Raw genomic sequence first — 144,179 nt, forward strand, 5'->3', positions numbered from 1 at the left:
CAATTGTTAAGTGCTTTGAAGGGGCACCAGCAGCAAAAGTACACCATGTTCTGGGTGCTTCCCAGTCTTCTCTAGGGCTGGAACTGCTGGCAGCTCTGCCTCTTGGGGAGGCATCTTCATCCAGAGCAGTGTTGCCCACACCTCGGTCATTCCCAGGCCTCCTTCCCCATGTGGCCAGGTCTGTGCACCATCTGCACTCATATTTATACCCACTTTCTCTTACTTAACTACATCTGCTTTGTTTCACTGCTGTATATGGAAAGCCTGCATCATGTGCCAAAAATAGAAGGTAAAAGTAAGAATAAATACAATGAAACATGACAAAACTATGAAGATCTAGCTAGATAGTTTGCTGAAGGTTCCGAGGCCGCAGCCCACTTTCAGCAAGTGTTAGGTGTTGAAAATTTATTGGCATCCATCAGAGACTTTATACTTGACCTTATTAGAAAAATTAAAAGAGGACACAAGAGGAACAAGTCTTCAATCTTTGTATTTTAGTACTTTTTAAAATGCTTCTCTGGACACCATTTAAAATTAACTTTCATACTAATATTCCATGCTTTGAGTGATAAATATTAGAAAGAGTGTGGGCTTAAAAACGGGCTAGATTGGACTTTGAATTTCAGTTCCCACGCTTGTTTGCTCCGTGATTTTGGGCACATTATATAACCTCTCTGAGCCTCAGTATACCCATCTGTAAAATGGATGCAAGAATACCAGTTTTCCTGGTTTGTTAAATAGGTCAGTGCTTCCCAAACTATGCTGAGCACACGAGTCACCTGGGCATCTTGTTAAACTGTAGGCTCTGATCCAGCAGGCTTGGGGCGAGGCCTGAGAGTCTGCATGTCTAACAAAATCCCAGGTGATGCTGATGCTGTCACTTTGTGGACACACACTAAGTAGCACGGTTATAATTCTGTGCTGTCAATACGGTAGTCATCAGCCATACATGGCTACTGAGCCCTTGAAAGGTGGGCTCATGCACCTAAGAAATGGAATACTTTTATTTAATTTCAGTTAATTTTTTTTTATTAATGTTATGATAGATTACAACCTTGTGAGATTTCAGTTGTACATTATTGTTAGTCATGTTGTGAGTACACCACTTCCCCCTTTGTGCCCTCCCCCACCCCCCCCCTTTTCCCTGGTAACCACCAATCAGATCTCCTTGTCAATATATTAACTTCCACCTATGAGTGGAGTCATATAGAGTTCGTCTTTCTCTGACTGGCTTATTTCGCTTAACATAATACCCTCGAGGTCCATCCACGTTGCTGCAAATGGGCCAATTTTGTCTTTTTTTATGGCTGAGTAGTATTCCATTGTGTATATATACCATATCTTCTTTATCCAATCATCAGTTTCTGGGCATGTAGGTTGGTTCCACGTCTTGGCTATTGTAAATAATGCTGCGATGAACATAGGGGTGCAAGGGACTCTTGGGATTTCTGATTTCAGGTTCTTAGGATAGATACCCAGTAATGGGATGGCTGGGTCATAGGGTATTTCTACTTTTAACTCTTTGAGAAATCTCCATACTGTTTTCCACAGTGGCTGTACTAGTTTGCATTCCCACCAACAGTGTATGAGGGTTCCTTTTTCTCCACAACCTCTCCAACATTTGTCGCTCTTGGTTTTGGATGTTTTTGCCAATCTAACGGGTGTAAGGTGATATCTTAGTGTAGTTTTGATTTGCATTTCCCTGATGATTAGCGGTGATGAACATCTTTTCATGTGTCTATTGGCCATATTTATATCTTCTTTTGAGAAATGTCTGTTCATGTCCTCTGCCCATTTTTTGATCGGGTTGTTTGTTTTTTTGTTGTTAAGCCATGTGAGTTCTTTGTATATTATGGAGATTAACCCTTTGTCCGATAAATGGCTTGTAAATATTTTTTCCCAATTAGTGAGCTGTTTTTTTGTTTCAATCCTGTTTTCCCTTGCCTTGAAGAAGCTCTCTAGTCTGATGAAGTCCCATTTGTTTATTCTTTCTATTGTTTCCCTCAACTGAGGAGTTATAGTGTCCGAAAAGATTCTTTTGAAACTGATGTCAAAGAGTGTACTGCCTATATTCTCTTCTAGAAGACTTATTGTTTCAGGCCTAATCTTTAGGTCTTTGATCCATTTTGAGTTTATTTTGGTGTGTGGTGAAAAAGAATGGTCAATTTTCAATCTTTTGCATGTGGCTGTCCAGTTTTCCCAGCACCATTTGTTGAAGAGACTTTCTTTTCTCCATTGTAGGCCCTCTGCTCCTTTGTTGAAGATTAGCTGTCCATAGATGTGTGGTTTTATCTCTGGGCTTTCAATTCTGTTCCATTGATCTGTGGACCTGTTTTTGTACCAGTACCATGCTGTTTTGATCACTGTAGCTTTGCAGTATGTTTTGAAATCGGGGATTGTGATTCCGCCGGCTTTGTTTTTCTTGCTCAGGATTGCTTTAGCAATTCGCGGTCTTTTGTTGCCCCATGTGAATTTTAGGATTCTTTGTTCAATTTCTGTGAAGAATGTTCTTGGGATTCTGATTGGGATAGCATTGAATCTGTAGATTGCTTTAGGTAGTATGGACATTTTAACTATGTTTATTCTTCCAATCCATGTGCATGGAATGTCTTTCCATCTAATTTCAGTTAATTTTTAAAATCTGATACCTGGTCCAGTTGATTAGAAAACAGTTCCTAGTGTACTTGGAACAACTTGTGCATCTACCGTTTCAGCTGTTAATTTTATGAAATCTAAATAACCGAACATCTATTTCCAATAAAAATTTAACATCCAAATTGAGATACGCTCCAAGTGTAAAATAGATTTTGAAGACTTAGTTTAAAAAAATGTAAACTATCCTGTATTAACAGGATTTCTATAGATTACACGTTGAAATGATAATGTTTTCAATATGTTGGGTTAAAATATACTATTAAAATTAATTTCACCTGTTTCTTTTTACTTTTTAAAAATGTGGCTACTAGAAAGTTTAAATTACTTATGTGGCTCAGGTTATATTCCCATGGACAGTGCAGGCACAGACCCTGAGCACAGGGCCAGGCTCCTCTCTAAATTGGGTGGGTGACCTCTGGCTGGAAAGAGTGAGTGAGGTGGTGAAGAAAGTTTCTTCCTTCCAGGCAGGATGCTGAGCAAAAAGCCAACATTAGCAGCAAGTTCTTCGGCTCACAGACTATTTCTTCTGTGGTGGGTTATTTCTACCACATTCCAAGGCAGGCTCTGCTTTTTGGAGAGGTAAAAAAGGAACATGTCAGCAGTCCAAAGTAAGTTGCTCAAAGTTGGCTCTCATAAGAAGATGCTCACTTTTTAAAAGTTGAGGGTCACGGCAAAGGGCCCACTTACCCCAACCTCCTCTGTTAATATTAAGGGGAATTAATTAAAACAGCGTGGGCTCCTGCAAATCTGCTGCTTTATTTCCTGGTCGACTCAGCAGTTCCAAAGGAGGCTGCAAGTTTAATGAAGAGCAGTAATGAAGACATCTGCAAATTTGACACCAACCAAGAAATCAGCAGACGGAAGTGTGCAGAAATGAAAGGTAGTTTTCTCATATTATAAATTACATTATTGTAACCTCACTCCCCCCAACTCTTGTGAAAAAAAATCTTTTTTAAACAACTCAGGCAAATATTTATATGTAGAATCAGACCTGGCAGCAAATTCAAAGAAAACGATTAAGGCCAGCAAAGGCTGCTTCTGTATCAGAGGCTTGGAATCTCCAGGTCTCAATTAACCTTTCTAAATAGGAACTGACAGCCCTGGATGGAAAATGTGGGGGAGACTAAAATGTTTTTGAAGAATTTTCACTACAAAGTAAACAGCATGAATAGAAAATATTAAATCAGACGCTGCCTCCACATTCCATACAACTGAGTACACAGTGAAATGCACTGTAGAGTTAAAAGGCTTAGATAAAAGAAGTCGAGACAATTTTAGTTTAGTGATGACTCAAACTTCACGGAATTAGTTATGTTGCCGTAGGACGGAGAATTTATTTTTTCTGATTATGTTAGATCTGACAAGAAGTTGTACAGTTGGCAGTGAAGGCATAAATGTGAAGATATTTATCTCTAAGTCTGTCGTCCTTTGTATCACCAAATCAAACCAGGAGAAAATACTTATTAGGTATATTATTCACTAAAGAGTAGAATGTCCTTTTGGTAACTAAGTTTTTTTTTGAAGATTTTACTTTTTTTCCTTTTTCTCCCCAAAGCCCCCCAGTACGTAGTTGTATATTCTTTGTTGTGGATCCTTCTAGTTGTGGCATGTGGGATGCCGCCTCAGCGTGGTTTGATGAGCAGTGCCATGTCCGCGCCCAGGATTCGAACCAACGAAACACTGGGCCGCCTGCAGCGGAGCGCGCTAACTTAACCACTCGGCCACGGGGCCAGCCCCTTGGTAACTAATTTTTTTCCCACAAAATAGTACAGTAAATATTTGCTATTCAGATTCAGGGTTTATTTTGCTTCAGATGGACGCAAAAGGAAGATGAGGTTAACAATTCATAGCACAATCAAGATTATGAGGGGAAAAGTTTAAGTGCTAGAACAAGACATGTTAGAAGCACACATTTATGAGCTAATGTTTCATTGTTAGTTTCAAAGTCTTATTATCCAACAGTTATTCTCATCTGAATGGCTTTACATATTTAAATACAATATAATCCCACATCTCAAATAATCTAGTTGATCAAGATAAGCCTTTTCCATTAGCCTGTTCTAGAGAGATTTTTACTATATTTTAAAAATCTATAATTCAACTAGTCTCAAAGGGTAGTAAATTCAGAACTCTTGCTTACCTGATGAGCTCGTGGGTCATGGAGAGAATCTGTCTGTCTCCCCTGCTGCTTTGTGCCAGCTGTCGTCTCTGTCTGCACCGTCTCCGTCTCTCCAGGCGGGCAGAGCTCCGTCCATCTTTCAATTTCTTGCCCTGGGGATTTCTCTGCTATGCATCTCTAACCCTGGATTCCATCCTCACTAGAGTTAATCCTCCAACATACCCTATTTGGCACCGTTATTGCACTTATTGCGTTATTATAATTGTTCCCATATCAGTCTCAGAAACTGGGGATTGTCTTTTTCATCTTGGTACCCCTTCTGCCTAGAACAGTCCCAGAAAAGGGCAGATGCCCAGTGAGGTCTCTGGACCAGAATGTAAAGCATCACTTTGAGTCATTTGTGTAACAAGACTACTTATTGCTGTAATTTCTGCGTTCCTCTGGTCAGCTCGCCCCTTGTCGCCCAGCTTGGGTCTTCCACACTTGCCCCTTGGGACTGTCGTTGCTGAGGCCTTTATTCACACAGCTCTTCTTGTTTTTACTACTTTCTGGGGAACAGCCTCACTGTGAACCAAGATCCTCTGCTCGCATCCCTTCAGCTGACCTGGTCAGTGAGATCAATGAGCTGTGCCTTAAACCTCCATATATGTGGATTTTTTTTTTCTTGTAGGTGTCCCTTGTCCCTTCCTACAATCTGGATTGCATTAGGCTATTCCTAAATCCATCAAACTTTTTTTTTATATATCTGAAACCCCAACTGTGGGCAGTTCTGAAGACATGAGCAGTACTGCTAACTCACAGAACAAAAGCTTCCACGTATATACACCAATATTTTAAGTCTGGTTGATGGGACCAAGGATAGTTTTCCTTGTCATTAGATACTTTCCTTATTTAATAATGAGTATGGATTATTCATATAATCTGAAATAAAACCAAAGCTATTTATATTTGGGAATGTTTCATAACGAATGTAATCCAAAATCTCCCATATAGAGCTGTTTCTAATTCAATGATGGAAGGTAATGTTCGAAAAGGGAAAGTGTAAATAGCTGGGGTTTTTTAAATAAAACTACTAGCTATAATTCATTTGTTCTATCTTCAAATTAACTCAATTAGTCACATGATAAATCTCAAAAGAGCTTTAGGGGCCAGCCCGGTGGTGCAGCGGTTAAGTTCCTGTGTTTCGCTTCTCGGCGACCCGGGGTTCGCAGGTTCTGATCCTGGGTGTGGACATGGCACCGATTGGCAAAAAGCCATGCTGTGGTAGGCGTCCCATGTATAAAGTAGAGGAAGATGGACAGGATGTTAGCTCAGGGCCAGTCTTCCTCAGCAAAAAGAGGAGGATTGGCAGTAGTTAGTTCAGGGCTAATCTTCCTCAAAGAAAAAAAAAAGAGCTTTATATTTTTCTACATACTAAAATGTCTCATTTATTTAATATAGATCTAATTGTGAATTATTCATGTGATACCCTTTCTAACTGCTTTGCGCTGTTCCCTTTCTAGCGACTGGAGAAGGGGAAGAAACAGAACACAAAAATAAAATGGCTTCATTCAGTCATTTGCTATTTGTTTTAAGTAATGTTTTGGAGAAGAAGCTTGAAATTAATAGTTAAAAGAAATTATATACATACATAAACCTATAAATACACACATATATGTAAGTGGATCTAGCATTCATGGGTCTTCTAGTTCCACAGGTAATCAAGAGCCACTGCAATGTCTTTTCTGACAGACTAAATGAAATCTACAACCTGCAACATCAAAACTACCTCCACATGTGTGTTTCAAGGTTGCACGGCTTTCTAGGGTCAAATTCTATCCAGGTTCTCCATTCTTGAAAAGAGGAAAATCCGTAACGCAAAATACAATACCTTTCAAATGGTCTCTTTAAATTCGCTACAAGCATTGCAGCAAAACAAGTTTATTAAGCTAAAAAGTTTATTGAAGTTACCAGAAAAAGCTAAAAATCTGCATTTAGAAAGCCATGAATCACATATGTGTTTTGTAGGAGGAAGAGGTATTGGAGGGTTTGTTTACTCTAAAGAGAATTAATTTACACTAATTTCTATCATTTAAAAATTAAGAAAAAATAATAAAACTTTTAAAAGCCTAATAAATATATAAAGACAACACCCTACCTCTAGATTCAGCCTCAACTTGATTTCTAACTAGAATCTTGGGCAAGTGACAATCTCTCAGGGGTCTTAACTAACTTATCTATACAATGAAGAAAAGATATGATCAACTGGCCCAAAGTGCTGGTTCCCTAGAGCTTGAGAATTTTTTGAGAGGCTACTAGTTCCACTCAAATGCCTATGAGGTTAGGCAGGTAACATATCTGAATGAAAAAGACCAGAGAGAGAAGAATTTTTCTTGAGAGTGAATCCTTATCAGTCAATCTTTCATTATTCTACACTCAGTAGTAAGAAAAATATTTCACTTTCTTCTTAGTTTTACTATGAGATAAACAATAATAAATGGTCACCAATCCTGATAAATGATAGTGGTGTGGAGACCATAGGGAATGGTGGGGACTGTGGCAAACTAAAGAGAGTAGGGAAAGCATCAAGCTATTGTTACCACATGGAATTGAGGGTCTAATGTTGCTAGATGCCAAGAATTTGGATGTTTTTAGTGAAATCTAATTGTCAATGTAGGCAATCGATTAAAAACACTAAAAAAACCCCACCTTATGGGCCATTACCATTCTCTACAAACAAAACACATCACTGGATCAAATAGGGCTCACAGGACACCAGTTTACAATTTCTGTTCTACTATGTCCCTCCGATACTAGGATCAGTACATATTAAATAATTTGCTAATAATGTCCCTTTCATGAAAAGTCCTACTATCATAACCCACAGAATATTCACTGTGTTCTTTTTATAGGCGGTACTCTGTCCTAGGACTTTCTGACTTATCATCTTAACTCATCATCACAATAACTCTGAGAGGTAGATATACTGTTATCCCAAGTAAGGCTCATAAAGACCAAATAACGTGTTCTAAGTCACACAACTCATTTTTTACAGAATTGAGTCTAAAATACTGACATGGAAATATTTACAATATTATGCTGAATGGAAAAAGGCGGCTATAAAAAGTGTGTATGATTTTTAAATTGCTTTTTAAAGACACCTTTTATGATTGAATGTTATTCTATCCTGAAGATATGCCATAATATACATAAACAAGTCTCTATCATTAAACACTTGAGTTGTGCTTAAAATCATGTGGGGAAGCATTTTTTTAAATATCCTGACTTCATTTTTTTAAAATCATTAATTGATGGCCTATATGTCAGTTACTTTCATTAAAAGCTGTCCTCAAAGGGAAATATGAGTTGTAATGTATCTCTGGTGAGCAAGGTTTATCTTATGTATATGTAAAAGAAGCCACAGGGCTTCTTTGAACTTGAAGCAGGAATTCAGATCGGCTACACAAATTTTTAAGCTATCTAAGCAATCACCTCTGAATCGGTGGGTCAGGTCCCAAATTGCATTCTTTGTCTCTTTGGTGGAAAGAAGCTAGGCTTCCCTCAGGCAACTTAGTTTGGAGAATTGTACAAAGGATTATAGCGGTCTTCTCAGCTAGAAACTTCAGGAGACTTTATTGACATTTATGAACTGAACTTTGAGAGCTACTCCTATTAGCAGGCTATCCTTTGGAGTCCTTTTGTCAACTATACAGATGACAAAAAGTACGTCTGCATCTTTTCTCAATTTTCCACTTTTCATAGCAGTAGAATCCCAAATACTACAATTTCAAAATAACAGCTGCCAGGCTGCAGACACAGAGGGATACAAACACCTTGGAGGAAAGGGACCAAAATGATGATGCAACTTGAAAACATGATTTTTATCCCTCAATCTAGAAGACTTTCGAGAATGAAAGGAGAGCTCTTAATAATCACGTTGGGATGGCAGTCTTGCACACAAAGACTCTCCCTGGTAACCTGGGACACACATACGGTCACTCTCCTATGAAAGACAGTTGTAGAAACTGGAGATATTGAGTACAGAAAAGAGAGGATGGGGATGAGTTTGGAGGGTGGGGGACCTGCAAGCTGCTTTTAGGTGTCTGAAAAACTCCGTGAAGAACTGATTTGATGTGATCCTAATTCTAACACTTGGAGTGACTGGAACATGATGAAAAGGCTTTACAGTTTGATGTAATGGTCATGAGTTCGGTTGTTGAACAGTCCTGTATTCAAATTCCAGATGATACTAACTAGATGTGTGGCCATAGACACGTTTCTTAACTTCATTATAAAAAGAGGACAGTGTTTTAATGACTTACTGAGGTAAAGAGGAAAGCAAGCGACTCGAAATAGGGGCTTAATAAATGTTAGCGTGTGCACGGTATCTACTGCTAGAAATAGTCAAGGATAGGGACAAACCACCCAAGACGTAATATTATGGGATCTTTTAGGGATTAACTAAATGGATAGTCAGAGCCAAACTTTTTTGACTAATTTAACTTAGAGATTAAAAAAAAAATCAATTGGTAATTTTTTCTAGGTACGAGATAAGGTTATCTTATGTAAAATCTTATTTTAAAGACATATATCCTTAAATATTTTATTATAAATATTTTAATATTGTATTCATTATGAAATGACATTTTCCTATCAAGTAACACATGCTGTTTACTTTCAACCATGCAAAGAAAGCATAATGTGCTAGAAATAAATTTTAAAATGACATACTGCTTGATTTTGAGACTATATCTGTAAATATGGACTAGAATTTCAAAAACAAGTAAACTTTCATGATCTGATATTTGAAATCCTTTCATTTTGCTTCCACAAAACCAATCAGCTTATTTTAAAATTGGTCATAATGTTTTTCAAATAATGACATCAAGAGGTTTTAACTTATTAGTAAGCATATTTCCACAAAAAATATATTTCAGGTTAGTTTTTAGTCACAGTAAATATAAAAAACTAAGTTTAATATAATCCTCTATATTCTTCCTCTTCTTAACTTTGATGTTTAAAGTAGTAGAGACAACCTGATTTTTTAAAAGCATTTTGTCCAAGGAAACAGAATTTCTGGTACTGAACATCATCTTGATGGGAAAATTTACAAAATTATTTTTTACGCTCTTCATTAACTTCTTGTATTTCAGTACTGTAGTTCTCAATGCTTCCCTCTGTTTAACCCAGTAATTCCCAGACTTTGGCTGCATATTAGAATCATCTGGGAAGTTCTTAAAAATCCCAATGCCCAGGCCACACCCTTGACAATACCCTGGGCCTGGGTTGGGTGTGGGGCGGTTTCCTGGTACCAGTATGTTTTAAAGCTCCCAGGTGACTTCAACGTGCAGCAAAGTTTGGGAAATACTGATTTAGCGCATGATCCATGATCCATGATGGGAATACAGATATGACCAGGAACCAAAAAAGCAATTAAAACTACACAACAGTCCCAAACCATCAGAGCAGCTTGTGGTGTTCAGCTAAATGATAACATGATAAAAAAAAATTGAATGCCTGGGTCACTAGCACACTTATCTGATCCCCACTTCCCAGATGTGCAAGAGGCAAGCAAGCTGCTTCTTTTTAACAGGGAAAAATGTTTTTGAAAGGAAATTTGACTAAAAACAGAAAACAGGGAAATGGAAGCAAACTATTATTTCTAATGAGATGAATCCCCAGGGTAACCTTCCTAGAGCCTTCGGTGTTTATGAACAGTTGGGACTTAAGGGCCCTTTCAACTCTGAAATCTTCTATGTAAACCAAATTTATTGGAAGAGGGAGGGAGGAACAGCTCTTCACAGGATTGTTTCTGTTGCTGTTGATTCAACGGTACCGTCTTGCATTGCCCTTTATGATTGTTAAAGTACTTTCACGTTTCCAAGTTCATCTGAGCATCCGAAGTTGGGCAGGAATTGTAATACTCACAGTCCTGTTGAGGAAAGTGAAGGCTCAAGGTATTAAAAGTTGGGAAGAAGGCAGAGCTGGGACCAGACCCAGGTCTGCTAACTCCTAGGCAAATGCTCCTCTGACATAATACCGGCTCTCCCTAAACCTCAGAGATCCACTCTTCGAGTCTCAGCACCCTCCCCAGAGAGGTGACATTCCTCTGGAAAGTAGCACTCCTATTTTTTCCTCACTTCTGTTGTGTTGAGGGCAGAGGGACATCCGGTGGGGCATGCACCGTGAGGAGGTATGAAGTACAAAAGGGCTCAGGAAGATGGAGAGCTCCAAGGAAGAACGTGCAGGAGCAGGAGGAACACGAACAGAGAACGTGCTCATGGCAGTGAAGGGAGGAAGTGACAACTACGTAAGGCGAAAGGGCTGTTATGGAACAAATAAAGAGCCGTTCAAAGCTTTTTTTTTTTCGTATTTATTTTTTGAGGAGGGGAGGGAGGATGTGGACAAAGTGGCGATTTAGGAAGATTTTGGATTATGTATTTGATAGATTTGCGATGGTACGGATTTGGAGGGTTCAGAAACCTGAGTGGATGGGCCCGAAGTAAAGAGGGAATAGCCAAGGGTACTAACAGCGAAACTAGAGACTGACAAGAGTGCTTGAAACCGAGGAGCAACTATTTGTAGCCAAACAGGAAATGCTGTTGACAGCATTTCAACAGGACACCATCTACTTTTGGATCTGAGGGTTATTGCGTGTAGGATGACAGAACATTTAATTAGTGAAAGACTGGGTTAAGTGGGCATTAACATCAACCTGGTAGTGGTTTCGGAAGTAAGGCAAAGGTCTGTTGGCAGATCTGCCCTGTGTAAGTCCTTCAGTTTCCCTAATGGAGTAGAAGGGAAGCTAACCACTGTCTTGGGCAGCATTAACTGGGAGCGGTTGAGGAGAAACTAGATGATAAAATCAGCAGTCAAAGTGATATGAGTTGACTACAACAATAGTTTAATACAGACAGATGTAAAATCTTGTTCTTTGGGACCATAAACCTGTAACAAAAGCACAAGGGGAGGCAAATGTCTGCTAAAATATGTGAAAAACTACAGGTTTGATTGACAGTGAGAGGTAGAATGGAAAAGATGTGTTCTAGAGTCAGACAAACCACGTGTTGCATCTTGACTCTGAGAAAAATGTAAAGGTTTGGAATAAATGCAATGAAGAATGACCCTGGAAAGAATAAGATACAAATTAAAGGTCAGTTTGAGCGTCCGTGTGGAAGAGCTGGACATGAGGGTGAACACTGGTCACCAGCAAGACCGAGCATCCTCTAATGCTTCAGGTGTGAAGCTGACGGTGGTTCAGTTCAGGCACCAAGGCAGTGACACATCAAGGAGACAAAGCCATCTGGGTCCATGAGAGCAGGAGCGAGGGAACCAGCCTACGTGGGTTAGGAGGCAGTCAGTGAAGCTTAGCAGGCTAGAAAAGACTGGGGGGTGATGGAGGACTCCAGAGACGAGCAGTCATGCTTAGTACAAGATCAGCAGGTGTAAAGAGCTTTTACAAAGCAGGAAATATTTTGGAGGAGATGCCGATTATAATCTTAGAGACTGAACAGCTGAGAAATGGCCATTTTCTGTTTGTGACCATGTTGCTGAATATCACAGAGTAAAAACGAAGACTATTGTGATCCATGAGGGCAACTGCATAGAGGCTAAGGCAAATTGGGAAAATATGTAGGGTCTTCTGAATTGACTGTAAAAATGATGCCAGCCTTGTGTCATCTGGAAGAGCAGGACGAGCATAAAGATAAAGCAGATGAAAGAAAGTAAAGGATCAACAAGACTTGTTAGAAGGGAGCTACAGAGGAAGCAGAGAAAGTAAACTGGTATGGAAGGAATCTGAACGAGGCAACAGCTTCCTAACTGGTTTCCTAACTTCCAATCTCTCCCCACAGAGCAGCCAAGGAGCCTTTCAGAGGTCAGATTACATTGCTGCTCTGCTCAAAATCCTCCACTGGCTCCCATCTCAGTACTATAAAAGTCAAAGTTCTTGCCAAGGCGTGTAACTACAAGGTCAGGCAGAGTCTCCCATTACCTCTCGAAGCCTAGCTCCTCCCCTCTCCCACTGTTTCCCTCCACACCAGCTACAGTGGCCTTCTTGCTGTTCCTGACACTTGCCAAGCCCTATCCACTGGGATGTCTTCCGGGAAGGCTCTTCCAGACAACCAGGCAGGTGGCTCCTTCACTTCCTTCAGGTCTCTCCTTACATGTCACCTTATCTGAGAGGGCTTCCCTGACCACACTATGTAACACAGCATCGTCCCCTACCACCTGACATAGGTCTGTCTCTCTCACCTACGAGAACATAAACACCTTGAGAAGAAGGAACCGGCTTGGTTCTCCCAAGTCCAGAACAGTCTGGATTCCCCATGACAGATACCAAATATCTGTTGAATGAATGGAGGGCAAGAGCAGTAGATAAAGGGCATGAAAGCTGTTGGTAGGTAGATAATCTGGGGGCAGGAAAAGGGGGACTGACTCTAATGTTCCCATAAGTTGAGTCCCAGACTCTAGAAACTTGGTATGACTTTACTGTTACGATCCGCTCTCTGCTTCACCACGCTTCAAATGTTGAGATCTGCTTACAGCAGTGAGGAAGTGAAAGTGAAAGACCAATGACTTTAGATACTACAGACTTACCCTTCTCAGAGGGTGTGAAGCCAATGAGAGCAGGCTTACGGTAAAAAGATTTAGAATACTGGATAAATTAAAAGCATTCTAATTTGAATTTCTAACCTCAGATACCACAGGTGTCCCCGAGGTCCCATTCTTATTTTTTTGTATTCATTCCCAAGCTGTGCATTAAGGTATGCCTTCGACTAAATATTTATGATTTCAAAAATAGGCTTATAGGAAAAAAAATGTTTTAAAATAGCTTTACTAAGATAAATGTTAAACATTATAAAAATCAGAAAGCATCTTGTTTGTAGACTATGAGGCCAAATGACTATTCATAAACCACAACCAACCTTAATATAAAATGCTATGAAAACAGTAGTGAAATAATGGTTGCAATTTTCTTATTTTAAAAATTGTGAATTTAAAAGCCAATGTGCAAGTCAGTCCCTTAGGCTAAATATTAAAGCATCACGAATTTTCACCAAGGAAAATACTGCTGAAGGACAAAGTAATTCTTCAAAAACAAATGTAAGACATCCTGTTCTTTAGTTTCATAAATTTCAAGAACAAAAAATGCAAATTATCTCATTGTGATAATATTTTCATTTAGAAAATAAAGCAATAACCTGTCAAATTAATAGGTTATCTATGAAACTTAAGAGTAAAAATAACCTATTTTAAAAGTACTGAATCATGAAATACTCTAGCCAAAGTATGCTATTAACAACACCACTCCACTGAGCTTATCTTTGACTCTTCAGCTAGAGGTGGTCTGACTATAAGACAAGCTTGGACTATATGCCTTAATCAATGATTCTTTGCCTCGGTCTCTTGAGTTATTCTCCAGCAAGGTTATGAAGATTCTTCAGATCATCTCGGAAGCATATGATATCAGAAAAGAACAACAACAAAGGAACGCTTAAAAGTTCAGCACAGATCGTTAGGCATTGGGCCCCGACTCAGGTTACCAAGATGCCAGTACTGCAGTGAAGACCAGTAGCTACCAGCTTGGGCTCTGGAGATCTCGTGGGAATCCCAGCTCTACCTCCTAGCCACGTGACCTCGATGGAGCAAGCTACTTAAACTCTCTAAGCCTCAGTTTCCCCGTATGTAAAACGGTAGCAGTGGTACACAGGGTTATTATTTACATAATCCATGTAAGGTGCTTAACATACACAGGTGCTCCATAAATACTATTTTATGTTGTGACAATATTCCTCGTAATAGCGAAGGAAAGTATTGGTGCTTATATTTAATCGTCTTAAAAGTAATCTGAAAAATATGTGGTCCTTGTAACTCTGATTTAAATTAAGAGAATCTTAAGGACTTCCTGCATTGAACCCAAAGCTAGACTTGTGTGTTAATGACTTGGGAACTAGTTTTCCTAGGATATACTGCTGGTTAAGGAAGTTGTACCAGACTGATACTATAAGCATGCATGCACATTTCTTACTTCAATCCCCTACTTTGGAACCACTAATATTATACTGTTCAATAGTGACACTTTGAATTCAAAGAATACAGATTAAACATGCTTACATTTAGTATATTTATCTGTAAACTGAAGTGTTTTTCTAATAAACAGGGAAAATGTTAAAGAAAGAGTTCTTAAGACAAAAAGGATCAAAGTAAAACTCTGAGTTGAGAGTTTAAGGGACAAAATTAACAATCTGTCGAAAAGGAAATTACATTGTAAGGATAAAGATCATTTCCTTTTTGACATGTATTGATGAGAGAACAGGAACACAACCACAACTTGCCTTACTGCATGCAACATTCTTGGTCTTCTTATAACACTTATCCTAAAAGAAGGTTATTTTTCAACGATCTTTCAAAGATTATTTTTAGTTAGGCGGTATAATTATGCTAATAAAAGTACCTTATTTTTTGTCTACGAATGAGTTTAACACTGTAATTTTAGAAGATAAAGGTTGATACGGGGTTTGGGCACCAGTCTTAGGGCAGCAATGGTGAAAAAAAAGAAGGCAGTGACAATATGACAGGAATTCTCTTAAGACATGGGGAAGGCAAAATGTCAACCAGCAAAGACTTCCGGAAACTCCCCTTCTTATTCTCTTAATTTTACAAAGGGAACTTAATTCCAAATTCAATCCTAATACATAATACACAGATAAAAACTAATTTGACAAAATGGAAAATGTGTCTCATGTCATAAATAAGGTACTTACATATACCCCATAATTTACTAATTATTTTTACTAATGGAAAAATATGGTATCCATAATCATTTAAAGTTCACTATCTCAACAAAGCTGCTAATTTCTGTTAATAATTTATTACAAAAACCAACTAAAGGCAACTTGATTTTGTTACCACAGAGTTCAGATAATTGCCACGGACAAGTTTGGATTATTTAACAAAAGAATAAGCTCTTACAGTTAATGTGAAAAACTAATCTCTTCCCAAACCAAAACATGACACTTTCATGGACTGCGGCAATGATCTATTGTGCTGCAAGGACTGAAGTCAGTGGGTAGGAGTAAGGAAAATATACCCACTTTCATTCTAGGGGCAAGATCCTGCACATTTGAACACTGATTCACTGTAACACAACCATAACATTTCAAGTACATTACAGAATTTTCATGAATCAGATTTTTAAAATTTCAAGCAGAAAAAGGTAATTCCAAAAGATGATGTTCAGATCAACTTAAATATTCAAAAAGTTCAGTCCCCATTCAGAAACAGATAAACAGTATATTTATTAAATGAGTTAAGACAAATAAACTTTACAAATAGACAAATAATAAAAGGCTCAGTGGCTAAAATAGATGGTAAGCATCATTGAAAGAAATCAACACCATCACGGTATCTCAGTTGGCTTACACGTGTAAAAAGAAATTTTCAAAGAGCAATTTCACAGAAATGAAGCCAGTTTTTTTTTCTTATAAACAAATCACCATTTCTTGGTTCAAAACTGACATCTGTTATGAAAATTACCATATCACATATTTGTAAGATGACAAGGAGTAACTCATCTTCAAAGTGCAAGTAAGTCTATTTACAACCACAAAAAAGGCAATGATGAGGAGAAAAAGATTTTTAAAAAATATACAAAGATTAAAAACATTTGGGATGCAAAATTAAACAATTTTTTGGTTAGAGGATAAAAGAGAAAAAGTGATTGAATTACAGATGCTGATTTCCGCTATACATATTATATATGGGATCCAAGATCTTTAACAGCTTGCTTGCATTTTTTTCTACTTACATAATGCTCTGGAAATTTCTGGTAGAAATTACAGTGTCTCAAAGAGAGATATACACACTAAGCATGTCTTGCTACTACTTCATGGATGTCTTAAGACCCGTTTATGGATTAGAGTTGGTGTAAAAAGCCATTGCCTTGAGTTGAAAAATGAATACTGTAAAAGCTCAATACAAATCCTCCAAAGCACATGCACTTCTAAATCTTTTGGTAATTACATTCATATTTAAGCATAACCAAAATAAAAAAGAAAACTGAAAACATTTCCCTTTTCTCTATTCCCTATGCCTTGCAGGCTCTCCAGTTGATAGGGTCAATTTTAGAGTTGAAAGGGTTCTTCGAGATAGTCTAGTCCACCACCCTTGTTTAGGGTAAATGATTTTCCCAAGGTCATGCAGCACGTTAATGGCAAAACCAAGACTAGAAACCAGGTCTTGACTCCTAGCCTTGTACGCCTTCCAGCATATCATGCTACCTCTTTTTACAGTATGATTTGCTATAAATACCTGATGAATAAATGTACAACTACAAATGCTGACAGAGCCAATGTATTTCTAATACTTGCAGAGGATTACTGCAAAGGACTGATGGAGAGAAAAAGGTTTTCCCCCACCCACCAAAAATATCAAGCACCGTCAACTAAATGTTTCCTGCTGGGTCAGCACTCTCAGATGTCAGAGTAGTCCTCGTAAACTTTACGTCAGCCTGAGGATTGTGTATCTGGTGAAATCTGGGCCCTAATACAATGCCAGTTCCTAAAAGGTAAAGACAGAGGCAAAAAAGGGGAGGAGATAGACAAAAGGAAGAAACAAAGACTTAAAGAATCCAATTGGCTTAGAGATGGGCATTCGAGCATACCGTTAATACATCTAAATATTTTTTTTAGGAACTTTTCCACCTTTTCATATAATCTCATTTTACCTAATGTGTTATTTGGCCACTTAAGAAGTAAAATAAATGTATCGAAGACAATGGTGGTCATTTTTGTTTTTTAAACTGAGACTATTTTAGGCAAACTAAATTCTCTGCAGAATATGTCAGATGGTGATTTTCTTGGTATGGTTCTATTAGATTACCACCAAGGAATTACAGCGGCACTTCATGGGGCTGTTACCATCTTGAAATTTACTCCAATTACGGTTAAAGGGAACAGACTGATGTACCATATATGCAGAATTGAGGAAAGAAGCTGAAATTTCTTTTTAAAAAAACAGTGCCATGTATTTATTCAATAAAAGGGCATATTTATTTATGTTTACAAACAAGTTTCAAAAACAAAAGGAAAACATGAATGCTTCTACTTATTAACCTTTTTCAAAATGCCAACAGCCCTCATGCTGCATGAAGGGTCCTAAGGATTTATCAGAAAAATCAATACAGTTCACTCACAGTTCGCCAAGACATCACTGAACTAACATGTTTAGACAAAAACAAAAAGGACTAAGGTTCTCTTGTAGTTTGATAGTTTGATTTAATTTGATTTGCCTGAAATAACAAAAGCATTTCAAGCATCTTTCATTATGTAGTTGATGTCCCGCATTAAACAATCTACTAAATTCTGAACAAAGGTTATTAGCAAGTTTTCAAAAATTTTAAAAATTAAACAGTTCTTTCAAAACCATTAAGTAGTAAATGTATTTAAGAAACTAATTAGGACAGATGCCATAACTTCATTAGAACACCACTGCTCATGTTTTTTTGTTTTGTTTTCTTTTTTTTGTTTTTTTAAACAAAGCATTAGTGTTATCTATTTGGCTATTAGTATTAGCAATTTATCTACAATATTTAACAAGGTAAATTGTAGGCAAAAATTTAGTACAGTTTCAATAGAAACACCCCCCCCTTTTTTTTCCTGAAAATACAGCAGTATTTGAAGGACTAATTTTTCTCTGCATCAGTTATAAGGAAGCTTCCCATCTATGAACAGGAACAAAAAAAGTATCTACAAACCTTGTAAACAGATCTGTATCATTTATAAACATAAATAATCCAAATTATTAACAGCCAACAGCAGAAATTAAAGTATCGATTCAATGATCCAGGGCTCTTTGCCTGCTTGCCCGGCTTTCCTCCTAACTCTCTCCCATCAAGGATGGAGATAAACTAAAGGTCTACATTACACTGTTCAGGACCATTCCTAGGTACCACTGATGATCCACAGGTCAACTTACGCTGAGTTACTGTTTATCTGTCAGTTCATTTCTCCCACCCCCCAAAAAGCACCCTCAGTCTGGCAGAAAGCTTTGCTTTTTTTTAAAAAAATAAATCTACATTCGTACAAGTGTGTCTTCTGTTGAAGTCCAAAGACAAGAATACGATCTTGTCCGTCACAATGTGTGAAAAGACCCAGTTTCAATTTGTTTCTTTACAATGCAGCTAGTGTGTTAACATTCAGCTTACAATCAGAGTGATGTTTCCAAACTATGTAGTGGGCTTCCTGGGGATGAAGAGGTAGCAGACTTGTTCATTTCTATGGTAAGGTGAATCCCGCTGTCAACAGCATTGTTATTTTTGTTGGGGGAGGGTGGAGGACTGGAGTTACGTTTTGTAGGAGCATCATCTTCAGCATCAGTGTCATCGATAAGGGGGATATGAGGCTCTGAATCTTCTATCCTAAACTCAGGATGTGTCATAAAGTTGTGAATCGAACTTCTTGATTCCGGTTTTTCTAACCCTTCATATAAAGAACTACGAAATGCATTCACCACTCGAATCTGTAAATATCAGAAAACACAGAAGGATGTCAGTACACTACTGGGTTAACTTAAAAATGGTGCATTTATGAGTCTGAATCCACAAACAGCTAGGTATGAGTGAATCATATTTGCATGTAATGCAGTGGAACTTGCAATACACTGTAAAAAAAATGAATATTTTAGTAGGACACTACAGAACAACAAAACCACATACTCTAAGAATTAAGAGGTAGAGAATTCCAAGTAATATTAAGAAAATCTCATTGTCACTGGCTCAAAATTTAATAGCCATTTTATAGGATTTTTTCCACTAACAAAATCAAACAAAAAACAAACAAAACAAAAACTTAACCATACACAAGCTGTAGCTGATTTTTTTAAATTAAAAAAATACAGTTTTTGAAAACAATTCAAGTAAGTTAAACAAAGTCAAGCACAGAGGGTTACTGTTTATCATGCTAGGAATTAGGGTGTCACCGACTATGAAAAAGCCAAGCAAATAGAAGCTGAATGCCACAATGAACTCACATCTACCCCACTACTCCCTTAATTAAAAAATAAAAATAAAGACAAAACCCAAATAAATATCTATAAAATGCCATTAAACAGCTATAAATATTTGAGTATATGCCATTTGTCTATAAAGTGTTAGTGTTTTTCTCTATAACAGATTAAAACTTAAATCAATTTATATACTACAGTTCACTGGAAAGAAAAGATTTAAAAGAAAAACAAAAATATGCCTCTGGGATTCTTCTGTGAAAAATTTCCCAAGGAGAAGACACAAAGTTTTCCAGTATTTTTGCCCCTAAACATACAGCCCAATGATTCCCCTTCCTTCTCAGAAGTCAGCCATATGGAGGAAAAGAGGTTAAGGGGCAATTAACACAAATACACACCCCGACGTTAGGTCTCATTAACCCAGTGTCATACAGACTTTCCAAAAAAAAAAGGGGACAAAATCCAAATAGTTGAGCATCTGCTGTAACATATCAATTCAGATACAGTGTTTGCTTTTGTTTTGGTTCTAATGAGTCCTGTTTTGTAATGAGACATCGTTTACTCATAACATTAAGAGAAGTAACTGACATTGACATTCCAGAAAAAAAGATGTAGTCACCAAAATCACTTCATAAAACATTTATACATTTTTTTCAAAAGGATATTTGAATGTATTGTTAAAAAATGTAACAGCTTATGCCTTCTTTTTTAATAGTATATATTTAAAGTGTACAAGTTGATGATTTGATATACACGTACAGTATGAAATAATCACTACAATCAAGCTAATTAACATGGCCATCACCGCAGTTAGGATTCTACCCAATTAGCAAATTTCAGGTATACAGGACAGTATTGTTACCTCTAGCTGCCAGGATGTACATTAGATCTCCAGAACTTATCTTGTATAACTGAAACTTCGTAACCCTTGACTAACATCTCCCCATTCCCCTATCCCCTGCCCCTGGTAACCACCATTCTACTCTTTGCTTCCATAAGTTTAACTATTTCAGTCTCCCACTTCTGGGAATTTATCCAAAGGACTTGAAATCAGGATCTTGAAAAGATACCTGCACTCCTATTATTCACAATAGCTAAGATATGGAAACAACCTAAGTGTCCATCAATGGACAAATGGATAAAGAAGATGTGGTATATACATACAATGGGATACTATTCAGCCTTAAAAAGAAGGGAATCCTGCCATTTGTAACAACATCTGTCTAGTTCTGATTAAAACCTCATCTCTCCCCAAAGTGGTCTTCCCTGATTTACCAAGCCCTGTCTGTGGGCAGCTTTCCTCCTTGTTCACTTAGCCCTCTACAGAGAGAGAGAGTGTACAGCACAGCTGAGCAAGGAAGACAGAGGTGAAATGTCTGGGTGTGAATTCCAGCTCTGCCACTGAATAGATGAGGAACCCAGACAAACAGATTTCCTCAACTATAAAATGGGAAATAACAATGATGCCTACTTAGGGGATTATTATGGGAGATTGAATTAGTACAAGCACAGGCTTAGAACATGGTTAGCTCACAAGTGTCAATGTCAGGGCTTCTCAAACTTTAATGTGCACATGAAACAGCTGGGGATCTTGTTAAAATGCAGATTCTGATTCAGTAGGGGTCTGGGATCCTGCACTTCTAACAAGCTCCCAGGTGATGCGGAAGCTACTGGACCATAATCCACCCTTTGATCAGCAAGCTTCCACTCTCTGTGTTGTGCTGCTTTATCATATGCTACTGCATAATTCTATTCTACTCACGTGTTTGTACTTTAGTGCCTTCATTTGACACTATTAGCAGCAAATACATTTTCAATTTCTTTTCTTACTCTTGTTCTGCCTTTACTAAGACGTAAAATGTTTTACATGTGGTGTGTAAACAATGCCTGCTAAATATACCATTATAATCATTCATTGAGTTGTTTTTTCTTGTGAAACCTCACAATTCACACTTTATGTATGTGGACATTTAGTAGGTATCCCCAGTGTCCTAATGATAAACTATACAGTTAAAAGAAGCAAAAAGATAAACTCTAAAAAAAAAATCTGTTGGTGTCAGTGGCCAGTAGGTCCAGAGGAGAATACAAACTGCAGGGTCAGCCAGCAACCCTGACGGGTGGGGTGAACTGGTCAAGACGACCCTGCAGTTGTTGCTTATCTGACTTGGTTGCTGGCATTTCTGCCTTGTTTTGTCTTGAGCAGTCTGGACAGAGGGAGATAGCGAAGAATCAAGGGGGAAATAAATCCATTTTTGGAAGATGCTAAATCTGAGGAGCTGCAGAACACCCAAGTGAAGACATCCCGAGCTCAGGAGAAAGGCGTGCGCTGAAGTCAGAGATGTGGGAGTCAGCAAGCTCCCAGGGGGGCAGAGGGTACAGAGCAAGCAGGTGAAGCGTGTGTGCACACCCGATCACACACACACACATCTGCAGCAGGTGAAATTAGATTCCTTTTCACAAAAACTTTTCAATTTTGGTTAAGATTTTTGTTCTTTCTGAAAGAACTTCTTAAGTTATCTGAGAACATCAGAGCTTGCAAGGATATTGGAGCTACTTTATTCTAACCATTTTGCAAATGATGAAACTGAGCAACTGAGAGGAATGGTGGCTGACTTATCAAGTCACTCCTAATCAGTGCCAAAGTGTCTTAGAACCAAGGTTTCGGGAGTGCCAATTCCCGGTTCTTTGGAAGTCAATGAAAGAAGAGAATACGTGGACATTAACTTTATAGCTCACTTCACCAGAATACAATACTTCCTAAGATTAAGGTTAAGCTGCCTTCCGCTGACTCCACTACTCAGCCACAGGATGGCTGGGTTAGTATGTGCACAGGAAAAGGACAGCTCAGAAATGCTTCAAAGCAACACAATTTTCAAAGAACAGTTCTCATATTAGATACATACAATAAAGTTTATTTTAACCACGGATCACTGAACCAGATTTGTTGTACTTTCTACTCACAAAGAACATAAATAAGAAAGCACTCTCGATCTAAGGATGACATCGAGCTGACCTACACTTGCTCTGATATCTTACCTTTATATGTAAAATTCTCACAGGACCGTAACAATTCTGAGTAATTAAAAAGCCTAACTGTGTACACAATACTTAGGTAGGAAACTATTTTAATACCACAAAGAATTCAGTTTAAACAGAGACTTAAGAAGTGAGCCTAACTACCCATTCCTCACAATCAAGCCTTATTTTATCCAGTCTTTTAACAATTCCTTTAATATTTATTGTGACCTACTATGCACAACATAGTAACTCCTAAAATTAAGAAAAATTCAATAATCCCTATGTCCAGAAAAATTTTTAAAGAGGAAATTATTCAACAGAGGAAAACACTGCATGAAGGATATATGATAAACAAAAAAATCAAAGTGATGATCATAATCATAAAGTAATTTTAAGAAAATGAAAATGATTATCAAGATAAATAATACATTAAATTTCAGTAACAAATCAAAACAAGATCATGCATCCTGCTAAAGCACCCATTTTCCTAAATACAAACCTAACTTTTGATAGCAGAAGAGAATGACAATATTATTGCCGAGAACGTGGGATGCAAGGACAGCTCTAAAATGAGACTTTTTAATCACTAGCTGATATACCTTATCTTCAACAACAGTTTGCCTATTTCTAAAATTTCTATTCATCGTTACTTTTACTATGTGCACTAACTTAAGGAATTGCAATGATAAAGCAAAAAATATTTTGTAACAAGAAAGAAAATTCTAGGTTGTTTTCCAAAGTTGGGTATTTGCATACTGAATTTTCTCAAAGTAAGACCCACCTGCGTAACGTATAATGTTTTAATTATTTGGAGTAGGGGTTGGCAAACACTTTCTGTAAAGGACAAGAGTAAAGGTTTTGTGAGCCATACGGTCTCTGATGCAACTACTCAACCCTGCCCGTGTAGTGGAAAAACTACCAGAGACAATACTGAAATCAATAAGCGTGGCTGTGTTCCAATAAAAATTTATTTTCAAAAACAAGCAACCAGGCAGATTTGGCCCATAGGCTATAGTCTGCCAACCCTTCATCTAGAAGACCAAATTTTCTCTCAATTTCTCCTTTCCAGGAAGGCTTAACTATTGCTTGAGCACAAGAACATACGAACAGGGAAGACTGATAGTAGAATGATATGCTTTATAAATAAAGAAAAAGTATAGAATCCTTTGTCTAGAAATCTTTAAGAGTAAAGATCTGACTGATAAATGAGGGAAAAAGGATGATCTCTCCAGAGACATTTCAAGCTTAGTATAAGACGAAGTCGAAATGGATTACTATTTCTTCCATTTAGCAAAGCAAAGACTCCGAATAAGAGTCACAGAAGTCTGACCTCCACAGATATTTCTAAGACTCTTCTATATTAGGGCAGGAACGCAGAGGAAATGAAACCTTTCATGAAACATATTAACACTACTAATTAATTCTATATACTGGCTGATGTTCTGCACCACCTAAGACAATGTTTCACCAGCAAGGCTGAAAGAAATTCAAGGTAACGGCAATATAATTATGGCAACTATTAGTGTATAATGATAATCTCATGGAGAAGATGTGCCATGAGCCCTCGATATCTCCTTATGCTCCCAGAACAGAGAATATAGAATAAAGAAGTAAACACCTCAAACCCTGATGAAGTAACAGCTGCAAACCTTCCCTAGCTGCTCTCTGAAATACCCCTCCATTCCCCTGGCCTCATGGGCCCAGCAACTCTCAGTTTTCATATACAGTTGCGTACCAGAAAAGAGCCTGGGCAGGTGTGGGTGGCTATGTCTCAAAACACAGTTTGTGATTGACTGGATGTTTAACATAAAGCCTGGAATACAATTATACAGAGAAATATAGCAGACCTAAGGTCATGTGACACTCTCCAAATGAAAAAAGTCCATTATTTAAAATTTTGCTAAAATAAAAACAGATATAATACACACCCATGAGATAAATCTGTCTAAAAAGTTTAACATGAAGCTACACATGAGGAATCAATCAGATAAATCCAGAAGTTAGGGCACTTTATAAGACAAGTGGCCCAGATTCTTCAAAAAGTCAATGTCATGAAAAATAAAGGTGGAGAAAATGGTTCCAGGTTAAAGGAGACTAAAGGGTCATAACACACACTGTTGAGGATCCTTTCTTAGATTCTGGATCAAAAAAGCTATAAAGGAAATTTTGGGGGCAGCTGGAGAAATCTGAAGATGGACTGTATATTGGATAAAATGGTATCAATGTTAAATTTCTTGGATGTGATAATATAGTATGATTGTACAGGGGACTTCTCCTTCTTAGGAGGTACATGCTGAAGCATTTAGAGATGAAATGTTACAATAACTGCCCCGCTTAGTTTCAAATGGCTCAGAAAAAAGTACCTATTAATATATAGATAGATAAAGCAGATGTCATAAAATATTAAGGAGTGCTAAATGCAGGTGAAGGGTATTCATGTATTAATCTTTCAAATTGTCTGTCAGTTTAAAATCTTCAAATTTAAAATTTTGAGGGGAGAGAGTCTTTCAGGATAAAGTCTTATTTTTGGATCTTTCTTATAGGATATAAACAGACACTTACCTTCCATTCTAGCCTCACGAACACCTTATATTTTGTTACATTTAGTATCAAACTATGTCACTAAGTCTCACTTTCCTCAACTAGTGAATTCCATCAAGGGTCAGCTCAGGAGTCATTTCCTGCAGGTGATTTTTCCTGACTTCTCAGGGTGGGTTAAGGACCTTGTTATAATATTCTATCTTTCACTATTGTGTAGAAATTCCCAACTACTTGTTTCCCTTACTAGATTACGTGGTCTGGAGGTTCTAGCATAGCCTGGCATATGGTAGGCCTTCCCTAAGTGTTTCTGGAACACAACTAAAGAAACCCTAACAGAAGAAGAAGAAGGGATAAGGGGTAACAGGCCACTGAGAGCCAGGAACAATGTGAAATCCACAGACAGACAGAGGGAAGGGTGCAGTAGACGTTAGCTGTCCCAGGCACAAAGTCAGGCAGCTTACATTGACCACTCATTCAGGCAGGGAGTGCCTGGGCAGTTTTTAAAAGGAAGATTCCTATCTGTCCATGTATATAAACTTAACATCCTATCTAATATTACAGGGTCAGTTTGTCCTTAGAGCAACTGTCTGCCCTTTCTCTACATCGTGCTGCCTCTGCTTATTAGCCATGGATGAGTCATTTCAACTCCAAGTCAGTTTTCACACCTGTAAAATGGGGCCAGTTCCTGTTCTGCCTGTTTTAAAACACCGTTCAAAAATACCATAGGAAAATCACTTAAGCAACAGCAAACAGGCCCTGAGCAGACCGTCCTCCAAACAGCACTGCTTTCTCCCTCGATTCCTCCTCTCTCCAGCTTCCCAAGGTTCCTCTTTGCCTCACCTGGCTGAAGACCAAACAGAAAAGACAGATCTCTACCCAAATAAAGATTAACTTAGGTATTTCAGCTGATTTCGGGAGTAGGGGTGAGAGGTGGCTGGGTTTATATCTTTAGTGCCTCCAATATACTGAGAATTCACCATGAAATCAAGACCCTAATTCGCACTAAGGATGATATGGGTTATAAGGCTTTTAGGGAGTTTGCCATTTACTAAAAACCTGAACGAAAATTTGTTATTCTAGTCAATTAATGGAAATTATGACATGTGATAGCCCAATAATGACTCAATAGTACCCTTTCTCTACTGCTGTGGAAAACTTAAAACAACAGAATATTTCTTATCTAAGATGCAATTTTATATTAAGTTGATTATACAAACAAACAAAAACACCCCACGGATACCACAGAACTTTAAAGCTTATACAGGGACCTCCGCTCAAAAAAAAAAGAAAAAAAGAAATCCAAAGCAAAACCACCAAGTCCAGGCTAAGAAGGCCGAGCAACAGGCTCTACGCTGAGAACTTCCCTTCGGGGCGCTGACTGACTTTCCAAACTGAACGAGATAAAAGTCAAAATGCTAAATTCCTTTGCAGCTTTAAAAACACAATTTCTTGGTTCTGTTAGATCAGTTTCAAATCACATGCTTCTGGGAACCATGCAGGAGGAACATGTTTAAAGGCATATACTCAAAAATTTATAGTCGTTTCACAAAGTCTAAGCTACAATTTTATTCCCCCTATTAACCATCCCAGTTAGCACAGAGACAAGCCCACAGACTTCATATCTAATCTTTGGTTGCAATTGCTCCGCCTGTTATCTAGCCCTCTAAGAAATAAAACAACAACAACGACAACACTTTGAGGTCTCAATCCACTTTACGAAAAGAAAGCTTTATGAAAAGCCTGAACAATGAATTTAAACATTAAGGAGAAAATGAGAAACGTTAGGTGTGTGAAGTAGGAAATGTTAATTTCATGCACTTAGGAACACACACTCACACCCCACAGTAGTAGAAGCAGTAGAAGAGGAAAACACTACATGTGTAGGGGTAGAAATATTTGTTACATCATGATGCTGGCTGGCGATGGAGGGTTGCCGCCTTAGAGCCCCCTGAATGGAACTTCCACTCTGGAAAGCATTCACTACATCCATCTGCAAGGAATCAGAGATTGTGACAGCTTGCTCAGCAAGAGAGAGAGAGAACAAGAGAAAGGACCATTCCATCTATCAACATATAAAAAGTAAAGAAAAAGGCACTTTTTACAGAGCAGATAAACAGGCAAGAGTAGCATTTTGAGATGAAGGGGGGGAAAAAAAGCTAGGAAAAAAGGAGCTTAGGGGCATATAGACACATTCTTTCATGATCTGTTAAAACTTCCACTCATTCCAGGCATCAGTATTATTTTTCAAAAGAATAAGTTTTGTGGGTTGGGAAGGCTGGAAAGGAATTTCAGGAGCACATTCAAACCTCCTCCCCAGGTCCAAAAGCCCTCGGCTCCCGCTCCCGGCACCTCTCCTACCTCTCCACCAGGCCCATACCTGCGTCTGGATTCTGTTCAGACCTCTAAACCACAAGATCTGGCCACGCCGCAACTCCCTTTCAGCGTGATCGATCTCTTCCACGTCCTCTGCCAACTCCTCCTCAGGGATTTCTTCCTTCTGTGTTCCATGACCAGCTTCTTTTAGGAATTTTAAACGGCTAGTTGGAATAGTTGAAATAAGCTACAACACAGGGGAAAGAACTTAGAAATAAATGCTATCAGGCACAATTAAACAGATCAACTTTAACACGAAGGGTATGAAGAGTTGCAAGCACAGCCAACTATCTTTACCAACGAGGCAATGAGATCCTGTCCATCAGAGGCTTTTTTCCTCAGAACACAAATATTCTTCTCTGAGCTACACAAAAGATTTAAGTCTGGAAGGGTAAAAAGTTCTCCTGAATGGAAATAACCTGATTACATTTTTCATATTTTATTGAGGACATTCAAGACAGTAAATTATACAACCATGCTTTGATATATATATTTACTTAAACTCATATTAGTTGTATCTGTTTCAAATAAAATAAAAATGGCAGGTGATCTTATTGATAAAATAAGCTTACATTTCATTAGTGCTGTAACAGTTCAATGAGAAAAACATACCAAAATTCAAAAAATCTTCAAGGTTAAATTGAAAATAGCTTGTTGTTTATTAAATGTATTCACTTTTTATAAAATGCAACTACTTAAAATTGAATTAACACTGATTAATAATGACACCCAACAGGAAGAGATGCCCCAGAAAACATAAAGGATACAAAAAGCACCAATAAATACGGATCAACCTCTAAGTGTGAGCAGTCACTCCTTAAGGAAGTCGGGCTTGTCAGGGGAAAGAGCACAGTCGGAACCAGAACTGCTTAGAGAACGTCTAGTCCAACTACTTCATTTTACAGAGGTGGAACAGACTCAGAGACATGAGAAGTGACTTGTTCACGGAGTGACTGAGACCTGAGGTCTCCTGACCACCAAAATCAGTGCTCTTTCTCCCACGACACGCTTAACATCAACAGACGACGTCCACCAGAGATAGTAACTGATGCCTGTTGGGTACGTCTGCTGTACTCAATTTCCTCCTGAAATTAGCCAGATTCTTTTGGCAAGGTTGTGGGTTCTGTCTTGTTGAGGGAACATTATGAAATAACCAGAATAGTAATCAAAAAAAAAAAAAAAAAAAAGGTGGACCAAGTATGGACACCCTACTTAAAAGAAGATCTCAGTTAAAGAGGTCTTCAAAATGAGTAAGAAGAGAAACATCAGAACCTAGAAGCACAATTAAGAAAAAGGTGAGATAAAAGGCACCTGAAGACTGCGTTAAGTGTAAGTAAACCCTGGATGTTTGGGTTGACAGACGTGTAGAATGGCAATAAATTAGCTCACTCCAGTTAGACAGCATAACATGTAAACTTTCATCTACGAAAATGTTAGTACAGCTTCTCCATCAGTTAGTTTTACAGTAATAGTAATGGACGTAAAACGAAGAATGCACACACCATTACTACTTATCTTTTAAAAAATAATGACGTAACATTTGCAAGTCAGCTGCCTACAGTAAGATGAAGTAACTCTCATTTTACAGGCATTGTATTTTATATATACACTGTTAAAGCAATTCGATCCCAATAATATAAAACGTCATTCTGTGGCTCATTATTCCACATACCACTATTTTTATGGAAACATTCTCCACGTGAACTGAAACTGAAGATTTTTCCTATGCTACATTTTTATTAAACTACATAAAAAAGGGTAAGAAGTCTAAAGTATATAGTATTTTTAATATTTTCATAAACATATTTTGAAAAGGCAAAAATAGGTCATAGAGCAAAAAGTATCAATATTAGCATCCTAACCAGTTATCAATACATCATCTCTAAAAAACACATTAAAAAACTACGTAAGAAATCAAAATAGTGTTTTATCGTATAGGCATAATCAAAACAGCAAGTGACATATTAGAACAAATATTACTTTTTAAAAAAACATTACTCCTGAATGCCCTTTCTTGACCCAGAATGATAACTACTTAGAATCAAGTAACAGAACTGATTAAAGAAAATACAATTTCTTTTAAAGAAATTAAAAGAAAAAAGTCACTTTAGGTTTGAACAAACAAATGATGAGATTTTTACCTGGCCCCAGAGCAACGTTCCCATCCCTAGGAATATTGACCATAGCCACTGCTCTATTGAAAGTTCTGAACAACTGAAAGGCTTGCCACCAAACTGCACGATTAATATCTGGAGGAATAATCGAGAGTAAATTTATTTAAGTCTTTTAAATTTTACAATTCACATACTTCAAAAATTACCCAAATATGTGTCCTCTAAAACTCAAGCCAAACAACTGTCAGTCTGATGGTGATGTACATGATATTTGCAGCTGAAAATAAGACAAATAAAGTAAAATCTCCCCTCCACATTTAAATGCATGCATATTTTGTGTTCAAATTAAGCTTACTAAAAATTCAAAAAGACAATTCTCACGACAACTTTACACTGTTTCCGTTATGATCTGAAGTAACTATAGTCCCCTCTATTTAGTATAATTCCTTAAATAATTTAGGCCTTCCTGCAAAAGACAGTATACTTTTGTGGAAAACACTATAGGTTATAGAAAAATAGACATAATATTCAATCTTTTTTGTTTTCCTTCTACATAGCTGTTCATTCCTAGTTAACATTTAAATGTTAGGACAAATATAAATGGACTCTGAGAAAAGAAAAACAACTTGCAAAGTTCTATGAAATCTGTGCTAACGCAGGTGGTATGCCCTCAAAATTTGTTCTCCCTGATAGAGAGAAGTCCAATGATCCACACAAATAAAATTCATAATACACACTTATGCTTCCCTCTTTATTTTAAAAGACCTAAAACAGCGTATATGGGAATATTAAGAGTTAAATAATAATATTCATCCTCTTGTGTGTCTGACAGGCCTCTCTTTGATATGGCAGTTAGGAGCTGCCAAATATTGAAATCAAAAAGAATCATTTCGGTATTAACATTAAAAATGTTTTTTTTTAAGTTACAAACTCCATTCTTTGGGGCTGTACTTTAACCAATTCAAGCGATATGTATTTGTCAATTCCACTGTTCTTCAAAGTTAAGATTATTTGTATACTTGTACAGAGAGATTCCCAATTGGTTTGTTAGTAGCCCAACCAGTTGGATTATAAGTGACTTGACAATCTTGCTTGAATTTTAATAGAGATATCAAACTGGAATAATTTTCTTTTGTAAACCAAGAAAATAATGTGCATCAAAAAGGCTCAACATTTTTATGAGTTTTCTCAATCTCTCTCTGTTTTTTAATTTAAACTTTATCTTTTCTTTGGTATAAGAAGGGATGTGAAAAGGAGGATGTTAAAATGCTGGAGAGACAATCAATGATTAATATGATAGTTGATTTAGTTTCCCTAGAAATAATAATCTTTCATTTTAGAGTTGGACTATAACTGTATAATTAGTTGTGGCACTTACTTGCACTGTCTCTCTTAATTCTTCACTCATTCTGTCATGTGAACTAACACTATTACCCCATTTCACAGATGAAGAAATTGTAGCTAGTCAGGGTCACACAACTACTAAGGGGCAGCACTTTGATTTGACCATGGCCCTGACTGACTCCTAAGTTCATAATCTTAAGTACTATGTTAGACTGCTTCAAGAATCTCTAAGAAATAAGCGAACAGGCACAATTTCCTACACTAATCTGAGGATGTAAGAGCAACTCAAGGGACTACTACTTCAATGGAATATATTTTGAAAATACTGATACTGTGTTAATTGCTACAAGGTAGAAAAGAAACTAAAAATATTTATAAATACTTAAGGATTATTATATACTTCATGATCAGTCAAAAAAAAGTGAAGAATGAGAATCAGCTAGTAAATAAAAGAGACAAATTAAATTTAATACAACCCTTCAGGGACCTCAGATTTATAATCAAGACTCTGGCTACACTGTTTCAGAAACAAACAAAATGAGCTATGTGTAAATGAAGAGTCATGCTTTCCTACCCAGCTGACTGTCTACAAAAGTGCTATTCAAGGTGCTGAGCCACCCTAAGAGGATGAGGAACAGGCGCCAGAGTGCAAGCTGACACACAGTCTGCACAGCACTGCTACCACCCCTACTACCCAACAGAAACGAAACACACCAACCCCAGAGGAAACACAGGGAGGCGGGAAGGCACAGGCTAGTTACCTCACTGTGCACTTGGAACAAACAGACCAGTGGTTGGTCTGCAGACCACCCTTGGTGCAGCACTGGCTTATTTACAAGGCACTGAAGAATGACACCTCACATGATCTGTCTGGGGTGTATCAACCTTTGTTGGGAACTAACTTACTGGATTTGCTTGATAGAGAGGGGCAGTTAAATCTCTGCAATTCTCCTATATTAAAAACAGATAAAATAACTCTAATTTCATAAACAAGTAAAAACTAAAATTTTAGCATGCCATGAACAATGGTTTTTATAAAATCTAAATACTTCCAGAAACTACATCGCAAGTAAGCAACGTTGCCCCTAAGAATTACAGAAATTGAAAGCTAAAACAGAAACAGTTTTTACAGAAATAATTAAGTCTAGGGTTTTGGGTTTCAGTATCCACAGTGAACAAGGAAGAGGATGAACAAACTGTTTTAAACTCTTGGATCATCATTTCAAAACAAGCACCATCATTACTCCAATTCCATTGTTGAAAAAACTCACTTTTTAATTTTAAATTTTACTGTGTTTACTGACTTTCTGGTGTGATCATGCATCATTCACTTACCTGTTTTGATTCCAGATTCTACTATTAACAATCACTTACATGGAAGAGCACCACAGAATCCAAGATGACATAAAAACACAGGTGTAATACACAGTTGTATAAAAAAATCACCATATGCAAAGTGATCCTCAGTTTTGTTCTTAGAATGACCTCTAAAAAGTGGGAAAGTTTTTGGTCCTCCCTATTTAATCTCAACCTCACTTTCTACTTTCTTTTGTGCCTTGCTTCGACAATATTACAAAATTGAAAAATGGCATGGGGCCGGCTCTATGGCCTAGTGGGTAAGTTTGTGCCCTCCACTTTGGCGGCCCAGGGTTTCGCCGGTTCGGATCCTGGGTACGGACAGGGAACTGTTCAAGCCATAGCACAACCAGAGGCACTCACAACTGGGATATACAACTATGTACTGGGGTGCTTTGGGGAGACAAAGGAAAAAAAAGAAAGACTGGCAGAGAAAGACATTAGCTCAGGTGCCAATCTTTAAGAAGAGAACAATAAAAAGTCATGTACCAACTGAGGAAGCAGTCATTCGGAATCACAGAGATTTTAAAATATTCATTTCAAAACTTTTATTATTTAATAGTAAACAAGTGTAGAAATACAACTGCTATTAATGGCTAGAAGCAATGAAGTGATCACTCTAGCTAAACTAGTAAGTGGTAAACTGTAAGATTTACCTTAAATTACATAAGAATTCTAGCAGTTTTCATGATAATGACGTAGAACGAACAATCAGAACCAGAGCAGGGGGCGAAGCATCACGACCAGAGGACCAGTGCAATGAAAGCGGGACTAGCTTCATATACTCTTGTCACACACAGAGTTTCAGGCTAGGGCCAATTTTCACTCGAGTTATGATTTAAAACTCTTTTTTGATGTCATCAAGGCAATACACAGAAACTCCACACATTGCAGTCAAGTAATTTCTGGAACAAGCCACCTGTTTACCTAATGTCTCCCACATAATCAGATTTGAAACTATCTTTTACAATTACCCACCTGTACCACAAAAGTGCCTAAAACAATTGTGCAGAAGATGGCATTATTAAAGATTCCTTCAAACACATTTCTTTCACCGTGAATTTTCCGGGCATTTATTTCGTTGAAAAGTTGCATCAGTACAAATGTATTAAAAACAATAGTATAATGTTCCGAAGGAGGAGCATGCAAAGGAGCATTTCTTCCGCTATCAATATCAAAAAACTTTTCTCCTGAAAGAATGAAAAATTACTGTTTTGTAATTATCATACAAAATAAGTTAACATTTCAAGGAAGTATGCAATAATAAAACGCAGTCAGACCTTTATTTGATCTTAAATGATGGCACAGCAAAGCTGGGAGGGACCTGGGGGTTAGCAAGAACAACTATTTTGTTCATAGATGAGAAAAGTGAACTATGGCGACAAGCTCAAGATCCCATCTCTAAGTAGTGGCAGAACCAGGACAAGAAATCAGGACTCTCTTTACTTCCCCCACCATCTAACCTACTGCCTCCCACAACTTACTAAGCATCACTGATAGAGGAAAAACAAAAGATAGATGGGGAGCCAGAAACAGAACAACTTATGTTCTTGAAAAATTTGTAACATTAAAACATCTGGGATATGAGCTTGGAACGGAAACAAGTGAAGCTTCATCAGGTGTTGAATTCTTACCAGCAAACAAGAGTGTAAAGACGACGACAAGTTGATAGAATGCATGGCCCAAAATATTCTTCATCATTGTGCGTGAGATGAGAGGCTTGTTTCTACCGTAAGGTTTCCGAAGCAAGAGGGACTCCGTGGGGGGCTCAGTTGCCAGAGCCAGGGAAGCGAGTGTATCCATTATGAGGTTTACCCACAGCATCTGCACAGCCTTAAGTGGTGAATCCTAGAAAAGAGACGTTTCCTAATAGACATCCCACAACTATTCAGGGACTCGGCAATTTTCAGGAAGCCTTTTGTATTTAAAAACTTCAAGAACAGAACAGGATTACATTTTTATATAAGTTAACCTAAAATATTAAGCTTCAGCTTAAATATTTATGTACTTTAAAAAGGCAGATTATACATATTTTTTTCCTTTAAAATAAACAAGTTTTAATGAACAAATTGTCCACCTACTTGGGTGATGCACGCGCCCGTGAAGGCGACGATCACAGCCACAACGTTCACAGTCAGCTGGAACTGAAGGAATTTGGAGATGCTGTCGTAAACATTTCGTCCCCACATAACTGCTTTAACAATGCTTGTAAAGTTGTCATCTGTGAGAATAATATCAGATGCCTCTTTAGCGACGTCAGTTCCAGCGATACCCTATCAAAAAAAATTCTGTGAATTAGACCAACGTTTAAAATGTAACTTTCAAATATTTGAAAGGATAATGTATAATTAATAAACAAAAATTTACTATTACATTTAATAATTATTGACAAATTTATTGTAAAAGAAGGTGATAGCGTTATGCTAAGATACTATCTCTCAGAAAAACATTCTACCTGAGTAGAAATCAGACATAAAGAAGGAGGCATCGAAAATGAAGTTCAAATTGGGTTAAAAACAGAGTAATGGACGAAGGCATTACCGAAGTTCCTTCCGAAAGTCACAGAAAACGATATATGAAAAAATAAAAACCCACAAGGACAAAGTTAGTGGGAAAGGAAATGCTGCAAGAAACCTTTAGAGGCTAGAAAGCAGATAACCAAACAGTAACCTAGCAGACCGCAGAAAGCCGATTCCTAAGCCAGCGGTCGGGAACGTGGCTGTTTTTGCACAGAACTCTCCTATGCAAGGCTCAGGACTTGGCAGCACCAGGTAGCCCTGGATATAGGGGTGCAGGTGGAATTAAAAACAAGAGGATTTCTTGAAAATCTACTGAAGAAGTACTCAGAAGGTCCAACCCTAAAAACAAAATTGTCTACCAACAATAAAACGTGATGGATTAATAAATTGTGGATTAATGAGTGAACTACAGCTATAAAAAGCAACATAAATGAATCTCATGAGCATAATGAATAAAGGAAGCTGGACTCAAAATAATGTCTAATAGAGAGTAATCTTCAGGATACTGGTTATTTTTGTAGAGAGAGAGGGCAGTAATTAGAATTGAGCATGATTGGGGCGTCTGGGGGTATTAGTAATATCCTATTTCTTGCCCTGCATAGAACAGGTCTGTTCACTTGTAATAACCCATTCAGTTGTATGCTTATGACTTCAGCACTTTTCTGTACGTGTGTTATGTTAGTAACAAAATTAAGAGCAAAGGCAGCTAGATCCTCAGAGCCCCTTCCCAAGTCCATGCAACCAGGCAATCTGGTGCCTCCCCTGACCTTGCAGACTGCCTGCCAATTTACTAGAGAGGGTGTGACAGGAATGTCTAGACTGAAGGGTATGAAGCACTGCTGCGTGGAGAGGTGCTATACCGACAAAGAAGGGGTTAACAGTAACTCTCGCTGACAAGGTTGAGACCACTGCCCTTCTTTCGCCACTTGTTTCCCAGAATACCAGGACTCAGGATTGCCCTCTAGGCAGCAGATTTGAAGATTCTTTTCTGGGAAAGCTGATCATTTCAAGAGAAAAGACCTAAAAATACTGCATAAAGTTTCCCTAAGGAAGTGAAATGGACAAGCCAGACGCTTTACTGAGAAGCTTCTGGTTGACAAATCCCTCCTGCAGGCCCAAAGCTTTCCAGCTTTCCACTGTCAGCATGCAGAGACAACCAGAGTCCCCTGACCTCTGAGGAAGGCGCTAACCTGAAAGACAGACTCAACCAAAAGGCACAACGGGGGACAGACTTTGCAGAGACAAGAGCTTATTTAAAAAAATCAAATCCTTAGCAAGAGAGAAGGTGCATCGATGAAAGAACAGGATGTTAAATATGAAGGAAGACTCAGAGATCCAAAAACAAGTCTTGAAAGTTAAATATACGACAACAGAAATGAAAAACAAGTTGAGAAAATATCCTGAAAATAAAGCAAGATGACAAAGGAACGGTAAACAGGAAAAAAGAGAAGATAATGAGCTAAGTCCAAAATCACGGGGAGTAATCCACCAAGAAGAAACAGTGGAGAGGAAATAAGACCAGTTTACGAAAATGTCACAAAACTGACGAAAATGAGTTTTCATAGTAAAAAGCTACTCTAAGACAAACAATCATGAAATTTCAGAGGACTGAAAACAAAGAGGAAAGACATATACCTCCAGAAAGGAAAAGAAACAGGAAGGTCAAAATTCAAAATGGTATGTAATGACTGTGGAGAAATCAATTCAAAATTCTGAGTGAAAATGATTTTCAACCTAGATTTTTATACTAAGTCATATTAAGGATCAAGAGTGAGGAGAGGTTGGAGATTTCAGTCATAAACATTACGAAAAAGTTTAACTCTCACAAACCCATTTTCTCAGAAGTACTGGAAGAGATGGCTCTACCCACGAGAGGGAGCAAACCAAAAAAGAGGATGACATCAAATCCAGGAAATACAAGATGCAACATAAGAGACGGGTAAAGGAAATCCTCAGGAATAGAGGAAAACAAGACAGCTGTGTAGCAGGCCCAGCAAACAGCCAATTCAGACTCAGCATATCGGAGATGTGGGAGACACATCTCTAAAAAGGCGAAACTGGTCAAAGTGCCAGACATTTCTGACACACGAAAGGAGAATCTGACGCTAAATCAGTGTTAAGTACATAAAAAAACTAAGCAAAAAAAAAAAAAATTTTTTTTTTTTTTTTAATTAAGAAAGAGAATGAAGAAGAATTTAAAGGGAATACAAAAAGTTTTGCAAGGAAGTAAAAAGTGAAAGTAATTATAGTAGACCACATGGCTCAGCCTGGAACAGCATTTACCATCACAACAAGGACTGTATATTGACCTATCCAAAATTATGATATAACTCTGCCAGAAGAATGACAGGCTAGGTAGTGTGTATGAATGCACACGTGTGCCTGTGGGAAACTGCTAAATCCTTATCTTCCTTAATGAAAAGTCAACAGCAATGCTTTATATTAAAAAAATCAAAAAGCACATTATGATCATACCATTTAGATACAGGGAGGCAAACAACTAAGGAAAACAAACAGCTAAAATAGTTGTTTCCCTTTAGTCAAAAAACGTGCTGGAAGAAATGACATGTGGTAAGGGACTTAGGTATGAAGTCTTATAGAACTATTTGTCTTTTTTTTTTTTTTTTTAGGAAGATTAGTCCTGAGCTAACATCTACCACCAATTCTCCTCTTTTTGCTTGGGAAGATTGGCCCTGAGCTAACATCCGTGCTCATCTTCCTCTACTTTATGCGTGGGACGCCTGCCACACAGCATGGCATGATGAGTGGTGATAGGTCTCGTCCCGGATCCAAATGGGCGAACCCTGGGCCACCAAAGCAGAGCGTGCTAACTTAGCTGCTACACCACCGGGGGCCCCCAATTTGTCTTTTTAAATGCTATGCATATATTGCTTTGATAAACACAAAAATAAAGTTCAAATCAAGCGTTTCTCAAAATATTCAATGAAAGAGCAATCTTAATTTAAAAGTTGAGCCTCCAGCTTGTAATGTGAATATTTTACTTTCAATGTGCAACACATTTAACACATCTAAGCCCAACATGTTTCCCTCTCTAATCATTCCCTGTCTTTTACAAATGCAAATCTCATCACTCCCTTGTTCACAATCCTTAAAGAAAGTTAAACAGCTTTTTCATGAGCTTCTCCGAGCTGTCTGATAACATGCAGGGTGAGTCTCCAAACTAATTTTACTCCATCAGAAGTGTGCTTGGGAAGCGCTGATCCACAGGAAGCAAGCACAAATTCCTCATCCTGGCATTCAAGGCCCTCTTCAGGAGGCCCCCTGTCAATTCTCCCTGCTTCACACCCCATTGTGCACCGACACCACACCCCCTTCTTGTTAATGTTAAACCACTGTAATTCACGAAACGAGCTTCTCCCTCCCTCAGTTCAAATGGCACCTTCTGCAGAAAACCTTTCCTAGTCTCTAGGGGCGAAGTCAAGGACTTGTCCCCTGAGGCACTCAGTGAGCTGCGTTTGGTCCTTCACCAGCTGCCACTATGCTCTGATTATTGATTTCCTTGTGTGCTGAAGCTTTAGGAGGCAGCCACTACTCACCTCTCGCGCTTCTGGACCAGAACACTGAGAACAGCTTCTTAATGTTTGGAGAGTAAACAAATGAATCCCTTATTAATCCAAAGTTTTAAAAGACAGCATTTTAATTTCCTTAGGGAAGATTTTACCACCACAGATGTATTTGGCCATAGAAATACATCATGACATTCAGTCTTTGATGACAGAAATACCTGTAAATGTGGTTAACTGAATTTTGGTGAGAATAACGTAACACAATAAAAATGTAATCATATTTTAAAAGTACCATGGATGCTTGCTAACTAAAAGAATTCTAAGAGGAGTGGCTAAATAGGGGAAAATGCCAGACCTCTTTGCAAGCTAATAATGTACTCACATTAGAGTCCTTCTGTAAATCTTATTTTATTGCTGTAAATTTTATTTGAATGTTGAATTTGCTAAATAAACTATGTCTATTTACAGTATATATAGCAAGAGAGAGAGAGTATATAGACAGATAAATCAGTGTTCTAAAATGCTATTTCTGCCAAAAAAATAATAGAAAAGTTTAGAAAGAATTAATCAATAGCAATTTCTTGTGGGCATCTAATAAACGCCCAAGACAAATAATTTTGTCTTTCAGTTTTAAAATATGAAATTGAAGAACTGAACAAATATACAAAGTAAATTCCAGCTCGAGGAAGAGTGCTTTCAAGTCCAAGCCACTCGGCACTTACTCTTTCTCTATGTTTTGAAAACACATTTAGAGGTTGTGATGCACTACCTTAAAAAAAAAGTGGTACAGTGGACCTAACGCCTTGAGGGCTTTAAAAATCAAACAAGCAGCCACTGTGTGTGTTTTTGTCTGCACTACTCTACTTAGCTGTATTTATTTAAAGCCCTTAGTCTACCCTAAACACCTAAGTTTGGGGAAGAATTTCTTTTTTTACTTTAAAATGCACCTGTACGTAAATGCCTTCCAGGTCAGCTGTCCAGATGAAAGTAGCAGTAAGAATCCTGCTAAACGCTCAAAAGCAGCAGTGAGTGACGCTACATTCCTGAGCCGAATGCTCCTGTGTGCCTACAGCCACGGGACCTGCTGACATAGTCCTTACCCCCCAGCCCCTCTTCACAGGTCTTCAGAAGGCCAGACCAAGGTGCTGCCAACTGTACTAAGTTTGGGATAACTCGGGTTGGGGGTCTTTGGGTTGACAGTGATCGCTTGGGAGCAGTTTATCCATGTAACGTCCTTTTTCCACCTCCCTCACTCCTGTTGAAAGGCGGCCACCATGGCGGTGGTTCTGCTAAACCCCTATTTTAGCAGCAAAATACCAGAGAGACAAATTATGCAAATGAACATTGGTACACATAAATACTCTCTTATCTGAAACCTTTGAGGCCAGATTGTGTTTCCAAATTTAAAGTCTCTCATATTTTAGAAAGATAATGAGGCACATACTTCTATCACAGATTCACCCAGATGGTGTTAGTACCCCCCCAAAACACATTAATATCTCCACAATGGCTATGAATGGCCATATTAAGTAGGACGAATACCATCCTCACATCAGTTCAGAGTAACTTCTGCAATCAAATGAGTCTGCTGCAAATTTAGGAAGGAAATTTCAGTTTTCAGATTTCTGGATTTGGGAATTGTGATTAAGGACCCGTATTTTCCAAAAATGCCATAAAATCAAAATTAAATAAACTACTTAAATTTTCTATGGCACTGAAGGTACAAAGATTCATTCCAACGCTGAAAAACTGAAAGAAAGTGATTCAAAGATATAACAACCTAATGTCAATCTTAAACACTTATGTAGCATATGTATTTCATGATATCCTTTTTACAGCATTTCATCAGTACTATGGCTACAGTATGAGAAAATAATAATGAAATCCTGAAATTTTCTGGCACTTCAAATAATCATATCTAAATTGAGGACTTGGAGGGAATAAAGTAGATTTTTTTCAACCAAAAAAGATTACATCCAGGGCCAACCCAGTCGCATAGTGGTTATGTTTGCATGCTCTGCTTTGGCAGCCCAGGGTTCGTGGGCTTGGATCCCAGCACGGACCTACACACTGCTCATCAAGCCATTCTGTGGCATCATCCCCCATACAAAAAATAGAGGAAGATTGGCACAGATGTTAGCTCAGTGACAATCTTCCTCAAGCAAAAAGAGGAAGACTGCCAACAGATATTAGCTTAGGGCCAATCTTCCTCACCAAAACAAAAGAAAGAAAGAAAGAAAAAGATTACATCCATTATATATGAAATGATGACATTCAGTTACTCTTAAGAGACATTTTCAGTTTGCAAGATTCTCAATTATATTATAATTTAAATACAGAAGTGTTCTAAGCCTGTCTCCTACTTATGAGGATTGTTGTAAGGCTCAGATGAGATAAAAGACATTTATACATTTTACAGAGTACAAGATACATGTATGATCTTATAATTGTTCAAAAGAAGTCATCTTCCAGCCAGATTTCATTGCATCAAATAAAGGTAGTGTATAAACTAATTAGATTTATAAACCAATTTAGGCTTATATATTATCCCTCAAACTAATCTTGAGGTACAGTGTTTAAAATCAATAGCAATTTAATAATAAACAAAGCAAACAGACAAAAAAACCAAACCAGTAAATTACATCCGAATACTAGAATAGGTAAGTTCCTACCATTGCAAACCCAACATCCGCTTTCTTTAGTGCTGGGCCATCATTTGTACCATCACCAGTTACAGCTACAACCTGACGTTGTTCTGAGACAGTGCTGTCAATTATACCTGAAATAAAAGTAAATATTTGTGCAGTAGAAATAGTTCCTTGAATTAATACAGTGATTCTGCAGAATATCCTGACTAGCCAGTTTTAGAGACTCAAGAGTAAAAATAAATAATTCAACAAACAGAGAGAAATGGAAACTGCTGAGATGTTGGGCAAAGACCAACTCCAGAAACTAAGGTACACGAGGAGCAATATCCTGTTTTACTTCCTGAAGATAACACAATTCACCTAAGGTATCAAGAGGAAATGTATTTAGATTTTATTGGAAAAGATGATATCCATGATAGAATCTGATATTCAGTACCGATTACTATTTTAGGAAGCAGAATTACCATTTTAGGAAGCAATCTATTATTATTTCTGTATTAAGAAACTGTGAAATAATTGTAAAATCTGCTTACCTTTAACCAGTGTATGTTTATCAGTAGGAGATGATCTCGCAAGTACTCGAAGCTTTGGCCAAATCTTGTCTATCCGCTCTTGCTCAATCTATAAATTTTTGTCAAAGTTAAAATGTGCTGATACCTGGTTTCACAATTCAAAATTAGTTATCTAGCGTATATATCAGTGATGCTCAAAGTGTGGCTAACAGACCTGCAGCATCACCAATTCCCGAGAACTTGTGACAGGAGCAAATTCTTGAGCAAGGCCCTAAGCTTATCTTATCCAAACACTGGGGTGGGTGTGGGGGGTGGCCGGGAGCTAGCAATCAAGGCTTTCAAAAGCTCTCCAGGTAGTCACTCTGATGCATACACTAGTTTTAGAACCACTGCTATACATACTATTATAAGATCAAATTTTAAAAATCTCCCTGCTATGAAAATGGAAACTCCTTACTTTAGCACAAAAAGCTCAGAGTTTGGGGTCCCCTAAAATACACTCCACACGAACCTTTCCACACTCATCTCCCATTACTCCCTGACACGTTGTAATTCTGAAACTGGCCTAGACTGAAAAAGAGAAGTGTTCACTCCCTTTAGGGCAAATTTCTTTATCCCTTATTCCTTTTATTTCCTAAAATGTTAGTATTTTGCTTCTTGAGGTGCGGGCTGCATTTATTCATGTGCGATGCCTAACACACAGTGCACATTCAATATGTATTTGTTGAATGTAATTCCTAATATATTAAAAACATAGCAACTTAAAAAATAAAAAAAACCTTACCTCTCCTTTTTCATTTCGTATTCTTCTATTGAAATCTTTACCTTCTAGGCACAGGAAATCTTCCCCAGGATGTAAAATGCCACACTTGGTAGCAATAGCCCGGGCAGTATTAATATTATCACCAGTGACCATCCGCACAGTAATTCCAGCCCTCTGACATTTCTTTATTGCATCTGGTACCTGGTTTACATGGAAAAACATTCATCTTATCGAGGAAAAGTAGCATTTCCAGAAGAGAAAAATCCCACTGAACAAATAGCATTACTCCATAGGCCCAGAAATAATGATAATTTTAATTTCATCTCAAGATAGTCACTATTTCTTGAATTACTCCCAATAATCTCTTCTCTCCTCTTCCACAGCCACAGTCCTAGTTCAGGCTTCATTTTCAGTTGTCATCCTACTTAATTTGTTTGCATTATTTATTTATCAAAGGCTTTTTAAAGCACCTTTCCCCCGTAGCAACCACTAGGCAATTCTTTTCTGGTTGGCTTTCTACCTTTCTGGTTTTATCGCTCAGACCACACCAGAGTGAAATGTTGGTGTTCTTTAGGATTAGGGTCGGCTCACTTTTTTAAGGGTTACCTCACCTACTCTTGTACCTTCAACTACCATCTGTGTGCTAATAACTTTCACATCTACCTCACTGTCCCAGCTCACTGTGAGAGCCGGATTCCTAGTTCCACCAGAAAGGTGGACACCAGAATCTGGAGACCACGTTTTCTAAACCTACCTATCTAAGAGAACCTAAAGGTCATCTGACCTCTTCCATCTCCCTTACCCGACACATCCTTAAGGGCCAATGAGTCCTGGGGGTTCTATCTCAAAGCGTCCCTGCACCGTGCCCCTACTGCTTGTTGCCTGAGCTAGTGTAAGAGCTTTTTAATGGGTATCCCTATCTATGTGTTTGTCTGTCTTTTAAAACACCTGATATATCTGGCGATAGAATTCTTTTTCTTTTCTTTTTTTTTTTTTTTGGTGAGGAAGATTTGCCCTTAGCTAACATCCGCTGCCAATTCTCCTCTTTTTTGCTTGAGGAAGATTAGCCCTGAGCTAACATCTGCGGCAATCTGCCTCTACTTTGTATATGGGATGCTTCCACAGCATGGCTGACAAGTGGTGTAGGTCCACCTCCAGGATCCAAACCCATGAACCCGGGCTGCCAAAGTGGAGCATGCAGAACCTTAACCACTCAGCGCAGGCCAGCATCTAGAGTTATTTTTCTAATACACTTTCTTAACAATGTATGATTCCTCAATTGTTAAACTATAAACCAGAAAGTTCTCACATAACAGAGTATCACATTTGAGCCTCACAATAGTTTTCCAGATTTATCTAAAATTTTTCTGTACTATACACAACTTGACAGATGAATATCTATATATTATTTCTGTGCCTCTGCTTCCGCAGTTCCCTTTGCCTAGAAAATCCTTTCCTACTCTTCTCTAACCAGAAAATCCATACTGATCTTACTACAGCAGAGGCTGCAAATGCAAAAGCCTGCAGGGCCACGCAGGGAACACGGATGAGGAAAACGAACTGAAAGTGACAATGCGACATGAATGCCTAAGGAAAGAGCTATTTCGCTCTAGCCTGTTTTTACCGTGGTGGAACGCGCACCCAGTGTTGACAGAACCTACCATTTCAAGAGAGAGTAGAAATCTGGATTTGTATGCACTCTCTCAATACTTCATGTTTTAAATAGAGACACACACACACACACACGGTCCAAAGATAAATCTGGCCTGCAGACTGCCTGTTTGTGACTTTTACGGTAAACAGAATTTCAATGTAACGTCTCTGGGAGTGGTCATGGCTTCCCCTAGTCAGACTTATGGCTTCATATTATACACACTTCTACCACAGCTCATGACATCATATTGCAGTTATCTGTTTACCTGAGTTTTCAGCAGGTCAGTGAGCTTCCTACAGGTAGAACCCTCATCTTTGCATCACCAATGCTTAGTACAATGCCTTTCAGTCATTTAACAAATAAGTGCCTGGCCTATAACCGGAGATTAGTGTTTGCTGGACTACTGAATGTATCTATCTGTTTTAAGATTTACATTGTAGAAGTACTTCCTTTCACCTTGTCAACTCTTAGTCTTTCAAATCATTGAAGGGGAACATCATATGCCTTCCCTCAAATGAACACGTACTGAATGCCAGGCACTATGCTAGGTGCTAGGGACACAGAGGCGAGCGCAAGGACAGAACCTGCTCAGATTATTATTTAACAACAAAAATCAGTATTTGATTTTGAAAACACTAGTTGGCTATATAAACGTAATATACATTCTGGTATCTCATTTGAGATAAAATGTACCCCAAATTTGCCCATCTAAGCACTCAATGATTGGGTGGTATCTCGAGATCATCTGGAATAGGAGAACGGAAAAGAGGGAGAAACTGGTCTCAGGTGAAAATTATATAACAAATAAAAGAAAGCCAAACTAACATTTATTAATTGCCGACTAACCACCAAATACTCCCACTTAAAATTCACAAACTACCTCTACTTTTACAGATAAGAAACAGGAGAGAAGCCAAATATCTTGTTAAAGCACCTATGCATATGCAACAAGCTGGACTTACTCCAGCTAGTTAATCAAGGTTTTATACACCAGAACTACATAGTTCAGAACACCCACTCAGAGAAAGCTGTTTCATATCACACTGTCTCACTTTAGTATAAAAGTACCCATCTCACTTTGTGACACTGAAAAAATAAAGTGCCACTTACATGTTTAAAAAAAGATAAAACTCCCCGTCAACCTCAATGCCAAGAGCACAACCATAGCAATACGTTTTCCAAAGGACAAAAGTGGCAGACATGCTGATTTAATATTATATTTAGAAAAGATTTAAGCCATAAGTCAATGTATAAAACTTTGAATGGTTTCCTTTGACCAAAGCTTGGCAAATATTATCCACCTGGATGTTTTACAGGCATTCGAAATGCCACAATCCAACAGTGAATTTATCTTGATCTCTAAATAGGCTGCTTCTCCTGATTCTCTTATTACATTGGTAATACCATCTACTACCCACCCAGTTAGGCAAGGTAGAGACTGACTCCCCCTCCTCTATAAGACGTCTAATTGTGGAAATGTTTCCATCCTCAGCCCTCTTCTCTATATGCTTTCCTGGGGAGATCTCCTTTAGCCTCGTAGGTGAATTCTCCAGCCTACACCACTCTCAGGCTCCCAGGTCCAAACGCCTACTTGAATATACCTGGATGTTTCAGACACCTCAACAATGTCAAAAACAATGTATTAACCCAGCGTACTCATTCTTATCGGTATCTTCATTTATTTTGAAATCATCCCCTTCTTTCCATCCTCCCTGCCACAGCTGGAGTTCCAGCCCATGATCATCTCTTGCCTGGGGATCACACTGCCATCATCTTACTGGCTTCTCTGCTTTTACTCTTCTTTCTCTCTGATTTCTTATACCCTACCCCCAATACTAGTATTGTAACAACATGAATCATGTCACTTCCTAGCCTGCATTTTTTTTTATCACTTCCCACTGAATTTCAGAACAAAATTCAGAGCCCTTATTGCTAGCAAGGCCAAAGATAATCTCATCTGTCCCTTCTTGCCCACACTTATGAGCACAGCGGCCTCCTTTCCATCTGTGAAATAGCTAAAAACTTTCTCAAGTTCAGGCTCTGCATTTTTTGTTTCATTTGCCTGGAACACTCTTCTTGCAGCTATGGCTCACTTTCAGCCATCAGACCTCGGCTCAAATGTCATATCCTCAGAGATTCTTAATGTGGTCTCTCTCAGTTACCTTATTTCATCACCCTGTGCATATCCTTATAGCTCTTATCACACCCGTACTTGTCTTACCTGATGTTACATCCCCCACATGCCATCCGGAGCATAAGGCCCATCAGGGCAGGGACCAAGTCTTAGTCCTCACAGAATGTGTTCTCACTTGGCATACTGCCTGTGTACCTATCATTTTTTTCTGTTTGGGTATCTTACTTCTCTAGAATATAAATTCCTCGACATTTTGTTCTGTAGTATTTGCAGTCCCTAGAAGAGTGCCTGGTACCACACATTGGGTGTTGAATCAATTAGTCAATAGTCACCAAACAGAAGCTGTTTTTGTCTTTGTCCTTTTGTTTATGTCGCGTCTTTGCTCAGAATGTGCTTACCGCTCTCTCTCTTGCTCTAGCTAATTCCTCCTCAGCCTTTAAGACTCCATCAGGTAATTAACCTTCAGGAAGTCTTACTTACCCCTCCAGTGGTTAATGTAGCATAGTGGGCTTTTAAGCACGTGTGTTTTAGACAGAGCCAGGATTTGAACACACGTGCTCTACGGTCTAGAGCTAACCTCCATACAACTCAATTTTTTTTTCGTCTGTCAAATGAGAGTATTAATACTCATCACTCATAGAGATGAATGCTAAATGAATAATACACGTAAAGCACTTGGCATAGAATCTGGCACACAGTAAGGATTCAATAAAAAGATTCTGTACTTTACACTAGGTTGGGGGCTCATGTTCTGTGCACATAAAACATGCTCTGTATGTATCTGACAATGTACTAACATCCTGGGTTATAACTACCACGTGTTTGTCCATCCCCACCCAGGACAGTGACTTCTTTCAGGCCAGGAACCAGATCTCAAAACCCTTTATGTCTCTAGTACCCTAGTATAGTGCCTGGCACACAGGAGCTGCTCAACTAAACTAGAAAACAACCAAAAACCTCTACAACTATAGGCTGTCTAACATAGTAGCAAGATATTTAAATTTAAGTTAAATTAAATTAAAAATTCAGTTTTTCTGTTGCACTAGCCACCCGTCAAGAACTCAGTAGTCATATGTAGCTACTGGCTACTGTACTGAACATAAAGAACATTTCTGTCATCACAGAAAGTTCTATTGGACAGTGCTGGTCCTGAGACCATGAAAACAAATAACTTAATGGCATTCATTATTTAATGTAATATAAATACCAACTGAAAAACCTACCCAGCTCACGGCACTGTGCTAGGTTATGGTACTATAAACACATGGGATCCCAAAGAGAAGCTGTCTAATCAAAAACCATAGAGATAAGTGAAATAACAGCCCTTGTAATACTTATCTTGGGTTCACACAGAAAATAATAAAATTAGAAACACTGAGAATTTTACTAGAAAACTGGTTACAGCTAGTGCCTAGACCCTCTATAGTTAGGAGATTCTGCACATGCAGAACACAGAACGTTTCACCACCTCAGGTCTCACAGGATCTTCAATCCCCACAACAGCAATGCATGTAAGGCCGGTGACAATATCATTTTCATTATCCCACTCTGGTTCTGGTTCTCCTGCTGGGAAATCTCTGAATGCAAGACATATGGTTCTCAAGCCTTCTGATGCCATCGGTTCAATCACAGTTTTTACAATATCATCACGGTCCCTTGGTCTGAATACTTTTGCCTCACCATTAGCACTCAAGATTTTGAAACACCTAAAAGGAAATGTTGAATCCAAATATCAATAATTAACAAAAATAATGGTTAATGCCATTTAAGTGAACTGGAAGGGCTAGAAATCATGGGATCTGATATCTGGAATTTAGAGAATTAAATATACTGCATTTTTATACACTCAAATCATATTCACTTTTCACTCATTTAAAAACAGATAGTTCTCAGTTCATAATTCTCCACTTTAGCAGTTACTCTAGACATTCTCTAAACCTAATCTTCTGGAAATGCAGAGTAATTTACATTTTCACAAAGAACCCCTAGGGCAGAGGAGCGTAAACTATACACCTGTCCATTTTGGTAAAGAATGAGACATTAATTTTAATTAACACAAAATTCACACATATTTTCTTCTTTCAAATTAAAAAGCCAAACCCAATCAACTCCTTACCTGAGATGCTGTTTCATCACCTATATTGTTTTAACTATGAAAGAAAAAAAGTAACTTATTGTTAAAATAAGTATTCTATTAGAATGAGAGAGATAATGCCAAAATAGTTTTATTTTCAGTGAAACTAACTACAACCTTTTCACTATGTAGTGAATCAAGTTACACTGTGTACTTCCCTATTTAAAGTTTATTTTCTCCACACTTGTCTCTCTGCTCTTCTCCCTTGGTGATGCCACCTCCTCCTGCTTCTAGGCAGGTGATTCTCAAATCCACGTCTTCTCTGTTCTGACAGTTTTCAGCAGCTTTCCATTACTGCTGAAGAGTTCCACTCGGATGTTGCACCAGGACCTTAAACTCACTGCACGTAAGACGAAAAACTGCCTCCTCACTGCCAATCTAACGGACATCCATATCACTCCCAACAATGTCAACGTACGTCTAAAATCTCACTTGAATGACTTACTTTTTCCTCATCGTCTAGCTAGTAGTAGCTCCTAAGTTCCATAGATTTGTGCTCTCAACAGTGTTCTAAATGTTTCCTCTCCTTTCCAGTCCCCTGACACTGCCTTCTTCTGGCTCTGACTTCGAGCTAGACCTATTGTAATAGCCTTTTAATTGATAACTGTTTCCAGTCCATCCTTTTTTCCTCCCAATCCACCTTATTCCTTGATGCAAGACTTATGTTCAATTGCAACTCTGATCATTCCTCTACCTGATGAAAAAAATGCTTCAGTTGCATTATCTGGCTTACTTCACTGTTTTAACTGCTCAGCCTAACATTTAAAAAGAGCCTCCACAACAAAAAGTAAATATCACTGTGGAGATAGTTACTGTGCACTATCTATCAGATTCCACACTAGATGCTTTACATGCATTATTTTCTTTCACTGCCACAGAGTTGGTGGTCATCACCCCCTTTTTCAGTGGAGGAAAATGGAAGCTAAAGGAAGAATTTGCCTAACATCCCAAAGCTAGTTAGTTGCAAAAGAAGTCGAAGCCTGACTAGTTTTGATTCAAAAATCCCCCATGTACCATCTATCTGCTACCCAACAAGCCACGGATGCAAGATTTCTAACCTTTCACACTAAAATCAGATAATCAAGTATCCTGAGAAGGGAAGAAGGCTCTATATGGCCTACACGTCACAAAAGCCATCACTACTCAGCTGAAGTCTACGACTAGCTGTTCTCCGCAGCTGGCCTGCCTGTCCCCACCTCCTTTCCCCTGACAGAGCTTCCTTCACACCTTGATGTTCTTACTTCATAACAAAACCTACCTTAAACGCCAAATCCTTCACAGTACAATCTCTCACTCTAAACCTTTGTACACGTCTGTCATATGCTACATTTTCATTTATTTATAGACTTATCTCTTAAACCTGTTAGACAATCTGTCAAGTGTTCATTAAGATAACACTGGATCATAATCCACATACAAGCAAATTAAAAGTAGAAATATTTTAAATGTCACAATTTCAAATGAGTTCTAATTTTCTAAAATTGCTCTTAAATGTGTTTTAAGGTTCTCTACTTCTCTACTGAAATTAAAGAAACCAAAATAATTTCAACACCTGTAACAACACATAAGCATTAGGGAAATTATACATAAACATGTAATGTCAAAATTGAAGTTACTGGTCTGTATAAGGACAGTACAAAAGAAGATTATCATTCAAAATGACAGGAGATATTTAAATTTGACAGTGCAGCAGCATAAATATCATAAAACCTCACTCTGACATAAAAGGAGAACTCTCAAGATCTAATTTTAGTGCTTTGCTATTCTAAAAACTAATCTATAATTCATTCATCACATTTTCGAGTCCACTAACTACAATGCAGCACTGAAGATATAAACTTGCGTTTTTCTTCCTGGGATGCTTGTATTTTTCATAATCCTACATAATAACGGAATCAACATGTCTAAGAACAAATTTTATTAAATCTACCAGACTGAATGTAATGAACTTATTTTCCCTACAGTAAAATACTAAGAAACAAAAAGCAGCTGGAGCATGAAAATGGTAGAACATCACAGGCAGATATCTGGACACCATTAAAATACACCAAAAAAACTGAGGTCCTATCAAATGCCTGAGGTTCACAAAGAAGAACACAGCAACAATAACAGCATAGTAGGCATTCCAGAAAGCAACTACAGTTAGCAATTTATTCATCTAAGCATTTTACTCTTACTTTTTCAGAATTATCTCAGATGCACCCTTGCTGAATATTCGAAAACTTCCATCTGAATTTTTCAGGACAGTACTCATGGACTTCCTAACAGAATTGAAGGTGTAGACTTTGTACAGTGCTTCTTCTGGTATTTCATTTCTAACATCCTGATAATCCCGTTTTAAATCCAAAAGAAGTCCCAACAAGGCACATTCAGTTTTATTACCAACATGACGAGGTAATCCACCCTCTTTCTCTGGTGGCTATAAGAGAAAAAGGTTTAGAAGCTAGTATCATCTTGTTTCTTCATGACAATTTAATTTATAATGTAAAACAGAACGCAACATTCTAAAACAAAATTATATAGGAAACTTCTACTAATATCGGCATTTCAAAGAGGGACACAGAAAGGTAAGGTAGAAAGGAGTTCTGGGGTAACACAGACATGGATTCCAATCTCAGCCCTGCCAGTTACTAGCTATGTGAACTTTTGGCAAGTTACCCAACTGCTGTGGTCCTTGGCTTCAGCATCTGGAAAACAGGAGCACTTATGACCCAAGAATTAAAGGGGATAAGACATGTAATGTTTAAAGTTGGTTCCTGACATGTAGTGGGATGTAATAAACTTTAATTCCTTTCCTTGTCTCTTCCTATTTTCACTACGGGTTTACATTAAATAATTCAAAATTAACTCTACTTTACAAATCTTTATGTCTTAAAATAAAAGTATATACATTAAAATAAAGCACTGTTCCCTTAAAAATATATAAAAACTTTATTTCTCTCACAGTGTCTTCACAAATACCACCTTATACAGTCATTATAACAGTATCAAGGGCAGATGTGATCATCTTTACCTAAGAACTAAAGAAGGTAAAGCTCAGACTTTCAGCTAGTAAAAGGCAAAGCTAGATCTAGAACCAAGATCTCATAACCTTCCACTCCAATCATCCAATTCATGCATATTTTCACTAAACAACTTGCAATATTAATTTTGTTCACGGTCTTCATCCATAAATCACTAGAACACATATCAAGTCAAATAATTTCATGCTTTATGCTATAAATGAGACTTGTAAAACTTGCAAAGTTCAAAATATTTTATTCTAAGGTAGCATAAGTCTAGAATTCCTTTACAGAGTTAGTTTCAAAAGGTCTAAACATCACCTTATAGGTAGGATCTACTGAGAAACCAAACAGAGTATATAGCAAGCATACAAAAAACATATTAAGTTGAAATCTGGCTTCAAAATTTTCTGCAGAAAATTGAGAGTTGACTTTCTACAGTAAGATAGCCTGGTCTTTCACAAAATGAGCTTAGTAAGAATTTAAAGTTATGAACTTGTACTGGTTATAAAGCTTGAGAGTTTCTAAACAAAGAAAATTCAAAATATAGGAGAAGAAAAATAAAAGTAAACAGAATGCATATGTTGATCAACAGACCTTACTCATAATGCAAACTGCAGCAAAAAAAACTTATATACATTATATGGATGTATGCCTTTCAAAAACTTAACACAATCCAGTGCCTTCAATTTATATATAGTAACGGTAGGTCTCAAGAGCTACCTACAGTCTAATCATTACAAACTGAAAACCTAATTTTCACATATAAATTATTAAAGAAACCTTACCAATATTTTTGATGTATAAGCACAATTCACAGAAATTCCTGTTACAAGATAGGACAAAATATTTGGTGGAATAGCTTCTGGTTCAGGAACCTTTTTATAATGTTTTTCATTTATGTAAGCTTGAACAACTGTCATTCTGTTCATTGTCAATGTTCCTGTTTTATCTGAACAAATAGCTGTAGCATTTCCCATGGTTTCACAAGCATCCAGATGCCGTACTAAGTTATTATCCTTCATCATTTTCTACAGTGACAAAAAAAGAATCTAGTTAAGTTACATATAAAACCAATCATCTCATTACATTAAAATGAGCATAAACTGCTTTAAAATCAGAATTAAAACTTATAGTTTAAGCACCATTTTAATACTGGAAGAATTTTAGTGTATTTGACCTATTCAAATAAGCTAAAGAGAGTACTAGCTTTCTGTGGTTTCAATCACTTTACTGCTGCATAACATAATCTAGTAAATGAATATAGACACTCGCAACCACAAGCAAATCATGTTGACAATATGCCTCCAACAGCTTCTGCGAAGTGTCCTTGCATTACAAGAACAATGGCGATCTGTACTCTAAGTACAGAGGTACTTATAGCAATGCAAGAGTATGTCACATTTAAGGATTAAGTCTCCTTACTAAGTGGAAAACAAAAGATTCTTGTATCAATCACCAAAGAAAAAGAAGCTTTCATCAGTTAAAATATAGAGCTTGTGGGCATGTATGTAGTTGCCTGATTTTTTTTTTTTTTTTTGACTCTGATAGATTAACACATCAAACCCAGAATGGGTCATTTTATCTTTTCCATATGCTGGTATGCTTGGTATTCTGTTCCTTATGATCATCTCTTCCTCTGATTTACAAAAACAAAAAAGATAGTTTCTAAAAAACCAAGAGTTTTCACTAAAACTAAAAGGCATTTAGTTTCACTAAAATCAAAAGGCATTTAAGTTAAAATGCTTGATAATTCTCAAAACATATGTGGAATGGGTTAAAAATTACATAGAGTTACTTTACAAAGTGTGTTCTCTGACTACTGATACACAAAACACCAGTTCCTTGAAGAAATACATATGGTGAAGAAAGATGTATACCTTCCAAATTACTTGTGACTTGCATCAATATTAAAGATTAAAAGAATGAAGTTCTGCAGTAAAGAAAATGTGTTCAATTTTGCAAAACACTAACAGAGGATCCATTAAGACTAATTTGGGTTAAATAAACATTTAATAAAAGCTTAAAGAACAGTAGTTAAAATGCTCTTATTCATTGGCAAAAATATCCAAAACCAAGAGTGACAAATGTTGGAGAGGCTGTGGAGAAAAAGGAACCCTCATACACTGTTGGTGGGAATGCAAACTGGTGCAGCCACTATGGAAAACAGTATGGAGATTCCTCAAAAAGTTAAGAATAGAAATACCTTATGACCCAGCCATCCCACTACTGGGTATCTATCCTAACAACCTGAAATCAGCAATTCCAAAAGTTCCATGCACCCCTATGTTCATCGCAGCACTATTCACAATAGCCAAGTCATGGATCCAACCTAAGTGCCCAGCAACTGATGATTGGATAAAGAAGATGTGGTATATATTTACAATGGAATACTACTCAGCCATAAAAAAGGACAAAGTCGTCCCATTCACAACAACATGGATAGACCTTGAGGGTATTATGTTGAGTGAAATAAGCCAGACAGAGAAAGACGAACTCTGTATGACTCCACTCATAGGTGGTAGTTAACATATAGACAAGGAGAACTGATTGGTGGTTGCGAGGGGAAAGGGGGGTGGGGGGAGGGCACTAGGGGTGAAGTGGTGTACCTACAACATGACTAATAATGATGTACAACTGTAATTTCACAAGGATGCTAACTTTCATAACCTTAATAAAAAAAAATGCTCTTATTCATTTTCCATTAAAGGAATGCAAATCAGTCCCGCCTATATCTTTTTGATCAACTGAAAAATTAGTATCATTAATAACTATTCAAAATGAACTAATGACAGTAGTGGTAAAATGACTGATCAATGCATCTAAAACTTATGTTGAACTCAATTATTTCTAAATATTTTAAAACATGAAAAAAAGGACAAATGGATGATTATTCTGTATTTCATCATCACTTGGACACAATTAACATTTGATTTTTGAAACGGAAAATGTGAAATGCCTGAAAAGAAAATAAACTCAGAAAGCAAAAAATACTCTTATCGTGACAGGTCTATTGTAAAATACTTGGGAAAACTGGAGATAATAATAATGGAGTAGAAACTACGACTAATTGTATTGGTCATTGTCAGCAACGCTACTTTAGGAGAACTGCTAATTAACGTTAGACAATTGACAAGAGCAGCATTCTTCCATTAAGTATAATTTTATTTGCAAAGCCATTTTGAAAGAAAGATCAAAATTGTCCAAGCTAAACCTTTTTTAAAAAAATCCATACCTTTTCCATATAATAAAATTGATAAAAATAAATTAATAATCTTCAAACAGATTATTACTTTAGGTAAACAGCAGTTAGCAAAGCCACCGAAGCTTACTTTCAAGCATTTTACCTGGAAAACAACAAGCACTGAGCTACTGTAAATTGAGTGGTCAGAGAAGGTAACATTTGAAGAGATGTGAATAAGATAGGCGAGCAAATGATTCAAAGGAAGGAACAAGTGGGCCCTGAGATGAGAAGATGGCTGGGATATTTGAGGAATAGCAGGAAGGCTGGTGAGGCCGGACGAGAGGAGAGGCAGGAGAGGAGCATCCAGAGATAAGTAAGAGCCAGCCTGGGCAGGGCCCTGCGGGCTATGGTAATGAGCTTGGATTTTCTTCTCAGTGCACTAAGAAGCCACTGGAGGGTTTTACACAAGGAAATAATATGATGTGAATTATTTCTTAGAAACATGAGTCTGCCTACCGTGTGAAGGCTCAGCTGTGGAGTGATGGGAGCAGAAGGGTGGAAACAAGGAGGCTCAGAAGGTCAAACTCCGGTGAACTCTCTTTGCTCTCGTACCACAGGTAAATGACACACGTCCTTACTTTAATTTGACAGATGGGAAAGAGCAGGGGACATGACTTGACAACATTAACTATCATAAAATGAAAAATTAAGCCAGAACTCTGCCTAGCAGAGTCGTGCTCAGTTTTGTGTCAAGGCTGCTCTCCCAGAAACGTGTGGGTCTCGATGTACAGAGATCTTTAACTGGGGGGGAAGAGGAGGAAATTGATGACAGCATTTCTAAAGGAAACAGTGTAAGTTTATGGAAATCTCCTATTTTCAGGACCAGAAAGAAAAGAGCAACCAGATGTGCATTTTCTACACCAGCTGAGCCTTTAAACTTAGCATAACACCTTAACTATTTTCTACTTACCTTGACTGAATAAGCCAGGGAGATAGTGACTGCAAGCGGAAGCCCTTCTGGTACAGCTACCACTAAAACCGTAACTCCAATGATGAAGAACTTCACAAAATATTGGATGTAAATTGGTGTACACTCAGCGAGCCACTGCCTCTTCTGAACCCAGAATGTATCAATTACAAAATATAATACTAGAATGATAACTGTGATGGCAGACATCAACAAACCTTTCAGTATATAAAAAAAAGAAAAATGCAATTATTTAAATATTCCAGACACTACCCATCGTTAGTTACATATTAGCCACTGGAAGAATGATAACTGGTTTGGTAACAGTTATTTTAATTTCTCTGAGAAACAGTTACCTCCTTTTTTGCACCTAACTCATCTTGTGACATTGTCAGATTTAATTTCTGCTCCAAGTATAGCCCTGTCCCCAGGAGAGCTGGGAGAAAAGCATTTACGATTCTTTCCTCGACTTAATTCTATCTTCGGTTTTTGACTGAAGCTGAGACAAAATAATGAGCAGTGCTAAGGAAACACCAAAAGCTTAGCATAAGCTGGTGCTTTACCTGTTGGCAACTTGCCTAATGCTGAAAGAGAAGTTGATGAGAATCTGATAAATGGAGAGCCTTGGAATTAAACATTCAATTCAAACCTACGTTTTTTAAGAAAAAACCAAATTATCTGAATAATTCTGTCTTAATTTCTTTTCATCTATCCTTACTGCTTTATTAACTTAGAAAACCAGAATTAATCACGTATCACAAATCTTTGACATCTCTATTTTATGGGATATTCAGTCCCTTATCAATGAGTAACAAAAATAAGGCATGTCCACATATATGGGTCTAATAACCCAACCCACTGTCTACTAAATGCCATCACCATCTGAAATCCACCCTTTTCCCCAACACTACATCAGCTGGTATTACCATCTGGCTACATATTACAGGAAGCAAATAGTTGCTATTAGATAATAAGCTTTCTGAGGACAGAAGCAAAAATTTGACTTTTCCCAACACATTCCCAAGAAGTAACAGAATGATGCAATTTAAGTGATTTTAATAATACACGCTGATTCAGCCACACATGTTCTTTTACAAAGATGACACTGCTGGAGGGCATGCACTGTTTTAAGCTAAGAGCTCTGCTTTTTTCTTTTCCCCCTAAAGAGTGGTTCCATTAACAGGCGTTTCCCAGGGACAGAGGCAATTTAGTAACTTCAGGCTCGCCAGGAGGCTGAAATCCATTCAATTAGAGTAAATGGTAACTTTTAGAAAAACATACACCTAATTTTTTTCATAGATAGTGGGCAGAAAGACAGCAAGATGTGTACCGAAATTCCTTTTCATGAAAATATAGCTGGGTAATGTGCACTGAACAACCTCACTGCTGGCCCCCTCTCCAGAAATGCGGAGATGAGAGCATGGGCTTATGGACTGGGCAGACTTCGCGTGACTCCTAACCTGACCACTCATTAGCTAGTTGACAGAGGACACCTCCCTCTAGTAAAATGGAGATACAGCTCCCAAGCTGCAATCATGTTATGAGGATTTACAATAACTCCCAAGGCCTGGTTCACTGTGGATAAAATTGAAAATACTTTTAACTCCCTTTCCACTCACAAAGCAACAACTTTGAGCCTTAAGTGCGTCAAAAGATGATTTTTAGGTAGAAAGTTAGTGTATTTTAAAACAAAACCCCTTATTTTCTTTTACAGATCATACCTGCTTTGCCAATCTGAACAGCCAACTTTGTAAGTTTCCCTTGTAAAACAGACTTTTCCTTTTTTGGCAAATTTGCTTTCTTTTTGTCTTTTTCATCACCGTCTCCACCTTCTTCACTCTTCAAAGGCTGCATTTCCATGGCTGCACCATCCTGGGCTTTTGCTACATTTAAGAGCAAATATAACGTCAGTACATTTTAAGGGTACACATCCATTAACATGTGCAAACAATTTTTGAAAGAAACCAGTTTCTTACAGAAACTAGAAAAGATTTAAACACTCAGCTTTGTGTGTGTGCATGTCTATGTCCACCAAGAGAAAATAAGACAACAGTGACACCAGGTTGTGACATTTTGAACCAGATTTGAGAATGCTGTGCTAGGTAACAGAGATGGGGCATAAGAAGAAAAGGTCCTAAAACTAAGAGCTAAATACCCCATCACTTCTCTTCCCCTGTGTTGTGGTAGATAATGAGACTCATTCCAAACACCATAAATTCCTCCCATATACGTTATGACCATCATAGAACGTTATGTATAACCATACATATAGAGAAATGTACGTAGGTTTATACTCTTAAATGCAAAAAACACGTTATACATTTTCTTATGCATTTTTTCTAGCAATTATATAGGAACCGATGTAAAAATATCCCAAACACTTAAGTTTAAAGTCAATTACATCTGGATTTTTCTAAGTTTACTACCCTAAGACGTAACTAAAATCTTATTATTTAACACTGTAAAGGCAGCTTGAGTAAGGCACTGGAAGAGAGGTTACCCAAGTTAACATACTGTTTTCTCTGCTACATGTGTCCTACTCTTGGATGAATATACTACACAGTAGATACATTTCTGGATATAACGAAAACAAGCTAACTGTACTTTTATCCTTCTGAATTTACCTTTGTTGCGATTCTCAATAGCTCCATCTTGTTTCTTATCTGTAGGAACAAAATGGGAATTAAAGCTTTCCAAGAGAAATGAATACAGCCCTGCTAAATTATGTAAACGTAGTTCACATTTCTATAACAGAACTGTTACACAATGATCTGTGTTTGTGTGTGTGTACAAATTAGAAAGCATTTGGCTTATCATGACCTGCTGGGGCAAACACTCCCTAGGTTTCAACCACAGGGGAATACCCCAAAATAATCTGGGGCATCTAAACTTGTTTGACTTCTCCATAAGACTTTACTCTTTTTTACACTGTAATAAACCCAAATACGGTCTAAGAGGTTTTCAAACTAAATACAGATATAATCCTAAGAAAGTAGAAAAGGGCAGGGGTAGAAAGAGAGGGACGAATGTCATAGGAAGACAAGAGGCACACAGGAGAGCTTTGACAGAAGTGAGAACAAAAATGGTATGTGTAAAAGATGGGAGAGGCAAGCAAGTAAAACTAGAATATGAAGATACAAAATAAGCCAGTGAGACTACTACGTAAGGTAATTCCCAAGTTAGCTTAGATGTGGAGAAAACAGAAAGATGAGAACGTCTGAAGCAATAAAGTAATCCAGGAGGGTATGGGTCTATTGTTTGGAGAAGGCAGTATAATATTAAAAATGACAAAGAGGAAGTGGAAGTAGAACCATTCAGCCTATTTTTCTTCCAGCTTCTCTATCAAGGAGAGCTATCTTCAAACTTGAAAATGTGGAACAAACATGGTCAAGAAGAAAGAGACGCTCAAGATAGGAGGAGATAGTAAGAGAATACCCAGCTACATTTAATGAGCTCAAGTTTGGAGAGAGAGCCAGACCACGAAGGGAACTGAGACCGATCACCCTGGACTCTCTGGAGTGACCACCAAAGCAGTCAAGGGAACGGGAGGAGAGCTGGAAACCCACAGATGGAAAAATGGTGTTCTGTTCTAAAAAGGAAACCAAAATACCCCCAAGAATCAAAAATGGTAGATAATCAGTTATGTGTTAATTCCTGGGAATACTCTTGACTGGATTAATAAAAAACAGGGGTATAAAATCTTAGAAAGAAGGGTGCTTATTGCAGAGGACACTGTGGGGTCAATAAGAATAAAGACATGATCCAAACTTCCCTTTCTGTTTTAATAGGGTCCGCTGACTTCAGTCTCCTATAAATCAGGACCTACACAGTGTTACAGTTAAAAGAGCACAGACTCTTGAGCCAGATAAGAGGGTCTGATCTGCCACCTAGTAGATCTTTGATCTGAGCAGGTTATACAACCTCCATAAGCCTCAGTTTACACATCAGGAGAAAGAATAACAGTCTCTACGTCATATGGCCGTGAGGATTCATGAGATTATGCACACAAAGCACTCAATAAATGGTATCATTACTCCGGGTTTTCAAATTGCCTTCCACTCCATGTTAAGAAAGCCAAGGTGGCACATGGAGGGCTATTATGAGGGGTGGGATAGGCGAAACCTAGAATGTGGGGCTTGTTACCCTCGCTTGCAGCCAGAACTTTTCAAACACATTTCAGTTTGAAATACAGATTGCATAGCTAAAGCCAAAACTCAAAGAATAAAACACCTAAATATTCAAAACACTTCTGTAGTGCAAACCAAGACTTTAGCGAGGCATTCATTTTAGATCTCAAAATACTTCTGAGTGAGAGAAACATGCACTTACTTTCCTAAGTAAAATTAAATAAATCTAAGTGGTTAAACCACAGTTAACTGCTTTCAGCCTAAAGGGAAAAAGCACCAGAGAGTGATCCTGAATGGGAGAAAAGGGTGGTACAGCAGATACTGAGAAGCAGGGTGGGGAGGGCTTTTTAAAAAAAGGAACATGGCCCCCAGCTAAGTGATTCTGAGCTGTTTCCTTACATAGGACAGAGCTTCTTATAAGATCCTTGCAGATAAGCTGTGATTATAAAGTTTGTTGATGACAGATCACTTGGACGGACAGCAATCAAAACAAAAAAATGTTGGTAGTTAATGATGGGCTGAAGATAACAAGAAAAACCTAAGAAGTGTCAAAGTGAAGCCTTGGTCTTATGTCCAAAAACCAACTGCATAAGTACAGACTGGGAAATGTGAATCCTAGCAGAAAATCTGAAAAAGATGAAAAGCTCAATGGGACCAAAGTGTGAGATCGCTGACAAAAAAGGCTACTACTCAAGCAGCAGAAAAAATGAACAAATAGAAAGTGAGAGTTTAATTCATTTTGCTGGTCAGATGACAGGGAGATTCTAAAACTAGAGAATTAACAGAATAACAGAATTAACAGAAAAATTAATTAACAAAAAATTAAAATTAACAGAGTTAACAGAAAAAAACAAAATAAAGCCAATGGAAGTGTCTGAGGAGATGCTGAATCTGTCTGGCTATGGTAAAGGCTTCAATGTATTCACTAAAGCTGCTTCATAGACTGTTAGGTCTGAAAGGAAAACGCCCCATTCGTTAATTCTACCACTTCAAAGTACAATACTGGGTAATTAACTTTTGGTACAACTTTTCATTTCAGAATCTCATGGAAGAAGCGTACTTTTTTGTACCAGTTCTTCTGATCTTAGTTGCTGTATTTCCACATACCAATTCTTATAGTAAACTGCGATTCTTACTTTTCTTTTCCTTTTTCTTCTCATCTTTCTTCTCTTCCTCTTCGCCTCCAGCTCCAAGTAAGGTAAAGATAATTCCAGTTTGAGAATTTACACCTACAGCAGTAACTACCATTCTTCCAGAGCCTTCCATTACATGAGTACCTACAACAACAGAAAACTTGTTTGTCTTTTAAATTCAGTAAGACATTAAATAAAACCTAAGTTCTTGGGCTTAAGGTTTTAGCTCTGTAATAAGTCATATCTGAGTTCAAACCTCACTCTACCACTCATTTATCACGTAATAGCGGGTAAATTATAACATCTCAATTCCCCATCCACAAAACGAGGAAAACAGTACCTACACTTTATAAAAACGAGACTCAAATAAGCCTATAAATGTAAAGTGCTTATTAGCACACTGCCTGGAATTTGTAGCAGTTCAATGAATGCTCAATATTTTAAATTATTATTATTGTTATTATTAGGGACATTTCCCTAAGAAATAAGTTGCTTATAAAGAAATGTGCTTATAACCAAAAGGATTCCACAGCAACAAATGCCATATTTCCCACATTCAACCCCACAACCGCTACCTAACCCAGGCTTTCTACCACAGCGTGCCTAGATTACTGCAATAGCCTCCTAGCTTGTCTGTCTTTCCAGTTCATCCTGAAATCAGTTTTAGTCTTCCTGAAATGTGATTTTTTTTGAAAGATATGCCCTGAGCTAACATCTGTTGGCAATCTTCCTCTTTTTCTTTTTCCCCCTCCCCAAAGCCCCAGGGCATAGTTGTACATCCTAGCTGTAAGTCATTCTAGTTCTTCTATGTAAGCGCCACCACTGAAAGGGAGTGGCTACTCAAAGACGGTGGTGTGGTTCCCAGACCAGGAAGCAAACTCAGCCTGTGGGAGCAGGGAGCGCCCAACTTTAACCACTACACCATCAGGGCTGGCTCACTAAAATGTAATTTTATCATAAGCCTCTCACTACTCAAAAACTGACTCTACGTCGCCTACTAGATTAAGTCCAAAGTCTTACCCTGAAGCCAACCAATCTTTCACACTTTCTCACCCACTACTCTGACATCTTCTTAAAATAATATGCCGACAAACTTGTTTACAGTTCTCCAGCTTGTACATCCACATCTCTGCATCTTTCCTCACTCATTAAAAGGCTTCCCATCTCTCTATTCTAATATTTTCGTGAATTCTAAGTAGCTTTCGAAACTTAACGCTTTTTTTTTTTTAACACTCAATAAAGTCTTCTTTATAGTTATCGCTTACTTATTTGATCTCCTAGTTCACAACCATCTGGAGGGGAGGGCCTGTGGCACCTACCACCATCTTATGTACCAAATCAATGCTCAGGGATATTTGCAACATAAGATCATAAAGCATATGTACTTACTCCAATACCTAAGAATTTATATTTGGCTATTAATTACTGAGTAACTTATCCAATATGAATTTTTTAGGCCTTTGATTTTGTTTTTAAAAATCTATATTTTGAATACTTCTCTAGTAGCTTCTTTGCCAGTGAACATGTAAAGGAAACAAGAAATGAAATTAAGGATAGTGAAACAATAGTTTTTGTGCGAGGACTATGTATAAAGACAGTTTGTTTCTTTTAACAATTTTGGCTTTCGGTGGATTTCAATTTTTTATCTTCTATTCTTTCTTACCACAGGTAATCAGAAGTTGGCAGTTAACGTGCTCAGGCAGAGTAAACAGTTTTTGTTCTGGTTATAACCCCACTGCTGAGTAACTGCTTTTAAAAATCTAAATTTAAGAAGCCAAGCACAGCAGCCAGAGATGGCATCATGAGAATAAATTTAAAAATAAACGCATTTCATGTTTTTTAGTACATTTTTGGAATAGGGAAATAAATGCAGAAAACTTTCCCACCCGGCCTGTGATAAGGGACTCCACAAAGTTGCAGTCTTTTCTTAAACACGGAAAATTTATAGAGTTCTCTTGGTATACTTGGTGTGTTAGGAACCTGCGTCTAGCTACACATCTCTGTTAAAACAGAAAAGGACCAAAGTTCAGTTAAAGACGTCAACCCGAAGAGCTAAGCATTATGCAAATAAGATAGACATACACGAAAGTTCATGAAGTATATATGGCAAAAAGGCAAGAGGCGACTATCTCAGTTTACCAAATACTGTGGCCCAGTTACTCTGTGATGATAAAGTATGATTAGCTAGCTTCCCTCTCCTTTGGAAAGATTATAGACTATTTGGTTAACAGTAACTACAATTTCTTAGAAGTATGGCAAGGAATGAGTATATATTACACTAAAATACATTTTATATCCAAGATATTTGTCTGCTTTAATGAATTACAAGCACACCAATATAAAGAAATACCCAGAGTATGAATGTTCTTAGTGGTGTAGGATATTGAAGGCATACAAATCTCATGATTTTTTTTAAAGAAACCTAAGTCTATATTACAACTGAAACTTTCACCATTTATAATGGTGTTTATAATGCATATATAGTCATGCATCACTTAATGATCGGGATATGCTCTGAGAAATGCATCGTTAGGCTATTCTGTCATTGTGCGAACATCACAGAGTGTACTTACACAAACCTAGATGGTATAGCCTACTACAGACCTAGGCTACATGGTACTAATCTTATGCGACCAGTGTTGTATATGTGGTTTGTCACTGACTGAAATGTCATTAAGTGGCATGTGACTGTACTTGTAATTACTGTGATTTTTAGTGGTGGGATGTTTTGCAGTAAGCTTTTTGGCACATATGTGCAAATCTTAAAAAGGTAACAGTTAAACTTAAGCACACGCCTGAAATTGTAATTCTAACTTAAGTGACCCTTGTCATAGGTTTGACTTTGGTTTCAGCAAAACCATGTTCAACTAATTAAAACAAAAAGTTCACAAAGAAGAACTGAAAAACTGTAGCTGCCAAGTTACTAAATAATTAAATCAGCAGGAATTTCCCTACAATATATAAAATGTTAGCATTCCATTAACATCTGAAAATAATAGAAGACAAATAGGCACCATTTTGCTTCCTCCAAACTCTAGTATAATTCAATCTAAAAAATATATTTAAAATAACTGTTGTACAATTTTATAAATTCTATAAAGAATACTAGAAAATTAAGAGTAGGAACCTGGAAATCAAAAGTTAAAGAACTGGCATCTTTGGGAGTCAAGGTGTGGTACTACGGCTTCCTCTCATTCATCATTTTAGAAGGCAGCTTGTAATTTTTCCCATCAGCCCATTCACTTCATTTCCAATTAACCTGAGGTCAAGCTATCACAGTCAGGGTAGCACAAGAGCCTCCCACATAGCAGCCACCTCCCCTTTTCCAACAAATCCTTCCCTTCTCCACGCTCAGAACATGTCTTAACCACGTGCAAACTCCATCCTGCCCAGTAGATGTGGTGCTACCCCTGGACCTTCTGTTTATGAGTCATATCGTCTTAGATAAGACAGTTTATGTCTCACTCATTCCTCAGCAGTTAAATGAGGGAGTTGGATTAGGTAAACTTAAAGGATTTTGTTAGTTCTTTAAAAAAAAAAAAAAACCCTGTCCTTTGCAGACTATCATAGAGAATTCATTAATTTGCTGTAAACACAATCATTCTTTAATTTTATACTTCAATAGGCCTTAAGAACAAATGCGATACAGAAAAACTGAACAATTCAATAGAGATCATAGGCTTACATTCTACTTCTATCATAACACCAACATTAACTGAGTTTCAAATCTCTTCATTTTTTGGACGCAGATTCCACATTTGGACAATATAGCTCCGGATTCAAAGATTTCTAATGTCTCTGCTAGCTTACAAAAAAAGGTCCCTAAGGATTTTAAGGGTAGAAGCTAAGAAAAAACATAAAATCCTCTCCATATTATTGGCTTGTAGGGAAACTGTGTTTGCTGGCAATGGTATACAGTTGTGGAGGAGGAAAAGTTCAAAGTTGTAAAAGAAATTCATACCTGATAGAAGTAAGGGATCCTTATCTAAAGACTTCTTGACATGGTCAGATTCTCCAGTCAATGAGCTTTCATCAATTTTAAGATCATTGCCTTGAATAAGTATGCCATCAGCTGGAAGAAGATCACCTAAAACAAAAAGCAATGATGTGCTAAACTGTAAACAAGATTGCAATAATATTACACCTAGTGTGAGGCGTGCTGCTCTTTTTTTACTTACCATATTTCACTTGAGCAATATCTCCAACGGTAATGTCAGCTACAGGTATCTGAATGACCTGACCACCCCTGATGACTGTGAACTTCTGTTCTTGCTCAATTCGACTCTGCAAACCTCTAAACTGTTTTTCCTTACTCCAGTCATTGAAAGCGGTTACTAACACCACGCACACCACTGACAAGAGGATTGCAGCGCCTTCAATCCAACCGGTTTCACCTTCACCTTCTTCCTCGCCAACAGAAACTTGTCCACAAACTATTTGGAAAGAAAGAAAATGCTTATCAAAAGAGATTGTGAATTGATGGCAAAAGATACGCAACAAGTTCATTATAGTGTTTACATACCCCATTTATTTTACTTATAGCTATAACATCTTACTGAACTCAAAGCATTCCATAACGACAAGAATGATTCCTAGGTCAATTTCAAGTTCCCTGCCTCTCCAGATTCTCACCCCCCGGATAGGGAGGCAGTCTAGGGTACTAGTTAAGAGTAAGGACACTGGGGAAGATTAATCTCAGCGCTAAGGCACGTTAATTATTTTTGAGACTTGGTTTCTTCATCTGTCAAATTAGGATACCACCAACTACCAAGAGTTGTTGTGAGGACTGAATCAGAGGATACCTGTAAAGTAGGCAGAGCAGTGGCTGAAACATCCTTTGCACTCAATGATTACTGCTATTACCTACATTGCATACGGTCGGCAAGACAGACATGAAGTTAGGTATTATACGTTATTTATGAATCATACGTATTTACTGCATCACTTTTACTAGAGTATAACCAAAGCTTGGCTTTCAGAACATGAAAAGTTAAGCAAAGTGCTACTCAGGAATTCAACTATTTGGGCACCTACCCTAGGAGCCAGACACTATTTTGGGAGCTAGAGATACAGCAGTGAGTAAGACATACAAGCTCCCTCTCCTCAGGGAACTCACACTCAGATTGGCAGGTGCGGATGGTGCAGGAAAAATTCAGATGATAAAACACAAATAATTAATTTCAGATACTGTTACGTGCTATGAAGAAAATAAAACATGATGACATGCTATCAAATGAAGAAAGAGGGCTAACTGTGGTTGGGTGAACAGAGAAGGCCCCTCTGAGGAGTCCATGACGTTTGAACTTGGAGCCAATTGCTAAAAGGGAACCAGCCATACAGATCTAAGAGCATTCTAGGGAGAGATTAGAGTTAGTACAAAGGTTCTACGGCAGAAGAGTTCGGAAAAAGATAAGGGAGTGGAAAAAAACAAAAACTCAAAACTGTAGGGTCGATAATGGTGAAAAAAGAATAATGGAACAGAGCTTTTTAGACTTCGGGCTATAATCTATCTGTGAGTTCAGAATCAATTAAGTGGCTCATGACCAGCATTTTGAAAAATAAAACAGAACAATACAGAAAGGATATACATATAGCAAAGATAAGTGTTGTTTCTTGAAAGCTTACGTTGGTTATTTACAAATTCACATGAAGAAATACATTCTTCCGAGATCCTACGTAAAGTTATTTCTTATTGAGGGTTAAGCTGAAATCTCTGAAAGCCAATGGTTCTCTTAGGTCAGGCAAAGCAGGAAAAGGATTATTGAGAAGAAAAGAAGGAGTAAATGAATAACAGCAGAAATGGCTGAAGCATATTCCAGAATACTGAGCATGAACTGAAGAGAGGATGTGAGGTGTAAGGGTGCTGAATAAAGATTAATCTGGGAGAGGTATGTGGGACAGGTGAAGGGACAGAAGACAGAGGCTAGAGTAGGATCAACTGGGGCTGAAATGGAAGGGATGATGTGAAAACTCACAAAAAAACATCCCTAAACCATCAGTAGGATGTAGCCATCAAAGGGTATAAAGAAAGTTCTCCAAAGAAGATGGCAGGATGATCCAATTGTCAGTGCCAGTGCCACCAGCCCCACCAGATACTAAAACTCCTATTTTAATTATATTCAAGCTGAAGAAATGACCATGTATCATTGCGTACAATAACCAGTTACATGAATTAATGGTTTACATTTTCTTAAACAGTAGAAGCTGTAAGGACAGCTGTCCCTTATCACTCCCCCTGCCCAGAAGACAGGAGGTCTGCTCTCTGAATTAGATAAAGCAAGTGTGGACTCAAGAACAGACGAAGGGTGAAATGCCATGCTGACCACTTTCACCAATCTGGAAACACAGCTCAAATATTATCTTCCAAATGAAGCATTTCAGTGGGTTTTGATCTCATTGGTTAAACATGAAAATGCAATACTTTACAACAGTGTGCAAGAACAGCAGACTGACATCAGAAGATGGAATTTACCAGTCACATCTCAATAAAAACCTTCGCATAACTGGTGGATGGGAGTGAACATAACTACCATGATTTAATGAGTACACTCTTCCACTTAGATTTTCCTGACGTTTTGAGTTTCTTTTTCAGCAAGAGAGACATTAAAACCAAGTTCTGAAATAAACCAAACTTACACTCAAATCAGGTTAAATCAAGATTATCAAGTATAATTATGTATATGCAATAATGCTATAAAAATTTAAAATTTCATCTTTTTAATTTTTCAATTTCTATTTTTATATATGTTTAAAAATACACTCATTGTATATAGTTACAAATATATATATATAATTCATAAATACATCATTTGGAGATATGTGCTCAGATTTTTTTTCCTGATAGGTAAGTAACCAAAACAGTTTAAAGATCAATGCAACAGAAGTTAAGGGGTCTGGGGGCGGGTCCTGGGGCTGAGTGGTTAAGTTAGCACGCTCCACTTCGCTGGCCCATTTCACCAGTTCGGACCCTAGGTGCGGACCTGGCACTGCTCATCAGGCTATGCTGAGGTGGCGTTGCACATAGCACAACTAGAAGGACCTACAACTAGAATATACAACTATGTACTGCAGGGCTTTCGGGAGAAGAAGAAGAAAAAAAATTGGCAGCTGATGTTAGCTTATGGCCAATCTTCAAAAAAAAAAAAAAGGTAAGGGGAAGAAACTGTGAGACAATTATTTAATTTTCAGCTTTAAATTTCACCTGCATATTTATAACGAAACTACTGAATATTTCAAAAGAGAACTTGAAACAAATTAATGACATATTTCATTTCATATATAGTTCTACTTTATATTACACAAAGTTAGAATGATCTTGAAATAGACAGCAGTAAAATATTTCTAGAAACTGAATCCTTTTCCTATTGATGAACATTACAAATCTTTAGAGGGATAAAAATAATCCCTAAATCAAAGAGAAGAATGGACTGTAGTTTACCAGTAATATATGAAAAAAAGTATGTTAATGATCTTTTCAGTAAAATGCAAGTATAAATACAACAATAAAAATTGATTTTACCAAAGGTGTTCCCTTGTAAATATATTCACCTGAGAGAGATACACAATCTAAATTCAGTCTACGTTTTCTACCACAAGGCATATATTCCATTCTAAAATCCCCAACTTGAGCTACTTCTTCGGTGGTATGTAGCACCTGTCTGCCTTAATAGCATAACGAAGCAGTTCTTAAAGTGTTGTCCAGGAACCCCAGGGGGATCCTTGAGGTCAAAACTGTTTTTTTTTTTTTTTTTAAAGATTGGCACCTGGGCTAACAACTGTTGCCAATCTGTTTTTTTGTTTTTTTCCTGCTTTATTTCCCCAAACCCCCCCTGTACACAGTTGTGTATCTTAGTTGCAGGTCTTTCTAGTTGTGGGATATGGGACCCCGCCTCAAAGTGGCCTGATGAGAGGTGCCATGTCCACGCCCAGGATCCGAACCCTGGGCTGCCACAGCGGAGCGCGCGAACCTAACCATCCGGCCACGGAGCCAGCCCCAAAACTGTTTTTATAATAACATTAAGACGCTATTTGCCTCATATTGCATGAATGTATAGTGAAATTTCCAAAGGCCACATTACATGTGCTAATACAACACCATGAACACAGAAGTAGATGAGAATCCAGTCAGCTTCAATTAAGCCAGACAGCAGAGAGATGATGAAATGAAAAACGCTACTCTTTTCATTATTTCCCTTAAAACTTCATTAATAACAATAATCATATTTTATTATATATGTTACTTTAAAACGCATTAACATTTTTAAATTTCTCAGTTTTAATTTAGAATATAGTAAATGTATACAGATATAACCCACAGAATCAAAAGCTCTTTGGAGTCCTCAGTACTTTCAGAGTGTAAAAAGGCCCTGGGACCAAAGAGTCTGAGAAACACTAGTACACTAGTGACTACAGTGCATATTTTCACACAAAACAGTACCAGTAAGAAATTGTGACCATTTAGATTTCTGTGATGGTAGATTACAATGAATAGGTTTCCTTTTAAGTAAGTTACTACCTCGTAGTGTTAAAACATAACATGATGAAAAGATACATGAAGTACACTAATAAATGTTAACACAAAGTGCAAACACTAACTTTTCAGCATGGAACAAAAATATCTTTCTATGTTTATTAACACCTTCTGGGAGATGTTGAGTCTCTTTAACTGGTCTTATGACACTGACAACTAGATTATCTTCCCAGTTGGATCTAATACCAGTATCTCCTTAAGCAAATTTGGGATACGGCCTGTCACTACATCCTATAAAAGAAGCAGTCTGAATTCCAAAAAGGTTTGTCCAGACTTTGTCAGTAACAAAATCCACTCCCATTGATAACAGTTTTCTTTAGTTCTTAGTCTTAGGAAAAAAAATGTTAAAAAGTTTTTAATAATCTGCTAACTGACTCAATTCTAGAATACCAATTCCTAGCATTCCACAACGACAGTTGGGTAAACTGAACACTAAAGAATTTATCTGGATGTTGCTGAACATGGTATGCATCCTTTGTCAGATAAAAAGACACACATTTACACATCCTCACTTACCCACACATGCACACATACACATACATGAGCGCACACACACACATATATACACAAAAATATATTTTTAAAATCTGGGAGGATACATATCAAAATGGTACAGCAATAATCTCTAAGAAGTGGGATTTTCAGTGAATATCATTTCCTTTGAATTGTCATTTTCCCCCTAATTTTTCTACAGCAAAATATGTACTATTTATCTAATAAAAATAAATAAAAGTTCTAAAAATAATTTGGCTCAATACTGACAAAAATATTCCCTAAATCCTTTCTTATCTCTGCATTAGCGATTCTCAACCACAGGCAATTCTGTCCCCTGAGGGATACCTGGCAATGTCTGGAGACGTTTTTGGTTGCTTCATTTGGGGGGTGGTACAATGAACATGGCAACAAAGAAGGTTCCAGTGCAAAATGTCAACAGTGCTGCTGCTAAGAAAGCCCGATCTCCATTGATCTCAGATAAACTGGCTTATTCTGTGACCAACATTCTCCAAAAGAAAAGTTCTCACATAAGCTCCAGGCACACCTTTGAAGGAACTACTTCAAATGATTACCTAAGCCAACTTGTAGAGTTAGCAAATATTTGCTCAATTCTTCATAACTTGAAAGGCATAAGAATGAAGCTTTCACACACAAATACTTTGGTGAATCACTCTTCTGATAAACAAAATACTTCTGGCTCACTCTATAGCGACTTAAATACAGTGAGCAAAACCCAAGCTAGATTTCCTAGCAATTCTAGACTATACTCTCGGGGATATCCATTTTAAATAAATTTTTTTAAAAGGAGAAGAAGAAGAAATGTAAAGGTGGGAGAAAAGCAAAACCGTTTGTAGCTACAAGTTAAAGCAGATCTACCATTCTATAACGTATTTTTCCATCACACAGGATACTTTGTAGTATAAACATTTCTAGAATGGCAAGGAAATTACCCAAATCATGTATATAGCAACAAATTTTAAGAACTTGAAAATTAATAGACGGGAAGAGAACAGAATTTTGCTTTCATATGAGTTTCCTAAAGATTTTTTAAAAAATCAAAAAACAAATTAAATACCAATTTTTTCACAATAATGTTCTAAAGAACTTAAAACCTGTGATGGCACAGACACATCATATATATGGCTTAGCTCCTACCAGACACACAGTATGCATATATGGGAGGGTTATCGAGAAGTGACACCATCTATCTCATAGAGTTATTGTGAAAATTATCTGAGGTAATATATTTAAAGAACCATTAAAAGCACTATTAGAATGGTGCCTAGCACACAGCAAACAGTCAATGAATGCCCACCTGTTATTACGATCTATCAAGTAAGTAAATGAGTGAACTTAGTACCACACATAGAAGTCCTCTTTTCTTCCCCAATTTACTTACGTGCATTATCCCCTTCTGGAGGTTGATAAAAAGAAAGGCCCAATGATACTAGGGCTGCAATTTCTAATATAATTAAAGTGACATCTTGTAATGCTTCCCATACTAACTGAAGAAAGGTTTTTGGCTTTTTAGGAGGTATAAAATTCTTTCCAAACACTGCTTCTCTTCTCTCTATATCTGCAGGGTTTCCACTTAAACCTAATAAAAAGAAAACAAATTTCAGTGAACAGTTTTACAAATGAAAATATCTACTTTATACAAAACACATTCATTTGTTATACTTTAGGTTCCAATTCGGAAGACCCTACCAAAATGGTTTATTTTTGTGTATTAGACTAAGTGTATAGAATTTAAATCACTGAAAAACATGTGCAGTGCTTTAAAAGAACATTTTGAATAGATAATTCAAAACTGGATTAAGAATTTTCACTCTTCCCAACTGCTTATTTTTGATCATACTATCTTATACCGTCTTGTAGACTGACAGAGACCAGAACTGACCCGACAGTTTGGAGGTTTTATATTAGAATTAAACATTTCCCTGACCTTTACTTGTGTTTTCCCTCCAAAGATGGACGAGTATTTAAAGGTATTTATTTGATTCACTTATTGCATTTTGGTTAACTTAATCAGTGAAAGTCTGCTTTTCTCTCTTACTCACTGAAGAACAATGAAAAGTTAATCTATTACAGGCTTTCAAACTTCTCTACTAAAATGTCTGTTACAATTAGATTGATAAAAAATTTGCAAGTCACAAAAAACAGGAGACCTACGACGACCTTTCAAGTTTTACTTTTAGGATTTATTTCCAATTGAAGAAATAGGTGGCGCTATTGACTGACTGCACCTGCGGTCCCTGTAAGGGAAAGGGGACACTGTAGGACCTAAAACTTATTGCCTGGAGTGTGGAATTAGAAAGCTATGAGGGAAGAGGTTAAGAGAGTTGGATAAACATCAATTTTGCCTTTCCTTCACCCCATCAAGCAAGTCCTCCTCCAATTTAACCCAACTGGTCCTGTCAAGCCTGATACATCCCAATTAGCTAAAAGTATATACACATTTACATTATTGTGGGGGTCTGAAAGCACAGCAGTGACAAACGACATTTTTCCTTAGTTTAAGAATATCGAAGAAGGGGCAGAGATACTAGGATGATACAACTTTCAATTTACCATTATAGATTTAAATTTACAATTAATTTAATTCACTTCAACTCTTTTTTTTTGGCAAGAGCTCATTCTAAGAAAATATCAAAGGAGGAAGACAGGAAAACAGCAGATTACTGGAAAGCTCTCAGCTTTAAATGTTTTAGCTATTAATCTCAACGCAGAGGCAGGCAGAGAGCAGGAGAGAGAGAAGAGAGAAAGTATATTGTTAGAATAAACAATGAGAAAGGAATACATAGATTTTTAAAGTAATTATTTACTTTATTAAAGGTAACGAAAAGATTCCAGAGAATGTTTACACTAGTAACTGTAACAAACTCGGGTTCATACTGGGCAGTTCAGAATGCATTTTAGACTTCTGATGAGAAAAGTCATCAACAGAAGGGCTCCACAGAGTTCTAGGCTTTGAGACAGAGTAACAAAAGGAAACGCAGTGAAGAACTGGAGTAACTGATCAGGGAGAAAGACAATATGAGAGAAGAAACTTGAAAATTATAATTTCGAACCCACATACTGTTTCTTCAGACTAGAGCAATGCTCCCCAATCACACATGGCTGCAAACAGTTAACACGAGTCCATGGTTTAACCGAGGGATAGGGGAATCAAGGCAGTGAAGTTTTCCACAAAACAAAATTTATTTGTTTTAAAGAACTATAGTTTGAGAAGTTCCGAGATTACATGCTTACTGATTCTCAAATTAAATGTTCTTTCTTTTATGAAAGGATGATATTAGATAGCGGGAAAGTTTGTTCTGTCTTATGATTTAATGCCCTTATTAGCAAAAATAAAAGACTGCTATCCCTCCTGTGTCAGTCTTCAATTTTTTCTAAGAAATTTGTTTGAAGATAGTGGTTCTATCAGTTGAACTCACATTTAATAGAACCTACCATTAATTACATACATAACACCTGGTAGTTCTAAATATCACTACTGTAACTATAAAAATAACTGATCAAGGCTGTCCCCATGGCATAGTGGTTAAGTTTGGCGCACTCTGCTTTGGTGGCCCAGGTTTGGTTCCTGAGCGCAGACCTACACCACTTGTTGTCAGCCATGCTGAGCCAGCACAAAACAGAGGAAGATTGGCACAGATGTTAGCTCAGGGTGAATCTTCCTCAGCAAAAAAATAAAAATAAACATTGATTAAATCTTAACTTAGATTGAATATAACACAAACCAATATTTTATGTTAATGCTGAAAAGAACAGCCATGGAGCTAAAGATAGCTTAAAAACGTATCTTGGAGGGAATTTAGGAAGTAAAAATGTAGCTGGTCCTAAGGTTGTAATTCTTCTATCCTACAAGCACACATCTGGGTCACTATACCAATGAAGTTGTCTGGTTTAGGAATTAGAAGACCTAGGTTCCAGTTCAACTACTGAAATCTTGTGCCAGTCGCTCAATCTCTTTGGAGGCTGAGGGGGAACATTAATATTTGTTGGTGTAACTGAAAGACCAAAGGAGAAGGTACAAAATACGTACATCATAAACTACAGGATCATAGTTAATAAACGAAGTCATGGAGAAGACAAGTTACAAACTGAACACCACAGGTTTTAACTCCATTTTGGGGGCAATTAATTTCTATTAATATAAAATAATAAACTTACATAGTCTAAATATAATGAAGTTAACAGTTTTGTAACAAGAGTCTGTTCTCCACATCTGAACATCTACTACTGAACATTTCCTACTTCCAGGCGTTGTTCTGTGTGCTGAGGAATCAGTGCGAGCAAGGGAAGTCCTACATTCAGCAACCTAGTGTTATACTGGAGGGAGACAAAGAGACAAGTACAACAAAATAGAGAGAGAATTGGCATTTATTCTAACTGTCAAGGAAACCACTAGAAGATTTTATAGCAGGGTAGTTACATGAGATAACTAATCGCACCAATGTGGCTGTGTGAAGGATAAATTCAAGCGTGCGAGAGTGGAGGGAAAAGAGCAGTTGGGAGGCTGTTGCAGGACAAAGCAAGAGATGACCGTGGCTTGCATCTGGGTTTTAGAAGGGGAGGCAGAGTGATGGATCTGCCACGTATCCTGTACGGAGATCACACAAAACCTGCTGAAGAACTAGGTCTGGTGAAAGAGAAACAGAAGAATAAGAATGATACTAGATTTTTTTTGTCCATTCCCTTAAGTGGATGGATGGTAGAGACATCTACCAAGACAGGACAGGGTTTGGAAAAGGGAGGCAGGAGTTAATGGTTGTTTGATAGATTTAAACACGAGATGCCCATTAAACAAACAAGTGGAGATGTTTGCAGACAGCTGGGCAGCCATATTCAGAACTCAGGGAGAGGTCTGAGCCAGGGAGTCATCAATACGTAGACAATTCTGGAGCCATGGGCCGACGAGAACTCCTAAAAGCTAGAGTACGCAGACAAGGAGAGAGCAAGGCTGAGGCAAGAGCCTTAGAACACTCCAACATTTGATGATCAGACAGGGGAGGAGCACCCAAACGCAACCGAGAAGAAACCGCAGGAGGCAGGGAGGGCAAGCACACAACAGATTCGTGTAGTACTACGGAAGCTTGGAAAAGGGGAATTTTAAAAAGATGATGCGGCCGACTATATGCGATGGTGTTACAAAGGTTAAGTTAGATGAAGACAGAGAATGGACAACTGGCTTTCACTAGTGGAGGCTGATGACCTTGATAAAGAATCTTCCAGTGGAGTGGTGTGGAAGAAAGTCCGATTAGAAAGAACTGAACAGAGAATGGGAATGAGTAAGTGGAAACAATGAGTATAGATAACTTTTTTCCAGGAGTGTGATGCAGTGGGGAGAAATGAAGCAGTAAAGGTGAATTTAAATGGGTAAATAAAACCCATTTTATTCTTTTAAAGATGAGTGACAGATTTTAAGGAAGGTTATTTACCAATGGAAATGATCAAGTAGAGGAGTGAATGATGATACAAGAGACACAGGCTAATGCAGGAGGGAAAGCCTTTGCAGAGGCAAGAGGAATAGAATCCAGAGTGTGGGTGTTAGTCTAGGTGCAAGAGGAGGTTTCCACTGTGAGGAGGGAGAAACCAAAGTTTGTAGGGAAGAGATATAGCTAAACTGGTGGAACTGGTAATGAGATTACATGGTCCTAGTTTTAAAAATAGATATGATACCAAATCATTAAGAATAACTTATGAACAAATATAACGAGAAATCGTCTGCCTAGTCCTGTTGGCTCAGTTGACTGTAATGCAGTGGTAATGAGGCCAAGGGCACACGTGGTATTGATCTCCTTACGGCCCAGTTAGCTTCAAAGAGAAAACAGATTCAAAACCCATCAAAAGCAGTCTCAGAATATATGCTTTTGGGGTCTGGATCCACCATTGTGGGAAGTTAAAAAAAAAGCCTATATTCATTCTAGAATAGATAATTGCTCCAGAGTACTGTCTATATATTTGAGAAGGACATATTATGGAATAAAATGCAAATTCTATCAATAGCTTGACATCTTACAAGAAAATGTAGCATTCCAACAGCTGGAACTAATAAAAATCATGTCTCAATTTAGGAAATGAAGAGGGGGGAGTACTGGAATGTAGGAAGCAGGTGGGTTTAACTGAAAATCACAGCTAATATACAGCACATATCACAGTCTTATCAAATTCTGTACATGAAATTATGTCAGTATTTGTGTGTACATATGTGTCCGTGTGGTAGTGGTGATGGCAGCAGCCACCTTGACTTCTTTAAGTGAGGGCCACGTGGAAACATACAGACCAAGAAAGTAGGTGAAAATTTATGTTTAGGTGCTTTCTTCTTGGGAAATAAACTAATACTCTCATCATATCGTCAATTTCAAAAGAGGAGGAGACCCCCCTTCCTGCCAAATTTATGAATCACTGATCAAACATCAAACTTATGCATTCATTCCCGAATGCCTACCATGGGCCAGACACTGACAGGCACTAAACACACAAAAGGAAATGAGTCAGACAGGATGCCTTTCTCTGGCACTTGCCCTCAAGGAACGCATAGTGTGGTGGGGCAGACTGACAGTAACCAGTGAATCACAACCCAGGGTGTATTACAACGGGGGTGGTGAGGATGTTAGGGCAGTACACAGAGAACTGGAATCCAACACGTAGGGGTGGGGATGGATAAGGGAATTCCAAGATATCTGACCTGAGAGCTAAGGAATGATTAAGAGGAAAAAACAGTCATAGGAAGGACGAGGTAAGGTGTTTTAGGCAAAGAGATCAGGATGTAAGAGGCCCAGAAACAAGAATGACTTTAGCAAAATAGTATTTAAGAAATTTTGCTATGCCTCAAACATTGAGGAGCAGCGTTGGAAAGAAGAGATGACGTTAGGAGGTAAGCAGGGGCCAGATCCCAAAGAGATTTGTTAACTTAAGTGAGAAGTCTGAACTTCATTATAGGGCAATGCGAAACCACTGCCAGCTTTAAGCAGGAAAGTGACAAGCAGCATGAAGGGAGACAGGAAAAGCCGCTAGTCTGCTGTTACTTGAATTACTACACAGAAGACAGCGGCCTCAAACAGGGCCATGGGGATGCAGAGAAGCACACGCCCTTGAGTTAAGACAATGCTGGGAGTCAGAATTCCCATGTCTTGCAAACCAAATGAGCGAGAGTGGTTGAGAGACTCCTGTCAAAGTCAAGGCCACGTAACAAGGTGGATAACAGTTTCGTTGGAAAGGGGAAAAAGAGAAATATGCTTCCAGAAGGGAAAGTTCAGAAAAGCTGAGAAAATGAAGATATCGTAAAAGAAGTGATTAGGCTTTTGGGCCCAAAGCTTGGGAGAAACACCTGGACTGAAGCTACAGATGGTGGAATCCTCAGCGTCCAGATGATATGTGAAGTCTCAGGAGTGTATGACATCACCCAGGGGAAGTGGATAGATGAACAGAAGCCTGAGGCCCGCCAACTTCTAAAGGAAAGCAGAGGAGGCTGACGAGACCAGCCAGATAGGAAGAAAGAAAACTCTGAGAGCATAACGTTATGAAAGACAGAATGTCTGAGTTCTGTACTCCAGAAACTGAACCTAAAAATATTCTAACTAAAGCTATGCTACTTCAGGTTGTATCAAGTACAACTTTAATACTACGAAGTTAGAGAAGTAGTAGTCAGTGTTACAACTATTAGCAAAAAATTCATAAGCAATGAAAATTAGTGACCTGAGCAGGTATTAATTAAATGTATAATTCTCTACTACAGCAGCAATCAATTTCTAGGACAAGGTCATGTAGGATCATCCATATAAAGCCCTCACTGGTAACTCCATACAAGTACTGAAACCTCCACAGCTGGCACACCACAGCTATGCAAATGCTTGCTGAGCACCTGAAAGGGCTGTGCCACCCCGAATAACCAAGGACACACATCAGGGCAACAGAGCGTTCTCATGGTAGTCTATAAGTCAATAATGACTTCTCCTGGGCAAACGGCTGATTTTTTAGAGAGTTAAAATACATTTCCATGTGTGAATGTTAGTTTTATCATACTGCACTGTGAAGACATGGTCAAGGCACATCATGACCAACAGCCTTACTTCTAGTGAGTGCAAATATCAACTGCCAGCTGAAACACGATGGAAACATTAGTCCGCCAGGGACAACAGCTGTCGACTCTACCCTGCTTCCTACCACATACTTCTTTTGTTTCTTTCTACCAGTTTCCTTTCTTCACTTCCTTTGCTTTTTTTTCTTCTTCTTCTACCTAATTTTAGCAACCACCACCTAAGCTTAGTGTCTCATGTGTTTTCTTGCCTTTCGCAAGTAAACGACGCTGTGCCTCTTACAGATTACCACCTGATACCCGTCTTTAATTTTTATGAATTCATTTTTATCCTTTGTTTAATGCAGTACTATTGAATGATAAACATGATACCAGGCCTAGAGATCTGCATTCTAAAAGTCTTATTATCAGAGTCTATTCTCCTATTCAATGTAAAATATAATATAGAGAACATAGGAACACATTAAAATGGAAAAGATACCAAAAGCTAGTGTAAAACTAAAAGGATCAAGAAATATGACGTAGAATAAGAATAAGAAGACAATGTAGGAAAACAATAAAGATACAGGAAAAAAAAAACCTGTAATGATAATTTTATGCAGTTAGGATGTTATAAGCAGGTTATTTTGGCATAAAGGTACATTCTTGGATTTGGAGGACTATAAGATCTGTGCTTCTTCTAACAGATAAAGCTAAAAATATGAAGTGACAAGTCTCAATTTCTGTTTACCTTGAAATTTATAGTTCTAATTCTATAAAGTAAAGATGGGTAATCAAAACCATTAGGAAGTTTTTAATACGAAAATCATATGCGGCTCAAAACACTTCCTATTGATCAGTATAAATACAATGTGCTTCAAATCAAGTTTCAGGACTACTCTGCCAAAAAACAAGCAATAAATTAGCAAGTCAAATAAGGAAGCACACAGATACAAAAATAGAACCTTAAACCCAATTTTTTCTTCATTATGTTATTCCTGCCATCAAAAACATACTATCGAAGGGCCAGCCCAGTGGCATAGTGGTTAAGTTTGCACACCCCAATTCTGTGGCCCCAGGGTTTGCAGGTTCAGATCCCAGGTGCGGACTTCACACCTCTTGTCAAACCACGCTGTGGCAGCATCCCATATACAAAAAAATAGAGGAAGACTGGCACAGATGTTAGCTCAGGGCCAATCTTCCTCACCAAAAGAACCAAAAAAAATCCCAAACTATTGAGAAGAGAGAACACAGGTACCTCTTTTCTCATAATCTTTTTCGCAAGCTGTACGAGATGAACTTTTATAACACGTAGTACACTACAGTGGTCAAAAGCATGTTCTCGGTAGCTAAAATGTCAAGGTTTGAACCCCTACTCTGGGCTTATGAATTGTGAGACTTCAGGTAAGTCACTTAACCTTTTTATGCTGTGAGTTCTTTGGCTGTAAAATAGGATAAAGCTGTTGCGAGGACAAAATAAGTTAAATATCTTTAAGTGTTAACAACCAATCTGGCACAAAAAGCATTACCTAAATGTTACCTACCATTTTTGTTGTTATTAAGAAATGTCTTAAATTGTTCCTCCACACTTTATAGCAATCTAACATCAACAACCCCAATATTTCTGATTTCCCTTCTCCACTCATTTTTCTCTTAAGCACATATCACTAACTACACATTTCATTTAGGTGTCTCGTAAATTGTCTCCCTCATGTAAAAATAAGGCAGGCATTTTTGTTTTATTCATGGATGTACATCCAGAGCCTAGAAAAGTGCCCTCCACACAGCAGATCCCTGATGGATACAATATCCTGGTAATTCTAAGACACATATATTCTTACATTTTATAAACTTCTCTGAAATTGGGATGTAATTTAATTATACACTCACAGTTATCTTACAATTAAAACTGCCGACATAATTCTTTCTTTAGGGGGTATACAAAATATATGACAATTAACAACCCAGATCTGATCAAAGACTGGATTGTCAATGAATGAATTAATGAAGGAAAGAACTAAAGGGACAGATAAACTTCAGTTTTACCTAACCAAAATTCATGCACTTTGAAGAATCATTTTCATCTCACTTTCCCTGACTATAAGCAGGTTACACCAAGAGAAGAGTACCTGTCATCTAGATCATCTTCTTGGGCATACAAACCCCTTGCTACCTATCCCTGATGATGATTCATTTACTATCATTTGCCTAGTGGATCAGTGAAAAATGTTCATTAGCTTTCTGAGCAACTTAGTTCTAAACTTTGGAAATAATATTCCTGTGAAAGCTGCTTTTTTTATTTATTCTTACAATTGTAAACAAATATAATGCTTAAAATGGCTTTTTTACATTCTTCAAAAGAGTATTTCCAAATGACAAACTGTTTATATATAAACAGCGAAGATAAAACTTTGTACAGATTTTAACAAAAATTAAACTCACAACACTATGAAGAAGATGAGAAAGAATGTTCTAAGAACAAAAGAGGGAAAAATATTGCATACACTTTTTAACAGCACAAAGCAGCAGTAATACACATAAAATTTTGAGTGTCAAGTGAATATTTCTAGAGATCACCCACAGCTTCTATCATATTGTAAAAGAGGTACATAATCATCCCTTTACCAGACTTTAAAAACTACTGTAATAGATGCAAAACTTTCAGTTCACTTGATAAACTTCACTAAGCCAAAATCAACATGAGGAGCACCGCCCAAAACGACAAAGGAAAGTGCAGTGCAAACTAAGGAGAAATCATGTCCATTAAAGATGAGAACACAGGATGGACAGGTATTTAGTTATTAGAAGACAAAAGTTTTGATTAACTAACAGCATAGCAACAGAAAGACATGATTGGGGGAAGTGCAATTAAGTGTAGCTTTGAAACTGAAGTTCAACAATGCTTTTATGAACAAACTGTGTTGTTATATCGAGGGCTTTTTTATGTCAGTGTTTCCTATCAATTTGGTAATCACAAAACATCCAACTATTAGGTTTTAGATTAAATGCAGTAAGTACATACAGTTGAATTAATAAATCTACCAACTGAGAATAGCATATTAATGTACAATCTCTAAAGTGATATAAAGTTAGCTAACATTTCAAAGTGGGTTTGCATAATGAACAAGCTCTGATTTTTGTCAAATTACTGTCTATAAAAGTCCATGGGCCTATTTCTGATTCCCTGAGTTTACACCAACAAGAGGGAGCCCAGCTATCATTAAAACGGCACAGTGTATTTAAGGTATGACTAAGAAGTTCATGTTTCTAGGATTCTGACTTGAGGAAATGATCCAGAAAATCGGGAAAACTTAACAACAAGTCTTGCGGAAAAGAGAACATACTGCAAGTGATCTGAGGAAGCCCTTTTAGGATGTGTGCGAAGGTGGACACTGGCGCCCTCAAGATCATGCTACCTCAGAAAAATTAAAGTAACTATCTACCATTAAAACAATTAGCAATTCACAGAGAATTATATAAAGGTTTTAAGGAATTTGTTAGTGTGACTTAAAACTCTTGAACAATTTTGGAAATAACTTTTTGCTATTACTTTAAGTTGTACCACAAGTAGTACCATGGCATAAGGTGTTTCAGAAAAAATGTTAAGAAAACACTTTTACATAATTTCTCTATAAGTGCCTTTGGAATATATACCAATATACTTCAAGTTTTAACATTAGTAATTTCCCATCCTTACTAAAATAAATTCTAACCAGCAAACACTCATCCTCACATATCCACTCTGCTCCTTTGCAATCTGGAAACTCCTTCCTGAGACTTCCTAACCTTAATTTTATATTCAACGTGATCGTATACAAAAGGTCATCCTTCTCACACCATTTCAAAGACCATAATGCAGTGAAGTTATAGTGAATTTTCCTTTCTTTAGTCTCAAAAAGAAACTTACTACAAAGCAAGAATTATAAAACCAAAGCCTTCCTTGAACATAGGGAAAATGAACATAATTCTAAGACTGAAAACTATTTTTAATCAAAGGAAATGTCTGCTAGGTAGAAAACTGCCATCTAACATATACTCCATTTGCTTTAGGACCTTCTGAACTAATTATTAAAGTTTAGGTTAAAAACAACTTGGGCAGCTACTGGCAGTGACAACTATTTTAAGCCAGGTGGCGAAATGAAGGATCCTGAGCCGAGTGTATTTCCACTGAATCCCCTGAGGGCCACCAAGCCGGGTTCCATCCTCTATAGCTCGAGGGGAAAGACAATCTTGCTATTGTAAACAAGCAGCAATAATATGTCCAACAGTACAAAATATTTCCTCCCACCAACCTAAAAGATATAAATTAATTTGCAACATTATTTTCTTGATCTAAAGTTACTTCAACTGAATCAGAGAGCTGACTCATCTTTAACGTCACTAAAATTATGGGATAATCCTACAATAGCCAGGACAATATAAACATGTTTATGATGAGCCAAATATACTGAACTCTCACACAAAGGACTAAAAATGAACGTAATAAAACCCACCTTCATTGGGAGATGTTTTCAACCTGGTGCAAATTCCATAGACGTCGCCATAGCTTTCCTGTATTTTTCGTAATGCATCTGTAGACCTGAGCTCCATGAGGGCCCGCAGCTCCGCGAGCGTAATTCCAAAGTCTCCATCATGATTAGCTTCCTTCAAAGAGTTTTTTACTCCACCATATGCAACTGAGTTGTTTGCCATGTCGCCCATTACAAGTATAATTTATTAGGAGGAAAATGTTTCCCAAAAGACTCTAATTTTCACTTGATATATTTCCAAGATGAAAATCTTCTAAATATCAAAATCTTTCTTAAACCACACACTCATTGTATGACTTTGTACAGCAGCATCAGCAGCATTTCCCAGAGAAGTATCTTGACCTTTGGCCCATGACTAGTTTCTTCACATCAAGCATGAGATGTACATATCTGCAGAAGAAAACATTTAAGAGTTAATAAAATCCATCTTAGGGTATTATGCATATAAGTGTACTTTCTAAATGTCATCAGGTAGCTAATCACAGTATACCATTGAATTATAAAAAAATATTTAATTGTCATCTCATGCCTTTAAAATGTTTTACATGATAAAAAAATCAAAGTATAACTTCTAAATAAAATTGTATATCAAAACACATTAGATCTCACCATTACTAAATGAAACTGCATTTCACATGACTGAATTTTATGTTCCATTCAGTATGACTGTTATTAATAGTTATCATTAAGCACTTATGTTCCAAGCACTATACTAGTTGCTTTAAATTCATTCTCTCATTTAATCACCACAATTTAATCCCATGAGGTGTTATTATGCCTTACTCTACTGAGAAGAGTAAGCTTCAGAGAAATTGAGTTGTTTTTGCACAGCTAACAAATGCCTGAAACCAATGAGCTGGGATATCTCCAAGTCCATGTTTCTTCTAACATACAATCCTATTTCTCTAAACGTTTCATATAGAATAACCCCTGAAAGGGCAAAAAGCACAACAAACTTTCTAATACACTTTCTTGCAATTCTCCTTGGCCCCTCTGTGACGCCATGTGTAGCTCTGTTATGTATCCTCATTGTTGAGAAATTTAAAGATGGCTTTAAAGTTTGGCTTCCTAAAACGATCTTCCACCACGATTTCTGTCACATGTCACCGCCTTAGGTCCTCCCCTGACTGGCTATATAAGAAATTCCCTACCCCTTAGTCACTCTTTACTGTTACTCTATTTTTATGTTCTTTGCTAGCCCTTAGGATTATCTGCCATTATCTTGTTCATTTATTTATTTGTTATCTTTTTGTCTCCCTCCACCAACAATATTAGTTCTGAAGGCAGGGCACAGGTTTTTATCCATTATCATATCCTGAGAACCTAGAAATGTGCCAGGCACATGGGAGACACTCAATAAATGTTTGAGGAATGAATGGATGCATTACTTTAATTTTTCCTGACAATACTTTCAAGTTCTCCTTACTCTAAACTTCCAGAAGATGAGAGTTCAACTCTTCTTTCTCCATATACATCCTTTAAACAATCATCTCAAAGTTTTTAACATGCCCAACAATGGATTCTTCTCACTCCCTAATTAGAGCTCCCTCCCCCTCTCACCATTATCCTAATCACCTGGGCTTGAGATCGGAAATCATCTTTGATTCCATCCACCCCAGCTTTAGTCAGTTACTAAATTCTTCCCTTCAGTTAATTCCTCCTTTGAAAATCCTCTTCTACATTATCGTTTTTCTTGCTGATCTTCAAGTCCCCCTGAACAAATTATAACACTACCCCTGCAGGTTCTCTCATTCTAGTATCTCCTACATCCATTCCCTTCTGCATTTTGCTGCTACATTTAGTTTTATAAGTAGGCATCAGACCCCTATATGTAAATTTATAGGATGAAAATACAATCCCATTGCTCATGCCTGTTTGGCATTCAAGCCTAAACTCTATTTTACCTATTCAACCTCTCTCTCCCCCCAAATATCCTGCCCCACATTTCATAAATAAAAAGCTTAATGATTAGGAACTAGAAAAGATTACTGCCAAGTGAAATTAATCTTCAGCTATGAAACTGTCATCGGGATGTTTGCAAAACATGGTATGTGGTTCTCACAGTTCAGTATCCATCAAAATCACCTAGGGTACTGTTAAAATACAGATTGCAGGGCCCCATCTCCAGAGTTTTAGTTTCAGTCGGATTAGGGTGGGCTCCATAATTTGCTTTTCTAACAAATTCTCAGGTGATATGATGCCATGTATCCAGGGAGTGCACTGTGAGAACCACTGCACAGGAGAATGGGCTGAAAACTTCGAATCCACACCAGCTGGTAGAGAAGTTTGCTTGCCTGGGTTAAATGTGCAAGGATGTGATAGTTATGGACTCTGTAAGACATTTTCTTTCATTGCCTGCTTCCTCCCATTTCACAAATCCTTATGCTTGCCCAATTATTACCAATTTTACTCATCTCCTAGGCAAAGTGGGCTTCCTCCTAATCACACATCAATTATTATAATAACCCAACTTCAAAAACTGGAGACGGTGGTTATTTGATAATCTCCCTGAGTTTTCATACCCAAAATACGTTGGTATCTGAACCATCATGGCAACTCTAAAATAAATTATTATTATTAATTTAAGAGAAAATAATTAAGATTCACAAGTCTGTGTGTTGGGGGCATGTGTGTCATCATTCCTCTGGTTTCCACAAAGAGGAATTTTCCTTAACAACTTCTGGCTCCCAACTCACCCATTACCACTGAGGTGAAATGAGCTGCCTGACAGATTTTTCCAGGAGCAACTAAACGTATGTCACTTCCTCACCTCTCTGCCTTCTTTTGGAAGGCAGATGTCTGCAGGACTCATGCATTCTGGTTTGAGTTAATTAGGGGCAGATCCCCAGGTTAAAAAACCTATTGTTCAAAAAAAAAAACCTATTGTTCAAAGTGCCCAGGGTGGGGGCAAATAACTGTTTAGTTCTGGGTTCAATATTAGAACCTCACTATTGTCACAAAAAAACAAACCTTCATTTCAGCTTTAGTCAGTAATAAAACTAGTATTTTTATTCCTACATACCAATCTTTGTCTTTTCTCTTGACAGAATTCAAGCAGGAGAGAAGGGTGTTATTTACTAGGTGCCCTTAAATTTCTCAACAATAAGGATACATAATAGAGTTACACATAATAGAGCTGGAATTTGAATCTCAACTTGTGATTCAAAAGCCAGGCTCCTTCCACTGTACTGTCTCCACTTTAAGTCTTCACGTTTATTAGGTTGAAACGGAAGCCTCCGTAGGTCAAAAAAACAGCCAATATCAAATACACCAATTTATATAATAAAATCAGAATTTAAGAGACATTATAGTGGATATTTGTTATTTGTCACCTCAGCATCCCTTCCCCCATTTTTCAGCAATAGCCCTACTTTTTGTTTAGGGGTCTGCCCTCCCCAACTCTCAATGTAGTCCATTCCCACATCCAGACACTGCCCTGGCCATAACGATGACAGGTTCAAGAATGTGCATGTGACTCAAAGGGCAACATGCAGCAACGAGGCTGCTGCTGTGACTCTGGGGCAGAGGCTTGTTTCTTCTCACAAACTTAAATCTGAGATGTGGAAAGCCCCCGCGAATAGATCTAAAAGGGAGAGACAGAGGAAGGGGGAAAGGAGATGTGCCTGTTAGTGCTGGATCATTTGAGCCCCTTGGTCAATCAATGCCTAAAGTCTGTCCCATCTCTGATCTTTTCAGTAATTTGTCACTAAACTTCTTTTGGGGTTGGAGTTTCTATCACTTTGCAACCCACAGGACCTTTGACGAGAATATGATTAAAGAAAGGGAAATCCAGGCAAAAGCACCCCGTGCAAATGAGCCACTTTCCAAAAGTGGACTATTTACCTACAAATTATACAGCAACCAGGTTGTTGTCTATTTCTGGATCATCTACAGCCTCTTCCACTACTTTCCTATCTGCCGACTCTTCACTCTTCCATTGACCTAACTAGTGGATTGACAAAAATGCTAAGCACAACAAAAAAGTTTTGCTTTTCACTTGTTAGCTACAACATGGCAATCAAGAGAGAGACCCACTGTTTGGGATTGAGATACAACAGAAAGTAGAACATCCATTTTGCTTCTCTTTGTTCTCTAAAAGATATGATCTCGCCTTTAAAACATTTAAGAAGAAATGTTAAGAGGAAGCTGAGTCCTCAAAAGAGGAGGATTTTAAAGAAAACACATAGCTACTCTATGTGGGCCTCCTGGCCTACATAACTTATTCCAGAATCCCTAGATGATGTCTCTGATCAAAGCACCGTTGGCAGTCTTTAAGGGGTTATGGAAGAAAACAGGTGGTTTAAGACTAGAGTTGGGCAAAGTCAGTCTTCACAAAGAAGAATAAGGTGGATTCCAACTGACACATAAGCTTTACTGTGAATGGGTAGGGCCCCAAAAGAAGACAAAAGGATGACTGTGAGGTCCTAGTAATGAGTGAAGCTCATAAAGAGACAGCTTTGATGATAATACAATTTCAGTTCCTTCCTTCACAAGGTCACCTGACTTACAGATCATGGAACAGCTGTATGGATGTTATCCAGACTCAACAATAACAACAAAATCACATATGAGAAAAACTGAAGGAAATATAGGGAAATTAAATTATGGGATGAAATATGGCACTGGATGAAATATGGAGCTCTGAAAATGATGATTATTATATAGTAACATGAGATTCCTGCAGGCAAGATAGAAAATATATGCTAATTTAACTAAGTGCATTAGACCAAGAGGAACAACCTAGAAGGTGTTTTTTAATGCATTATTGGGTCCCTAATGCCTGACTCTTCTAAACTTTTGTTATTGATGTGAAAACAGAAGTAATGTCTCTCCAATCTGTAGATGACTTGAAGCTCAGTAAGTCCGCAAACATGTGAGATGACAGAATCGGGATCCAGAAAGAGGTGGGAATGAGAGGCTAAATTTAACTAGGTACAAAAGTCTGATCTCCTACACTTCATTCCAAAAAACATAACTGTACAAATCTGACATATGAAAAATGCAATCGTGTAAATTCAAAGACAAAGGTTCAGTTTACTCAAAGCTCGGTATGCATTAACTTGATGCTAATTACCATGATGTAACTGCTTTTCCCTCCCACTCTCAAGCTGTCTCAGGCAGCAAGGACAGGAGTGTAATATCTAACAAAGGGAGGTAACAGAAACAATTCTATTTTGTCTTGGGCAAACATACTGCTAATGTTAAAGCTTCATTGGTAAAATACAGACATACTAACAGCACACATCCTTAAATGTGTTAATATATGTAAAACAATTTGAACTTAGCCTGGCAGACAGTAAATGGTAAATATATGTTAGCTATTTTTATTGTTATTTAAGAACATTTGCAGATACATTCTGCAGAGAATAATATCCTCCCTCACCAGATGTGGCAGACCCCCCCAAGCCTCTTCAGACAAGGAATGTTTAAAGATGTCTAAACCTAGAGGAAAAGAGAATCCTGATGGTAGTCTAACACAAATGCAGCTCGGCTATACAGATAAAGCCTATGATGACTGAATGCATGAAAAAGAGTGATGAATGAAAGAGAGGCACCAGCTTCTGTGTGTATTACAGATAACAGGCTCACCAGACTTTGCATTGCAGGTCTGAATTATCATGAAACACATACTGTAAAATCGTTAATAATAAAGAGAACGTTGAAGAGTGAGGAAACCAGTTCACTGAAGAACTGGAAGGAATTTAGTCCAGGGTAGGAATTTTTCATGATAGCTACCTTCTCGCATTTGAGATTTTATAGTGTAGAATGGTGACTAGATATTTTCTGTGGAGTACTGGAGGTCACAAGTAGAATGAAATGAAAGAAAGTTACAGAGGTAGATTTTTGGCTAAGGCAGAACCTTGTAACAATAAATTATCCAAAATTGGAACGGGTCTGTAACAATTTTATATCAGCCCGACTGGATCACAAAGTGCTCAAATATTTGGCTAAACATTATTTCTGGGTGTGCTTGTGAGGGTGTTTCTGGATGAGATTAGCATTCGAATAGGTAGACTAAGTAAGGCAGATTGCCCTTCTCAATCCAGTTGTGGATGGGATGGGGGTGGATATCATCCAATCCACTGAGGACCTGAATAAAACAGAAAGTGAAGAAAGGAGGAATTGTTTCTCTGGAGAAACCTGACTAATAAAGGGTGCCTCCTTAGATAAAACTCTCTACCCCTGGAGCTGATCAAACAAGATGATAATAGAACACATGGGAGAGTGCTCAATACCTGAAAACAACCCATGCCCTTTTCATGACAACCCTAATCTTTAAAAACCCATTCCTATTTTAAAAGTAACACCGTCAGCCCTAATGCACTAAGTATGCTTTATACATGTACACAACTGACTTCCTGTTCAGCACTCCATTCTCCACCGATCCTGCTTAGCTTTTAAAAATCAAGATTCCTTTTAGGCAAGATTACTTCAAAGACAACATACCCCAGACAAGAAAAGTTATTCTTGTATATAATGTATGAAAGATGCCACTTAATTTGATGATCTGCTCATTATAGTCATAAGCTTAGGAAAATCATTTGATTAATTTCAACCCTAAATTTAAACTGGTTATAAATCAAAATGAACTTATTTGTTAGAAACCAATCCTTTCATTTAAACTTTCATTACTCTCTTAACATGTCCTTTGAGTCAACTAGTTAAAGATTCTCAAGTAATCTTGATTTTTCAAATCATTCCCAATGCAGAATGAAATTTCAAAACTAACAGAAAAAATTATAGTCCTAAATCTTACTCTTCAATTTTCTAATGTTTCACAGATTTTGTAACTACTTCAGTGCATGAAGTTACTTTTGATTTCATATATTCTTTTCTAAGAAAATTCAAACAGTTCTCTAAAGGTATCCATACTGATATAGCTCAATGAAATGTCCTTGGATTTTCATTTGACATACTGAAATAATTTAAGTGTTAAGTCAAATTTCTATTTACTAGTTAAATTACATGTCTCAGCAAACTTTTAAAAATAAAAAATTAGTATTTACAAAGGTTCTTAATCCATGACTTATTCTACAGGAACACAAACTATGGATCTGAGGTTTTGGGGGAAAAAAATCCTCTAAAGATAACACAGCTTATTTTCATTCACTATAAGAGAATACTTATTTAAAAATTTCTAAATCAAAATAAAATACTAACCATAATCAAATTTTAAAAAGTCATCATTCTGTTAAAAAATGGTTACAAAGCAAAGAATCATAGAATTTAATAGCTGAAAGGGATGTTGGAGACCAAATTCAATTGCTCATTTTAAAGCCACTGAAACCACTCATAATCATCTACTTTCCAAAAGAATAAAGATGCTTATAATAAAGAAAAACAAGCATTAAATATTCATAAAAATCACTGAAAAGAAGAGTAGAAGACCAACATCTAAATCACGGGAAAAATCCTAACAATGTCTGGGTTTTAAGGAGGCCACTACCAGGGAAATAACCGGTATTACACTTCAAAATGGATACTGACAACCTCGCTGTGAGACGCACCATCTGATGAACAAAAAACTTAAAAAACAGTTTTTGGCTGCAGCCTTTCACAAAAGATCACTTCTCAAGAAATCCCCACTTTCTTAGTTTAACATAAAACTTAATTCAACTTCCTGTGTAGACAAGTAAGTGTGCGAAGAGGGATAACTAACTAGTCTTTATAGCAGTTTGTCACTGTGGCTGCTCCGGACATGTTACCGACAGTGAGCACTGTCTCAACAATTAAGGAAGCCAGCCCTGCCCTGCTCGCCTCACCCTACCCCACCAGATGCTGGCAGTAACCCTCAGTCTTATTCACACCTTCTTCATCTTTGACTGCCAGAGCTTGAGCAAGAGGTACTATGATCTTTCAACCTTTCTGCAGGAAAAAAAATAACCACCTTATTCCTGATTCACGCTCTAAAAATTTAGCCTTCCAAAAATTAAAACAATTTTTAGTAAGAAATGATAAAAATGTACTGTATATGAAATACTGGCATTTACTATCTGACAGTAATGGCGGAAAGAGCAGATGGTCTAATACCATACGTGTCAAAAGGAGACACCTCAAGATCATTAACGGTGGCGAGTTTCTCTTACAAAGTTTTGTTATATTCAAGTTATTTTGTTAAACCACTCTGAAGAACCAAGGATAACTCAATTTTAATGTTAGTCTGAACTCACATTTTTCACCTCACGGCTTAAAGAAAACATACACTGCATAAACGACCACAGAGATTATAAAGCTTGTTTAGAAAAGCACGGTCACGTGTTGCTTAATGTCAGGGATACATTCTGAGAAATACGTTGCTAGGCAATTGCGTTGTTGTGCGAACATCACAAGAGTGAACTTACACAAACCTAGATGGTACAGACTCCCACACACCTGGGCTACATGGTACTAATCTTATGGTTTCCACCGTCATAGATGCCCATGGTTGACCGAAAGGTCGTTATGCAGTACACGACTGTAATTTCTATCAGGTGAGTAAAGAATTATAAATATAAATAAGATTATATTCACAAAAGGGGATTTCAGTTTTACAGAATGGATAAAGCATAAAATAAGCACTGTCTACAATGCCTGATTTATTAGTCTCAAAGGACTCATAAATACCATCGCTGTGTCTGCGTTGACTAAAATTAGTCGGACTCCCCTCGGTAAGTTACTGATCCAGCAGACTTGCGGAGGCAGAGACTAAGTACAATACTTTGAAGGGAAAGTTACAGCTGCTGCCAGTGATAAATTCAGCATGACCACTTTAGCAAATGTCTCAGGGTGGGAAATAGGCAGATTAGAAGAGTGGAGGCACCAATTTGTTCTTCTAGTGTCACTTTTATCACGCAGCTGCAATGATTTGTTTACCTCTGTCTTCCCCAATGAACTGTGAACTCAAGGCAGGATCTGTGCCATTTATTTTTAGCCCTCAGCACTGTCAGGAAGATAGTAGGCGCTCAATGTTTATTGAATAGAAATGTTTGAAACCTTAAGCTAAAAATCAATTTATAAAACAGGTTTTACAATAGTAAACAATGTCAATTCAAACAGAGCAAAACAAAACCTCCTAACTCTATGATTAAAATAATGTGCTAGGTGTATAATGAATTAACAGAGTCATAACATACAAGGAGTTTTCAAACCACCTAGGTATGAAAATATATAAACTTAACTTTCCCTTAAATCCGTTTAGACAATATAAAAGATATCTCAGATTTTCAAGTGAATTACACAATGACTGCTACATGGAAATGGTTTTTAACCAGGCTCCTAGATCCTTGAGGCTATGCAAAACAGTAACACCAACTTTCAATATTTCAAACAGCATAGAGGAAATGATACATTTACTGGAGAAATAATTTGTTATGGTTACTCATGCTAAATTAAAATTATACCAAATCAATAGTAATAAAGTTAGCAATTAGGTCCAAATAATAAAGAAATAAAAATTTTACCCAGTAAAGGCCATTTGGTAAGAAAATCCTCAATCCCACGTCTAGCTACCATCCTCTCTGAAATTTTCTATTTCTACTTTATCTCCAACTCACAGATCAACTGATTTCAATCTAGCTGCTTCTCCTGTGCTGCTCTTCAAGATGACCACAGAACCCTGTTGTTCCCATATCTAATGGACACATTTAGTCCCCCTTATTTGACCTTCTAGCAACCTTTGCTACTGCTAACCGCTCCCTCATTCTTGAAATGTTCTGCTGCCTTCATTTCTCTGATGCTCCTCTCTTGTTCCCACCACACTGCCATCTCTGGCTGCTTGTTCTCATTTTCCACTGCTTGTTCCTCTTCTTGAATAATTGTCAAGGGAGTCAGTGGGTAGGAGCTGGGTGGCACTGTAATCCTGACCATAATTGTTTTCATCTGTTTTTAGTCAGCGAGCATCAGATCAGTTTACAGATAATAGTAAAAATTTATTTGCATGTGCATTTACAAGGTTTATTTATTTTTCTGTTTCTCTCATATTTCAGAATTTCACAATTCAATTAAAATGATGAAACCACACTATAGCAGTCTGGCTCAGTGAAAGTGTGAATAAAACCACTCAGTTTCCTTATCCTAGCCCAAAACGCAGCCCCGTATTCCCCAAAGCCTTTAGTTTATAAAGAAATATGTCAGCCCAAAGCAGAACAGGTTCCATAAATTGATGATTCACCCCCCTCCCTGGGGCTGTAAGACAATTACTCTTGCTTTTGATCACTGTCATTTCCAGCACACATTATTTGTTTAAGCCAACAAAGTACTTAATCGAGCAGAGCACATGATACAATTTTAATGTGAATGATCCCAAACACAGATATCTTGAAGTTCATCATAGATATTCTTGCTTTATCATCAAGTCAGGTGGAATTATAACCCACACATTGATGATTACCTGTATCTCTTGAAAGCTTGTCCTAATTTTGCAAGGTTGTATTTACAGAGTTAAAAAACACAACCTCTCTGTATTTACCACAATCAGGATAAATTTATAAGTCCTGGGTCACATATTGGATTATTAAAATCATTTATACACTAATTCTGCATGCTACAGACCCGTGGTTCTCAAACTTCAGCATCACCTGAAGGGCTCCTTAAACCACAGATCACTGGGCTCCACCCACAGACTTCAGAGCAGTAGATCTGGGACAGGCACAAGAACTGACATTTCTAACAACTTCTCAGGTGATGGTAATGCTAATGCTACTGGTCTGGAGAACTACTATTGCAAATAATAAGTGTGCCCTAAACCTTGACTAAGGACCGAATTGTTGGATTATCACCTTAATCCAAAATTTCCTGACCAAAATATAGGCGAATTACTCATGGCTCTTTATTAGGTTATTCCTAATTTGCATGAATAATTGAAAGCAGACCAAATTTAAGAAACATTCTATGAGTGTTACTTTGTTTTAATTTTTAATACCAAGTATATTGATATTTTTCTACTTAAAAACCTTATATTACACAAATATTGCAAATAATTTTCTTCATTCAAAGTAAGAAATGTGGAGAATCATATTGCTACATTTTGAACATATGTAAAATGATTTTAAACACCTAAAGTATTAAATTTTAGCAAAGTTAACAGAGAACTATAATTGAGATAACTACCACTCCTCCAAAATAAACTATATTTGGTTTTTCTCCTATTAGATTGTTCCATTCAGGCATTTTAGGAACTTTCATCCTAACAATAGTTTCCTAGTAAAATATAAGCCTTCAAAAAGCTCAAAAAGAAGGAAAATTAATTTTATGTAATCCTGTGCAGTTTACCACCAAATATAAGAACATATTATATCTCCAGTTAAGTAGGAGAACGAGATGTTCTCTCATTTTTTAGTCTCACTGGTTTTGAGAATTTCAGCTACAGTCAAGGAAGAGATTTCTAAATTAAAACAGTGTTTTTTTCCTTCTGTTCAGGAGCTAGAAAGGCAATACGAACACTTGAATGTCACACCAGCTGCTCTATCAGCCTACTCAGTTCTTAAGAGCTTCTATCCTGTCAGTTCACAAGAACCTACACTTAAATGCTTAAGGAAACAGGATGCTCATTATATCCCTGAGCGAGCGCACAAAAATAAAGTTGGCAGTATTTACGGAGGCATAATTCTTATCTGTGAATTCAACATGAGCTGTTTGCTTAATTAAAAACTCTAGATTTCAAGGATTATTTATTCCAATATTTAAACAACTGAATACAGAACTAAGGGCAGAAGACATTTTTCCATTTCTTTGTCTTCTTTTTCTTTCTTTATACAGTTTGATAGACGATGGTCTGCAATTTCCAGCTGTGGTTACTAAAGAACAGCTCAGTAAATCAATACTCACTTTTACAACACATTTAAAGAATCTGGCTGAAAAATAAGGAAAGCTATGTTTTAAGAGGATGTTAGGCAAGAATCTGATTTACAGTTAACTCACAAAGTGCAAAGAATACGGACATTAGGGGATGCGCTGAGCCGGAACCACTCAATCACATCATGGTGATGATCCTTCAAACCCTCTGGATTCACAGCGTGCCTGACCTTCATTCTGAGACTTTGATTTGTACTCTGTGGCTGCTACTCAAGGGTAGAGCAGCACATTAGAAGTCATCATCATTGGAACTGTTCTTTTTTCAAGATTTCCTCTCTGGTACTACATACTTCCCTTTATTTCTCTTTACTTACACGGAACCCTGTGCACACATTCTCACCTCCAGACTCAAAGGCAGTCAAGACCCCTTCTGATCATACTTGCCTCCCTAAAAAAGCTAACTTCCCCATGGTTCGTGACTCCAGTTTTGCTCTTCTGTCTCACTTGCTCTTTTATCCTCCTACTATGCCCATCTGGTTAACGAGCTACCCGTGAATAGACATAACATCTGGCTGAGCAATGCTGGCTAAAATTTTTAAAACTGAGTTCTCAGTTCCACTAGAAACATATTTTTCTCTGTCATATGTGATCCACTGACACATCTCTAACTTCCTAGCATATTCCTCTTTCTATTCCAAGTCTCCTCAATTACTCTCATCTCTACCCAAGCTACTCCAAGACCTTATTTCCTTAACTGCCACTGCAAGCCACTGGCTCCACTTCGTACTTGTTCCTTCACTTAGCCTACCCAACATTCAGACACATTCTACCACATAAAGGCTGTTCCTCCTGCTCCCCGCCAAATACAAGCCTCTCCTGTATTTTGTTAACCAAAAAAGTTATCCTTTTTCCCCCTCCTTTTACCATACCTGTTAATAAGATCTATCCTCAATGTGTCTTCCTGAGCATCCACTCTCCCTCTGACCCCTGGCAAACTGGATTCATCCTCACACTTCTGAGTTGTCTCTATGTGCTGATTAATGATCTCAGGCTTCTTCTCAGTCTTCATCCTCCTATATATTTTTGTGTCATTTGACAGTATTCTTCCCTCCTATCCATTACATTACCTACTTCTCTCAGGTCTCCAAGCAATCATCCTTAGCCTACATTCCTTGGCTTCTTAAATCTGTACCACACCCTAAAATGAGGTTACTACCCCAGGATCTGTCCACGGACCTCTCTTTCCTACAAGCTCTCTCTTGGCAACTCATACAACATCATGACCTACATCTAAGGCCTTGATCAAGTTCCAGGGCTAGTTTTCAACCTGTTAGCAGATATCTCCATGGGAATATCTTGCAGCAAATCAAATTCACTCACCAATATTAAACTTATCACCGTCCCTCCAAAATCTGTTGTTCATCTCTGAAGCTCCTATGAGTCCCAAACATATCTGAGCAAGCCCTACACCCAATGCTCTTTCTTCACGAAGTTTACAGCCTAACTGAGGGAGAAAGACAAGTATACGAGTAAATACAATTAAATGTTGCAGAGAGTATTACAAAAGGTTTAGAGAAGCGAAACGTTACATGCATATGTGGCTTCAAGAAATGCTTCACTGTCTAGGGCACAGCTAAACTGAGGAAGAGTGGGGCAGGGGTGGGAAGGGGCTGAAAACGCAGAGGTGTGACTGACAGTCTGATAAACCTGAGCACAGGAAAACAAGGAGGCAGCGCAGGAAAGTGCTGATACCTTGATTAAAAAACATCAGTTTGTTACCTCTGCGAGGTTTCTTAAAAGGTTTCTCTCTTCAAATACAACTTAAGTTTCCTGAGGTCAGTGGCCACAGCTTGTATTCCTTTTATGGCTCTTACAGAGGCTAATAAATTGCTTAACTGTTCACTGGAATAAAAATGGATAAGAGTAAAGTTTAAATTGTGAAAGATTAATGCAATTAAAATCCTCAAGCTCCCCGAATAGCAAATTGAAATAAAGCAAACAGGCACACACATAAAAAAAGAACATAACCAAAACTTCAGGTTAATACAGTACTGAGATGGAGAAAATACGCAGTTTTCAAAAGCTCCTGACTTCCTAATTCTTCTGATAATTTTTTAATACAGAGGATTTAAATAATCTTATAAAACTAATGAGAAACTGCATCATCTTTTGAGAAGGTCAGAATGTTTTCCTTTCGTAACAAACGCAGAAAGTAAAATGAAGGAAGCAGGAAGGAGATCAGAAGGCAGGAGTACTTTCAAGACAGTGACAGACAGTGGGCAGTATCCAGGCTGGAAGCATCCCCCTTCTGTGGAGGTCTCCAACAGAGACATGGACAGTGACAGCTTCAGCATGGGCGTCAGGCACCGACTGGGCATCTCTCCTCTCATCCATTTGTTTCAGTAGCACTCTCAGACTCCCCGCCTCCTTTTTCTTTGGAGAAGTTTCAAAAAAACACTCCTACCGTCGTTTTCCCTAATAAAAGCTGGCCAATTCCCTTTGCCTTTCTACTAACTTCCCCCTCGAGGAACAGTCAAAATGCCCCCTCTACTGACCCCATGACATGGAATTAGTCTATTTCTACTTCTGCAGTCTTTTTGAGCCACTGTAAGACATTCACTAGGTACTACAATTCTTTCTACCTGATTAAACTGTAGGCTCTGAGGGCGGGATGTTCTTGCTCATTTCTGTATCTCCTAGTGATCACTGAGCAATATCACCTTGGCCATAGAAACTACTGAACACTGGATAACCGGAATGAACTGGAGAACGTGCGGCAATGCACTGAAGACAAGCAGTGGTCCTTTAGTAAGGCCCCTCCTGGGTGCCAAGGAAAGAGACGGTCAATTCCAGAGAAGCAGAGACTCGTTCATCACTCAAGAAGTTGCCTGGCCCACCACCGAATCCTAACTATGATGATGGCAGGTGCATAACTTCTTAGATTTCATTCTAGCACTTTCCTGTACTGGTTGAGTGACCTTGGGCAATTTATCCAGTGTTCCAGCTTCCTCATTTGTAAAATGGGATAACACCATCTACCTCATAATTTGAGAGGTTTAAATGAATTAATACATGAAATATCTTAAAATCATTCCAATGTCGTAGCGCCTGGTACTTAGTAGTAAGCACTCAATAAACTATAGCTGTTTGTTATAATTAGCAGTAACACATTTTTAATTAGTTTTCAATGAACTGTCATATCCAGCATCCATTACATAATACTTAAGTTAGCCTACTGATATAGAAGGCAGATAATACACAGTGTTAAAGATATTTAATTAAATATTTGAATGTGATGTCCTTATATATGACACCTAATAGTATTTAAGAATTAAAAAGCAAGAGAGCTGTATCACACATCCAGAATTTTGTAACAGCTGATCTACAAACTACAAACTAGTTTGGTCTGCTTTAAAAAGAACAGTAGAGTGACACCCCAAACAGAGAAAAAGGTTTTCTCCCCACAATTAAAATTAGATGATTAACTACTGAAGATTCTTGGAGACTTAAATAAAATAATGAAGAAAACTAAACACCAACCTGGAAAACTCTTCTCGACACTACATTGAGGGGAAAAGCACAAAAATACAGCTACCCAATGATTATAACCACACAGAATTCACATACTGTAAGTGAACAAGAACCAGAAAACATGAGGGGTAAATGAGCTAATTTGCCAGAGTAGTCTACAGATTATTTTCTTTCCTAAATGGTTTGGGTGATATTTGTACAAAATAAAACTGAAGTATTTCTCTTCAATTGTTAGGCATTCTGACTTTGATCCATCAGCATTACATTGAAATTCTAGTGCAAGAGAAGATATTTGCCAACTCTGGTATTGACCCACAATATCCTTACCAAAACTGAGAACATTTGAAAGCTAATGTCTATGATCTAGGATATCATAAACAGAATGTATACTGAGCAGCACACTTTGGTTTAATAATCTTAATAATTTTAATAAAAAATGTACCATGTAAACTATCAATCAAGGTAGTACAAATAATCAATCCTATGTTCAGTGCTGGCCTGAGCCAACAGACTAAATGTAAAGAGGAAAAATGGCATACTACACAAAGACACAGGCACATACACAACAGAAGAACCTTCTCAGAACCTGATCATAGGGAAAAATATCACAGTGCAGCCCTCTGCATTTAAAGGAGAGGCTTCCTAAATCGTCAACAGGCTCAGCTCTGGAAATAGGAACTGCTGGGAGGAATTAAATTTTAAAATCAGTATGTTAGAGTAAGCCATATGACACTGCCATTTTTGTAGATGAAAACTAGTAGAATACCAGCAATTTCATATAGTTCAACCTAATATAATCAATTGAGCAGAGCCCCCAAAATGAGCATCCTAAAAAGAACAAAATGGAACCCAGAGCTCGAGACCTGACATTAGCAAGACTGAATGAATCAATTTAACTTAATGGGGGAAAAACATTCAACAGTCAGAAATGAGCTGGTCAACCATGAAAAGCACAGGCAAAGGGTGGTTAGAACAGAAAAAGAAAATCTGGGCTTTCTCATCCCAGCAGGGTTTAGGAGAGAGAGTATTCTAAGCCACAGTGAGATTCCAGTAGTATTTGTATCCTAACTGTAAAGAATTATAAGACTGATACAGTTATCAGAGTTAAGAAGAGGATGTGCTAAGCAATTTACAGTACACTCTACACAAGTCATTCTACTTAATCCTCCCAACACCCCATGAAAAAGGTACCATTATTACCCCCAAATGCTAATGAGATAACTGGTTTTTGAGAGGTTAAGTAAAGCCTGACTCCATCACACATTCCAAACATATAATACCACTTGTTCTGCCTACACACTCACTACGCAACCTTCTAATTATAATGTGGTTTCCCATGTGGCAAATCTACAGGGAAGAGAATATGCTAGCCAAGACTTAAGATTCTGTTTCCCAAGGCAGTTACGTTTTTTTTTCTTTACTGTAAATTAATAAATTGACATTCTAATTTTTACATCAATCTCATGAGCTTTGATAACACAAGCCTGACCCAAAAAACAGATTATTAGAGTGCAGATACATGGACTGGGCTTCAGAGCCTGCAAGTCTTAAGACTCTTTACCACAGTAAATCTACTAAGGGATGCAATCCTCATTCCCCTGACAGGACATCCCTCAACAGCAACATTAGTAGCCTCTTCTTTTTTGAAATCTCTAGAGTTCAAAGAGGCAAGAATGAAGGGACAAGATTCTAATCCTGACTCTGCTGCACTAACATTTAATCCTAAGTAAATCACTCTATCTCCTTCCTCAGTCTCATTTTTTTCACATATAAAATAGATGAATTGGGTCCAATGATCATACACTCCTTTCTTATCTAACACCTATGGCTGCCTAGCCTGGGCAACACTCATCGCTTACCTTCCATGTGCAGTTTCTCGTTTTATACCTATTTCTCTGAGCATTCCTTCTCTGTCTCTCTGACAGCCTCCAACTGTCCACTTTCTGCCTCTATGCCCATCCAGTAAAGTCTGGGAGTCTCTACTCTTATCTCACCAGTACTCAGTTGTAACTCCAGATTTGTATTTATAAACATTACCTGTATTCCTCAGGTAGATCCTGACTACTACAGATCATACAGAGTCTAGTACATACTCAAGGTAGTGAAAAGCATGCCTTTACCTGAAAGACCCATACGCAATTCAATTGTCTTGGGTTCAGGATTACAACTGGATATCAGTATTCTCTTTTCCAGGTTTTGTTTCTTGCTTCCACTTAGTTCATCTACAAAATTACACTTCCAAGTCTCATTTCTCTCTCATCTCCAAAATCTCCAAAACTTTCATGGTAATGGTAATTTAGTTTTCAGTCCTAACCTCAACCTGAAACCCAAAAACTCCACTCCTATTACCAATCCCCAAATCATTCTAGACCAGCCTTTTGCAAACTGGTCTCCTAGAGAGGGCTAATTCACAGTATGTTCATAACGATGACGTGCAGAGATCAGCACAGTAAATAGGTTTCTTTAGTCAGAGACTTTTCATAGCCTTGTGCATCTGTGAATCTACAAAAGGGAAATGTTATATGCAGCATTTCCTAAACTTATTTTTAACTACTTTTTTTCATGGAGCACCTATTAATATCTCCTGGAACCAGTGTTTCACAGAATACTTTAGGAAAAGCTGTTCTAGTCTTTCCTATTTCAGTTAAAGTATAGACCACTTAAGCTCAAAAGCATCTCTGATTTTTCACTCTCTCCCCAATATCCAATCAGTAGCTAAATTCCTTTTTCTTCCCAATCTTACTATATATTCATCCCTCCTATTCCCTCTAAAACACTGAATATCATACCTTGTCATAGATAAGCATTACAGATCATACCTACAGAATAAATATTAGATATGTTGCCATCAACCCCTCAAGGCTGTCATGAGGATTAAAGAGAATGAATGTGACATCTTGCATAATGTGTCTTTCATAAGCAACCAACATTTCTCCGAGATAGCTGGAATTTGTTCTTTACTATGGCAAATTTTAATTCACAGCTTAAGGATACCCATCTCCTTGATAAGGGAGGCAATAGTTATATACATATCAGCCATGACTGGGGACTTTTAAATGAAGTAAATAAGAAATGCAGATAATATGAATATAGCATCTATAACAACAGTGGCACGTGGCTGTCATGCCTACCATTGGGCTATCATCCCCTTCAAAATATCATCAGGAGGTACAGAATAGGTAAGAGCTTACTGCTAGTTTCTCATCTACTCAACCATTTAAAGCTGGGTTTTTCTAACGCCGTATCTGTAAATTGCACACCTCCTCAACTAGCCTGTAAGTTTCAGAAGAGGTGACGAACGTCATTCATGTACATTTATTTGTACAGTCATGTGTCACTTAACGACAAGGATATGTCCTGAGAAATACATCATTGTGTGAACATCATAGAGTGTACTTACACAAACCAAGATGGTATAGCCTACTACACACCTAGGCTGTATGGTACTAATCTTAAGTGACCACCATTGTGTATGCTGTCTATAGTTGACTGAAATGTCATTATGCAGTGTAATCCCTTACTGACATTAGCACAAAAAGAACATTCAAACGTGGTTTCCTCATTCAAAGTGTATCTGAGTGCTAGGTGTTAGGGATACAGTGAGGAACAAGACAGAATCTCCCTGTCTCCTCAGAACTTATATTTTTCTGGAGGAGATATATATATGAAACTACTAATTATACAATTAATTACAATTGTGCTAAGTATACATCAGTTGATTATTTTTTAACCTTTGGTTATTCATAGTTTGGTAAGAGGCAGGAAAAAAGTGGGCATTGAACTCATACAAGTGTGTCTTACTAGAGCCTTCTGGAATTGGCCAGAAAACGTAAGTAAACATTTGGAAGAAGACAAAGATGGTTAAATGTGGACACCTTTGGCCACAAGGTAGCATTAAAAGCAAATTCTTTGAGATTATGCCTACGATAGCAAACACACCTCAGAGTACTACCTCTTCGGCTTGTTGTAAGATGCAAAAGAAAAACCACCCAATTTTGAATACTATATAGAGAGAGCACTGTGCTATCAGTTTTATGTAAGCTGGAAGATTATGACGACAATGGTAACAATAATTAATAACTAACATTTACACAGTGTTTTAGTTTCCTATGGCCCTATGAGACTGGTATTATTACTTCCCATTTCACAGTTGAGGAAACTGAAGCGAAGTAGGTTAAGTAATTTGTCCAAGGTCACGAAGCTATTAAGGGCAGAGCTGGAGTTCACACACAGACTGCGTGGTTCACTCCTCCCCACTCTGCCCAGTACCTGATCTCTCTGAGATGCCCATCGATTTGGAAAGTCAGCACATATAATTAAGCTGTCACTGAAATTCTCTGGGAATTTTAACTCTGAAGGATCCTATGTTTAAGAGATCAGGAATTTTCAGTGAACAGCTTTATATTACACTATGAAAATACAAAGCGGCTAATAAAAGGAAAAGGTGCTGTCCGGTTTACAATCAAGAAGAGAATTCTTCATTAAAAATAGGATAGAAAACCTCAATTTGTGCTGGCAATTAAGCTTATGGCCATGCTTTTCACAATTAAGACACATACGTAATAGCATAGAGGGAATCACATTACATATACGTCACTTTATCTCATTAAGAGTCACAATATTCATCTATTCTGAAGAATGACATACTTGTATTCCGAAGGCAGCATTATTACTTATTCTTTGAAAGATATTATTCTCAACTTTGAGAATATCTGTGTTCCTCTGTAGTATTAACAATGACCTGGAGTGGAGTATGTGGTCTGGTACAAGGTAGGCACTTAAATGTCTGCTAAATGAACGAACGGTACTATTTTACTATAATGCTAGAAAACACACACAAATATAAAATTTGCACCCTCCCCAATACTGCTGTTACATACCTTACAACTGAAGCAATGAAGTGCTTTTACTACGTTTTTAGAAAAGTGACCCCATAATTCAAGTTCCTGATCATCCAAATATTTCACACGATTCAATCATGAGTTAGCATGTTAGCACATGTAAGAAAAGGGTTCTTTTGAGGCTGCCCCAGACTCGCACAATTACAGCGGTGGGAGTGCTGTTTATCTTTTAGGGGGAGACACTGCTTTAACCTTAAAGCCCTATCTAGCCAGGACTTATTTCTAGGTATAATTTATTTAAAAAAAAAAAATGGTAAAAGGTTCTCAGAAAATAGTGTTACTTAAAGAACACTTAACAAATAAATCTATTTAGGGCAGAAGAAGTATTTTCACTCTCTCAGAGATTCGTCCTCAAACGTTCCTCACTGGAGGAAAGGGGTATATGAGTAGATAGGCATTAACTTTTAAGGCAGCCGAACCCACTGCTTGCGGGTGTCTAATATGTAAAACACAAAATCCAAGCCGGGCGTGGACGATGGGGACAGGGAAAGAAGGGCAGTGATGGAGAAGCTCCCAATCTCCTCTCCCCCACTGACGGAGCTCCTAGGAGGTTCTGGAAAGAACAGATTAAAGGGATAAAACCAAAGGTTTTCCATTTACGTTCAATAATAAATACTTCTGAATTCACCTTGGATGCGCAGAACCACAATAAGCTATTGCAAAAGAATTACAGAAAAGGTTTATCCAGCTGATGGCTGGAAGAATTACTGGTGATGTATTTTGTTAGACTTTCGTGCAGCAGCGTCAGATATAACTGCGTATGACTTGGGACACTCATTTACAAATTATAATGCTCTCCTAGAAAAGGTCTGAAAAAAAAGCATTTACCATATTTCAATTTTTAAATGAGGCCTGTTTCTACTGTTGTGGTTATGTAGACAGACATTATTTACATTAAAAGGACAACAAAGTGGTATGCAAAGTTTGGGGAATACAAAGTCTTCTCTAAGAGAAGACACCACTTTTACTTAACTAAGGGTATAAAAATTGCAAATAGCTGTGGCTTATTCATTTTATAGCTGTTGCCACATTCGCATAAAACAAAACAAAACTTCCTGGCTTCCAGATTCTTTCAAGATAATTATCTTTAAAAATTCACTTTTAAAACAATTGTAATTCCCAGATTACAAAGCAGCCATTTATGATGATGATGATGATGATGATGATGATGATGATGATTATAGAACACAACGGAAAAAAGTGTGTTTCGAATCATGTTCTCTCCTTAGAAGAAACTCTGTAGAAACTAGTATCCATTATGGATCGAAAAAAATTTCAGAAGTCACTCTCTCAAAAACAAAAAACCACCACCACCAAAAAAAATCAAAAACAATCACAGTGCCATTCTGAAAAGTATTTCACAATTATGAATATTAACAACTACTTGGTATATCCCATAGCGCCCGGAAAGCAACACAAGGACCAGAAGATAGCAGCTTTCTTTATCATGCCAGATGATACTGAATACAGACCCTGCGGGATATTAAACACCTCCTATTCTTCACGGACCCAGGGCCCAGCTCTGAGGGACTCCAATCCAGCGCTCAGCCTTTTTGAGAGATTTATCCACAGGGGTCTAATTTCAACCATGTGCTGGAAAGTGGGAGGCAGTGATTATACCCTCCCCAAATCTTTCAAGCACACTAATGAACATTTTAAGGAATAGTTTCCAACTGAGATTAATTTGTCCTTCAAATATTCTCCTCCTCTCACTAGTGGCGAGATCTGATTCACCATACTTTAAAAGGAAGAACACAGGACGAAGCTTATAATGAAACTTACGGTTTACTCATTTTAAGGCTGGCAATGCCACACAACAAATGCCCACTCTCTGCATCCTCCTCTACTATCTCCAGAGGAAAGCTGCACTGCAAGTACTACTACGTATACTTCCTTGAAAATACATGAACCAGTTCCTTCAACTCTTTGCCCGTGCTTATTTCTCCCGGTACCAAGCTGCACCAGTGTTCGCTTCTCCTCCTCTGCAGTGCCAGAAAATCAGGTGTGGCTATTGATAATTCTACCAGCAGTAGACTATTGATTAAATGATATGTTCATCCTGTTCATCGTTTTCAAAAATCCAAAGGAAAGCATAAAAGAGACACAATTTTCAAATGCCACAATGAGGGGAGATCTCATAGACCAGAAGCAGATGGCTCGATGACTGGGACAAAAAGGGCACAATATGAAATTTTACAAATACTAAATCCTGCGTTTAGATTTCTTAAGGAAATAGCCATATATATGAGTACAGAATGGAGAAATCTTCAAAAAAATCTAGGGGTTTTATCTAGTTCACCACAAAGTCAACCTAAGCCTGCCTGTATTAAGGCTTTATTAATGTAAATAGGGGAGGCAGTGGTGGATCTTTAAAGTTTCCTGAAGAAGCTAATTAAGGAAAAGCATGATTTGCCTGAATAGGTCTTTGATACTGAGGAAGCTTGGCCATTTTAGAAGCACTTGATTCACTGGGGCGTGCAGGTGGGGCTGGTGTCAGGCTGACAGCACAAGAGAAGAACTCCCTTTGCGTGTGGTCAACGGTTAAGGCGAGGTCAGGAGGAACTCACTTTCACAGAAATCTAAATTCAGATGCTCTTATGGGAAGGCACAAAAACCATCCTCCTATTTAAAATAAAACCAAAAACCATCCTCCTGTTTTTCCGGCAATCAAACAAAAGTCCAGGCAAATGCAACTCCTCATTAGCTAATTCATGAACTGAACACTGAAGATTTATCTTAAAAGGGTAAACTGATGACAGACAACTTTCCCAGCTGTAGTGACCGAGGCACTATTATGTGCTTACCCTTAATGATGAAACGTTCCTCTAAAAGACTTCACTCCTACAACCCACGGATCACAGATGGGCAGAGCAGGTTACAGGTACCATCAGGTATATTTCCAAGCTCAGCTGAATCAGCCCTTAACTCCCACCGAGAGAAATGGAGTGGGGTAAGGGGTTACACCATTGTGCATATTTTATCAATAATGACAGAGATTATAATTGAAATCAAAATCAGACACCCTGGCAAAAACTTCCATTCATTCCTCAAAATGAGTGTCTACTGTGTGCTAGGCAACATTTTAGGAACCCAGAACTCAGTGGTGAACATGACCGTGCTACTGCCCTAATGAATCTTCAATTAACTAATTATCTGTCTCCTCCATCTATTTTCTAAGAATGATAAATACTTGAAAGGACAGTGTGCAAGGGAGGGCCACTATTGTAGTGAGGAAGAAGAGTATTTGTCAACAATGCCAAGGAAGCAGCCTCAAGAAGATGTGGAGAAAGGCATTCCTGGTGGAGGGAAGAGGAAAGGTCCTAAAGTAGGAACAAGGTTGAAATGTCCAAAAGAGATAGGAAGAAGGCCAGTGCAGCTAGTGCACCGTGCACGAGGCAGAGATCAGCAGGGGATAAATCGGGAAAGAGCTGGAAAGGGCCAGATATTGAGGTCCTTGAAGGCCACAACAAGGAGTCTGAATATTAATTATAATGTGATATGGTCCGATTGGTGCTTTAAGAGTATTCTGGCTTCCATGAAAAATGGACCATGGTGCGAGGAGAGGAAACGAAACTGGACCTCTTTTGTCCATTTTTCTTATTAGACAAGAAAATGAAAATCTCCAAAACAGTGGAGTCAAGGACACTGCATTAAGCAAAATAACTAATCCCTAACGGCCCCTCCCTCCCACACAAAGTGAGTCTATGTGAAAGACTTTTAGACATTGACTGCATCAGTGAATAATGAAGATAAACAGGATGACTTGTGACCAAAAATAAAGGTGACTAACATAGTGCCTTTCTTTTTAAACCCCATGCTTCAAACCATAGTGAACCACAGTGAAAATCACTCCCTTCATGGAACACAGAAGGATTAAATGATGCGACTCTAAAAGTTTTAAAAGGTCATTTTTTTTTTTAAGTCGGCATTTGACCTCTATTTCACGTTTTCTCTTGGTGGACGAAGAAAGAAGAACCAGTGAGTGAGTGACATTCCCAGACAGCTCAACAACTAACAAGCCTGCTGATTAAGCCTTATTCCCTCTCACCTCTATCCTGCTATTCATGTTACTTACCCTTCCAAAATGATCTCTTTGCTCCTTAAGTGAGACTTATGCTGTAAAGCCTGTTTAAAACTACTGCTGGGGAATCAGAAATGGCAAAGATGGTCAGACATACAGTAAGATTTCACGTACATTCTCCAATACATTTAGACAATATAGTAACAGCTCTAAGACTAAGAACATGCCCTCTGGTCACGGGAAATAGAAAGCTGTTTTGCGTCTGTCTCACTAACACAAACCAAGAATTGCCTCAAGAAGCAAGTGAACCTGTACACTGCCAGAAAAGCTCAATGTCAGCTGTGCAAAGAGTCAAAATAAATTTGGTATTAAAGAAATAACTTTGGAGGGATATTTGCAACTTACTTATTCTCCAAGAGCTCCTCATTCACATATTTGCACACACTGTGGTGGTCAATATGCTGGGCACCCATTAAAGTACAGCAGTTTGTGAAATCAGGTATTTTACAAGAATCATATAAATTCTTTTGTTGTTGAAGCAGCTAACCAGTAACACCTACATTTCCCATTTCATATTGTTACCTCCATGCTTTCTAACTTGTACTTCAACCCATATCTTGATTTATACTCCTGAGTAGATCCAAAGCTTTAAGGCCTTCAAGATAGTCCTCGTTTCAGGCACTCAGAAAAAGGTAAACATTATACTAACTTTCAAGCCAAGATCAGAAAAAGGCATCTGAAGATGCTCTATGGCAGAGGTTAGCCAAAATCGCCCACAGCCTGTTTTCCCAAGGCCTAAGGATAAGAATGGTTTTTTAAACAGTTTTAAAGAGTTAAGAAAAAAAAAAAAAAAAAAAGAATATGCAACAAAGACTGTAAGTGCTCTTGAAAGCCTAAAATAGTTAATATCTGACCCTTTACAGAAAAAGTTTGCTAACCCCTGGTCTAAGGCAAGCCGTTCCCAAAACAAGCTCTGATCCCAAATAATCTAAAGAGCTTTAAAAAAATAGAGTTTTAGGCCTCCCTCCACACCAACAGAATCAGAGTCTCCAGGACAGGATCTAAGAATCTTAATTTTTAAAAAGCTCCTCTGAGGCAAGAGGATAATGGCAGCAACCTATATCCCAACCTCTCTTCCCCCAAAATATAAAATCATAAAGAATGCAAATAGAACCACATGTGACTTCCAGTATTACTAAAAGACAGAATATCATAAATTTCAAATTACCTGTAAGTACAGAAATAAGCACCAAAACCCAACTGAACTCCTATTGCCTCTACAAGCCTGTGGGTGCAGAGCACAGGAGAGCGGAAGCTTAAGAGACGTTAAGAAAAAGAGAAGACAGGACCAGGGGACACATGAAGCACAGACAAAACCACCCACAGAAAAAGAAAGTCCAACAGCAAATGACAAAATATTGAACACGGGAATCTGGCAGTTCACACCATCAGCTATCCAGAAAGAGAGTGAAAGGTAACAGCAATGGAAATGCAGGCTTAGACAGGCAGTGCTTCTGGGGAAGAAGCTGGTCAGTGGTGAAGAGAGGTGCCCATGGAAATATGGCAGTGAAGGAATAGAAGGAAAAATTAAGGAGCCTGCAGAAACCAAAAAGAAAAAGACACAAATTTCCGCCTAATCCCCTTCACTACTGCCATCCTCCATTAAAGAAACGTATTTCACTATGTTGACATAGGGCATTTATAAACTGAGAACCCTGTCCATAAAATGCCTAGGAATAGGGGTAAAAAAATCAAACCAATTCCATACAGAGCTAATGGAAGAAGAAAACAGAAAATGAAAATCACAACACTTCCGCTGATGAACATTCTCCCCACAAAACAACACCACACACCAAAAAAGGGGGAAACATTAAAAAACTGTAAAGCAATATTTCAAATTGATGAAATACCTTCAAGTAAGTATTTGAAGATATTAAAAACAAAACCAAAAATCACTTAGAACCAAGAATTCAAAAACTAAAAACAGAAACGAACAAAAATCCAGAAAGAAATGCAGTAAGAACTGATCAATCTCAGAGAAGGAATGAAAGAAAAAGACAAAACCATTTCTGAAATTAAGAATAAATTACAAAATGCTCAAGGGAGAATGGATTTGAGTGAAAATCTAGTAAGAGACACTGAAGAAAGGCAGGAAAGTAAGAGAATAAAAATGAGATAAAGAAATGAGTCAAAAGAGTCAGAAGAAAAACGCTGAAATATAAGACATGCAAGAGATCCAACATTGTATAATTGGAGTCTTTTAAGAAAACAATGGAACAGAATTAATATTTAAAACTATAGTTCAAGAAATCTTTCAGAAATAAAAAGAAAATCTAAACCAGCATACTATATTGAAAGGGTCTACTGTATACCTGGGAAATGTGACCTAGAATAATCTCCTTCAAGACATGTCTTAGTAAAAAGACTAGAGTTTAAAGACAAAGGGAAAAATCCTCAGAGCAAAAAAATCACATTTCTTTAAAAAAGAATAAAATTAGATTTCAAAAGCAATATACAAAAGAAAAAAGACAAGAGTGGAGCAGCATTTTAAGAAATTTAAGAATGTGGGAGCCAAGCTTTCCTTCAAATACTGTCCACAGAAAGAGAAAAAATTTTGAATGTACAAGAAAAACTCAGGATTCAAGAAAAACTACTATACACATATGCCCTTCCTAAAGAATTTACTATTAGATGAACTTCATCTAGCCAAGAGATAACTAGGGAAGCTTTAGCAAAAGGACTAATGGTGAACATTTAATATATTCAACTGTAGAACTAAGACAAAGGTGGGAACATGGTTAAAAAACAATGTACATGTTGGTAAAGCGGACACAATGCACAAATATACTAAATAAAATGACGAAAGAGGAAACAACTATTTATGCAGAGGAAATTTTAAAAAACAGACTGAAGACCTCTTATGTAAATAAGTCTTAAAATCTACATGAAATGGATAATTTCTTAAGAAAATACAGCTTACCAAAACTGACTACAGCAGAGAAAAAGAAATAGAGAACATCTCCAAAGAAAAACCTCCACAAAAGAGCACCAGGTCCAGAGAGTTTCATGGAGGAATTCTACCAAATCTTCAGAGACCAGAGTCCAAATGCTACATAAATTGCTGCAGAGAACAGAAAACAGAAGAAAACTTTCAAGTTTCTTATGAAGCAAGTCTAACACTGATAAACAGACTCCAATATTATATTAAGGAAAAAATACACCATGATAAAGTGATATTTATATGAGGAATGCAAGTAGGGTCCAGTATTAGAAAAGGTATTAGTAAACAGGAATGAATGGATACTTCACGTGAAAAATTATGTATGTGTGATATATATATAATCTCAACCCTAAAGTCAGTTAATTAATGGGGAAATACTAGGGGCATTCAATATAAGGTCAAAAACAAGGAAAAAATGTCCACCACGTCCACTACTATTTAAAATCATTCTGAAGCTATCAGCCAATGAATTAAACAAAAGAAAACAATTAGAGATAGAAGAACTGGAAAAGAAAACAAAACATTCTTTATAGATAACATGATAATATACCTGGAAAACCCTAGACTCCAGAACTAAGAGAATCAATGAAAACTAACAATGAAACAATTGAGTAGGGTATGAGGATTAAAATTAACACGCAAAAATCAATGGCCTTCATAGACACAATTAATCACCAATTAGAAGATGTAATGGAAAACTCCATCACCAAAAAAGGTTAAAAATACTTAGGAATAAACTTAACAAGAAATGTTCGAAATCTATATAAAAAGCCTGTAAAACACTCCTGAAAGACGACAATGCAGACTTGAACAAATGGAGAGACATTTTTTGTTCAAGATTAGAATATCTCAACATCATGAAGATGTTACTTTTCCCTAAGTCAATTTGTAAATGTAATGTAATCTAAATGAAAACAAGCTTTTTCTGGAACCAGACAAGCCAATGCTAAAGTTTATATGGAAAAATAAACACACAAGAATAGCCAGGAAACCAGAGCAAAAGGAAGAGCTATGATGGGGAGATTAGTCCTACCAGATATTAAAGCATACTGGAAAGCCCCTATGAATAAAAGAGTGTGGTGCTGATACATGGAAACACGAATGGACTAGAATAGAAAGTCCAGAAATAGACCCAACCACATACTGAAATTAGTACAGTTGTCCCTCGGTATCCCTGGGGGATTGGTTCTAGGACGCCCTGTGGACATCATAATTTGAAGATGCTTAAGTCCCATATATAAAATGGCACAGCATTTGAACACAGCCTACTTACATCCTCCCGTATACTTTAAAAAATCATCTCTGGATTAATTATAATACCTAATAAAATGTGAATGCTACGTAAATAGTTGCTATACTGTATTGTTTAGGGAATAATGACAAGAAAAAAAAAGTCCATACATGTTCACTACAGGCACAAGCATCACAGGTCTATCAATCCATGGCTGGTTGAATCTGTGGATACAGAACCTCCCCACACCAAGGGCCCAGCTGCTTATGATGATGGGAGTAACTCAAGTTGCTTGAGAGGGAAAGAAAGCAAAGACGGGCCTTTTCCTAAGTTGTGCTGGGACACTCAAACAGTTATTTAGACGTAGATAAAACAAGATCTACCCACTCCTTTTATAAATTCTTGTAATTTATAAGAATAAATTCCAAGTGGATCAAAGAAATGAAAGCATGCAAAAACTAGAAGAAAACACAAGTGAATCCCTCTGTAACTGGAATGTAAGGAAAGGTTTTCTTCCTACGACTTAAAATTCAGAGGCATTAAATAAGATTGATAAATTTGACCACAAAATTAAACTTCTACAAGGTAAAACACAACATAAGCAAAGTCAAGATATAGATAATAAATGTGGAAAAAGTACTAATGACATCATAGAAAAAGGGCTACTTTCTCTAACATATTAAAGAAATTTCTTAAGTTGAAGGAAACAAGACCAGAGAAATACAGAAAAATGAGCAAAAGTCACAGATTATTCACAAAAATACAAAAATAGTCCGTAAAAAAGAGGAAAGATATTCAACATCACTCATAAGAGAAATGCAAATTAAAACTATGGTGAAACACCATCTCTCACCAAACACATCAAAAATTCAAAAGCTGGAAAATGTACTGTTTAGTGAGGCTTTGGGGAAACAATCAGTTCAACATCAATGTATGCAAAATGTCATGTGGCAGTTTTAAAACAGAGCTGCAAATTTTTTGACACTAGTCCCATGGAGAGCTGGGGTCAACGTCCTACCCTTAAATCTGGGCAGAACTGTGACTGCTTCTCCCAACAGAGTACCACAGGAACACCACTGCGGGACTTGAAGCTAGGTTATAAAAGGTGGTGGAATGCCCACTCTCCTCATCTGCTCTCTCAGAACCCAGGCTGCCATTCCTGTGAAGAAGCCCAAGATACAATGAGAGACCATATTTCTGGCTGAGAGTCCAAAATGAGCCCAAGTTCAGTCATCTCAGTCAGGCACCAGTTATGAGTGAAGAAGCTGCTGTGTAACTATAGCCCCTAACAGTTCTAGCCACTCCCCAGCCATGAGACTCCCCAGTGGAAGCTCCAGACACTGTAGAGGAGAGAGACAAGCCACCCCACTCTCCTTCACCCAAATTTCTGACTGAGAATCAAGGAGTATACATAACCGGACTACTTCACACAATTAAATTTGGGGTGGTCTATAAAGCAGCCATAGATAACAAGAACATGGCATATCCCTATGGAAAGGAATCCAACAACAGCTAATAAAACTACTATTAATTTACCCTTTATCTTGGCAATCTCACTTCCAGGAATGTATAGTCATGCATTGCATAACGATGTTTCAGTCAACAGCAGAGCGGATATATGAAGATGGTCCCATAAGATTCGCACCATGTAGCCTAGGTGTGTAGTAGGTTATACCATGTAGGTTTGTGTAAATACACTCTATGGTGTTCATACAAAGACAAAATGGTCTAACAACACACTTCTCACAACATATCCCGTCATTAAGTGGAGCACAACTGTACTTTGAAGATAGATCTTAACAATATGAAAATACATATGCACAAAGTTATTCAGCGCAGCATTATTTCTAACTTCAAAATGCTGGAAACTACCTAAATGTCCAAATACTGGAGAGTGTTTGCATAAAGAATAGCTCATACAGAATACCACGCAGCTATAAAAAAGAATATGGAAGATGTCTACAAGCCAATATGGAGGGATTTGTAGGATATATCAAGGACGGAAAAAAGCAGAGTGCAAAACACACACCACTTTTTGTGTAAGAAAGAGGAAATAATATATATATCTGCTTACTAGGGGGAAAAGAAACACAGAAAGAATAAACCAGAAAACAAGAAAATTGGTTACTTGCAAAAGGAGCAGTGGTGGGAGGACAGAAGGGAAGAGGAAAGGACTGACAATTCCAGTACAGTCATGTGCTGACTAACAACGCTTTGGTAAATGGCAGGCCACACATACGATGGTGGTCCCCTAAGATTAGCATCATGTAGCCTGGGTGTGCAGTAGGCTACACCATGTAGGTTTGTGTAAGTACACTCTACAATGTTCACACAGCAACAAAATACCTAATGACAGATTTCTCAGAACACATTCTCCTCCATAAGTGACACATAACATTTTTTACGTGTAGTTTTGACTCCAGAAGCACGTTAACATTCTACTTATTCAAAATATAAAATTGACACAAAAAGTGTTGGAGGGAGGGCTAAACCTGGATACAACGTAAGTAAATGAACCCAACTGTACTTCAAACGAATAAAAGGAACACTCAGAAAAGGGGGTTGGGGAGAACCTAACACAAGCAAATTTTAGACACGCTAGTTTTTTACTACATAGACTTAGTTGGGGGGGGGGGGAAGGAGTGTAATGAATCTTAAATTTCTCTTAGTATCTTTGTTTTTCATAGTGGCATGGATGTAGAAGTTCTCAAACTATATCATATGTACTATAGGACCGAGCAAAGAATTAAAAGTATTAATGCTGGAAGCTCCAGTTCTCACTGTGGAAGTAGAGAGACAACAAATGGAATGGGGGAAGGCAAAGAAGAACCCTGTGGGCTGGACTGAAATGGGAAGTATCAGTATGAATTCATGATTTCATATATATTCATATATAATTACACACATATACAGATAACATACACACGTCTATACACTTCCTAAAATAAAATAAGGATGCTAAGGAGGAGGGAAATTAGGTCATTCACACATGCATGACTATGATCTGAATTAGGATTGTTCAATACCCAGTTAAAATCAGCCACACCAAGAGAAAAGCAGTTTTTGAAAAAGAAAGACTGGGCTATTTTGGAGCATCTAATCCACAGCTTTATGTTCACCCAGAAAACTTATCTTCTCTTTCGGTCCATCTGAGACTGGATGAGGGAAGAGACCTTGGCCTCTCTCCCTCTCACCTGCTACCCTGTGTTAATGTAATGAGGACTCCCAGATTCCAGGCTAGCAGTACTAGTTAGCTTCATTTTAGAATTTTGTTGACCAATTGCTCATAGTTTTATTTCTATGAGAAAATCTGTTTCAAGTTCTACCTCAACAAAAATGAACTTTTGGAGCACAATACAATTTGACTCAGTGCCTACACTTTAACCCAAAAGAGATTGTTTAAACTATGTAAACATTAAATTGTGAGCTTCCGGCACCACTCTATTTAGTTGATATGACGGAGCCTCTGCCTTTGCCCTCTCTTCTTGGGATAGTCTTCAAATTCATAGATGCAAGTGAATAGGATGGTCAGGGAATGCCTCACCAAGAAAGGAACATTTCAGCAAAGATTTGAAGGATGTGACAAATATTCTGGGAACTAAATTCCTTATTAACAAAGTCTAGAGTCAGTCTTCCTCCCATAACAGACAACAGAAGTGCTTGCTTTCAACCTCCAATCCAATGTCTAACTCTTCAAATTGAGAGTGAACACAACGGTCAGTAAGCACAGCCAACAGTTCCTCAACATTCCTACTGAGTCTTCTACTTCCCACTGCAGTCCGTCTCATCACTCACATCGCTCTGGGTTTTTCCCCTTATTTCCGGGGCATTCTTGTGCAACTTCCCTCAATCCAAACAGGAAATATGACATCAGTGCTTCTCGAAGTATGGTCCCCAAGTCCAGCATCATCAGCAGACCTTGGAGCCTGTTAGAAAGGCAAATTCTCACACCCATTCCAGATCCATTAAATCAGAAACTCTCCGAGTGGGACCCAGCAATGTTAACAAGCCTTCCAGATGATTCTGATGCCTGCTAAAGTTTGAGAATCACATTCTATTTGACTAAAATTACTTATTGTGGATTTCTTTGCTTTCCCTGTTATGGACTGAACTGTGTCTCCTCAAAATTCATATGTCAAAGCCCCAACTCCCGATGTCACTGCCTCTGGAGAAAGGACTTTAAAGAAGTAATTAAGGTCATAAAGGTGGGGCCGGAATCCAATAGAACTGGTGTCCTTGAGCTCAGGGATCTGCTCACAGAGAAAAGGACATGTGACGATACAGCAGGGCAACCATCTACAAGCCAAACAACGAGGACTCAGAGGAAAACCAAACCTACAGACACTATTGATCTTGGATTTCCAGCATCCAGAACTGTTGAGAAAATAAAGTTACATTGTTTAAACCACTTGGCCTGCCGCATTTTGTTCTGGCGGCCCCAGCAGACTAATACATTCCCTTCTACCTCAAGCAATATTTAATTTCAGTGCTTTTTCTCTCTAGGTATGAACTGAAAATACTGGCTATTGCTAAAAAAATTCTCTGAGATTCCCTTAAGCATCAGTAGAACTCGTTCCTCAAGTCATTCTTCCACCCTCTTTAGATGAGAATGGGAGGATTATCTTACACTTTACTCCCCTGAGGCGATAAACCAGAAGCATATCCAGCTTATTCTGTTAGAAGTCTATTTCCAAGGGCAAAATGGTGCTCCTTCCAATGTCTACAATCCGTCCTAATTTGACTTTTGAGCACATTCACTTTCCAGTTTACACTGGATAAAATGTGAAGTGGAGCACATCATTAAACCTTCCAAAAAATCCAAAAGGAAATTTTAGCAAAAACGGCACTACATTGAGTACACCTCATTAAGAAATACTAACATGTAATAGGTGAATATTAGCCAACCAATCGTATTCATAAACAACCTAACCAGCCTAAGAGCACTCTCCAGACACAGGCCATTCCCACATGCTTCACTAGACTTACATTAGTGCGTGACATTTATGTTTAATTCCAACATGAAACTACATGATCAAGAAGGGTTTCATATTTCAAGTGTGTGGTGCGTGATGTGTGCGCATGCATAGATGCACGCAGCAAATTTACAATAGTTAAACTGACAATAAGTGCCACTACGGAGGCCACATACATACTAAGAGAAAACAATTGGATATTAATTCAAATAAAAATATGATCCCGTCCTTACCATACACCCGTAACTAGTTTAACATAATACTCTTATGGGGTTACATTTTTCAGAAATACAAATTAGTCTCTTTCAACTTATTTGGCAGTTAAGATCGAGAAAGTGGCTGATCTAATCACACAGTTCCTTCCTCATTTAAAAAATAGTGACAATATCATTTCGCTATAAAGATACTACACCACACAAAATGCCTTTTAAAAATGGTATGAAACTCTAATTAGAATGTAACCTGAATATTTATTGAATTAGAAAAATTTTTCTCCAGTTTAAGGAGGTAGTCAAGTTTATAAATGAGAGCCATTTCAAAAACACATTCCAATTATTCTTGGAAAAGCATAAATTTAGCTCATCTTCCCCTTAAGGTACATCATCTGATGCAGTATTGCTGGCAAAAATTATAAAATCGGGGCACCTAAGTAAAAGAAACATTGTTTTATCCCATACACTCTATTTGCTAAGACAGAAAAATACTAATATCTGGGGGGAAAGTTCAACAAGGGACTGAAATAAAAGTTACCTGGTAATTTTAGTTGCTAGATTCTACAAGTCATAATAATATTTCCTTTTCTATGTTGAAATCAAACCAAATATGCTTCATATATCTGGAAACCAGTGAAAGACATCTAAATAAGGAGGCAAAACTCATAGAGCATATGGAAGATCATCCTCTCCAACAATTTAGTCATATGCAGAATACTAAGCCAGATGTTTAAAAGAAAAAAAAGAAGAAAGCCCAAGAACATAAATGAACACTCTCCTCCAAGCGAAGACTGGAAAACCAGGACCATAGGGCCAACCAATTGAGAGCTCCTACATAAGCACGCAAAGGATGCATCCACCTTCTTATAAATTAGCCATCATTCTAGAGCGAGGTCCTTGGTGGGCATCTAACCCAAGAAGATGAGGCCTTCAGTCAAGGTCAGATTTTTGACACTTCCCTGTATCAGGGAATGAATTTATACTGCTTTCTTTCACAAAACCATTGAGGCTCGTCGATGTTACTCTTCATTATTGAGGATAACTGAGTGAACTACAAATAAAGGAACAGTTAAAGCCAGCCTATCAGGTGCACCAATGTTCTAGGTTACAAAATATCTGGAAACTCACGTGAGTCTGTGTGCAGCTATTACAAACTGCAGAACAGGGGAGTGGGCCGCAGGGATTAGGGGTCAGAGTTCCAGCTCTGGACCACTCATGGTAATGAGACCATTTTACCCTAAATCTTGCTCATTTAGCACTCACTACTTACAATAAATAAATGGAAAGACAATAAATTTCCATTTACACCAGAAAGAAACTGCCTGTTTTAATCAATAGTATCCCTAGCATCCAGCAAAGCACCTGAAACTATGCTGGCACAACATAAAGCTGGCACTCAAACATTTTGCTGAATGAATACTATTTCTGTCAAAGCTTAGGAAAGCTAAACACTGAACGGTGGAACGGGCATTAAGTTGGGAATCAGATGTGGGTTTTCACAATCACTGCATGATCTTGGGCAAGTTGCAAGGTCCCCAGGTCTCAGTTTTCTCCTCTACAAAAGAGAGGGTTAGACCAGGTTCTCTAAGATCTCTTCTAGCTGTGAAATTCTTCATCTACCCTCAAAATGCTGCCCCTCATTACCTCCCCAAGGCCAAGTGCAAAACCATCAGTGTTCCCATCCATGGATTTAGGGCCACTCATATCTTTTGCATATAGTCTTCTCTACCAGAAAATACGGGAGAAGAAGCCTCAAGCTGAGCCACGATGGAGAGTCAGTATCAAGTTCACTTTAATGGTTCAGAACCTCGGTTCACTGACTACCTCCAGTTGTTCCCATCCTGAATCTGAAAACTCCTGTCTAGTCTGACCGGCAATAAACAGATGCTCTTCAAACTTTGTTTTCCATATTGGCATCCCTTTTAAAACCTCTGTATGGTCTATATTTCAACTTCCTGTTTTCCAACTTAGAAAAAAGATTCACTCTTCAATAACACCTATGTTGTCAGGTCCTAAGAGGGCTGCCAAATAAAATACAGGAGATCCAGTTAAATCTGAATTTCAGACAATCAGCAAACAATTTTTTAATCTAAGTATGTCCCATCCAATATTTGGGTGTATACAAAAAAATTATTCATTGTTCATCTGAAATTCAATTTAAATGGGTGTCCTTTATTTTTGCTTACTAAATCTGGCAACTCTGGTCCTCATTTAATATTATCAGCTTCCAAAGAAACAGAATTTTAAAAAGTAACTTAAATACTAAATACAATTTAATTTTTCTGTGATTCAGAAGGAAATTGGGTCTTCCAATAGCTAAGCTGCACCTCTCTCTGGTCTTTCAACATATCACACTTACAAAACCTCGGAAATGAATTGTGAAACAGCCCATTCCATCTGGCCTTTTTTTTTTGAGGACGATCAGCCCTGAGCTAACTGCTGCCAATCCTCCTCTTTTTGCTGAGGAAGCCTGGCCCTGAGCTAACATCCATGCCCATCTTCCTCTATTTTATATGTGGGACGCCTACCACAGCATGGCTTACCAAGTGGTGCCACGTCCACACCTGGGATACTAACCGGCGAACCCCGGGCCGCCAAGGCGGAATGTACGAACTTAACTGCTGCGCAACTGGGCCAGCCCCTCATCTGGCCATTTTATGGCCTCAGACTAACAGAAGTAATAACCTTCATGCTTCTACAACGGAACTTAAAAACATCAAATTCCCAATTTGCAGCTCAGAGGTTGCCTTCTTCCAAATGGCCAGTACTCAATATGGTTTCCTTTTTTTTAAATTAAGATATAATTTTTCTTTTTTAAAAAAAATATAATTGACAGATAACATTGTATTAGTTTCAGGTGTACAATGATTCAGTATTTGTATATAATATGAAATGATCACCACAGTAAGTTAATATCCATCACTGCATACAGTTACAAATTTTTTTCTCTTGTGATGGAAACTTTTAATACCTACTCTCTGAGCAACTTCCAAATACGCAAAACAGTATTTACTATAGTCACCACGCGGTACATCACATCCCCACAAACTTACTTATTTTATAACTGCAAGTTTGTGTCTTTTGACACCTTCATCCATCTCGCTGCCCCCTCCCCAAACTCCCAGCAACCACCAATCTGTTCTCTTTGTCTATGAATTCAGTTTTGCTTTTGGGCTTTTTTTTTTTTTAAGAGTCCACATAAGTGAGATCATACAGTATTTGTCCCTCTCTAACTTATTTCACTGAGCATAATGTGCTCAAAGTCCATCCATACTGTTGCAAATGGCAAGATTTCCTTCTTTTTATGGCTGAATAATATTCCACTGCGTATATACACATTGTATACAAACTATCTTAATCCTTACTTGTTCTCTCATTTGCTATATTAGTACTTATATTTCTCTCTCTTACCTAACATGTCATAAACCAGTTAGGAAGATACTTCTTTTGTATCCTCACTTTCATCTCCTACCCTTCCCCACACACAGAGTACACACAGTGTTATGTATACAGAGGTTCAACAAGTGCTTCCTAAATATTAAATGTCACTGTAGAATAGTATAAATACAGAAGCTGTGATGGTCTGCATTGAATTCGTACTGATCCTATGACAAACCTGAAATTCACTTTTTGAATTAAATTCATATCATGCTTGACTTTCTATAGCTTAAGGACAAAATGTATAGAAATTCCAGTTATGAACTTTCTGGATACCTGGATTCTTTCTAGTAAGCATTTACTGAGCATCTAATAAATCTAGACTGTGTCCTAGATGTTGCTTACTATGCAGTACGACTATAAAGTAATGAGATATATCAAAATACACATCAGACACATATAGCCTAAAAATACTTATTTTTCCACCAAGAATTATTTGAGCTCATCTCAATAAGGCTGTCATTGCTAAAAACATTTCAAGCACTCCAATTTTGAAATTTCCTTTAGAGTCTGGGGCACTTTTTTAAAGAAAATATCCTCAACAGCAGTAAATCATCTTTTGTTGAAGACACATCATCAAGAGTAATTTAGTAAATAAGTTTCATTCACAAGGTGGATGGCTCACACACTACATGTTACAGGGACATTGGTAAAAAAATTATACCATAGAAACTGTTATCAGAGGCAAGTTTTCTATGAAAGGAAATATTTTGTAACATAGAATCTCCTCAATCAATTCAGAATGCTAATATTCTAAGCCCAAATGAATTGTTCAGTCTTGTAGGATGAAGTCAACAAAATTACACTTTTTAAAAATTAACAAACGTGTTTTACCATTTATTATTTATCACTTAATAGTTTTGACATGAGTGCTTCCTTAGATCTCAAGTGCTGTTTTTCTACTAGACTCCCTTTCCCTAGATATCATCAGAAATACCACATTTCATCAACAATTACTATTTCCTCCTAAAATCTCTGGTAGCATAAATTCTCCCTTTAAGTTCAGAATAATCTCAAGTCTTCATTGTTTGTCACTTTAAATGTGTCGCACAATCTTCCCACAACCTAAGCAGAACTAGATTTAAATTTGGCTTTTTGCAGTCAATATTTAAGAGTCAGCAAGAATAAAACAAATCTCTAGCCTCTTGTACAGTTTTCATCAGTCCTTAGGTAAATAGGCAAGCACTTCTAGAATCATCCAAGAACATTTTAATTCCAAGAAAAGAAAAAGAAAAAACATCTAGCTCTTGACATTAAACTTCTTGTAATACATCAGAGGCTCACCAGTGTGGCAGAAAGAGCGGCGGACCTGGGAGTTAAGAGAGCTGGGCCCGCATGCTGTCTCTGCCCCGCCTTGCCACAACCCCCCACCAGCATTTGGGTCTTTCTCTACCTGCAGAGAAAGAAGCCATCATCCTGTTTGGAGGGCTGCTATACACAACAGATGATAGCAACTGTTACATGCAACATGCTTCTGACACAATCAATCCTCTTCTAACTACAAAAGAAAATCAGATTCTTTATCCTCATGACCTCAAATACTAAAGCCAGTAAGTTCAATCCATTTTCTCTAACTAAAGCAGTGGTCTGAAGTCTGTGACTGTCACAACACTCCAACTCTTCATGTCAAAGCATTTATTTACTCAGCAGAATCGGGTTATGAGATATCTGCCATAAATGGAAGCTTATCTTTATAAAGAAAAAAGCTTCATTTTAAATGTTTTACACAAAGATCTTCCAATTACATACCACAAAATTATCTCGGACAATTTAAAAAAATCAAACATAATTAAACCGGCAAGTAATCACTGAGGATTACTATTCATTTTTTTAAGACCTACAATGTGTCAGGTACTAACCTAAGTCCTGGGGATCTAAACTCCCACCAACCCAGACTCGCCCTTGAAGAATTCTGCTTATCTAGGGGCATGAACTTACAAATAGATAAGGATAACAAATGATATTTTAGAAATACCATATTTCCCTGGCTCAAATATATTTCAGGAATCATTCTTTCCACTTTCCAGCACTCTGAGCCCATAAAATGGCGAATTCCACCCTTTTTTCCATGTTGAGTCAACGGGAATTTGAATCTCTAATTTTTGCTTAAAATATCTTTCAAAAGTCTGTAATTAAGAAGTAACACTGAATCCAAAAGCTGGTTTATACACAGATAGCTTGTCACATGCCAGACAAAGCAATTAAAGCGAACAGAACTTGTTACCTTTCGGAAAAATCACAGAATTATCAAACTAAGAAACGGCAGTGTTTCCTTTTTTTGCATCAGCACTCAGAGTTACTATTATGGACAAAAATTTAAAAAACACATTGACAACAAAATAAAATCTTTTCAACCAATAGGAAATGCAAACGAAATCTATATACTTCACTAAGTTTCAAAGTTATAGGTCAAATGTAAAGGAGTTAAGGAGATTAAGGAACACAGGTTATAAACAGCCCCATGTTACCAGGTTGTTATTCTTAATCAATGGCCAAAATGATTCAGATAACTTAAAACTCAGAAAAGGCTTAGACTCAGGTTTTTCTATATTGAAGAAGGTGGAATATGCCTATAATTAATATACTTCTGTCAGTTAGTAGAAGTATTTCCGTATGTCTATTTAATTTTTCATTTTACTCCCCACAGTTATTATTAAATCAATAATTTATTTCTGAATAAATAAATCTGTAATTTATTTTCTTGATTCTGGTGTTTCAGAAGCAAGAAAACAGTAACAATACAGAGTGATGGCAACACACACATGGAAATGACCTTGCCTAGGGAAGCTGGGGGAATGTCTCATGGAAGAACTGTGTCTCTTGAAGGAACAGTGGTATTTTGTAACATGAGGAATCTAGGCAAGGGAAGTATGAGGTACAAAGCATGTCACAGAATAGGGAGTAGGCTGGGCATGTCTGTAATACAGTGAGGTCTCCTGGTGTGACTCCAGGTGACCTCTGTGACAGCAGAGATGGGGCAGTACAGGGCACTCAGAGCCTAACTGGACACACGTGAATTCAGTAAGTGCCAGGGGAGAAGCATCTAATTTTCTGGAGATGTTGGAGGGCTTCGCGAAGAAGTTTCATGATGAGTCCTAAAAGATGGTTAGTCCCTATGAGGGTATTCCAGATTGGAAGAGCAGCAGAGAGCTACTGTATTTGAACCAAAGTTTCCGTGATGATTAGGTTTTGTGAGTTCCTATTTTTGATTTCAGAAATCTCCTTTTTCACTGTCAAGATGTCAATTCCCCATTCTTTCTTGCAATACTTATGCTTGCTTCTGAACAACTTTCAGTTCTTCCAAATTTGCTCTCAACTGCAGTGTGCTGGGAAACCAGTTATCAAAATGTTACAGAAATGTATATAAAATACATGTTAACACACCAAGTAAACACCTAAAGCAGAGTGAGGCACCCAGACGGATAGACTTCTGGCTTCTAAGAGGGTTTTCCTGCCAATTTCCTGGTTCTCTACTTGTTGTACATGGTTCAGGAAGTGAGATAAATAATAGCCTTCAGGCCAGGAGAGAAATTACCCCACACCTCTCTCCATTCTTGTAATCTCCTTCCTCTTTCATTCCTTCCCATGTCAGAGGCATTCCAGATGGCAAGAGTCCACTAAGTTGTACTCCACGACAAGAACACCATTATTCATCGGAGGAATGGCATGATACAGTTATTTTGGCACATTTTATCCTTTTACACCTATAATTTGTTTAAGTAATTTTAGAGGCAGTACTTGAGAGGAAAAAAAATCTGCTTTGAATATTCAAATACCTATATATTAATATGTATCCCCTAAGTAAATGCAAAAAAGGCACATTCAATCAACTACGTAATCTGTCTCCCCTCCCCTATCACATACCACCTCTAGAGCTGTCATTTTAAAGTCCTCAACACCACTACAATCCAGTGACGATAACTCCAAACTGTGTACATTCGCAACTTTAAGCTATAATCTCTCTTTTCAAATCCCTGGGGTATCTGCCTTCTGGGGCTACTTAGTATCAAATATATTGGAGGGGCGTGGCCAAAGAATCTATCAAAGGAGGAGTTTTCCCTCCTTTCAGCACAAAGACCTTCACCAACACAGCCTCCACCTGGGGCGACATTCAATTTGAACCTAGGGGTATGCATCGAGAGACGAGACAGTAGATGCAAGTCCAAAATTAGGATGCAACTCAGAACGGCCAGCTTGGCTCACCACCTTAGCTCTATGTGGAAATACAAGCAGGGCTTGGCATAACTTAAAAAAAATTCAAAAGTAATAGTGACAGAAGGACAGAGATCACTCTCAAGAGTTCCAAGAAGAGGATGATGATAGCAAAACTATCAAGATTTGAGGGTTTGCTAGCTGATTCCAAAATGCCTTTCTTCTTTGTATAAGAACAGCTGGAAACAATATATCCCTATTCATTATGGGAAAAGATCAAAGACAGGAAGGGGACATTTGCGCGCACACACACTGCTTCCCTGGAAGCATAGAGCACCTGATGAATCACCGCACAAAAAAGGAAACTGAGAAACACCACGGGCTTACCCAGCCAGGCTGACCTAAAGCTCGCATAACAGCGTCTCTTCAGGGCAGGGCTCAGGTGTCACTGTTCAGCACAGTGATTATACAAGTATTTTTTGAAGAAATATATTTATCCAAAATCTTAAGTTTTTCATTCAACATCTGAGAATTAAAAAAAAAAACTGAGATACAATGTCACAGGAAGAGTCTGCTAGGACAAGAACACCTTCCTGAAACTTGAAAGTTTTGTTTCACATACAATACAGAACCCTCACTGTTTTAGATTATCTCAACGTAACATTTGCACTTAAAAGTTTAGATGTTAAACTTTTGTAGAGTTGTCTCCTCTATCAAAAAAAAAAAGACATATTAGTCTTAAAAAAACATTTTAGAAAAACTGTTTACTCATTGGCACTTTGAAATAAAAGTAACTTCCATTTTGATGGTTTTCTTAGTGTTCTACTCCACTTAGTAAAGTCTATCCCACCCTTTAAAAGCAAGGATGGTGGAATTAGCTCAGAAAGAATTAAATTTATATAGCATCATTACAACAAAATATTTCTCATCCTTGATAGCGTCATTCAGCTGACATATTAATCAGCTGAAATGAAAAGAAACAGTGCTTTGTGATAAATTCTCACCACAAGCATGTTACAGTTTCTAAGGAGAGGGGGGAAAAAAGCATTTTACCAGAGTCCAGTGTCAGTGGATTCAAGATCCAGACCGACCACAAGATGCTCATTCAAGAGTCATGAGGAACCTCACAGGTATAAGGCACTGTGCCAGGGGTGAGCGATCACAGCCCCTGCTCTCAAACTGAACCCCACACGGAGATGTCAAACATGTAAAAGACAATAAAATATGAATTTTTAAGACGGCTGTGAGGATTTGAGGAAGTAAAGCAAAGACCTAGAAGTGAGTGGCATGAACTGTGCACACAGCAGGAAAAGACAAAAAAACCCAAATACCTAACCAGCCTGACAGAAAGGAGGACGGCAAAAATTTTAATCAAAAGATAACTACCAAAATCCTCTAAACTCAGTAATTGCAAAGGAAATAATTGTAAATGAAGATAAGCATCTACAAATAAAGATGTTCACTGAGGGATTATTTAACATAAGAGAAAAACTCAAAACCCAAACATCCAGTAACAAGAGAATAGCCATGGGATGAAATATTACACTCATTAAAACGATGTTAATGAAAACCATTTAATAACATGAGAAAAAGAATCTAAAGCTTTTTAAAAGCACACTATTATACCTACATTATCTCATGCATGTTAATAGGTATACAAAATTTTTAAAAGATCAAAAATAAATTAAAAAGTTGAAGCTGTTTATTTCTCAGAGGTAGGATTACACGTGATTTTGTTTCATTTTTACATTGTTCTATATTTTCCAAACATTATACAGTAAGTGTTGTTACATTTTAGTTGGTAAAAAGGTTATGTAAGTCACTGTATTTTAGGATTTCCCTTTAGATCCATTTACAGCCCTTTTCATCTTTTTTGGTAGAAAGTAAATCTCTCAGTATTCCACAGAACCCACTCATTTAAACAGGTTAATATTTGTAAATTGCTTAGAACAGTACCTGGCAGGTAGAACACAACTACACAGGTGTTCATTTTATTCAGTAATTTTCAATTCCCTTTATCTAGTCAAAGTAACGAGTGTGTTTTAGAGCTGGTCTGTTTGTCATGGCACCTTGGTATAAGAACATTAGTGGTTTTTTTCCCTCCTAAATTCTAACATCGCTTAAGAGATGACTGCTGTCTCCCTTTCAAGGAAGAAATTCAGTCAAATATCAAGTTCCTCACAGAGAAGACAGGAAATTAATGAAGGGGGTGGAATTTTAAAAGACGGTCCAACTGTAAAGAGACACAAAAGTGTGCTCAACAGATTTATTAAAGAGTCTCTCTCAAGTCAACATTTCATGGGATTAAACTCTAACATTAAGAAGAATATATACAGGGGGGCTGGCCCCGTGGCCGAGTGGTTACGTTCGCGCGCTCCGCTGCAGGCGGCCCAGTGTTTCGTTGGTTCGAATCCTGGGCGCGGACATGGCACTGCTCGTCAGACCACGCTGAGGCAGCGTCCCACATGCCACAACTAGAGGAACCCACAACGAAGAATACACAACTATGTACCGGGGGGCTTTGGGGAGAAAAAGGAAAAAATAAAATCTTTAAAAAAAAAATAAAAAAAAAAAAGAAGAATATATACAGGGAGGCTGGCCCCACAGCCGAGTGGTTAAGTTCACGTGCTCCGCTGCAGGCGGCCCAGTGTTTCATTGGTTCAAATCCTGGGTGCGGACATGGCACTGCTCACCAAGCCACGCTGGGGCAGCGTCCCACATGCCACAACTAGAAGGATCCACAACGAAGAATATACAACTATGTACCGGTGGGCTCTGGGAAGAAAAAGGAAAAAATTTTAAAAATATCTAAAAAAAAAAAAAAAGAAGAAGAATATATACATATCCAGATGAATAAATGGAGAAATCATATACCAGACTCTTAGTGGGGAGAGGGCTATGTGTAATTATTTGGAAAATAATGTTTTCAGGAGTTGCTTGAGGGTGTGATGAGTAGTGGTGGTGTGGTGGTGAGGGACACCCCAGGGGAAAGTCAAGAAACTAAAGATGACAACCAACTGTTCTAAATAATAAAAAAAATGAAGAATTTGAACTTGCAAAGCAGAGGAATACTTGAGGGAGAAATCAAGGAGGACTTTAATTGTTTGTGGACTGTCTTTGCTAAAGAAATTTTCGATCAAGTCTACACTACTCACTTACGCTCTTGTAAAAATGGATTCTTTTATCCAAAGTAATATTGAGTTCTGCATCTAAACTGCACAAGACTGCACACAGACACAAGACCTGGACGACAGGTAACAAATCTGGGTTATCCACACATATAAACCTATTCCATACATGTATTCATTTCTGGTTTTGAGAAACTTATACATGCATAAAGTTTGCTTAGAGAAACAGACCGACAAGGACTTTTTTATTTTTTTTATCAGCAGTTCTTTTAGTCCCCCTATCCCATTTTCGATGCAGAGGCAATGAGGAACAGGTGCCTTTCATTTTAGTACCTAACTCCATCTCTACAAAGAATACTTACAATGCTCCCATTTGCTTTTTCAGTTTTAGGCATTATATATATCTTTCAACACCATTCTTCCTTCCATCCCCAGCACAAAGACAAATGCTTCACAAAGGACTTTTATCTAGAATATATTAAAGAAACAGCAACTCAATAATAAGACAAACAACCTAACTTAAAAGTGGACAGAAGATCTGGACACTATATGTTACTGGAACCCAAAATGTCCATCAATGCATAAAAGGATAAACAAACTGTGGTATATCCATACAATGAAGTCCTCTTCAGCAATAACAACGATTGGACTCTTAATAAATGCAGCATGGATGAATTTCAAATAATTATGCTGAATGAAAGCAAGACCAAAAAGAGCACAGACTGTGTGATTCCATGCACATAAAATTCTAGAAAATTCAAATTAATCTATAATGACAGAAAGCAGATTAGTGGTTGCCTGAGGAAAGGAGGTGGGAGAGGCAAAGGGAGGGAAGAAGATCACAATCAGGCACAAGGAAATTTCTAGGGGGATGGTTGTGCTCATTAACTTGACTGTGGTGGTAGTTTCACTGCAGTATACAAACATCAAAACAAGTTTTTCACTTTAAATGTGTGCAGTGTACTGTATGTCAATTATACCTCATTAAGTCTGTAATAAATGTTTTAAATTATGAGAGAAAAGAATAGGACACAAATAAGCTACACAGGTGTTGCGGACTCAGATGTGGGCTTTCTGACTACGGCGTTCACTGTAGGATGATCTGACTGGGACATTTTCTTTGGACAACCCCGCACACAAACACAGAGCCAGTGTCAGAATCTTTAGGTCCTTTGCCTTGAGCTCGTGAGAGACCTCAGAGAAGACACTTCAACTCTGGCCAGCATCCCGAAAGCTAAGCGAGGGAAGACACCCGGGGATCTTAACATAAATGTGTAACTCATACTCACTCTCATTACTATACTTACGGCAGGGAGCAGAGTTAAATGCCAGTTATATGCCACTTCTTTAACTAGAAATCTTAGATAAATGTTTATTGAAAAGCTAAACTATCTTCATAAATGAGAGACAGCATGTCACAGGTGAAACATCAAATGATGATAAGCTAGTTAAAAGACAAAATTAACAGGCAAACCTAAAAGAATAAAGAATTACATGGTTGAAAATTTGGGGAAGGGTGGGGGACAAACAACTACTACGACCATACAAATTTTTTTTAAAGTCGAAACTGCCAAGAAGAAAATTAATAAAAGTCCCTGACTTTATATTTTGAGAGGAAACAAAGAAATCAAGTGATTTACCAAGGTCATTTGGCTTTTTAGTGACAAAGATTAAACTCAAATTTAAATCTGGAGAGAACTCAAGATAACGTCACAGAGTAAAAACCTAAATCAGAAGTTTTGGGTCCAGGCACACATAGGAATACCAGAAAGATACAGAGGCCCTGAGAAAGGTGGGCATTCCCGGCAAAAGGAGCACTGCAGCCAGAGGTCCAGAGGCCAAAGACAATCAGGTAAGTTCCAGGGTTCAATTACGTATATAAAAATAGTGGCGTTTAAGCTCAAAGGGAGCTGAATTTAAACTTTACCCTAAATCTGCTGTGCATACAGAGGAAGACTGACTGACTGACTGATGTTTGTTTTACTGACACCTGACATTCCAAGGGTTTGAGGAGCTCCTTTTCCTACACTTGGCCATCATCTCTTCCCCCACTGCACTGACCGCCCTTCCTTGTTTTCAGTCCTCTCTCTGCTCTGGTGCCCTTTAACTCAGTAGTTCTCCACCATGGATATCAGGAGCCAGGAGTGTCCAAAGGAAAGCACCTGAAGTTGGTGAGTCACTTTTCAAACAAACAACAAAAGAGCAGTTAAAGCATCACTCACTTGATTTAGGGCAGAAGTAGAGAAGAAAGGACAGAATAATAGCAAAGGAACTGAAAATCTCACATAGCTCTAGTTATTAGCATGGAAGCTTGGAGTATATGCCAATGTCATCCTCGTGTGTCCCAGTAGGAAATGATCAAATCCAGTAGGAAAAGCTCATGTTCTAACCCATTTCACGTTTGCTGGTTTCACTGATTTCTGCCTTCACAGGCTTCTTTTTATTTTTTTTTCCACTACCAAAACCACTCTACACTCCTCTTTTGATAAAATTTATTGTGATTATTATTGCCATGTGAAAGCAGCAGCAAGTCTTAGAATTCCTTCTACAATACCTTCCCAACAATTAGATCTACAAAGTTTAACAGGGTTCAGAGAACATGCAACAGCAAAGCACCTGTACGGTTTCAGCTGTGCTAATCACTGGGAAATGAATACGCTCTAGAGAGCAACTCTTTTCAAGCATTTTTTAATATAATGGCATACACACTAAATCTATATAAATCATTAGTTGCTTAACATTTGAAATTATGACTCCATGTACTACATGAGCATTCAACAGAAATGATAAAATCAATTACAGGCTTTCCTCTCTTGACCTAAGGAAGGCAGTTACAAGAAAAACCGCATTACTGTGCTTTAACTAAACTTTAACGAGACTGTCTACCTTCACTTCTTCCTGATGCCTACCGTGATCCTGAACCAGGTTCATTCTCAGTTCGGAAAAGAACTGTTTCAGAAAAATTAGAACCTGAAGCAAACAGACATTCAAAAGCTTAGCTCCAATAGCTTTCCAATCAATAAATACCAACTGCAAGTATCATATTTTCAATTTTGAACCATAATAGATGTTTCAAATTATGGCATTTTACATCATGCAATGTGCTAATGGATTACAGAGCCAATAAGCACATCTTAAGAACATCAATCTTGATGAAAGGAAAAGATGTCACAAGCCAAAGGAAAAGTGAAACAGGTCATTTTAAGATATAAATTTTAGCTACTATAATGACTAATTACAATCAGAATAAAATCTAAAAATGCACAAATCAGCTACTACACTGAAATTAAGAAATGGAACAGACTTCCTATATAGAAGCTTAAGTTCTGTTGTCTTAGCCACATTCTATGAAACGTAGCTGCGCTCCAGAAGTAAAACAGGTTTTCCTGCAAATCTAAGAAAAGTTAAAATTTCAAAGGTAAAAAGGCTTTAAAAATTCTCCAAGAAAAATTCCTCAACCATATCTACTCTGCCTTAACACAAGCTACACAATGTCTGAGTCCAAAATTAATATGCCAGAAAATACTGACTGAACATCTACTGGATAAAATTCTATATATCCTCAAGAATCCAGGTTCTTATCTCGGCTCCTCTGTATTATCTCCAAGTGAAATTACTGAGTAAGACAAAAGGATATATAATAGATGGGAAGTGTATGACCCAGACTACAAATGCAGAAAAATTCAGACAAGAAAATTAATGAGTGACGACTAGAAAAGGGAGACTAATGCTGAGTTTTGAAGGATGGGAACATTTTGATAGACAAGAAGATTGAAGGTCTTATCAGGTGAGAGGAAACACACACATGCAGTCACAGCAAAGGGAATGAGAGGCTGTGTGGAGGAGACGGCCAATGATGACCGTCACAGAGTGGGCAGTCAGCGGTAGCACAGTACCGCAGCTGTGCTCTCAACCCCAGGAAACAGGATTTATCCCGCGTTCTATGTGAACGGCACCAGCTGGAGGTGTGCAAAGTGGGGATCCTGGGTAGGTACTAGAGAAAAGTAACAGGTGAGATGCTCCACTAAAGAGTTTCTGTGAAACAGAGGAGCCAAACACTGAACACATCCAGACAGACTCAGTCCACATTAGCACATCAAAGTACAGGAGCTGTCCCAAATGGGGAAACTGCATAAACCAGCTTATCTTGGATTGTGGTTTTGACCCTCTCCCCCTATGAAACCCCTATTAATATTTCTTAAAGCACATTTTAGAAAATACTGAGCTGCTTTATAAAAGGCCTTCAGAGTCAAGTTGCGTCTTGATAGAGAAACATGAGGAACCACTGAAAGTTTTAGTGAAGAAATGATGGCAGGAAGGCTATTTAAAAACAAAAATAAAAATTCTACCACAAATATGAAAGGTAGATTAAAGCAGCAGATCTGAGAATTTTGAGAGTAAAAGACTGTTTAAAATCCTTCTTCCGGGAGCGAACTCACTAAGTTAATACAAGGAACAACAAATCCACATTGTTAATAATCAAGTTATTTAAAAAGCATCTTTTAAACAGTCAAATCCTTTTTAAGATCTACTTTTCAGGAAATATAACCTTTACTCCTAAATTCACCAGGTCTTCACAGTAGTCATACCAGTTTACGGTCAGGCAGTGAATCTCAGATTTCACAGTGTAAGCAAGCACTGGCCCATTCAAAACGACCCTTAGTCGTCCCCCAGAGGCCCAGGTGACAGCACTATTAATACGAAGTAGGTATCACAGATTTTGAGAAACCATATTGTTGGAAGTTTTTGTACTCAAAAATAGCAAATAATACGCTTACCAAAGAGGTAACTAAAAACACCGCATACTCTTCAGAACAGTGGACACTGTCCTACGAAAAACTTGATAAAAAATAAAAAGCTTTAAAAGAACAGGATGAAAAGTTTACCCATAGTTTATCTGGATCCTTCTGCTAGAAATCTTTATTAGTTTAGATTGCCACAATCATTAGTAAATTATAACCCATGATTTCTAAATAGATGCTTAAGGAGGGTCAACAAGCCTAAGTTTTGGAACAAACAAATGTTCTGCATAGTCTTGAGACAGATCTGTTTGGAAATCAATTTCATTAGAAAACGCATTTTAAAAACAGATGCAGGCGATTTACCATATTTTATAAATGAAGCAAAAACAACTGCATTTTAAAACTGGTCTTAAAGAGAAAGTAATCCATATATTAGATAAAATAGTTCAAAAAGTCAGATGAGTTTATATCAAATGGACCTTACAATAGATTGGTGAACAATATAAACTATTATTTAACATTTAAGTGAAATAACAGCAACTTCTGTTTTAAGGCACAGAATGGTAAAGTACCAATGTCTTATATCATTAATATTCTTGAAAGATCATTAGGCATTAACATGCTGTTTCTGTTTTTGGTTTTTTTTTTTGAGGAAGATTAGCCCTGAGCTAAGATCTGCTGCCAATCCTCCTCTTTTTGCTGAGGAAGACGGGCCCTGAGCTAACATCCATGCCCATCTTCCTCTACTTTATATGTGGGACGCCTACCACAGCATGGCTTGCCAAGCCGTGCCATGTCCGCATCCGGGATCTGAACCGGCGAACCCCGGGCCAAGGAAGTGGAACGTGCGCACCTAACCGCTGTGCCACCGGGCCAGCCCACTGAGCAACCTGCTGTTTTTGAAGGAACAGCTGCTAGTTAACTGAAACTAGTAAGAACCACCACTTATCCACCAATTTATATCCTTTTAGTTTGAAGTAACGTCCAAAGTATGTCCTTCTAACAAAACATAAAAGCTAGACTAAAGCATAAATATATAGTACTGTACTAACACAGCATACATTATTTCTACAAAAATAAGCCCCCATGTTCAAGTCATATGGAAATGGCAGACATTGAGGCATAAAAACAAAAAGAGAAGAACATTCTCTGTCTAGAAGTTTACAGTGCTCAACAAGTAACTTAATAAATAACCACAGGTGGATCTTCTGAAAGAAGATAACAGATAACAGAGAGACTTTCAATTTATCAGTTTTGCAATTGTCACACAACCCACCAATTCCACAAATCAAACCTGGCTACCACAGTCCAAACTGTTTGAAAGCACTAACTCCACTATGTTCCAAGTCAAATAAATCAATGATGTCCTTCTAATTTAGAAGTGCATCTCTACTACATAATATAATTTTAACCCAGGTATAAATCCAACGTTAGTGTTTCTCAAAATGCAAACTACTGGGCTCCCCCCCCAATCTGCTGACTCAGAACTGCAGGGGTGATGCCAGGGGATCCGCACCTTCAATTACTCCACCAGGTGATCCCCATGCACGCAAATGCTGGAGAGCCACCACCTTCCTCGTGAGCCTGATAACAAGGTTTTGGCTTTCAGGCACTAAAATCTCCTCATTTGGGACCTTTTTAAACTAAATTTTATTACATAAATTAATACTTCAAAAAGATTTAGGTAATAAATATGTTGTGCCAGAAAAAGAAGTGCACAATAAAATCACAGCAGAAATTAAAAGAAGAAAGTTTTTGTATAGGCCATTTTATTTTTAACTCAAGATTTAAGACATTCCTAATCAGGTCTTTGACATCAAAATTTGTAACTTAAAAATAATCCAATCCACACTATTAAAAATACAGTATTTCAAATATGTTCAGATTCATTTACACAGCTGTTAAGTAAATCAGGGTGTTAACTGTTTACATTATACCAAATATAAGCAATGATTAAACTTATAAAGCTAAATCCAAGCAAATCAGTTTATATGCAACTATTAAATTTACTCTGGACAAAAACTGATTTTTCATAAACTTACATAATTTTCACAAACTTACATAAACATGTATAACGGAAAGAGGAATGGAGCAAAACCTAGAAGCCACCTAGAGTCCAGTTCTGGCTAATATAGCTGCTAGCCACCTGACCTTAGGGCCCTGACAAATCATTTTACCTACCTAAAAAAAGATACAGCTATCTACTTTACTCACTTCACAGGATTATTTCCTGTGCAAATCAAATGAGATAGTATGTCAATACATTCTGAAATACTAAATACTGTAAAGCACTTTATAAATCAAAGGCATTATCATTAAGAGTACAATTTGAGACACTATCTCTGGGTGCCTGCTGTAAGAGAGACTTACAGAAACAACGGAGAACATAAAAATGGACCTTTCAGATTCAATTAGATATTGAACGCTCTTGTATATATTCCGTAAATTACAAACATAAAACCTAAGAATCCAAATCAATTACCCATCCTTGGTCCTTATTTATAACAGATCCATTTCCTGCATAAAGATATAAACAAAATTAGATAGGCCACGAGTTAATAATGTCAAAACTGGTCAGTAAGTATGTTATTCTCTCTCCTTTCACGTTTGACAGTTTCCATAATAAAAAATTTTAACAAAACAACGATGTATATGTGTGTGTATATAAAATATTTGTAAAAGCTTAAAAATAAATCTCTTTTATAAGTTATCTTTTTGAAAACGATTCCCATACTGCTGCATCATTTTCCTTCAATGTTACCTCAGATTCTATACTATATTCCAAAATAAGCTAACTCGTGACACCTACTAACCTACTAGAAAATAATTATTCCCTTCCAACTAGGCAAGTAAATGCTCTTACCTGAGCTGCAAAAATTTAATTCATACGTTTCTGCTTCCTGATCTTTACTCCTTTGTTTTTTAGCTCATTCATTACAAAATCTCAGAATTAAAAAGTGAAATGACCCGTTTCAACTGCATTTATGTGTAAGAAACTTAAGGGAAAAAAGGTAAATACTCTTGTTAGTATTGCCAAAGACCACCCATAGTTGGGATTGGCCATTCCTCTTAAAACCTGTTGACCTATACAACTCAACATAGTAAGAGACTGTTTCATCCAAAATAAAGTTAACATGTTTGTCAGACAAAGGAAATTAGTAAATTTAACCCTCATATCAAGGATTCTATCAAATTATGCATAACAATGTATAATTACTCTGCATACATCAACCTAATTGCTCAAATATGTCCTTTAACCAGGGGCCATATTCCACAGATTGAAAAAGCATAAACCACCTTACATCTCAAGCAGATTTTCTGTTTAACTTAATAAAACTTATCTATATCTCAATAGCTTACACTTCAGTAGTCAATGAAGAAACTGCAAGCGCTCAATGAAAACTTAAATGCAGACAGAAGGGCAATAATATCTTGTGGTTTGTACTTAAAAGTATATTTGGCAATATCCACATCAATTTGTTCATTACGTGGGAGCTAAATCTTTGTTTTTTCATGTTACACCTGCAGTCACAATAACCAAAAAGTATCCTGTGCCTGAAGAGATAGTGTACCTTAAATCGTTGATTTGGGAGGGAGGGGGCCAGGAGACAGCAAGTGGGCAGGGAAGGGGAGCTCACCAATTCAGCTGTCATGACAGCATTTGTCTTCTAAGCATTAAAAACCCCATTCATTTTTATATGAGATGCATTTGAGAGGAGCCATATATAGAAACCACTTTTTCCAACACAGTCTTTCATAACTTTGAATGTAAAGACTCCTGATCCAAGTCCTCATTTGTATTATTTAAAAACAAGTAATTGTAAAACTCTCAGTCAAGCCATAAAAGGAAAGCTGTTGGAAGATGAAAAACAAACAAAAAGGAACTACCATACCTGATTCAAGTAAGGTTAATAATTTCACAGATTGTGCATGTTTACTTTAGAGTCTGTTAATAGTACAGAAGCAAAAAAGAAAATTGTAAAACCACTAGCAGGCTGGTAGGTACCCTTATTTGGTGGCAATGGCTAGAGTTAAATATCTATCTATTCACAATGCACCTATTACTTCCCTTATTTCTTTACCTAAGTCGATGAGACCATCATTACCCCTACTATCTTGTTATAAGCACACAAGTAAACAGCTTTCTCACCTCATCTCAGAATCCTACACTAAATCCCAAGCTTCAATTAAAAAATCATTATTTCCCATACAATTGCAGAAATCCCCCCTAAAGAGAGAGGAATTACAGAATACAGAAAAATGAAGACAATTTCACCTCGTACATCTAAATAGGGATGCCAGTAACAACAACTGCAATAAAAAATCAACAAGGCGTACTCTGAATTTTCATGATTTTAATAAAAGAAAATCATGAAATTTTAAAGTAAAGGTGGCGCTCTGTCCTCAATTCACCCTATTGTGACTCACTTTTGCAGACTATATGGTAGGAAATAACAGTTACTTTTCAAAGATCTTTGCAGTTACACCCAAGCCAAAATCAGGACAGAGATCCACCCTTAATTACAGCAATTTAACTGTCTCATCCAAAGCAAGGTAGAAACTAAAACGTCCCCCTGAAATCAGGGCTAAATAAGCCCATTTCATATACTAGTTTTCAAAGGCTCCCTTTAAGGGAAATGTTTCTATTTACTTCATATTTGAACTCAGCAGGAGGAAAAAGAATAAAAGGGGGGGAGGGGGACCCAAATTGAACGCACAAGTACAAAAAGCAGATTCTCCTCCAATCCCTCTTAATTCCCCCAATCCGCCTCTGCCACACACAAGGACAGCGAGTCTGGGGAAGGCTGGCAGCAGGGCAGACGGTGAAGGCCCTCCATTCACTCACGTGGGCCACCATCCAAAGGGTTACACACACACTGCCCGAGGAGAGCTCATACAAAGCAGATCCTTACAAGTACTTCTTATTATAAAATACACCCACGCTGAACAAGAGCTTTATTTTAAAGTAAGACTGTGTTCAGGTGGGGGAGGTTAAACACAACAAAGGCTTCCATGATGAAAGGCTGACAGCACAAATATATGCATATACCTACACACATATGAAAAAAAAATCCATCTAACTAATTTATCAGGAACAGCAATCGATACCAACAACAGCCATTAGATTAATAAACCCAAAAAAGTAGCATGCGTAACAGCCAAAGGGGCTGCCTGCTGCGCTCTAAGCCCAGAAAGGTAATGATACGCCTGCGGAGGAGGGTCGAGCCCTGCGCAGACTGAGAGACCCCCTCAGCGCCCCCTTAGCACCCCCTGCCCGCCCCTCGGCGCCAGGCACCGCTGCACCGCACAGGTTGCGAGCACCATCAGCGCTGCGAGTTCCGCAGAAAACTGGTGAATGAAATGCGCACGGAGACCAACCTGGCCAGTGACCGCGGCGCAGAACCAGGGGTCGCTAACTAGCTTAGCCACGGGATTCTCCTGCAGGATGGAATAAAGGGAGCACACCCCAACCCCGGCAGCTGGAATGCGGTTCTTTCTCACTGCCTCTTTCCAAAAAGAGGGTGGAGGACGCAAGGGTTTTTTCTCTTTCTTTCTTTTAAACTAACTCCAAAAAACGCGAATCGGAAGCAACTGTGAACATCCTGGGGGACCGGGCGGGAGACGCGGAGAGAAAAGCGAGGCGGCTCTCCAACTCCCGGGGAATCACCGTCCAGTGTGACATGCATCCATCAACCAGCCCCGGCCGGGGGACGACGGCGGCCCCCGCTCTCCGCCCGCGGAGCACCAGCGGGGCTGAAGCCGGGGATTAGACGGGTGACCCTCCCGGGGCGCGGGGAAAGAATGCCGGGCACCGCTGCCCTCAAGGTCACCACGCGCCGGGGCGGGGGCGGCCGGCGGTGGGATGGACTACGGCGCGGCCGACGCGGCTCGGAGAAGAGCTGCGGGTGTAGATGCGAAGCCCCCCCGAGCCCCGTCCCTCGGGCCCTGGGCGGGGACTCCCGGGCGGACACGGCGCAGAGGTGCACGCCGAGGAACCCGCTCACCTTTACGATCTGCGGGCGCGGCAGGACACAGCCCGCGAGGGGCCCCCCGCACGCCCCCGCCAACTTCTCCCGAATCCGCCGCAGTCCGCGGGGCAGCCGGCTGTCAGGACCCCCGCGCGCCGCCCCGACCTCCCCCACAGGTGACCTGCTCCGCCGCGGCCGGGCGGCGGCCGCCACTCACCTCGCGCGGCAGCAGAAACCATTTTCCGAGGGGGGAAAGGAAGGGGAGCCGCTGGAGGGTCGGGGGTTGGGGGGTCGGCGAGGGACCGCGAGCAGCGCAGAGACTGGGGACTCGGTCCTCGGCGCAGCGGCAGCCAGCTAGCGGGGCTCCGGGCACCACGCGGAGGTGCGGCTGCACCTCGAGGAGGAGGCGGCCGCGGAGCCGAGAGGCTCGGCGTCCACCAGCCGGGGCTCCCTACTCACGCTGCACTGCGAGCAGGCGGCGGCGGAGGCGGCGCCCGGCCCGGCCCGGCCCCCGCCCAGAACCCGGCAGCCGCCGAGTGGCCGCCCGCGTCCCCGCAGGACCCGCCTCCTCGGCTCCGCAGAGCCGCACACTGGGCGCGCCGCGCTCCGCACGGGCTGCTCCGGGGCCTCCCGCAGCCGTCCGCAGCGGCAACGGCGGGCGGGGGGCAGCCCCCCGGTGAGCACCGCTGCCCGGGCCGCTCGGGCGGGGCCCGCGGCCACCGGCGAGCGGCCGGCCGAGCACGAGGGGGCTGCGCACAGCTCCGGGCAGGGGCCCCGTTTGCACCGGGTGGCCCGCAAGATTGCCGGGTCAGGCAGCGGGAGGAGGACTCTCACCCGTTCCGGTCCGGCGCTCCCTTCTCTCCACACCCACACGCCTCCCGCTCCACGCTGGCGGCGCAGCTGCTCCCGCTGCCACTGCCGCCGCCGCCGCCGCCGCCGCCGCCGAAGCTCGCGCCGCCGCTGCTGCCGCCTTGGCTGGGCGCAGTCACGTGACGCGGCCCGCGGGGAGGCTGGGGGCGGGCAGGCGCGCGCGCGCGGGGGAAGCGCGGCTCGGACTGGGACTGGGAGCCGGGCGGCGCGGAGAGGGCGTTTAAGGGGAGGACCCGGCGAGCGCGCTCCCGGCTGGCAAGCGCGCGCCCGGCGATTAGCCCCGGCGGCGCGGTCGGGAAAGGGTGGCCGGAGTGAGGGCGGGGGCCCCGCGCCTCCGCACGCCCCTCCCTCTCTTCCTTCCCCGACCGCCTCGGCCCGCCGCTGCCCCCGCCCCCCCTCGCTCCTTTCCTCCTGCCGCTGCCTGCGATTGGCCGGGACGCTCTGACGTCCGTGTTTCCATGACGTATCGGGGCAGGGGGGCGGCGGGGGAGGAGGGGGTGGCTCGGGCGCGGGGCGGTGACTCCGTCAATCACAGTTGCTGTTTCGGCGCGGGGCCGGGCGCTCCCGCGACCGTGGAGACAGGAGGACGGGGGCTGCCGCAGGCGGACGCCCTTCACCTGGGGCCCCGCCCGAGCCACCCCGGGCCTGCGCCCCTCCAGAGCCCAGGAGCGGCGATGGCGGGTGGCCCAGGACGAGCGCTCCTGGCGAGGACAGGTTAAGGCTGACCACTGGTCAGCGAACATTTGAGCAGCTCCTCGCCGCGCCTCGGCTCCGCTCCGTACCGGACTCGATGCCTGTCCCGAGCCGTGGCGCACGCGCCGGACGACCCAAGTGCCTCCCGGCTGTCTCCCTTCTTGCAGAGGAGAGCCCACTCCCCCTGTGGGCGCCGGGCGCCGCATCTCTCTTTTTGCCGGTCGGGCCCGCAGACCCCGGGGCTCCACGCTGCAGCGCCCAAGGGTTAGCGCAGGCATTGGGCCAGTGCCAACAGGCCCCTCCGGACCCGCGCTTAAAATCCCCGTGTTTTCGTTTGGGGCTGGCTTATTCTCCGTATGCCAAGCTGTTGGCTCTTTTAGTTCACTTGTAGCAGCTCTACACAGCACCCTTCTTTCGTGTGGGGACAAGAAAATGAAAACCCACAGGGTAACGTGCAGGATGTAGATGCTAAAAGGTAACTTGCTTTGCCCCAACCTTCAGGAGCTTTTGCAAGTTAATTTTTTTAAAAAAACAAAAAACACCCGTAGTGACAGCTACTTTAAAAATAAAACGGTTTCTCCTTCCTACACACACGGATGCACCTATGGAAAGATTTGTGCCTTACCTAAGACACTGTTCTCCATCTTCATCTGATTGGCTCTATTTGAACTAACCATCTCCGCTCGTTCAGAGACCTTGTCAATGTTGTTTTCAACACCGCTTAATCAGAACAGAAAGATAAGTTCTGCAGACTCTTCTCCTTTCTCTTAACTCCAGGACTGGAAAAATCAGTATATGTAACGTCGTCTTAAAAGCATGCAGGCAATGGGAAGGACTTTATTATGTGTGTTCGCTCTCTGGTAGCATTTATTTTTAAATATTTGTAAAGCCTTCGAAACAAAATATGTAAAAAGTTTAAAAAGCAAAAAACTCCAAGTTAACCCTGTTGAAAATAAATTTTTATCAATTTGCGTATCTTACCAGGTCAGGCATTACCAACCTTTTGAGCTGCGCTTAGATGTGCAAAATTAACAGTGGGCAGAGTGACACTGTTTTTCCTCTCTTTAATCCCTGTGAAGGAATTGGTTGATGTGGTACAATAGCCTTTCCTGACGTTATTTCAAAACTTCTTAAGAGAAGAACAGATTAACTTTTCAAAACGGATTAGAGACATTTAAGTATCATTGGCTTTTGTCCAACTTTCCCTCCAAGGAAGTTGCAATAGAAAATTGAATTACATATTCCACTTTAATCAAGAATTTGACATTAAAGTAATATATGAATCATTGCTATAGTACACTAGCAAAACGGATAATAGGTTAAACTAGAATCTATTCACTTTGTGGGTTTGTTGCAGTTCAAAATAAAATATATGCTCTTATAGTGTTGTGGTCATGAAAAACTACTCAACATCTTCATTTTAGAACATGGTTTCAATAGTTTTCATTTATGGAGATTATATACATATTTATCCCAGAACATATTTATATGCATTTTAATGAAATGTGAGTCACATACAGTAATGTACTGTTACTGTTATAGTCAAGATAATTGTACTGTGTAGTTTGGTTTTTATATTTTCATTCTTCAAATAGCAAATAAAGGCTGAAAGCAATATAGAAATAGTTGCACACATTACCTTTGAAATTCATTCTTTTTCTCCCAAAGATTTAGTATGCAGATCTCCTTAATGGCATATTCTCTATGTAAAAACCAAGAAAATATTTGATTGCTTAATTAGCATTTCCTAAAAAATGGAACTACTTGAATTCAAAGATGCCACTATGTATGATATAACCATATCCTCTTAATCGTAGACCCTACTTATCCCGTGGATTTAATTGATCCAGAGATACATCATTGCATAAGAACAACATAATAATGCAATTTATGTTGAAATACTTAATCTTACAAAGTCGTTTTAATATGCTTTAAATATCTTTTTTAGTTACAATGCAAAATGTATAAAGATGTTTAAATCCAATGGCAAGTTACTATTTGAGATGTTAACATTGAAGATGGGTCATGCGTTCAAAATAATGTATTCTGCAAAATATTAAAGTATATTCCTTTTAGTGGATTAAATCTAAACTATTGACATCTTTTCTGATAAGTTGATCAACTCAACATGAACTAATCATGTATAACTCATGGAGACAGTTTTCTAAAGTTCTCAATGTAATTAAATGTAAAGGGAAACAGTAGAATCTTTATTCCCTCAAGAATTGTCAACATGTGTCTAGCAACAGGACAAAATAAAGACATGCCAACAGCGACATAACATAACAGCAACAACATTTTTAAAACCATATCATTTCCCCAAATAGACATTTACACATATGTGAATATGTCAGTTTTGATCATTGCAGAATGCTAAGGAGAACTGACACATGTAGGGAGGCAGGAGTGGAAGAATATTCAGTGCTTCATAAAAAGCAATTGTACACGTTCGCAAATTTCCATTAACCTAGATCACCAGAGAGAGATGTCAAGAGAAACATTACCAAGCTGGAAACCACAGAGAACTCTTATCTATTAGTAACAAATTAATTACATTTGCTCAATTAAATGAAGTATGATTACAGGTAAGCCTAAAATAAGAATTTTCAAGTCACATTATGGAAAATTTTTATAGGTGAAAAATGTAAAATGGTTAGATGTCATCGTTTGACAGGAATTATTTAACACCCTGTACTCTTCTAGAATAAGGCATTTTTTCTACTTCAAATGTTGTATAATCTAGGTCATAGAGTATGGTCCTAAATCTGAATTCCAGAGAATCAAAAAAGGGAAAGCTCATACTTAAATGTCGTTAAGAGAGATTTCCTAACAGAGGATTTGGACTTACCTTGTGCCACGAAAGATATATAGGATTTAAATTAATGCAAAAGAAGATAGGCAGTAGAAATGCCAGGAAAAGTACTTGGGAATTAACAAGTTGACCACATCCATTTTCCTATCCTTTCATTATCCATGAGACATCCATTTACTACCTTTGGTACGCTGCATGTCCGTAAGTGATGTTATGGTTGATTCAGCTGCTGAACGCAGCCATCAAGGATCCAGGTTCACAGCTTTCTGCTCCACCATCCACGGGGTATGCTTACTTCAATATCTTTTTAGTTTAAAAATAGGAAAATCAGCAGGATTTTCTCTCATTTGTGGTGAATCTTACATTTTTCATATTTTTTAGTGTTTACATTTTTATATAATTTTTCATTGTTGCCCACCTTTTCTTTGAAACTCTTCCTTTGTTTTTCATGACGTTAGAACATACAGAAGAATCACCTGTGTGAGCTTAGCAATGCAGATTCCTGGGGCCACACTGGCAGAGCTTCTGGTCGAGTCTGTGTGGAGTGGAGCCAGCAGATCCACATTTTTGACAGTCCCTTTAGGTGGTTCTGATGCACCTCACTGGCTCTCGTTCCCCCCCTGTCATAATATTCTTTTGTTGGTTTCTTCACTAGTTCTTCTTTCTCTTTCCCTGGCTATTTACAATACAAAGTATTTACACTTGAGCATTTCTTTTTATCTTAACTTCTAGAAAGTTCACCCATTTTTACGCCTTCAGTCTCTTGAGGATAAGGATGATCTTATTCATTTTTCATCAACCATTTGTTGATCCTAACAAATGGCCTCTCGGCTTACTAAGGTAGGAAAACGAAGAAGATGCCTATTTAGAAGACATTAACATCAAAGTGATAGTTCATCTATTCATTTATACGTAGAAACTTTTATTAAACACTTATACATGCCAGGCCTAAAAGGGCTTGGCCCATAATAGGCGCTTAAAGTAAAATTACTTTGAAATGAATGAATGAATAAATGAACTATCTCCTCTCTGATGATGAATTCTAAATTTATATCCCCTGCCTTTTTCTTTTATTCTGGTGACCTGAGGGAACTTTTTTCAGGGTCATTTTTTTCCTTCCATATAGAAATATTGAAAAGAAGCCAATTTACCAGCCATCCAAAACCAAATAACTGAGAGCCAATTTTTTGAGGGAGAGGTCAAGGGAAAAAGCTGAAAATGCTGGGGAGTGGGCGCAGAGTTGGGAGAAGGGAGGATCTGAAACAAACGGAAGGGATTCGCCTTCGAAAGAAAAAGGACTATCTCTTTTTCTGATGTAGAGGCAAAAGGCAAAAAAAAAAAAAAAAAAAAAGAGTGGGACGGAAGAGTAAAAATTGAAGTTTAGAGGAAAGATTATATAGGTACATAAATGTCCTTATGTATATTAATATTCCTTATGTAATAATAGGTGCTTGTGGTCATCAGCCAGAATCGAGAAAGGCTAAGAGCTGGAAGGGGCAGAAACTGAAGGATAAGCAAGGGATAAACAAAATGTTATTCAAGGCCCAGGCAAATTTAGAGTATGATTTTACAGCAATATAGGTTTTCACGATATTCTCTAGTGACTCAAAGTTGGGGGTTCCCGTTGTGGTTAGAGTTTTTAAGAGTTCAAAAGCAGGGCTGGCCCATGGCCAAGTACTTGAGTTCTTGTGCTGAGCTTCAGAGGCCAGGGTTGTGCCGGTTGGGGTCCTGGATGCAGACCTAGCACCGTTCCTCAAACCTTGCTGGGGCGGCGTCCCACATAGCAGAACTAGAAGGACCTGCAACTAGAATTTACAACTATGTACTGGGGGCTTTGGGGAGAAAGAAAAAAAAAAACGAGTTCCAGAGAGTCTGGTGCAGAGCTTCTCAGTGGGGGTGGACGTGGGCACAGATAATCAGATGGTATGAGCTGCTAGGGCTGCCATAACAGAACGCCACAGACTGGTGGCTTAAGGAACAAAATTGATATTCTTATAGTTCTAGAGGCTAGAAGTCCAAGATCAAGGTGCCTTAAGTATTGGTTTCTGGTGAGGCCTCTCTTCCTGCCTTGTAGACAAAGATCGCCTGTGTCTCTTCCTCTTCTTATTATGTCTCCAGTCATATGGGATTAGGACTTATGATCTCATTTAACCTTAATTACTTCCCTAAATGCCCTATCTCCAAATACACTCACATGAAAGTTAGGGTTTCAATATATGAGTTTTGGGGGGGGGCACAATTCAGTCCATAACGCAGACTCAACTGGTGAGCATTTTTCAGAATTCATGTATCTGGGTCCATCCTCAGATCTAATGGATCAGATTTCCTGCATTATGCAATTCTACTCCCC

The 144,179-nt window shown here is 38.3% G+C and overlaps 1 protein-coding gene across 4 annotated transcripts; it reads right to left on the reverse strand.

The window, feature by feature from the left end:
* Positions 1-16,028: 16,028 nt before the first annotated feature.
* ATP2B1 (ATPase plasma membrane Ca2+ transporting 1) lies at positions 16,029-82,773 on the reverse strand. 4 transcript variants are annotated; one of them, XM_023631606.2, is made up of 21 exons: positions 82,348-82,773; positions 71,231-71,428; positions 64,985-65,239; positions 64,768-64,893; positions 60,810-60,950; positions 58,171-58,209; positions 57,268-57,429; positions 55,550-55,764; positions 52,184-52,426; positions 50,571-50,812; positions 47,728-47,965; positions 42,493-42,672; positions 41,730-41,817; positions 41,221-41,327; positions 34,584-34,775; positions 34,137-34,350; positions 33,481-33,692; positions 29,830-29,937; positions 27,693-27,875; positions 27,219-27,305; positions 16,029-19,273 (listed from the first exon to the last, which is right to left on the reverse strand). In XM_023631606.2, exons 1-21 carry the CDS (start codon positions 82,553-82,555, stop codon positions 18,962-18,964), a joined length of 3,750 nt encoding a protein of 1,249 aa, XP_023487374.1. In that variant the 5' UTR covers positions 82,556-82,773; the 3' UTR covers positions 16,029-18,961. The 4 variants fall into 4 exon arrangements, with proteins under 4 accessions (XP_023487374.1, XP_070110052.1, XP_070110051.1 ...); XM_070253951.1 differs by having other exon boundaries at positions 27,192-27,305; XM_070253950.1 differs by having other exon boundaries at positions 27,154-27,305.
* Positions 82,774-144,179: the final 61,406 nt, after the last annotated feature.

Source organism: Equus caballus, chromosome 28 (genome assembly GCF_041296265.1).
Source record: "Equus caballus isolate H_3958 breed thoroughbred chromosome 28, TB-T2T, whole genome shotgun sequence".
Classification (NCBI taxonomy): domain Eukaryota; kingdom Metazoa; phylum Chordata; class Mammalia; order Perissodactyla; family Equidae; genus Equus; species Equus caballus.

Coding starts and splice junctions, on each gene's coding strand:
- ATP2B1 (XM_070253951.1), bottom strand. CDS start 82,555: ATGGGCGACATGGCAAACAACTCAGTTGCATATGGTGGAGTAAAAAAC. Junction 64,894..64,984: donor TATTGCTCAAGTGAAATATG/GTAAGTAAAAAA, acceptor TTTTTGTTTTAG/GTGATCTTCTTCCAGCTGAT. Junction 60,951..64,767: donor GGATCCCTTACTTCTATCAG/GTATGAATTTCT, acceptor CTGTTGTTGTAG/GTACTCATGTAATGGAAGGC.